Source organism: Lagenorhynchus albirostris, chromosome 14, assembly GCF_949774975.1.
Source record: "Lagenorhynchus albirostris chromosome 14, mLagAlb1.1, whole genome shotgun sequence".
Lineage (NCBI taxonomy): Eukaryota > Metazoa > Chordata > Mammalia > Artiodactyla > Delphinidae > Lagenorhynchus > Lagenorhynchus albirostris.
This window is the reverse complement of record NC_083108.1, coordinates 15,494,269-15,637,533: the sequence shown is the minus strand read 5'-3', so window position 1 is coordinate 15,637,533 and position 143,265 is coordinate 15,494,269. Positions and strand designations below refer to the sequence as shown.

Genomic DNA, 143,265 nt, shown 5'->3' with positions numbered 1-143,265 from the left:
CAGTCTCATAAACATTTTTGTGGTAACCATTTGTCTCCAACGCTGACATTTCTAGAATGCATATCCTTAAGAAGAATTACTGGGTCAAGGGGCATGAGTCTTTTGGGCTTTTGAAGTATGATGACAAATTGCTTTCCTTAAAGGCTGTATCAATATTCAGTCCTCTGGCCATCTAATTACACCATTGCCAATATGGACTATTAATAATTTAAAAAAACCCCAAATGAAAACCTTGTTATTTTAAGATATGTAAGAAAAATTCATTTTTCACATCTAATTTGTAAGTCTTTGATTACTAGCAGTGGAGCTGAATTCCAAATATGTGTTGACCAGCTCTGTTTCACGATTACCTGTTAATGCCCTTTGCAAGGAGACATTTAAATCACAGGCTGACCCATGATGTTGCCCACTCCAGCCACATGCAAGGACTCAAGTATCCTGGGCAAGGAAAATGCATCCAGTTTTTTTGTTTTTGTTTTTTTGTTTCTTTTTGGTGGCGCTGCACGGCATGCGGGATCTTAGTTCCCCAACCAGGGATCAAACCCATGCCCCCTGCACTGGGAGTGTGGAGTCTTAACCACTGGACTGCCAGGGAAGTCCTTCCAAATTTTAATGTATCCTAAGAATTGAATACTTTTTAAAAAGGCAGATCTGTCTATTTACATGCATATCTGAAGCACGTGAAGCTTCCTGACTTCAAATGTAGAAGAGTTTTTGGCTGACCACTTATAAAACATTGTTCCATGCTTCCACTAGGTACAGAGGTAGTTTGCTGGTATAGTGAGCTTGAGTCAGAAGATGTGGTTCAAATCATGACTGATAAATTACCAGCTGGGGGACCCAGTGTAAGTCGCTGGACTCTCATCTTCATTGTTCATGTCTGTGAGATGGAGACGATACTCTTCACATCAGGGCCAGAGGAGAAAGCGAGATCGTACATATGGGAGCTAGCACGTGCCCTCTGTGATGGGCTGTGGCTGCTGGAAGGGCTCTGGAGACATGGCGGGTGCCTGCAGGTACAGGTGGGCAGGTGTGTGGCTCGGCCAGCCCTGAAGCCCCAGCCAAGGAGAAAGGGTAAGCCTCTCCTGGCTCCCTCCGAGGTGCACTGGCAGCAGGATGCCCTGACTGCTGGTCAGGTGTTTAGTGGAGAAAGGGTTGGTTTCTTCTGAGGCCTCTCTCCTTGGCTTGTAGATGGCTGTCTTCTCCCTGGGTCATCACACAGTCTTCCCTCTGGGGTATCTGTGTCCAAATCTCCTCTTCTTATAAGGACACCAGTCATATTGGATTAGGGTCCACTCCAATGACCTCATTTCACCTTAATTATCTCTTAAAGACCCCATCTCCAAATAGAGTCACACTCTGAGGTCCCGGGGTTTAGAATGTGGTTGGGTGGGTGCGGGGCAGGGGGGACACATTCCAGCCCATAATAGTCTGTATTAGGAAGCTTTTATTAGAGTCTTTGTAGCAGTGGTAGGTAGTGGAGACCTATCTGACTCCTGAGAAGAGGTACCATGGTTTGGGCTCCAGTCCTTCAGGGAGTTAAACAAATATTTCCTTGGGTGGATGTTGGTTTTTACTGGATGGCCTGACTGAATGGTTTACCACCCACAGAGGACAGTGAGTTCTTAGTACCTCCCCACTCTAGACCTGGTGGGAACCTACTTGAGTGTCCTTATGACTGAGGCATCCTGGCCCCAATGTCAGCATCTTTCCGAGAGGCTGTCATAGAAGGTAGATTTCAATTCCTCAGCTAAAAACCACCATTACCCAAACTTGTGACTATGCTACTACATTTAGCCTCTAAATGGAAAGAGGTATAAAAGGTAGGGCTTTTGTTCCTTCAGATAACACACTCTTACAGAATTCTAGTAATTCAAGGAGGACTGAACTGGAGGGTCTGGCAAAAGGCACGGTAAACATACAGCATTGGTACCATACCTTCCCTGCCCACACTCATGGCAGATATTACTAGTCAATCACTGCACCACTGAGCTAGGATTCCTCTTCCATTCCAAGCATTAACACTAAACTAGAATTGCCACTCTAGATAAAAATAATTTGCTCCCTGTATCACTGTGGTGTTAAGCAAATGGTATCTCATCCCTTCCTTGTGAAGAACCATGGCAACTTCGAGCACTGGAATAGGACTGCTAAAGGCAGGATTGTGCTGGTTGGTTTGACAATTCTTCCATAGCACTGCAGAGCCTCCTGGTCCCAACCCTCACAATTCCAAGTAGATACAACCAAACAGTGCCTTGCTCTGAACCTGTGTCCCGAAATCTCATTTCCTGCCCCAGAACTGCCCACATACTACAGCTGGGACTCCTTCAGGAACCCTCTCAGCCTTACACGTGCAGAGTCCCAGACTGTGGAGGAGTTAATTTTTGTGGGGCTACCTTTGACCCAAGGGGGTATAGAAGACAGTAGGAAAATGCTTCTTTCTTTCATCCCCCAGGACAGTTTTGAGTTGCATTTCATAAGGCTCCACAGAACATTCTGGCATTGGCCACCATGATACTGTATCTTTGCATTGGCCTTCCTGCTTCCCTATTCCAACCCCATCCCTTATTCCTACCTCCACATGAAGTACCTGCACCCTGATATCTGTCAGATTCTCCGTTCGGGTGGGTGGAGGGCCCCTGTGTCCCACCTGTGCCTGTCTCCTGAATCAACCACCACGTCTGTCCATACAGTGCTTCATGGGTGGCAAGGGAGATTCCCAAGCATGGTCTCCTTTTGAGCGGCACAGTAAGTTTCAGGGTGAAGATGAAGAAATTCAAGTTCAAGGTCCTGCCCGGGTTCCGGCAGCTAGTAAATAGTCAAGACTAAAGGCTAACTGAAGCTCTCTAACTCCAACCCAGCTCCGGCCCCACTCGGCCACAGCTGCGCCCATGGCAGCCTCTCTCAAAGGCAGGCTGGCAGGAAGCGCCTCTGATTGCCAAGGTTGCGAGTCTTTCGTGTCCACACATTTTGCGGTGAAGGAAAGTGAACGTCCTTTCTTCTTTGCAGAAATCAACACACCCTTGTCCTCCTCGGGGCCACGCTGTTCTTGGCATCTTTCACCGCCTCTGCTCTGCTCACACTGGCTTATAACCTTCCGGTAGCAGCTCCGTCAGAAGCAAGGTAACCGCGGTTCCCAGCCCGCCCTGTTCTATCCCTCGCCTGCCCTCGGACTGTCCAGGACCTCCCAGGCAGGGCTGCTGTATGGATGCCAGGCTCTTTGCACTGTGCACATAGGCTCCTGGAAAAACTCCTGGGTGGGAACCGTTCGGCCTTGACGGGAAAGTTGATTGCGTGTTTGTTTCCAAACTTCTGAACCTTTCAACTTGTGCTGGGGGTCTGCTCTGAAAACACAGGGAACTCACTGTTGCCCATTGAAATACTTCTCGGAGGAAAGGAGCGCCCCCAAGTGGCCGTACTGCGTTTCTCCTCCAGCGGCGAACTGCCGCTTGGAATCTCTATTATGGAATAGATAGACTGAAATTTAAGGAAGCTGGGGTTACCTCTTCAAGGTCACACGCCTAGTAAGTGATACGGTTGTGAGCTGAACCTGGGACCTTACCCACTATGCTATTTTGCCTTTCCAATGGGGGTATATATAACACTTCTTCCTTATAACCACCCTGAGTCTTCTACAGGAGAAACTGATAAGATTTCCTGCTAATCTATTCTCAAGGCCACAGTCAAAGAGATGAAAATGAAAATCGGATCCTGTCAGTCATCTGCTCAAATTCCTTCATTGGTCTCAAGGCAGAATCCCTGTCTGACCTCATCTGTCACTTCCCTGCTTGCTGACTCAGGACCAGCCATGCTGGCCTCCTTCCTTCCACACACCCAACATGCTCCCTCCTCAGGGCCTTTGCACTTGCCATTCCCTCACAGGAGAATATTTTCCTTTAGAACCTAGATCTTGGCAGCGCTAGCTCCTTCACTTCCTACAGGTGTCTGTGCATACATCACCTTCTCAGAGCAACCTTCACTGACCTCCTGATGTAAAATAGCCCAGAACAGTGTCTGGCGCAAAAGTGCTCAAAATGCATTGTGAGTGGAATAGATGAATGAATGAGTGACTGACTACACCCCAGGCCTTTTGACCAGGGAAGCATCATGCCCTTCTCGTCATGACATCAGCCTCTGTGGGCATAGCCAGGTGACCGAGAAGGAGGCTGGCCCCTGTGTAGCCCAGCGGTTCTCAACTCCAGACGCAAATGAGAGTCACCTGGGGAGATTTGAAATCCCACTGATGCTTCCAGCAAGCACCATCCTGGACCAGTGGAGTCAGAATCTCCGAGGGTGTGGCCCAAGCAACCGAATTTTGTAAGTGCTTCCATGAAGAGGTTCACTCCTTTCAGAAGAGGTTCACCTCTGGGAACCACATTTTTAGAGCTATCCCAGCATACCAGCCACCAGAAACAACTATTTAAAATTGGGCTTCCCTGGTGGTGCAGTGGTTGAGAGTCCGCCTGCTGATGCAGGGGACGCGGGTTCGTGCCCCGGTCTGGGAAGATCCCACATGCCGCGGAGTGGCTGGGCCCGTGAGCTATGGCCGCTGAGCCTGCGCGTCCGGAGCCTGTTCTCCGCAACGGGAGAGGCCACAGCAGTGAGAGGCCCGTGTACCGCAAAAAAAAAAAAAAAAAAAAAAAAAATCCAACCCACCCAACCATGAAGTTCCAGAAGAGGGGTTTGCCATTGCCATCCTACTGGGTGTGTTTCCCCGTATCAGTGGTTTCTCTGGCTCTGTACCAAGGCTCTGACAGGTGGGATGCCTCCTCCTCGTTGTCCACTCCTCCCCATGCGATCACCCACCAAGCCCCACCGGTTGTTTCTCCTGCCATCCTCTCGTAGCCTTTCCAAATGACCTTGTTGAAGCTCGTCTCATCTCTTACTTGGATTTCTTCACTAGTTTTATTGCCTCTTGTCTTCTTGATCTCAAATCCACCCACAGGGCAATCCATTTAAAATACTACCTTGGCCTTGAACTGTGCAAAACCTTTTCATATGACTTTTGTTGATCCATAAGACCTTGAGGGCAGAACATGTCTTATTTACCTCTGAATTTCTAGCACCTGGTTCTGAAATCACTCAATAAATGAATGACAGATAATTTGCTTCTCAATGGAAGAAAGGCCAAGAATTCCCTTGCATTATTAGGGGACAATGCTGACCCCAAATCCCCACTGCTAGGCCCTACCTTGGTTTGCCTAGGTCTTGTGGGTACCTCACCTAAACGTTCTAGAGATGAGGCACTGGTCCTTGGAAAATCTCGTGTTGCTCATAGCAGGAACAGGAGCTAGGGCTTTATTGGAAGGAATGGATACACAGGTGCTACATGTGTATTTTCCTATAGGTTGGAGTTATGATATTCCCCTGAAAATGCACAATTCAGTTGTAGGTTAAAACAAAGGACCATTCAAGAGGTGCTTTCGCGTAGTCCAGGTTCATGGTGCCCAGGGAGAAACTGGGTGTGAGCAGAGGGGAAAACCTAAGATGATGACGGGGCATTTGGGAACCACTCAGAGGACCAGGTCAGGACCAGGGAGCATGGAGCTAGAACCCAAGTCAAACAGAGCTGGAGGAATGACTTCGATGGGATGAGTAGGCCAAGTACCAACTGTAGAAGCCAGAAAATAAGAACACAGAGTCCCAGCTGGAGGCAGCTGAGGCATGTTCCACGTGGTAGGAAAAAGTCAGTGTGCATTCTGAGTAAGAGTGAAGGGACCCTAGGCTAAGAGGAGACATGTGGAGAGCCCCTGAGGAAGTAACTTTGTGCCCTGTAGCCGGGGCCTAGGGCAGGAACCTGAGACCCAAGGAGGGGAGAGTTTCTCTTTAGAGACAAGATGGTAGAGTGATAAGATGCTAGTTCAGGTTGATGTAGATGTCATCATAGCACCTTGAGAACTGGAACAAAGAAGCAAGAGAGACCCTTGGAAGATAGGTCTGGGCCTAAAAAGGTCAAGTAAGGTGACATCTAAGATCTTGAACTGAGCCCAGTAACAGGATTTAACTCACGGGGCTATTCTGTGAGCTGGAAACATCTCCATTCTCCCATTCCTTCTGCCATTTTATGTCCCTAGGGACAGGTGCAGCCCAGGTACAGGCTGTGTGCCGGGGCCGCTCACATTTGTGGTAGGGGGCAGAAGCAATCACGGAGCCGTATTTGGCTAAGGAACAGAAGGGGAGGTTAGGAGTGGTGGGAGTGGGTTAGAGCATTACTTTTTTCTTTTAACTTTCATCCAAAAATGACTCAAGAGTCACCATAAGTCGCAAAAATACTAGAGGAGATCTTGTGTACCCTTTTGACCTGCGCTTCCCCACCAGGAATGTGTTAAGGTAACTGTGGCACAGGATCACAACCAAGACATTGACATTGACATTGACACAATCCATAGACCTTAGATCCACCAGTTTCATGTGCACTCGTTTGTGTGTGTGTATAGTTCTGTGCAATTTTAGCACGTCTGTAGATTTGTGTAACCATCACCACCACAATCAAGGTACAGAACTCCTCTGCCACCAAAAAGTTCACCCTTGTGCTGCCTCTTCGTGGCCACACCCCCCCACTGTCCCCTACCCCATCCCGACCCTCACCCCAGTAACTGCTAATCTGAACTTTCTATTCGGTCAGATTTGGTCACTGACTGAGGTTTACAAATAGACCCCTAAAGTCACTAATAACACACAAAAAGTGAGCGTAAAAAGAATTAACTACACAATGGCCCAAAAGGGCTGTGAACGGTGGCGTTCCTTTCCCTGTAGGCGCAGGCTCTGCTGCGGTGGATTTGCTCTCTGTCGACCCTGTCCCTAGTGGCTGCCCTGGCATATACAGTGGGTGACGCGTCCGCCGCCTCTTCAGTTGCCGCTGCCGTCACCAGGCCCTCCACAGGCCCCTGTGGGCTGGGTATTGTTCGCGCGTCAGGAAGCCTACAAAGTAGGATGCAGTGACGCAGCACGGGGCTTGCTCCGGGCTCACACACTGGCCTGTTGAAGGCGACGGTGTGAAAACATATGTACCGAGAGAGACTTTTATTTGCTACTGAATGACTGATAGTGACTCAAAAACATCCATCTGTCTATGTACTTGGGAAAACCCACTCACATATTCTGGTTTAGATGTTTACACTGGTTTATATACAAATGCAGGTTCTGAAAGAAAAATTTGCAGCCTCTCCAATGAAGCTAGTTTAGAAATTGGAAAAGAACAGGTAGGGGGGTAATGTCGTGAGAAAAAAAATTACCAGTGCTGGGACAAGAGTACTGACCACACCCAGCCTGGGCCTTGGTCTCCTCATCTGAGCGTAGAGACTGAAGAGTTGGCAACATCCCCTTCAGCCTTTTGATGACTGGGGACACTGTTTCTGTTGAGCCTGGCTTTCAGAGTCGGGCAGAAAAAGAGCTTAAATGGAAAGGGATCATCTCCAGATTAGAAATGTCTATTCAAGTCACCCGACCTTTTCCCCCATTCCTCTCTATTTGGCATGAGGTGCTTGAGGTGTCAGCAAATGACAGAGAAAGGCTGGCGGGATTCACCCAGCAAAGGTTCTGGCCCTGCACTGCCCAGAAGCCCTGAAATCACGGAATCAGAGCCAGGTGGAGGCAACACAACTTTATACCCCTGGGAGATAATCAGGGTGAGTTTAAACTTTGGCCTGTGAACCCAAACCCGTTAACCTCAGCAAAGGTGGCTGGAGAAACCTGATGAAGTGAACATAACAAAGTCCTGCTTACTGAGCACAAGCTTATGCCCGGCCCCGTGGGGAACTTCACCCCTGTGGTCTCGGGCAATACTGGCCACGCCGCTACAGGTAGAGCTATAATTAGCTCTGTTTCTCAGTGAGGAAAATGGTGCCCGGAGATGAAGCAGCGTGTGAAGGTCACTCAGCTAGAAAGTGAGCCCAGGCCTGAGGGCACCGCCCACAGCCCCTGCTCTTCATTTCTCTACACTAGCCACGCCCACCCCCAAGATGTTTGATTGTTCAAATTGTTCTTGAGTTTTATGAGTATATAATGATGAGGGAGTTGTTCTTTAACTTCAATTTTTTTTAAATATTTTTATTTATTTGTTTATTTTTGGCTGCGTTGGGTCTTCGTTGCTGCGCGCAGGCTTTCTCTAGTTGCACTGAGCAGGGGCTACTCTTTCTTGTGGTGCACGGGCTTCTCATTGTGGCTTCTCTTGTTGCGGAGCACGGGCTCTAGGTCCGCGGGCTTCAGTAGTTGCAGTACGCGGGCTCAGTAGTTGTGGCTCATGGGCTCTAGGGTGCAGCTTCAGTAGTTGTGGTGCACGGGCTTTGTTGCTCCGTGGCATGTGGGATCTTCCCGGGCCAGGGCTCGAACCCGTGTCCCCTTCATTGGCAGGTGGATTCCCAACCACTGCGCCACCAGGGAAGTCCTAACTTCAATTTAAAAAGCTTTCCCTTCTATGGAGAAATGATGTTAAAGAGGAATTGGGTTGCGTTCTCCTTGACTGACGTATTTGCATTTATGGGTGTCTGTTTGGATCACATGACCTCCACTTGGTGACAGTGACCCTGAGCTGTTGACAGAGCCTCAGAACATAAACAACTGCTCCCCCTGGCCTGGTACAGGCCACCTCTGATGTGGTGACAAACAGCACAGTATTCCTGTCTAATGTGACAGTCCTGCTGGGTCAAACTGGTTAATGTCCATCAGGATTAGAGAGGAGTGACTTAGGTTAAGTTAGAACATGAAACAAATTTGCAGTTTTACCAGTACAGTGGAGCTAGTAAATACTATCAGTCATTAGCCTGAGTGTGTATAATACATACCTCTTTTAATCCAAATGATGAATAAGCCCTCTGGCTCATTCTTGAGCAATTTATCATTCAAAGGTGTATTGTTATTAGCCAACCACAATTATAGGTGTGACTGATGTTCTAGGTTTGTATCTCCAACACTATCTGTAAGATACCAAGACTGATTAGTAGGTCAATGTAGGATGTGCTGGGTTAGATAAATTTTTAAAAAATGTGTCCACCTGATGACCTTTAGAAAAGTATACTTATAAAAGAACATGCTTTTCTTCTTCACAATTTTATTTATTTATTTTATTGAAGTATAGTTGATGTACAACGTTATATAAGGTACAGTTGTACAATACAGTGATTCACAATTTTTAAAGATTATACTCCATTTATAGTTATTATAAAATATTGGCTACATTCCCTGTGTTGTACAATATATCCTTGTAGCTTATTTGATATGTAATAGTTTGTACCTCTTGATCCTCTACCCCTATCTTGCCTCTCCCCCCTTCCTTCTCCCCACAGGTAACCACTAGTTTGTTCTGTATATCTGAGTCTGCTTCTTTTTTGTTATATTCACTAGTTTATTGTGCTTTTTAGATTCCACATATAGATCATATCATACGGTATTTGTCTTTCTCTGTCTGAATTATTTCACTCAGCATAATACCCTCCAAATCCATCATGTTATCACAAATGGCAAGATTTGATTCTTTTTTATGGCTGAGTAGTATTCCATTTTATGTATACACCACACCTTCTTTATCCATTCATCTGTTGATGGGCACTTAGGTTGCTTCCATATCTTGGCAATTGTAAATAATGCTGCTATGAATACTGGGGTGCATGTATCTTTCCAAATTAGTGTTTTGGGTTTTTTTTGGATATATACCCAGTAGTGGAATTGCTGGGTCATGTGGTCACATTTGAGGAAGAAGATGTATTCAGTTGAGACTGTCAGGACAAGAAGGGATTTTGATGGTTCAGATCATCTTTTCCATCATCTTCAGTCATGGCCAAGGCAGACCATGCTGGTCTTGTTGAGTTGCAAGAGTCACCTTCTGACCATGTCACTCCTTCGATTAAAACTTCTCAGTGCTGGGACTTCCCTGGTGGTCCAGTGGTTAGGACTCTGTGCTTACACTGCTGAGGATGTGGGTTCGATCCCTGGTCAGGAAACTAAGATCCTGCAAGCCGTGCAGTGAGGCCAAAAATTAAAAGAAAAAAAAAAAATCAGGGGTGGGAGGGTAACTGGATTAGGGGTTCATTTGCAGATATGTGGTACAAAAGCACTCCAGGCAGAGGGGATGCTAAGGCAGCGATCTTCAGTCTGAAATATGTTTAGTGGGTGAGACGAACAGCAAGAAGACCAGTGAGATAGGGATCAAAGGTCAAGGCAGGAGAGAGATGGGAATGAGGACAGAGAAGAAGGTAGTGGTCAGGTCATGCAGGGCCTTCAAGGCCATGGGGAAGAAGCTGGATTTTATTCTAAATGCCATGTGACGTGATCTGGTTTATGATTTTAAAAGATTACTCTGGATGTTTTCTTTTCTTTCTTTTTTTTTTTTTTGTGGCTTGAAACAACAGAAATTGATTCTCTCACAGTTCTGGAGGCTAGAAATTCAAAATCAAGGTGTTGGCAAGGTCCTTCTGGAAGCTCTGAGGGGGAATCTCTTCCATCCTCTCCTGTGTCCTCAGCATGCCTTGACTTGTGGGCACATCACTCCAATCTCTGTCTCCATCTTCACATGGCCATCTCCCTGTGTCTCTCCTCTGTGTCTGTGTCTCCTTTTCTGTCTGTCACAAGGACACTTTGGATTTAGGGCCCACCCTAATCTAGGATGATCTCACCACCCATTACTTACCTTAATTACATCTGCAAAACCCTTATTTCCAGTTCTGAGGTTCCAGGTGGACAAAGCTTTGGGGAGACCACTATCCAACCCACTGCAGAGAGCCATTGGTCTTATTCAGAGAGGGATTTCTCATTGTTTTAAATTTTCATTCATTTAACTTAAATAGCCATGAGTAGCTTGTAGGTCTCATATGGGACACCCAGTTGTAGAAGATATACCAAGTTACAGAAGGCGAAGGGTCTGAGGCCAGACAATGTTAACAGCCTCGTCCAAGGCCCAGCAGCTCGTGTTGTGCGCCTTGAATCAGAACCCAGGTTAGCAAAGGGACTTTGCATCTTGTTTTATATGTGGAATGTTTTGTGCTCAGAGGTTGAAACCCACTAAGGATTAAACTGGCCGTAAACTCAATGTTAGTGTCCCTTATTATTACTTTCATATTGCTGCAATGGGAAGTTGGGTTTTTTTTGTTTTTGTTTGTTTCAGTACGTGCTCTTAAAAATTATAATGAAAAAGACCTTCTTAGTAGAAAGTTCACAGCCTTAGGGGCAGAACCCAGAGGGAGCAGTGATGACACAGCATCTTCCCAGACCCAGGGAGGGCCTCGAAGCTCCATGAATGGGTGCCTATTCCCTCCAGGTCTGGTGCACCGGCTGCTTTCCTGGGATAGCTGGAGCTTCCTGGCCAGCATGAGCTCCGCTTGCTACTTGGCGCACCCATCTTCATCATCCTCTACAATGGGCTTCAGGAGATGCTTATTCACTACACCGACATCAACATGGTGAGGCAGCCCCAGCTCTCAGCTCGTTGTAGCAACACAATTTGCTCTCCCCAGAACAATGCAAACTATTGGCTTCATTAGAACCTTATTTTCTGTTTGTTTGTTTGTCAAAAGCCTATTGTTCTTTGTTTTATTGAAGGGAGGGCTTCAGCACAGGATAATAGCTTTCTTTTCTTCTCTTTATCTTTAAAGTTTAGGGCTGTTTGTCTTACAGATCTGTTTCATATAGCCAGGATGGTACACTTATTCCAAATGCAATAGGAATCTTGTAGTAAGACTGTGTCCACTCTGCCCCTCTTTCTCTCTAGTTCTGTCTTTTCTCTGGACACTGTTTGCCGACCTTCATCACTGGGCTGGCCCTGACGCTGTTCATTGAGAAACCATGTCAGGAACTGAAGCGGTGCCTGCTGGGATCAGCGCCTGCAGGGCCGTGAGCTTCCTGTAAAACCCAAAAGAGTGGATGGCCCTTTGTGGGTGCTGATGAGTAAAGGCAAGTGTGGTCTTGTTTATGTAACGAAGGCTTGTGTTCCCAAAAAGGAGTGTGAATCTGATTTTTGTGAATGTTTAAGGTATACAAGTTCTTTAATATATAAAACAGTTCCGAGTGTTTACTATATAAAAGAGCTCTGCGTTAATCTGTTTAGTAGCACAATAATTGCCCTCCAATGTAACTTTTTAGCAAAAAAATCTGTATTTTGGGGGTCTCATACTGCATGTATTTTCTATATCCGTGATCATAGGAGAACATCAAATGTAGTGAATTTAATGTACTTCAGGCTTTAATGCTCACTTTTCTTGGTAAAATCACAGTATGTCGTTTTGTACATTATAATTGTTTTTGTGTTATTATGATACCTTTGTGGACTCGTAACTTTATCCTGGATGGTATGACCCACTGGTGTGCACAGTTCATGGGTTTGTCATTATATTGTCATTATAGGTGTTTCAAACCTTGTTCATTTTACAAGATGGTCTATTTTTGTTTTTTTGTTGTTTTTGCTTTTGTTTTGTTTTGTATTTTGGCCGCGCTGCACGGCTTAGTTCCCTGACCAGGGATTGAACTCAGGCCACGGCAGTGAAAGCGTCAAGTCCTAACTACTGGACTGCTGGGGAATTCCCGAGATGGTCTATGTTATGAGTTGAATTGTGTCCCCTGAAAAAGACATGAAGTCCTAAACCCCTGGTACCTTAGAAAGTGACCTTATTTGGAAATAAGGTAGTCAAGTTAAAATGAGATCATGGAGGTTGGGGAGTGGGTGGCCCTAATCCAGTATGTCTGGTGTCCTTATTAAAAGGGGAAATCTGGGCACAGAGACAGACGTGTACAGAGGGAAGATGATGTGAAGACACAGGGAGAAGATGGCCATTGGCAAGCCAAAGAATACCAAGGATTACCAGCAGACACAGAAGCTGGAAGAGGCAAGGAAGGATTCTCCCCTAGAACCCTCAGAGAGAGCATGGCCCTGGTGACACCTTAATTTAGGGCTTCCAGCCTCCAGGACAATGAGATGATACATTTCTGTTGTTTTGAACCAGCCAGTTTGTGGTGCTGTGTTACAGGAGCCCTAGCAAATGAACATAGTCCCTCAACACAACCTCTAACAGAGAAGGAAGAGACCCTAGTAAGTGGCTTCTATCCCCTCGGTTTCCAGCAAAGAGGTAGAGAGATGGGAGAGACTTGTAAGGCCAAGTGGAGACCATGGATGTCCCAGTTTTCAGGCTTGTGTTCCTTCTTGGGTGTGTAATTTCTTTTTTTCTGGGTGTGTGTGTGTGTGTGTGTGTGTGTGTAATTTCATGTTGACCGTCCCTACTTACATATGTCTAACATCACTTATAATAACGCCTTTTGTGTACTTAATAATCAAAGGCTTTATTAACAACCATGGGGTTACCAGGAGCTTATTGGCACAGAATGCTCCCCATCTGTATAGGCTCGCTCTCTCTTTTTTTTTTTTTTTGCCGTATGCGGGCCTCTCCCTGCTGTGGCCTCTCCCGTTGCGGAGCACAGGCTCCAGACGCGCAGGCCCAGCGGCCATGGCTCATGGGCCCAGCCGCTCCGTGGCATGTGGGATCTTCCCGAACCGGGGCACGAACCCGCGTCCCCTGCGACGGCATGCAGACTCTCAACCACTGCGCCACCAGGGAAGCCCTGTATAGGCTCTCTTTGCCTTCAAGTGGATTTGCAAGGAAGACCACTGGGGTGAGGAGGGCTGCAAACCCCACATCCTTTGACAGGGCAGTTGACAGCTAATCTTGTCCTTTTCCAGGCGGCCTTGGGGAACGAGCCACATCTCCCCGAGGTCTGATCTGCTCTGCTGGCAGGATCTGACCTGAGTGAGAAGCCAAGTCCCACCCGGGTGTGCTCAGTCTGTAATAAAACGCGCACCAAGTTGGCTTTTTGGGCGACTGTGAAGTTCATTGGGTTCCTCGGGAGCCCCCTGGTGGCCGATTCGGCACCTGCACCCTCTGACTTAATTAATTAGGCCTCAGAGGAGAAGTTGAGGGTGGGTGACATTTACAGAAGGAACACTGCGATCCCGATGGACCCCAGTGGGAAATGACTCGCCTGCCAACATTGCTCGGCAGTCCAGTTGCCAAGTGCTTCTAGTTATGAGGCAGGAAACCCGGGGCCCTTGGAAACAGCTTTCCAACAATTACCAACAAAGCCTTTGAACGTTTTTTTAATAAGAAAACAATATTCTCCCCACGATTGCAATTTCACAAAACATAAAGTAGGGATAAAGAAGTCCAATTTTGTTCTGGCTCTTGTTTCAACCCAGAATTCCCTAGAAGTTTAAGATTTATAGAATGTGTGGACCTTATTTGGATTCTATAACAAACTGTAAAAAAGCGTATGACATTTATGGGACCACTGGAAATTTAAGCCCTGCCTGGGTATTTAATGATATTAATGACTTATTAATCTTTTAATGTGATAGTGGTATTGTGGTTACGTGTTTTTAGAGTGATTATCTGCTAGATGCCTACTGAAATATTTATGGACAAAATGATATAAAATGTAGTATTTATCTCAAAATAATATTGGGAAGAAGTGGGATAGATGAAACAAGATTGGCCATTTAGTGATAGTTTTTGAAGCTGGTGATGGGTACATGGGACCTCATTACACTATTTTCTTTATTTTTCTGTATGTTTGAAGTGTGTATAATAACAAAGTCAAACCAGTTTATAGAGGCAGCAGGAAGGGAGTATAGTGTCAATTGATGGGTGTCTCCTCTAATTCCTCCTAAATTCTGAAATCCGTGTTTCATCCCCACATACCTACCTGTGGATAAAAATAGGTCACATCAACAGTATAGGATCACCCCCCAGCAGATCTAAAGGAACTCAGCCCTCCTTAAATTCCTCCTGACTGGTTTCGGGAGAGTCCAGGGACATCTTGCTTGTTCTGAGAACACCTGGGCTCTGCTATTTCCTTTTTTAATGAGCAGGCCCTCCTCAGCTGCACCACCCCTCCCCTCCCTGCTATCAGAGCTGCTGCTGAGAGCTGCTGGCGGTGGCCAGAGCCTCCTACACCCGCTGATGTCCCCACGCCACCCTCCAAAGCATGCCGCCTCCTCCCACGACCTGTCTGTGCAGGATGTGGGCTGAGTTGCCTTGGTGCTCAGGGCCACCGTGTCCATTCTGAGCACAAACGGTCTCCACAAATGCCACAAGCAGATAAATCCCCGTGCCCCGACTTGAGCCATCTGTGCTTTCTCATTCAGGCTTTGACGCAGGGCTGCTGGGCGCTCATCGTGTTTTTATAGAAACTGCTCTTGCAATTTCCCTCTTTCTAATATACGTCTGTCTCCCTTGGATGCCCTAAGTCTGTGGCCACTGGTATGGAGGCGACCTGTGTGGCGGTCACTTCCTCTTTACGTTTGTCCTGCTCACCAGTACGTCTCTACCTCACCACCATGACTGGCACACAGTTGGTGTTAAAGAAGTGTCGGTTGACACAGTGATGGAATCAACTCTTTCTTCCTTTAGATGAGTTTTTTGGTGTTTTTTTTCCAGGAGGCTTCTTTTACAGATAGGCAGGCTCTCTCAACGAGGTTTCAGATATGTTCAATTTTATAGGAATCTTCCCCCCAAATGACCCAACCAGACCCCTTCCAGGGAAGCTCAAAGTTGAGAAGCCCCAGGGCATTTGAAGGGGTGAGAAGCCTTTATAACTTTAGTCCCTTGACCCCAAGTGGAATTTAAATCAACGCTGTGCTGATATAGGCTGAGAGGCAGCCACTTTTGATAACCTACCCACATTTGTGTCCCCTCCTCTCTTGCAAAACAAACTCTGAAGTTGTTCTAGTATCAATGTGCCCAGACAGAGGGAAAGTTTCATATTTAGTATAAGACAATTTCATCTTCCCGTGTGCCTTTGCCGATGGTTGGTCCAAGTGTGGTCATGTGACTCAGCTCTGACCAATGAGGTGTAAGGAGAAGTGTGCTGGAGATTTCTAGGAAAGATTGTCTTCCCTGAGTATGGAGGAGGGTGGAGCTTCAAGGAGACAGTCCTTTCTGTCCTCACCTCTATTAATCTTGTGAGAGTACAGCGTTATTTAGAGTTGTTCCTGTCACTATTAGGTACTATTTTTTCATTTTTCTTTTTTTAAAATTAAGACATAATTTGCATAGAGTAAAATTCAAGCATAAAAGTATATGTTTCTGTGAGTTTTGACAAATGCATACAGTTGTGTAATCACCACCAAACGCAAGATATAGAAGAATTCCATCACCCCTCAAAATTTCTGGAGTTCTTTTATAGTCAACCTCTGTTCCCACCCCCAACCCTTAGCAACTATCCACTTCTCATTTCTGTAGTTTTGTTTTTTCCAGATGTATTTATTTTTAAATGTTTATTTTTTTTAAATATAAAATATTCCAAATATTCAAACAAGCTAAAAAATGAAACAATGGGTACCCCACATAGCCATCTTGCCTAATAAACATAGGTTAACATTTTGCCACTTTTCCTTTGGATGTGTTTATTTTGTTTAAAAAATAAAACATTGTGGGCTTCCCTGGTGGCGCAGTGGTTGAGAGTCCGCCTGCCGATGCAGGGGACACGGGTTCGTGCCCCGGTCCGGGAGGATCCCACATGCCGTGGAGCGGCTGGGCCTGTGAGCCATGGCCGCTGGGCCTGTGCATATGGAGCCTGTGCTCCGCAACGGGAGAGGCCACAAAAGTGAGAGGCCCACGTACCACAAAAAAAAAAAATAAAATAAAATAAAACATTGTGAGCACAATGATAGATCTCCCTGCATCCCATTTGCTTCTCCCTTCTCATCCAAGTTTCATCCACATTTTTTTTTAGATTTTTTTTTTGATATGGAACATTTTTAAAGTCTTTATTGAATTTTGTTACAATACTGTGTCTGTTTTAAGTTTTGGTTCTTTGGTCATGAGGCAGGTGGGATCTTAGCTCCCCGGCCAGGGATTGAACACACACCCCCTGCATTGGAAGGCAAAGACTTAACCACTGGACCACCAGGGAAGGCCCCACATTTTTATATTTTTACTAATAACATGCATGTGTCTATCAATGGTATATAGTACTTTGTTTTCAAACACTATATAATTTGATCCATACCGTAATATCCTTTTGAAATATGATTTTCCCCTTTAAACACCTAGCTAGCCCATCACTTTGAATGCGAATGGTGTTCTGTTGTGTGCATGTGTGCCTTAAATGTTTAGCAGTTCACCACTTGGTAGGTAGATATCGGTTTGTTTTCAGTTTTTTGTTATTGCAAACATGTTTGTAACCAACTCCTTGTATGTGTTTCCTCATGGAGACACATTCGTTTTCCAGGGTATATAGTCAGGAGAGTCATTGCAGAGTTATAGGGTGTATGTATACTCAACCTTACCTGATAATGACACACAGTTTCCTAAAGTGATTTTCCAAATTTACAACTTCACTAGTGGTGATTGGGGATAGACACTATGACTCAGAGAGCCTCCCCAACACTTGGTACTATTGACCTGTTAAGTTACTGTTAAATCCCAGATGAGTCTAAAATAGCATCTCATCACTTCACTTTGCATGTCCCTGTCTACCAATGGGCTTGAGCATTTTCCATGTGTGTTTTGGCCATTTAGAGTTTCCCCTTCTCAGGCTGCCTATCTTTTTCCTATTCTGCTATTGGGTGTTTGTCTTTTTTTTTTTTTTTTCGGTACGCGGGCCTCTCACTGCTGTGGCTTCTCCCGTTGTGGAGCACAGGCTCCAGACGCGCAGGCTCAGCGGCCATGGCTCACGGGCCCAGCCGCTCCACGGCACGTGGGATCTTCCCGGACGGGGGCACGAACCCGCATCCCCTGCATCGGCAGGCGGACTCTCAACCACTGCGCCACCAGGGAAGCCCGGGTGTTTGTCTTTTTATTATTGATTCTGAGATGTCCTTTATGTATTCTGAAGACTAATCCTTTATCGATTGTGCTGCAAATACGTTCTCCCAGGCTGCGGAAACTTCCTATAGGATATGAATGCTTTACCTTTTAATGCACGCAAAATTATCAATCCTTTCCTTTTGGCTTGCACTTTTCGGATCTTGTTCATGAAATCCATAGAAATGTTCTTTTGTATTTTTTCCATGGGGGGAGAAAAGCTTCCGTGTAAGTTCCTGATCTCATGCTGCTGCGAGTTCTTTGAGCTCTTTGTAAGGTGGATTTGTAAGGTTAGAGCAGTCCTCGATAGGGGAGGGTGGTCGTTTTGTCTCTCCAGGGAAGCTTTGGCAATGTCTGTAGACATCTGTGTTGTTTTTTAGTGGGTAGAAGCCATGGATGCTGTTAAACATCCTACAATGCACAGGATAGCCACCTCCCAACCCCAATCGCAGAAATATCCAATAAAAAAATGTCCGTAGTGCCCAGGTTGAGAAACTCTGAGTTAGAGAACAACAGTGATGATGGCTGGGTTCACACAAACCAGGACCCTCACATTCAAAGCTCCTGCGTGGGGAGGACTGAGGTCGTGTCTGGGGCTGTCAGCACTTAGACAAGTAACACTGGGTCATTCTGTGTTGAACTTGGTAAATATGCCCAAGCCAAGTGCGTTAAACCTACACAGGAGGGAACTTGACCGAATCTGCCAAACAACCTAATATTTGCTCTGATCACAGTAGGAGGGGCGGCGGTGCTGCCAGAGCTCTTTAATCAGGCCTTACTGCCATGCTAATGAGCCCCAAAATGTATTATGTGCTGTTTCTGGAAAGGCACAGCATGTATCATATTTTCTGGTCCCAAACAAGTTATCGGTTCGCTTCGTTGTTCATTAAAAAAATCGTGCTCTCCACCCTGATGTGGTGTCAGCATGCCTCTGCTTTCTCTGAAAAATGATGGAATTTGACAAGATTCATGGTTCTCAGATGCTGCTCTCTGTAGGCCGCTTGCAGCAGAGTCACCTGAGGTGCTTTTAAAAAATACAGGATAGGGCTTCCCTGGTGGCGCAGTGGTTGAGAGTCCGCCTGCCGATGCAGGGGACACGGGTTCGTGCCCCAAGATCCCACACGCCGCGGAGCGGCTGGGCCCGTGAGCCATGGCCGCTGAGCCTGTGCGTCCGGAGCCTGTGCTCCGCAACGGGAGAGGCCACAACAGGGAGAGGCCCGCGTACCGCAAAAAAAAAAAAAAAAAATACAGGATAAACTCCTGGAGATTGACAGCTTGGGTGGGACTCAGTAATCTGGACTTTCCTCAAAACTTCCTGAAGCTTTCTAATGAGTAACGGTGGTTTGTTTTGTTTTGTTTTGCTTTTTTGCCTCGCCGTGTGGCATGCGGGATCTTAGCTCCCTGACCAGGGATCGAACCTGCACCCCCTGCAGTGGAAGCGCGGAGTCTTAACCACTAGACCACCAGGGAAATCCTACAAATGGTGGTTTTGAACCACTGGACTCAATAAGTGGTAGGACTGGTTCTACATCATAGAGTCTGGATTTATGACATTCATGAGTGAATAGCAACTTTGCCAAAACATGAACAGTCTTTGATTCAAAGTGAGCTTTCTTGTGCCTGAAGAGGGTCCTTAAAAGGTTTTCCTCGGGAGCCATCCTCAGCCTTTCAAGCCCTGAACCTCCTTTGGCCAAAGGTCTCTGCCATTGTGAGTTCATGAAGGGATTTGGGGACGCCGGCTCCGTGCAGCAGACTCCATTCATTCATGGACACAGGGGGGCATTCATTCACCCACTCCTCTGTATATTCATCAAGTGTTTATTAGCCCCTGCTCTGAGCCAGGCACTGTGTGAAGCACCAGGGATACACCGTTGACAAGCACAGGTGCAATTTCTGCTCTCCTTGCTCTTACAGTGTCCTGCGGTGAGGGTGACAATAAACCACGCCCCAGGTACCTAATGACAATGACCTGAGAGCTCTGAAAGCCTGATCCTAAGTGGGAGGCTGGAGATAGAATTTCTGGGAAACTAGCCTTAAACTGGGATTTAAAAAACAATAATAAGCAATATTTGTTGAGGGCTCGTGACATGCCAAGTACTGTTCTAAGCACTTGACAGAAACCAAGGCTGATTTAATACCAACACAGACTCTGAAATAAGTATCACTCTCATCCTCATTTGCACATGGAGACACTGAGCCATGGAGATACATACCCGAGGCCACAGCCAGGTGGGGGAACTGGATAGAAGTCCGGGCAGTTTGAGTCCGGAGCCCACACTTGTGGCCACCGTGTTCTGGTGGCTTTCAGATGGGTAGAGTTAACCTCTCAGGGGGTTTATGGAAAATTCTCTCCGGAAGTTTGTCTGCGGCAGCGTGACATGGGCTTTGAAGGTGGGAATGATTTAGCGTGTTTGTAGTCCTTGAGGGTTTTGAGAGGAATTTTGTGTTTTCTCAACACTTGAAGGAGAAAGAGGACCAAGGAAGCTTAAGGGAGGGTCTTACCATGAGCCCTGGGAAGCCAGGGCTCCTCTGAATGTGCTGCCTCCTCCATAGCTTTGCTCGGTGTCCCCGCATCCCCCCAGGAGGCCCCTCGCTCCCTCCCGGTTCTGCAGACATGCTCAGGGTCTTCACGGCTCTGGGTCAGAAAACGCAGAGGAGCCTTGAAGAGGTTAGCAACCTGTGGTTTCCAGATCTGCGCTGGGAATGGGATGCACTTGTGACTAGACAGCTGGTAATTCTTCCTCTGGCATCAAATGAGGCTCATGGCCTCAGAAAGCCTTCTCAGATATGGAGGAGCCCCATCCTAGGAAATGTCTTATTTTACAGAGACTGGACCTGAGGCAAATGTGCTTCAGGACACACAGCAAATCGGTGTCTGACATGAGCAATCAACCAAGTCCAGTGAAGGAGTTTCTTTTATTCTAACTAGATCTGCACTGGAAGGGTGATCATACCCCATGATCTCACTTTATAAAATCCTAGGAGGGGGCTTCCCTGGTGGTGCAGTGGTTAAGAATCCTCCTGCCAATGCAGGGGACACGGGTTCGAGCCCTGGAACAGGAAGACCCCACATGCCGTGGAGCAACTAAGCCCGTGCGCCACAACTACTGAGCCTGTGCTCTAGAGCCTGCGAGCCACAACTACTGAGGCCACGTGCCACAACTACTGAAGCCCATGCGCCTACAGCCCGTGCTCTGCAACAAGAGAAGCCACCGCAATGAGAAGCCCGCGCACTGCAAGGAAGAGTAGCCCCCGCCTGCCACAACTAGAGGAAGCCCGCGCACAGCCACAAAGACCCAGTGCAGCCAAAAATAAATAAAATAAATAAATGAATGAATGAATGAATAAATAAACAAATAAATAAAAATCCTAGGAGGGATTTTATAAGGGTCTGTCTTATAAGGGTCAGGAGCCTGTTAACCGTCTAGATATTCTACCCTTCAGTGCCTGCTGTTGGGAGTGTTAGAAAAACACTATTTAGCCAATCATCAAATGTTAAGGGTCCAAAATATTGTGTTCCGGCGTGGCCTGACCTGTAGACATTTGGTTGGAGAAGTAACCATTCCCAGCTCCAGACATTTGATTTGTCAGTTACTATTCGGTGCAGAGAAATGAGGCAGGTTGCAATGACCCTGCCGAAGGGGATAACAAGGTTGAGAGTGTCTAGGTTTAAGCAAGTATCATCAGGACTTCATCAAGGAGTAGGTGGGGAGCTGGCGGCAGAGGGACGCAATGGGAATGCGAGTAGCAGTGTCTGCCTGAGTGGCTGCAGACAGCTATACACTGGAGGGAACAGGAGAACGCCTTCTGCACTTTGCAATGGATTTGCAAGGAGAGCTCCTCTCTCCCCAGACTGCGCCGTCCCAGCTGGGAGTCTAGGAGTTGTGTCTCCTTTGAGCATGGCCTGAATCTCAGCCCTGTCTCAGAGAGGAGTGGCTCATTAGCAGAGATCTGCAGCACTTTTTCCCCAGCTGCCTGACTTCCGTGTCCTGATGCTGGTTCCTGCGATGGCAAAGAGGGTGCTTTAGGGCTCAACCCACTCTGCTCCTGGATGGGAATATTTCTCACGGGAACATCGAGGCTACGCCAACCTGGCAGATGGTTCTCCTGAAGTGTAAGGCTCCACCTTGCTGCTGGGGGGCTTCTGCCCCTAAGAAGAGATTATTCCTGGGGCCAGTTACTAGGGAAGAGGAAGTCCTAAGACTGGAAAACAGAACTAAGAAGGCAGAATATAGTTAAGAGAGAGAGAGAGAGACCTCAAATGCTTTCCTTTGTTCAAGGCTACATTGTCACAAAGTTTAGTGAAGGTAAGAATTACCTGGGGATTTTGATAAAAATCAGGTTCCTGATTCCTGCTTGTTTGCAGGTGATCATAAAGCACGTGATTCTGATGACCACACTTTAGGAAACGCTGATATTGACACTAAGGGGTGGGATGTTCCAAAACGTGGTCCTAGGGGTATAGGATGTTAAATCAGCGCCCACCACATGGACAGGGATGAGAAGAAGGAAAGCGCTAGCGTCAGGAGGCTTCCGCCGCCGGGCACCTCCCCCTACGGTGCTGTTACCAGAGCAACAGGAGCTGCAAAATCTCGATGCCTCCCTTGCTTCCGCCTCTATCTCCAGAAACTCAGTGCTTGCTCCTGAAAAAGCTCATCAACAAGGTGACCTGTTGGCTGCACAGGGAGAGACTGGCTGACATCCAAAGTACCAGACATCTTTGCTCTCCTGATTACTAAGGACCTCATATGCAGTGGTGCTTTTTGGTGACAGTCAATTATTGTCACACGTGGGGCTCATTCTGCGAGGATTTTACACGTAACTTTCCCGCACACGGTGTCGATACTTCCTCTAGTCTTGCTGCTTCCAAGCTTCCAATCGTCCAGCCAGATGGTCAGTTGCTGCCCAGGAATTAGTGAAGAACCCTATGTCTGACCATCTCTCCTTTAAGGAAGTTGAAGTTCTGCTCATTGCAAGGATTTCTTTGTCCTGCAGGGCTACCCCTGACTGGGGCTATAATACCACATCAGTCTTTTGCCATGTTTCAGAATCAACCTCTTCTTCTTAGTTATCTGGTCCTGGGGAACCACCTATGAAAAGCCATGGCCAGGAAGCTGCCACAGAGAACCAAGCAGGTCCAAGAGGTTTTCCAGCAGATACTACAGAAGCAGCAGAGTTTTTGTGTTTATCTCACTTCTGCCTTCCAAATCTCTCCTCGAATATTAAATCAGTGCCCAGGACACGTGTGCAAACTGAGATTCGGGAATAACCCCACAGTCCCACGGCTCCTCTACGCCAGTGGTTCTTAAACTTTTGATCTCGTGACCTCCTAACACCTTCAGAATTATCTGGCGTCCCATAGAGCCTTTGTTTATTATGAGGGTTATACCTATTGATATTACTGTATTAGAAACTAAAATTGAAAATTTTTAATATTATTTAAATACAACAATAAATTTATTACATGCTAACATAACATATTTTTATGAAAAAGTACCTATATTTTCAAAACCAAGAATTAGTGAGAAGAATGCCATTGTGTCACAGTTCTGCAAATCTCTGTAATGTCCAGTTTAACGGAAGATATATCTGCTTCTTCTATCGTCTACTACTTTCAGTCTATTGCAATATCACACATCGTGTAGATTCTGGAAAACTCCAGCGTATACTCACGAGTGAATGGGAGGATAAAAAAGGACATAATGTCTTAGTATTATTATGCAAATAGTTTTGACCTTGTGGATCCCCTGGAAGGCTCTCGGGGACTCTGGGTTGTGGGGTGATGGGTGGGTACCAAGATCACATTTTGAGAATCACTGCTATAAATAATATGCAAATTAAAGCCATAAATGACTCTGGTCATAAATATATCCTGCCTAACAGAGGGTCTCTGTGATAAAGCCCAACACAACAGCTACTGAGCAGGAATTTATAATTTGCAAAAATGAAGGACATGGTAAGATACATGCCGATACTCATATACATACAACATAGATATATGATATAACGGACATATATATTCATATACGTAAACATGTTTTCTTTCTTACCTTCCAAATTTTCTCTTAACATAGCCTAGAAAAATCACTATTACCTGCCTCGATGATTTCTCTTACCTCCTCTGCTCGCAAAACATTATGAAAAGATGGGGCTTCCCTGGTGGCGCAGTGGTTGAGAGTCCGCCTGCCGATGCGGGGGGCGCGGGTTCGTGCCCCGGTCTCGGAGGATCCCACGTGCCGCGGAGCGGCTGGGCCCGTGAGCCATGGCCGCTGGGCCTGCGCGTCCGGAGCCTGTGCTCTGCAATGGGAGAGGCCACAACAGTGAGAGGCCCGAGTAATGCAAAAAAAAAAAAAAAATTATGAAACGAGCACAACAGTTTCAGACCTGTGGGTCTGTGTCATGGCAGACTTTCATCATCTTTCCTCCCTTTGGTGGGAGAAGTCAATTCCTGGGCTCTGCTTGCTTTGATCTGAAGAAATAGACGTGCAGAATCCAGGAGAAAGCCTTAGTTGCAGGTGTTCAGGTGGCCACGAGAGGGCAGCACCTGAGGGAACAGGGCAGGGCTCCATTGCCTTTTGAAACTCACCAGAAGCTTCCTAGAAAAACTGCAGGCTTGAACTGTGAATTAGAAGCATCGGAGGATTCATGGTTTCCAGCCTACTGGGAAATTTTGATTGCCGTGAGAACCAAAATAAGGTTTCTACTTAATCCTTTTGGACATATATCTATGATTTCTAACCTAATATATCCGATATTTTCCAACTGAAAACAGCTTATGTCTTTTCAGTGATTTCCACTGCCTTCTTCCTGAGGAAGTTGAAATGAAACTAATGTTTCATTTTTTGTTTTCAATCGTTAATATGAGGACTGCCTGTCTGACTTGACCTCAAAGTTCCTGCATCTTTTAATACCCACTGCATCAGACAAATGCCTGGATGTGCCCTCCCCACCTCCACCCCCACCCGAGCTGAGGGATGATGCTGGCTGGACCTCAATTCTTGGTGACGGAGACGTCGTGGAGGGCACTGGTGCTCCTGGTGAGAGGACGGCTTGGGGAACTGCTCAGCTCCAGGCTGCTCTGGGTGTTCCAGGACCTCTGATCAAAGCCGACCATGGGGGTCAGCTCAGAGATATCACATACCCAGGGAAACATGGAACCCACACCCACTTGAGGAGTGAGGAAAGGTTCAAGTGCCTCTGGGATCACTTAGGACCAGATGCTCAAGACTTGGTGCCCTTTGGTGTTGCCCAGCCCTCAGCCTGATTTCCACAGTCCCCCTTAAAATCTTCATTGGTACACCTTTGGGTCTTGAATGGAGTCCTGCAACATTGACAGTGAAGCTGTCCTTGGTATCACAATGATACAAAAGTGCAGAGTGACACTGGCTAAGGCAAAGCTTCGTCTAAGCAAGTACTTCTTTCTAGCCTGGTCCCTGTAGCAGCAGCATCACCCGGGAACATGCTCGAAATGCAAATTCTCAGTTTCCACCCCAGACCACCTGCATCAGAAAGTCTGGGGATGGAGCCCAGCAATCAGTGTTTCCACAGCCCCTCGGGTTAGTTCTGATGCACACTCAAGTTTAAGAACCAGCAAAGCCGTATTTAAATGGTTTGTTCATGGGTGCAAAGCCAGAGGAAGCTGGAAGTAAATGACAGAGAAAACGAAAGTGAGAATATAAAAAAAGAATAAAAGCAGAGAAGAGAAACATTTTCAAGCAAGTGTAGAGGAAGAGAGCTCCCTGCCTGGGTGTGTGAGAAACGATAAGTTGCACCTGCTCTAGAACATTGTCAGCAGTTGAATATCTATCCAGCTTTCCACCCTGCTATGGCAAATGTATCCGGCTAAAAACAACTCTTGGGTTAGTGACCTTTTATTCAGCTAACATTAGTCCTCTCATGGCCTCCAATGCACACAGAGAAATTGGAGAACTGATGAAAATCTTTAAAGTCTACTAAACACCAAAGCCTTCCCAAACACTGTGTACTTTTCAGGGTGAGTTGCTTTTTATTGGGATTTCAGATTATTGAAAGGTTATCTGCCTCCTGTTCCTATAGGGATTTAAATAAAACAAAAGAGAGGAGCACATGCTGTGATATGTGATGTGTGCTTTCTTCCCTCCACTGGCCGGGCCTGGCTGACTGCCGCTGTGGACAGTCGGGGGAAGATTCCGAAGCGCTTCCCAAAAGGAAGCTGCTTCCCGATCAGCAGCTCCCCACACCTGGAATGAGAACGTTCACCGGTGTGAAGTGATACCTTCCAGGTCTTTGCAGCTCTCGCTGCCGGAGGGGCGTGTGGCTGCCTTGTGCCTCAGTTTCTTTTTCTGGAAAGTGACCACTTTGGGGTGTTCCTACCCCAGACAGCCACTGTGCCCCTTGTGTTCATCTTTATTCCTTTTCTCTCCTCTCATTACTATCTGGCCCTTTGCTGTCTGACAGCTATCCCTGCTCCTTGAATTTCTCTCCTGGATCCAGCAAATGGAGTTTTTTCTTCCACTTGTAATTTCCTCTTTTTCTCCATTCTCATTTCTATCTCACTCTAATTCCTGCCTCATTCTTCTCACTGATCTTGTCACCTTTTCCATCTTTGTGAGAGAGACTGTGCTGTTTTGTTTTGTTTTTTGTTTTGTTTTTTGCGGTACGCGGGACTGTCACTGTTGTGGCCTCTCCGGTTGCGGAGCACAGGCTCCAGACGCGCAGGCTCAGCGGCCATGGCCCATGGGCCCAGCCTCTCTGCGGCATGTGGGATCTTCCCGGACCGGGGCACGAACCCGTGGCCCCTGCATCGGCAGGCGGACTCTCAACCACTGCGCCACCAGGGAAGCCCTATGTCCTACTTTTTAAATCTGTTCCTTTGTTCCCCAAGGTCTGTCCTTGTCCCATCATAGCCAGCCAAAGATGAGTTACCCACTTTGGGGGATAAGAGTCTGAGGTGAGTTAGTTTCAAAATCTGAGACTAAGGTGGTGAATTCTTGACTTCTAAGATCAAAGTTACCATTCCGATGTAAAACCAAAAAGTTATGAAGGGGGATCCTATCTCGCGTAATCAATTTTTCTTTGAATCCCCTTCAGAATTCTAAGTGAGAGAATGGAGAGGAAAGTTTAGAGGAGAATCAGTAGAGATTACAAAGGGCTGTCTTTGCATCTACCCCCTTCCATCTGAGTCCTGAAGGTGGAGCAACGTTAGATATATGCTTTTTCTAAGACGGAGAATTCCAGAGCAGAAGTGCCTCACCTGGATACCCACTTGGGCGTCAGAAGCACTCAGGAAGTTAGCCAAGAAAGACCAAAAGAGAGAGAACTGTGGACCCAAAGAAGCCTGGGGCTTGAGGTGATGCACGTGCATATGAAGCCCGGAGGCCATGACGGGCACTTCAGTGGGAGCAGTGAGGACAGAAGCCAATGACTCAGCAGTGGAAGAGGTCACATCTAAGGGCTGGATGAGACAGACTACATTTCCAAAGATGCTAGAACAGGTGTGAGACAGATCAAGAGGGAGAAGCAGATGCAAACAACGGCTCCTGAAACTCAGGGTATGCGTTCCTTACCTCAGTTGCCATCTGGGGAAGCAATGAAGTGGGTAGGAGAGAATGTTTCAAAAATCTCAAAGTGACCTAGTTTTAAAACTCAAAGTGACTACATTAAGTTTCTGCAAACCAGGAAGAAAGGGGCTTTACTATAACTTCTCTAAGTTATAGGAATATAGATTTTTATTCCCCGGCAGCCATGACTGTGAGACTTAACACTTGCCATAGAACATTGGAGGTCACAACTTTGTTTCTATAGATGAGGAAACTGTGTCCCAAGGAGAAAGATGGGTGATTCATGGTGACACTGCTATGTGTGGGCACAGCCAGGAGGACAGCCCAGAACTCCTGAGTCTTATTCCAGGGTACCCAGCATCACAGAGGGTTGCTTCCTGTGTCTATCAAACTCTTGCAGAACGTATCAGCCTCACAGATGTAGCAAATGTAAGAAAACATCTCTCTAGCTTTTTTTTAAAAAATAGAACATACAGTTAAGCTTAGAAGCCAAATTTCACGGTCTCATGATGGTCAAGTAACAGGGGACATAAATCAAAATGAGCATTTTTGGCTAATGAATGTCATCTTCCTCCCTCCCTCCCTCCCTCTTTCTCTCCCTCTTGCTCTCTCTCTCTCTCTCCCTCCCCCTCCCCACCCTCTCTCCTTCCTACTCCTGACACATTTCTTAGCATACAATTCCTCAAGGCTGGTTGTAACAACCTTAAATCACAGGGAGGCGTTCAGAAGACTCAGCTGGGATACAAGAGGGTGGCAGTTTGAGAAGTGGTGTATTTTGACAGGAGCGCTTATGCATCCGAGGGGGAGAGAGATTGAGGAGGGGGGAGAGGCAGCCCAAATTTCCACCTTCTGATGATGACATCCCTGGGTAACAGTGCAGTCCTTCTGAGCCATATCCTTCCACAGATGCAGAATGCAGTGAAGGCAGAGTGCAGCTCAGAAAGCTGGTGTCTGGTACCATGAACCAGGTGCAGCTGACTCAGATCTGAGATGATGAGACTCATTCCTACCCAGCCAGGCTCCAGTGTTCCTGCCGGGGTTGACAAGATTCCAAGTCATCTGTCAGATGTCTTCCTGTTTGTCTTCCATTTGAGTCCCATTTCTCTCCGTGAAGCACAAGTAGAGCCGAGATTCCTCAGTGTTCGTGGTGCAGGGCTGACGCTGGTTTCCAACACCATTGGTCTGTAGGTGGCAACTTGAACTTACGAACTGAAAGTTGAAACTCCCACCTGGAACTATGTCTGCTCATGCAGTCCTGGGGGGTTTCAAAGGGCAGAAAAGAGCAGAGGACAGGCTGCACCACCCGGAGTACCTGTTTGGATTTGTCAGACCTAGAGAATTTAGGAGCTGTTCAATAATGTTTCAATAGAGGCTTGATGGTTGTCCAGTCTTTTGGAGGGGATGCCCCCTGTGGGTTGAAATTTGACCCAGATGGATTCTGAATCCCTTTGAAGTATTAGAGGTTGTGATTCTAAATGGAGCAGTTGGTCAATAGCTGGGTGATTGAGGCTGCAAAACCACCCATGGCTGAAGCACACAGAGTGTTTTGTTTGAAACGTAGGACTGTTCTGTGACTGTAGAGTGTCACACCAAGAATTGCCTCAGGGCTCCACTTTACCTTGGGTTGACAAGATTTCAATATCTGACCATCATGTTAAATATAATTCCTTAAAGCCCAGTACAACAATCTAAGTGTTTTGCCCCCTCCAAGCTTAGCTAATAGTGTGACACTGAAAAGTCATCTCTCTCTCTGAGCCTTATGCTCGCCATCGAAAAGGCAAAAGGCTTTCAAGTGTGTGATTTCTATGGTCTCTTCCAAACTTGACAGCCCACGACTGTCTAAAATCTCTATTGTATGGAATTAGAAATCAGCCTTTCTGGAACGAATTCAAAATTTTAGATGTTCATACTTTTTGGCTCAGTAATTCAGTTTCTAGGCATTTTATCTTATAGAACTAGCAAGACACACACCTATACATATACACTCACTGCAGCATAAATTAAAAACAAATGAACAAGGGAGAAGAGACTGGGGTTGGAAGACTACACTTCAACCTCAGGGCAGGAAACTTCTCCCATCTTGTTAGTTTCCATTCCCACTTGAGAATCTATTGCTGCTGCACCTACCTATCCTTGTAGTTCGGGTGGGTCATAAAATACCTAGGACATGATGGAAAATTCGGGCTGCATCGTCGACTGATGTACCCCAGTTGGGCTTTCAGGATCTTCGGGGGACCAATGCAGAAGTTGTTTCTCAAGAGGAGAGTAGGTATCTATGGGAGTTCCCTGACTGTCCAGTGGTTAGGACTTGACGCTTTCACTGACGTGGCTGGGCCTCAGTCCCTGGTTGGGGAACACACAAGCCGGGGGTCATTGCCAAAATAATAATAATAAGAAGAATAGGTGTCTACAGAGGAGGGCATACATTAACTCCAAAATCCTAGAAGTCTGCTCTGTGATGCTCTTTTGGTGCGTTCTGGAGTTTTCAAAGAGCATTCTTATTTGCCACAACACTTTGATGTTGTGTTATAACCCTTTATTATTGTATCTGTTGGCTCATACAATCTAAGTGGTAGAGCAGCTTACACTGGAGCTGAATTTGCTGCAAAATCTTCTCTTGTCATGGTTCCCTCTTAAAACTGGCAGCCTTATGGTCACTTTGTAGGTGGGGCAACATAACACACTCAAAGGGGTCTGCGTTGACTCCAAATTCTAAAAATACCCCCCAGTGTTGTTCTCTTTATTCATGGTAATTGTTTAGATGTGCAGCAACTGGTCTTTCACCTTGAAAGGGATATCTCAACACGATCCAGACTATTGAACTTCCAGAAACTTCACTAAGATGGCAAAAGTGAACATTTTTTTTCTCATTCCCTCTAGGGAGTGAGGCAACATGCAAGGTACCAAAAGTACTTACTACTTCCTTGGAGTTCCCTGGTGGTCCTGTGGTTAGGATTCTGAGCTTTCACTACCATGGCCTGGGGCCTGGGTTCAATCCCTGGTGGGGGAACTGAGATCCCACAACCTGCATGGTGCAGCCAAAAAAAAAAGGTACTTATACCACATGTTCATCAGCTCCAGCCAGTGTAATTTGATCAATGTAATGGAACAATGTGATGTTTTTCAGAGTGTCATGGTGTGTCAAGAGTGTCAAGATCTCTGGAAACAACATTATGGCAGAGAGCAGGAAAGTTGACATAATTCCAAGGCAAGACTATGAAGGTATACTGATGGCCTTGCCAGGTAAAAGCAAATTGCATATGGTGGTCCTTACAAATTGGCATGGAAAAAAGACTTATTTAGGACAATAGCTGCATACCAAGTGCCAGGGGCTGTGTTGATTTGCTCATGGAAAAAGTGTGGGATAGCGGCTACAATTGGAGTCACCACCTGATTAAGTTTACAGTAGTCCATAGCCATTCTCCAAGATCCATGCAACTTCTTTTTTTTTCTTTTCTTTTCTTTTTTCTTTTTTATTTTTAAACTTTTTTCTTGTTCTGTATGCAACTTCTGCACAGGCTGAACATGTGAGTTAATGGAGATGTGATGGATATCACCATCCCTGCATCTTTTAATCCTTTAATGGTGGCCTGGATCACTGTAACTCCCCCAGGGATGGGATTTTGCTTCTGGTTTAGTATCTTGGTAGGGAAGGGACAATCTTTTGGCTTTTACTTAGCTCTTCCTACGATAATGGCCCTTACTGGATCAGAGAGAGAACGTGGGGATTCTTAGATTGGGGAAGTATATCTTTTCCAAATACACATCCAAGAACTGAGGAAATGGACCACAGGTGAGTCCATACACCAACAAGTTCCACTGTGAGTCAAATTTGAGCTAAGACTTAGTCTATCACCTGATCACTATAAGCTCCTACTTTGACTTGTGGGCACAGTCACATTTTAGGTCTCTAGGAATATAAAGTCAATTCAGAGACAATGTAGAGTGATCTCCCAAAGACCTGGGTATTTCCTCTTCCTCAGTGTGCAGTCACTCCTGTATATAGCCGTAGGTCCTAGGCAAAGAGTTAAGATATATGCCACCTGATCGTGGAGAAGTTCTCTGAGGTGTGACAGACTGGGGCTGGGAAGGAGGAAGCTGGTACTGAGGAGACTCCCTGGGAAGCTACACCCTGGAGTGCTACTTACACTTGCTAGGGAACCATCCTTTGTGGCGCTGAGGAGACTTGTTGGAGGCTGAGGATCGCTGGGTGTCTCACATGCCACTGGAACAAATGTATAATGGCATGTGTCCATTATACATCAGTATAGCATCAGACAAAGTAGTTTCACTGCCCTCTGTGCTCTGCCTATTCATTGTCCCCACTAACCCCTGGCAACCATCGATCTTTTTCCTGTCTCCATAGTTTTGACTTTTCCAGAATGTCATATAGTGGGAATCATATCATAGGTAGCCTTTTCAAATTGGCTTCTTTCACTTAGTAGAATGCATTTAAGTTTCCTTCATATCTTTTCATGTCTTGATAGCTCATCTCTTTTTAGCATTGAATAATATTCCACTGTCTGGATGTATCACAGTTTGTTTATCCATTTGACCACTGAAGGATATCTTGGTTGCTTCTTTGACAATTATGAGTAAAGCTGCTATCAACATTCATGGGCAGGTTTTGTGTGGACACAGGTTTTCAACTCTTTTGGGTAAATACCAAGGAGCATGATTGCTGGATCTTATAGTTAAGACTATGTAAGAAATTAACAAACTGTCTTCCAAAGTGACTGTAACCAATGTAGTTTTTAGTTTATGGATAAGGAAAAGGGTTCATGGAAGTTAATCAACTAGTCCAAGATTGGAAGGTACCTGGGGATTTCCACTCAATGTCGTTCTGCTTTGCTCCTTACCCAGTGCTCAACATATGCAGGAGCATGGAGGCAAAGTCTGAAGGATGTGCCCTAAGGATATTGGATGGGTAAAACCTGGGCGCCACGTTTGTTGGTCACAGCGAATGTGAATTCTCACCCTTCTCCCGCAAACCTGCTCTGCTTATAGCTTTCCTTGCCTCAGTTGAGGGCAACTCTATCCTTCCAGTTCCTCAGGCTAAAAACCCTGGAGTCAGCCTTAACTTCTTTTCTTCTCTCATACTCTGTATCTATTCTTTCAAAAAATCCTGAGGACTCTACCTTCAAAATATATCCAGAATCTGAACACATCTAAATACTTTCATTTCTACCATCTTGGTTCCAGCAGCTGTTAGTGCTGGTTTTAATGATCACCCTATCTTCCTGATTGACTGATGACAATTGTATACTATACATCTGATGTTTGGAAAATTTTTATGCAGATTAGCTTCTGGCTCCATACCTCTCAAACCTTGTTTCTTTTCTATTATCCACATACTTCCAAGGCCAGGTGCTGTAGGAGACCCTCATACCAGGATACCACCTCTAGTGCAACTTCCTGCCACGATGTCAGGTGAATTGGTACAGCGGGTGGTAGTATTCCTAGAAGCCATTCCTACAAAAGGATGACAGGAAATAGCCATGAACCACAGAAATATATCTACTAAGTCCAAACTAAATATATCTCCAACTCAACCTCTCCTTAGCTGGATCCTCAAAATGTTCCTTGTCCCTCCAGCATGAAGGGAAGTATGATGGAGGGGAAGTTGGAATGCAAAGAAATGGGAATCAACCAATAGCGATTCAAATACCTTGCTTTTTTAATATTTTAAAAAATATTTATTTATTTGGCTGCACCGGGTCTTGGTTGTGGCACATGGGATCTTCGTTGCCGTGTGCAGGACCTTTAGTTGCAGCATGTGGGACCTAGTTCCCAGATCAGGGATCAAACCCGGGCCCCCTGCACTAGGAGCGTGGAGTCTTAACCACTGGACCACCGGGGAAGTCCCAAATATCTTGCTTTTTACAAAACCATATGACCATTTTTCTTCAAGGCTTCGGAAGGGGCCTCTGCAAGTGAAGTGTCCCGAAGTGTACGTTTCAGTAGCTTCCTGGTAAGTCAACTTGTGGGTTATTTTAAATTGCCACCTGCTCCCTTCCCGCAGAGCTTCTCCTCTCTCTTATCTGCTTTTCCTACTTCCATAGCACCACCGCTCCTTAGGTACTGTATAACTCACTTATTTATTATGTTTCCCGCTGCTAGATGTTCATTGTTTCTTGTGTCTAGAATAGGGCCAGGTGCATAGTAGATGCTCCAAAAAATTTGCGAATAAATGAATGAAATAAATAATGCATAAATGAGTGAGTGAATAAACTAAATATAATCTAGGATCAGGATTACCATAATCCAGTATTTGGAAATTTAAAAATTTGAGTTCTATTCCAGACTCTGCCACTTTACCTTGACCATGTCATTTAACCTTTCTGGGCTTCTGTTTCCTCGTGCATAAAATTAATTGGCTATTTTTTCATTAAATTAACATCCGTTGCGACACAGCTATGATCAGAGGATACATCATTGTATTCTCTTGTTTTCTTGCTTTCAAATCCTGTTACTCTTGCAGAGCGCGGAACTCGGAGGCTTCAAAATTCCCGCCTCTTCCAGGCCCCGCCCACCCGCCAAGCCCATGTTTAGACTCCTCCCCTAGTCCGCACAGCCTGCCCCAGTGCAGAAGCCCCGCCTTCCCTAGTCGCAGTCATCCAATGGCCTAGATACACGGCTAGGTGAATACCGAGGGCTTTAGGTGTCCTCCTGGCGCCTGACCAGAGTCTTGGGGAATTCGGTTGCTCTTGAGAGTCACTTCCCCGAGCTGGCCGAGCCATATGCAGCATCACCAGCTCCCCGAGGTTCCCTCGCAAGGGTCAGACGAGGCTCCCGAGCCCGGTCGCCCCAGTCTCTGGGAGCCCTGGGTCTTCACTGGACGAGGCTCTCGGCGCGCGGAATTCTGGGAGTGGTAGTTTTCTTCCTCCTGGTTCCTTCCAGGTACACTGGTGGCTAAGACTCGCAGGACTACGATTCCCAGACGCCCGAGCGAGTCTCAGGTCACGTGGCCGGCAAGGCCGTTGGGCGGGGGCCTGGCCGGTGCTCCGCAGCTGTCTGTGACACCCGGAGCCCGCGGGCCGCTTCGGCCCCCAGAGAGCCCGGCATGGTACGCGCGGGCGCCGTGGGGTCGCATCTCCCTGCGTCCGGCTTGGACATCTTTGGGGATCTGAGGAAGATGAACAAGCGCCAGGTAACGGAGTCCCGCGTGGGGGGCGCGTCCGGAAGCCGCGACTGGCTGAGACAGCGGGGAGTCGGAGCTCCCCGGATGGGGTTCCCGCAAGGACAGCGCCCCGCGACTGGGGCCGGTGGCGACCCGAGGCTCCCGCCCTGGGCTCTCGGAGGCCTTGGGTTCAAATCCGCACAGACCCACGTGTGGGCACTTTCTTGCACTGACAAAAGCGCAATTGGGAGCGTGGCCCGGAAAGGGAAGAGAATAGGAACCCCGTCCTTTGGAGGTCGTGTGGTTGAGAAAGCGGGGAGAGATGACTCTACCGCGAGTGACAGCCTTCTGCACGTATTTGAAGGGCCATCCCGTGGAAAAGGGAACAGATTTCTCGGGGGGGGGGGTTCTGAGGCCTGAGGTCCTGAAGGAGGCTGCCCGCGGATGGAAGTGGCAGAAAAGCAGGCAAAAGGGGAGAACTTCCTAGCGATGGGAGCTGTCCAGTAATGCTTCCCGACGCGGTTTCTTCCCATCCCGGGGAGTGTTTTCCCGGCCAGGCGTTGGGACTAAATAAAACTCCTCGTGCGGGAGAGCTCACTGGTGGTGCTCCATCATTGTGGACTGAATCAGTGTTCCAAAAGGGATTCCAGATGTATTCTCTAACTTCATTCTTGGATTCCGTGGTCTGGCAGCACCTTGAATATCGGAGGCAGCTAGCGTGGGGTCTTTGGGCGGCTGGAGTTGATTTCTCACCCCTCTGGGAGAGGGCCTCGGAAGAATTCCTTTATGCCTCTCCTTAGCCCGACCCCGTCCCCCTCTCTCTTTCTTTTTTCCGAGTAGAATTTCAGACTAGTGCAGTAGCGTGGGGGAATTTGGTGACTTGAATCTCATGAACTGTGTTGAGAACCTGGTTGCTTCTAGGTGTGCATGTCAGTTGAGCTTCTGGGAATTTCTGTGATTAAGATGAGTTGTGGCAGAGATCATCACTAGCTGGAAAAACCAACAGCTAATGCCCTGAACGTTGATGTGGTTTACAAGAAAATCCTCCAGGAAGTAGAGCTTTACTTAAAAAAATCTAGACTTAATTGGGTAGGTTTTAAAAATGTCTCTAAAATTGGTACCGATTACCGACTGCAGACTATCAGTGAACGCCTTCTGGTGAATCTGTCAATCGCTAAGCCAGTTTGCCTTTTGAAAGCTCTGTATATTCCCACTCTCAGTGATAAGGCCCGTTAGTAGCTGGTTGCATTGTCTGTATTTTGCTAGTCTTCTAATTAAAATTCAGAAGCTCAAATCTGCTGCCTCCTTGTCCTTTTTGTTTTTTTTTTTAAGCTTTGTCCTTTTGCTTTTTTCTTATTCCCTCCACAATAGCATCCTGTGACACCTTGTCAGGCATGCTCGCTCCATCAGTCTTGGAAGAGGGACCTCCTTTTTCTGCTGCCCTTGCTTACAGTTAATTAAGGAAAGAGCCACATGCAAAAACAAGGACTCTTTGTTTCTGCAGTGAGAAAGAGAGGAAGAAAAACAGCCACTGGCATTTCTGCTGCTCTGTCAGCCACAATATCTGGTCTGAAACGTTTGTTTAAAACCCGTAGACATTGGCTATTTCATCTTTGCTTGACAAAGACTGTGAGCTTGCTTCTAAACTCTGCTGGGATGATTAAGTGCCAAGCATACAGAGTTGGTAGGCAAAGATGAACAATAAGAAAAGGCACCAGTGAAATGTGGGGTGTATATTTCCAATCAGCTTGTCAGTAGTTCCATCAAAATTACATTTTCTAGATTCCAGGATTTCAGTCCTAGACTTAGATACTAGGTCCCTTAAAGATAGGGTGCTGGAAGGGTGATGTGTGGTTTTGCAGTTAGCTTGATTGTTAGGTTTCTATATAATTGGCTGTCTCTTGAGCAAATAAATGTCTTGCTCAGAGAAGTTTTTTTTTTAGGAATTGATTTTATTTCCTCTCAATGAATTTTTCAAGCATAGAAAATCATACTGGAAAATATATTCTCAGTACGTGGTCTTTATTAGATAAGTGGCAATATTGTATAATTTTCTTTTATCAGGGTGGAGCCCGATGGTTTGAAAACGTGTATAAAGATGGCAGTCTCTATAGAAAACCATGCCTTGGGGCTTTCCTAATCAGAGCTGCAGTTCATAATGGACCAACAGTTCTTTACTAAATCCTTTAGGTCAAGCAGAGCAGGTGGCGAAGTTTTTGAACGTGAATGCCAGTGAACAACTTCTGCTTCAGGCTGATGTGGCTAGCAAGGCTGATTTTACTTTAAGCAACCGTTTAACATATTATATATAGCCCAACACTTGAACAATGTCCGTTTAGCACTCCAGTTTCCTTTTTTGCTCTCCTGGGAATTTAATTTAATTTGATAATTTGCTATTGACACTTAAGCCAAGGAGTTAAAAAAATGGTATGTAACTTTAACTTTGAATTACATTTATTATCCTATTTTCATTTATTACATCGAAATAAGTTATTTTAATGCACCTTTTGTCCCCACTTTTGTAACCTTCACGATTACCTCAAATTACATACTTGCACACAGTTGTAATTTTAGCAAGAGACAGTTTTGAGCTTTGCTTTTCTTTCCTTCCTATCATATCAGAATGTTTTCATGTTTTGTCACACTCTTCAAAATGATTATTTTAACGGCCTCTATCTTGTCAAATTGCTCTTCCTTTAAATACTTCCCTACCCCCTCCCAGATTTTGAAATTAATCTATGCTCATCATAGGAATTTTAAAGAATAGAGAGTAGTTTAAAGTAGTTTAAATAAGACAGTCCCATCATTCATAATTCCACCATGCTAAGATAGACTCTTAGCATCTTGGGGGATCTCCTTGTGTTTGCTTTATAAACTGTTAAACAGTTTGTGGAGATCCTACTGCAGCCTACATTTTTCACTCAATATGTCTTGAGTGTTTGGTCCTGCCATTAAAGTTCTTTATTCATTGTTTCGAATAGTGCAGTAATTTGCCGTTATTTACTCAGTCATTTCTCTGTTGTTGCTCATTTATTTCCCTTTCCCTTTAAAAATAAGACTGTGATAAGTATCTTTGGGCCATAATTCCCTATCTGCCTTTAGGTTTAAACTGGTTTCAACTGAATTCCTAGAAGTAGGGTTACTGGGCCAAGAGCAACCTCTTGATACTAATGCTTGACACTAAATTGCTTTCAGAATGGTTATATCAACTTGCATCCCCACCACTGGAATATATGCTTGCCACGCTCTGAGTATTAGCATTAAAACACACACACACACACACACACACACACACACACACACACAAATAAACAAAAAACCTTTACATTTACTAGGCCGAAAAGGGGCAAGGGGGAGGCAGGATTTGGTTTAAACACTTTGTGTTTATTCGCCACTTACGTTTCTTCTTTGGAATATTAATAGTTTTAAGCTTGTACTTCTTTTTTGTTGTTGCGATTTTAGTGTTTTTCTTACTACTAGTTTATATGTGCCCACCGTGTATTTCTCACTATTTATTCAACAAACTGAATACTTACTTTTTCCCAGGCCTGTGTTGAACATTGGGGACACAGCTGTGAACAAGGCTGAAATGATCCTTGCCTTTGTGGAACTTACAGTTTAGTGTGAAAGATGCATTAAATAATTATATGCATAATTATCAAGGTGATGGATGGTATAAAGAAATACAGGATGCAGTGAGAATATATAGCAGGAGGACACAGGCTGGTCTATAGCAGAGGTTGGCAAACTCCAGCCCACTGCCCGTTTTTATAAATAAAGTTTTATTGGAATTCGGCCATGTTCATTCTTTTACGTATTGTCTGTAGCTGCCTTCCCACTACAATGGTAGAGTTGAGTCATTTCAACAGAGATGATAAGGCCCATAAACCTAAAATATGTATTACCTGGCCCTTTACAGAAGAAGTTTGCTAACTCCTGGTCTAATAGGTCAGGGAGGGCTTCCCTTGGGAACTGATGTTTAAAGTAGGACTTAAAGGTGAGTGAGTGTTAGGTGTGCTAAGGAGAGCCTCCTGGGCCACGACAGTAGCCGGTGAAGGTCCTGGAGTGGAAAGGAGCGTGTGCTTTCTGAATCACTGACAGAGCCCGCCAGTGGAGCTGGAGTGCAGTGAGCTTTACTAGCTGACACTGGAGAGGAGAGGCCATATATCAGACAGGGACTTAGAGATCATATTCACGCATGGAGTGTGGGATGCAATCAAAGAGCCTTATGCAGGGCATAGAGATGAGCCGATGACCAGAGGTGCATTTGAAAACCAGTGCTGAGTGTAGCGTGGAGCACGCGTCGGAAGATGCACGCGTGGACATCGGGAGCCTGCTTAGGAGGCGCTCGCAGTGTCCGACGGGCTGTGCTGGTGACTTAGATGAGCGTGGTGGCAATGGGAATAGAAGGAACTGAACAAATGCCATACATATTTAGAAGATAGAGAGGATAGAACGAATGGGTGGGGGGTGACTGCAGACAGCTGGGTGGATGGGAATGCCATGTATTGAGATGAGATCACGAGCACTGAAGCCTTTTTGCAGAAGCTAAGTTCAGTTTTGACCGTGTTGGGTTGGTGCTGCCTTTACAGACATCCGAGTGAGACTGTCAGGGAGGCAGTTGGAAATCTCAGTATTGGGAGCAGTTAGCATGATGGTGCCAGTGCCGGCATTTGAAGGTCCAGTTAGAGGAGGAGGAACTGGCAGGAAGATTAGAAAGAAAGTGGTCGGAGGGTGGACAGTGTGCTATCCTGGAAGCCAGGGGCGGAGAGCTTGTAGAAGTGATCATCTGTGTTGACAGCTGCCAAAAGGTCAGCAAGGTGAGGACTGACAGTTGTCCGTTGGATTTAGTGAGCATGTGACTGGGTGTGTAGGCTGAGGGGTGACTGTAGATGGAGAGGAAGAGGAGAAACCTGGGGTAGAAGCTCCTGAGGTTTGGCTGTGAAGAGAGAGTGTAGAAGCCTTACGGAGGATGTGAGGTGGAAGGAGGACTGAAGGTGGGAGAGACTGAAGCCCAGGGGAGGGAGAAGGTGTAGAACAGTGGTCCAGCCTCTGTGCATCAGGACCACCTGCGAGCCGTTTGAGAAACAGGGATGCCAGCACCCCTCCCCTCCCATTGGTTCCATCGGTCTTGGATGGAGACCAGGTGTACCGTGTTCCAAAGGCTCTCCAGGTGATTCTAACGTGCAGCCAAGGTTGCGAACCAATGGTAGAGAACAGCGGTTCTCACACTGTGGTCCCTGGACCAGCAGCTTCAGGGTCACCTGGGAACTTGTTTGAAATGCAAATTCTCAGGCCCCACGTGGGGATGCTAGTGCACACTGAAGTTTGAGAACCGCTGCTGTAAAGGCTGGTCTACACTTTCAAAGTCAGAAGCGTGTAAATCCACCTGCCACATGCCTCCTGGGCCTTCCTGAGTGTCTTCAGCCCCCATTTCTCCAGGCCTTGTGCATTTTTTAAGACTATTTAAAACTATATTTAAACTGTGCTTAAAACTGCATTTTAAACTGTATTCGATCCTCAAAAAGAGTCCATAACCCTGCATTCTGTCTCAGTTAAAATTATATTTGGATATTTGAGGAAAACAGTACTGTCCGGAGCCATGTGATCTGAGTCCTAGCTGGAAAGCTAGCAGGTAGTTAAGACGGGACCTAACCTACCTAATCTCACTTGCTCTGAAACACCACTAAAACTGTATATATTAAAGGGATTTTAGAAAGTCATCAGTTACTCCAAGATAGGAAGCCCAGAAAGGGAAACAAGAGCAATCAAATACTAGAAGCTGGAAAACAGAAGAGTGGCAACTGACAGCTGGAACCAGCAGTGGGGGGACGTGGAGGAATGAGTCTCCCCTGCTTACGCTGCAGATGCCGCCAAGACTCAGGGCTGGCAGTCCCAGGCGTCTCCAGAATGCGCGGGAGGGTGAGGGGAGGTGGGGCTCAAATGAGTGAGCTGGGCAGAAATGCTGAGACGCGGTTAGAGCCCAAGCTGTCCTCTCCGACTCTACTCAGGGGTTTCTCCTCGCGGGTAGAGGTCTGGAAGCTTCTTCTCTGGAGGGGTAGACAGAAGGTCTTGGAGTAAGGCGGCTGCCAGGCCTCATGGGGGCTGCACGCTGCATGCTGAGGGTGGAGAGACGGAGGTGGGTGGTGGAGGCCCCTGGAGGGCCGGAGTCCGGCCGTGTAGGTGAACACACAGGCCAGAAGAGCAGGCTCATGCGCCCGGGGGGAGGGGCTCCTTGAGCTAGAGACGTGGTGGGGGATTGAGTAGTTTCAGGGCCAGGTATGCCGCTGAGAGTGGACGGTTCAGGTGGAGGGAGAGGGTCATTGGAGGCGAGGAGGCCCAGGAATTGAGACACCAGAGTGTTGGGTGGGCCATCCACGCTCTTCAGATCACCCAGAGCAAGTGCAGGAGGCAGGCCGAGGCAGGTGCCACAGTCGGAGCCGTCCTGGGGCACAGTGAGGGCGGGCAGCCCTGTGGGCCCTCTGTGGTCTCCGGTGGAGCGAGGGCGGCTTAGAACTAGATGCGGACTCGGTGGCCTTCCTGCCGTGTTCTTAACCAAATGTTTGATGCTCATCATTTAAAACATTTATGAAAACCCTAAACATCTAGGTGTTTCCAGTTTCTGTTCACTTTTGAATTGTAATTTCCGATGCACAATAGCCTTGTGTAGGACAGAGTGCTGGAAGACTAGGATTCTGCACCCTCATTCGGGACCCTTCTGGCCGTGGGGCTGAGGAGTGTTCTGGGTGAGCTGTGGGCATGTCGGGGCTCTCAGGTTAGACCTCCGCCCTCTGCACTAGAGCGGGAGGCCGAGCCATAGAACCTGAGTGGTGGGTCCCCTCAGGGTTGAAGGTTCTGGGGGATTCTGGAGAGGTAAGAGTTGTACAGAGGCCTTAACAAAGCAGGTCCCACAGATTACTCTGGTTTTTAATTTTTTTCCTTTTCTCTCATGAAAGAAGAGAAGATACATGGGCATTCCATGGTCAGAAGTTGAAATTCTACCTAATTTTGTAGCTTGTGTGAACTAGTTCCGTGTCCTAAAATAACAGCTTTTTTTTTTAAAACAAGCTTTGGGTTAGTGAATATTCTGTCACCGGTTCTTACTTTTGGTTTGGCCTTTTTCATTCCAGCTCTATTACCAGGTCTTAAACTTTGCCATGATTGTGTCTTCTGCGCTCATGATCTGGAAAGGCCTGATCGTCCTCACTGGCAGCGAGAGTCCCATCGTGGTGGTGCTGAGGTGGGTCCTGCCAGCCGTCCTACTGCTGCCCAGGACCCAGGAGCAGCGTGGACAATCCAAACTCGGTGTTTTAATTGGATAAAGTTTTAGAGTTTTCTTTCCTGATACCTGTTTTGAGAAGGTTTCTTTTTTTTTTGGCTTTTGTTGAAAAATCTTTTTCAATAGACAGTTGAGGCCTTTCGTCATGTTGATGCTTGTGGTCCAGTGCAATGTGATTCACTTTCATGTTTTAATCCATGTTAAATGACATTTTAATAAGATAGTAATAATGCATTATTTGTGTACACATTGATTTTTAAACATAACTAATTTAAAACTCTTACTTGGTTCTCTTTGTCCCACATGGGCAGGGAGTCTGTGCCCAGCATGGTGTCTGGTGTTCGCTTAGGTTTCTTCAGCAGCGCTGTGGTAGCTGACTCCTCTCTTCTCAAGACTCTCAAGACTTTTACTCTTAGAAAGCACAGCGTATTCATCTTAGAACAGTTTATACTTTAACTTCCCAGAGCCATGAAGTCATCCAAGGGGAAAAACTTAACAATCAACTTGAAATTAAATAGCGTGTTTGTGAGCCCTTAGGTGCTTGGAGATGCTCTGCTCACGGTGCCTTAGATCGCTGAGTCTCCCTGCAGTGGGAGTGGAGCCCTGTTGTTCCACGGGGAGCAGCGGGCTGGAGCAGTGACGCAGGCCGGGTCACCGCTGGCCAGAGCGGGAGAACCAGCACGCAGCCTTCTTGGCCCCCAAGCCAGTGCCCTTTCCCTCCTCTGGGCCCCGCTGTCACGTGATGGGGCAACAGCTCTGGCCCGGGCTTCACCAGGCCACCCTTCTGTGGCTGGCCAAGGGGCCTGCTTCTAGAGATGCAGCATTTTCATAAACTTAGGAGCCTGAGGATGGCATGGTTCACACACAGAGCTGAGGGGGCCTCTAATTCACTGGTGTTTACACTGTGCTCTAGGGGTGCCCTAGGGTCCAGGTGGATGGGTTAGGAGGGAAAAGGTGACCAAGCTCACGGACTATAGACACCTTAGCCTTGCTTCGGTTGTGACAGCTCCACTTTTATGTACTTTATGTGACTATATTTTACCTGGTAAGATTTCATTTGAAGGAAGGATTTTAAGGCTTTTGAAAAAAAGAAAAAGTTAAGCCCCTCAAATTGAGATGGGCCCAACAAATATGGAAGCTGAGGTCCAACAAGGCCAAGTCGCCCGCAATCTCACAGTTACTTTCGGCAGAGCCAGAACTCGGTCCGAGGTGTTCCAGCCCTTCTTCAATCACACAGACACACTGGCGTGCAGAGATTATTGTGAAATTGCAGTACATGGGGACTTTTTTTTTTTTAAAAGCATCCTTTACAATTCTAAAGCAATTTGGCTTGTCAGTATAAACTGTTGACATCATGAGGGATGTGTGACCTTGGGGAACACTGACCTTGGGGGAATCCCTGGCCCTTGAGGAAAGCAAGAGTAAGTTGTTATTAGTGAAACATTTCAAAGGACTGCCTTCCTAATGGGGCACGATAATGACTCTTGCTACCAAACTTCAGCGTACTCATCCTGCCTCTGAGACTTGTTCAGGGAGTTTTTTTTTTAAAACTGCTGTCCTTGTTATCACAGACTGAGATGGTTTTCTAGAAACTTCTTCCCACTGCATGTCTTCAGGAATTTTGTCAAAGGAGTAAAGATGAAGCAGTAGGTGAAGAAATTATCCTAAGCATTTTAGCCATCATTGGCTTTTACTTCGAAGAGTCCACATTTTTCTTAGTTCTTTTTCTACCTAATACAAACTGCAGAGCGACCCGCTAGTGCCCTTTTCATACTCAAATCCAAGAAGAAATCGCTCCCTTTCTCACCATTATCACCTTGAGCCATCAGAAGGAAATTGCTGTGGTTTGTTTTATATCAGAGACCTGCTTGACTGTTGATGAAAGCGGATATTCTAAGTGGTATGTTTGTTGTATTCTTTATGGGTTGAAATATTCACCTGGTGTGAACATAATTCTGATGTGACTTTGTGTTTCTTTCCAGTGGCAGCATGGAGCCCGCCTTTCACAGGGGCGACCTTCTGTTCCTAACAAATTTCCGAGAAGACCCGATTAGAGCTGGTGAAATCGTTGTTTTTAAAGTCGAAGGCCGAGACATTCCAATAGTTCACAGAGTAATCAAAGTTCATGAAAAGTAAAGAGGCTTTACTTCTCTTTGGTTTTGTTTTGTAGACACAACTGTGGACAGTTTGAATGGTTGATTAGAAAGTAGCAGAAACACTGGATTATGTTCCTAGTTTTGCCATTTAGTAATTGGGTGACTTTGAACCTGCTACTTAACTGAGTCTGTAAGATGGGAATAATACTTTACCCACAGTAACTCACAGGGTGATTATGTGAATGAAATGAACTGATGTTTACTAGAGCACTTGAAAAACGAATTGCTGCACAATGTACACTGGAATGTATTCTTGCAGAATATTAGCTATTTGAAGGAGTCTCAAAGAAAATCAAATCTCATGGTAATTGAGGATAATTTTCGTAAGAGAATTATCTTCTGAAATGCAGAAAGCTACCTGTTTCTCAGTGTCACTTTGGACAAACTGGCATTCTCAGCAGTAATATTAGCCCTGGATGAATAAAAATTCCTTTCCCCATCTCTTCCCATGATTTGATCATTGCATATCCTGCATTAATTCTCCCCACCACAGATGGCTTTGCCTTTTCCTTAAATGCCAGTGATGACTTATTAAAACACTTCTTGGGAACCAGAAACAATGACTTCTAGCTCAAACGTATTAAGTTTCCATGAGAGAGTACAGTCACGTGATTAGCGAAAAACGTTACATACGTGGTTATTCATTTACCTTTATGCAGCTTAGTATAGCATTTTACCTGCATGAGTTATGGGATTAAAGTTAGGTATATATATTTGTATTTTTTAAATAATGGAACATTGCTCATTCTCTCTGTGTGTGTGTGTGTGTGTTTGTGTTTGTGTGTCTAACTATTTGTACATTTCTGGTATGAGATTCTTATTCCATTCACTGCTTCCAGGTATTCCCCAAAGATGTTTGATACTAAAAATATTCACTTCATTTTACTCTAAACATTAGAATGATGTTTCAGTTTGTGTTAAAACACTGGTATTGCACTAACATTACCTTGTTAGTAGTACTTGTTAACTTACTGATGAAGAAATACGCTCAGTCATGATGCGACAGAACTCTCACCTGATTTTAAAACAATGTCCAAAGATGGGAAATTGTGCATTTCCTGTAGAGCTGCACTAGCCAATGAGTTCGCCACCCGCAATATATGGTTACTGAGCACTTGAAATGTAACTAGTGTGAAATATACACCAGGTTTCAAAGACTTAGTACCAAAAAAGACAGAGACTATCTCAATAATAATTTTAGATTGATTATATGTTGAAGGAATACTTTTGATATATTGAGTTAAATAAAATATATTATTAAAATAAAAAAAAACAAAGATGAGAAATTGTTCAAAGTTAAGGAAATAATGATGCTTTGCTTTCGTGAATTGTGAGAGATGGCCCGGGTTTTTCTACTCTTAATTTATTTTATAACCATGGCTACAAATCCGCTCGCTCTTTTGGGCGTGGTTTCAAATCTTTGTGGGCTTTTAATATTTTATCAGATTATTTAGTGCATTTTCTCATTTGTCTTATTGAAAAAAGACCCTCTTTATAGCTCTATAAGGCTATAATATTGTGTTTCTAGTATCAAGGCTGTGTAAGCACCAGTTTACAATGTTTAAAATGAATCCCCCCTGTCTCTTTAACACAGTGGTTTTATGCCGTTTGTAATTCCTGTTTGTTTGCAAACTGGATTGTAATCCACTTTGCACAGTGGTGAAGGAAATAAGGCATTAACACATCCCACATTTGGTAAGGAAAAATAAGCTTGAGGAGAGCTAAGAGCACATTTGTGTTTGAATTACCTTGTGCTCAAATCTGTGTAATCTGGGACCAAGTTCATGTGTCGAGTGAAGAGGAATATAATCTGTGTTAACCAGTTGGTCTGTGGGGATGAAGAATGGATGGAAACAGATGCTGGAGCTAAGCATTGCCTTCCTGGTGCCCTTGTGCTTCGCCATGCTTTTTGTTTATCAGGGTAACTTAAGTGTTTTAGAATTTAAGTCTACAAAATTGTCATTAGATTTGTGCTTTAGTTGAATGGTTGTCTGCCAGCAAGCATCTTAGACCAAGAAAGATCAAGTTATCTTTGACTGCTTTTCTCAGTGCCCAAATCTGCCTGTGAAGTGTTGGCCAAGCTAATACTTTTCTAACGATGCTGTGCTGAAAATAATTTTTGAAAGGACATCGTTTTGCTTTCCAGAGATAATGGAGACATCAAATTTCTGACTAAAGGAGATAATAATGAAGTTGACGATAGAGGCTTGTACAAAGAAGGCCAGAACTGGCTCGAAAAGAAGGATGTGGTGGGGAGAGCCAGAGGGTGAGTGAGGATTAACTTTTAAGTTATACAGAAGATTCAGAAACCAGAAAAATATTTAGAAACAAAGAAACCAAGGTTAATAGAATTATACATTACAAAGATTATACGTCAGGAGAGTTGTAAGCAGTTATTCTTTGTACTGTAAAGACTAAACAAAATTCAGAACTTCCTAAGGACCTGAAATCTAAAGCTGAATGCAAGTATGCTATCTGTATCATGGGTTTAATTCTATTTTTGAAATAAATCCTCACCTAGAGATTATTTATAGATTTTAAATAACAATTATAAGAAATCCTTTCAGAAATAACTACTGTGTAACACTGTGATGAATATTCTAGGTATTCCTTGTACCTATATAGATGTGTGTATGCATATATAATTTTACATAGAAGAGTTTTATTTTTTCACCCAAGAGAAGGTTGCACATAGTTTTCTGTGTCAAATCTACACCTATATCTTTTTTTTTTTTTTTTTTTTTTTTGCGGTACGCCGGCCTCTCACTGTTGTGGCCTCTCCCGTTGTGGAGCACAGGCTCCGGACGCACAGGCTCAGCGGCCATGGCTCACGGGTCCAGCCGCTCCGCGGCATGTGGGATCTTCCCGGACTGGGGCACGAACCCATGTCCCCTGCCTTGGCAGGCGGACTCTCAACCACTGCGCCACCAGGGAAGCCCTACACCTGTATCTTTTTAAACGACTGCATAATGTTCCTCTGAGAATCATAACTGATTTCACTAGTCCTCTTTTGGTCAACATTTAGATTATCTCCTGGTTTTTACTACTAAGAAAAGTTCTGTGATAAAATTTTTAATACCCACCTTTGCATAATTGTTCCAGCCATGAGTTCTGCTTCTGATTGACACAGCAGAGAGTCTGTCCTGTTATTAAATACCAAAAGAGATTCTCCCCATCTCTTGGTGACCCTTTTTATATTTAACCCTTTCTAGAAATGTCTCCTTTTATTGAAATCCTACCAGCTGTGTAAGGCTGGAGAACACTGGTGACCATTTTCTAAGATGCAGCTTTATTCATCAGCTCGTAGTTTAAGGCCTCTTTCGACCCCTTTCCTCCCTCTGCTCACCTTTTAACCATTTCTCCTCTGTTGCAATAATCCCACCTGGATATCTGCAGGGAGATGACAGAGACCTGCAGCTGGTCAGTCCTGTATTTCTAGACACTCTGGTGAGAGGCTGTGTATAAGTGAGAGGTTGATGCCACTGATTTTCAAGCAGACTGGAGGGTACTAAGGGAGTGTTACCTTGTTTCCTATCAGTGACATGATGGACACTTGGGTCAAACTGATTCCATATTGACATTAATTTTGTCAGCATGATCATTGGCTGGTTTATCCTGGCTTATCCGCTCTGGGATCATAATCATGTTTGGGTATAAATTACGGGATTCACATTTGTGTCCACTGCCCAACCGACTTCTTTGTTACATCTGAAAAGTGCTGTGCAATGAAAATGATGAGGATTCCTTCAGTTACAAACTATTGGGTTGCCAAAAAGTTTGTTCAGGTTTTCCCATAAGATTTAAACCCGAACAAACTTTTTGGCCAATCCAGTAATTATTCATGTGCTTTCAAAGCTCTCTCGCACAGCAGTTTATATATAGGCTATCTGAATCTTACATCTCTACTAAGAAAAATTAAGAACTCGATTTGCCCTTTCTGTTGTACAAGTGGCTCAACTAATTATTTTCATTCTGTTAGGGTGAAATGCAGCAAGTGAAGACAAGTAGCATCTCTAGATCCTAATTTGCCTTCTTAAAAAGTTGTCCTGGCTGTTAGCGCTAATGCTTTTTACTAATAAAACCTTCTGAGACAGGAGTGAATATTGTTTTATGGCCCCAATCAGTGTTGTTCCCAAGGAAGACGTTTTCCTATGCTGATTTATAGTGTTTTCAAGTATTGCTATCATTATATTACAGACACTTTTTACACTTCTGGCTTTTTATCCCACAATTTAGGTTTTTACCATATGTTGGTATGGTCACCATAATAATGAACGACTATCCAAAATTCAAGGTAGGAATTTATGTGTACGTCTTTATTTTTTAAGAAAATACTGGCGCTTTTATACATGCAACTGTAAAGATGCAGTCTGTTAAGAATGTTCTGCTAGCTAATTCTTCTGCAGAGTATTTGTAGTTAATGACAAATTAATATACTCATTTTAATTATGTTTTAAATTATTGAAATTAATTATTGAAAGTAAGTACTTCCACCTTTTATGTTTATATAGTGTGTTCTAAAATGGCACCTATATAGTTTTTGCTTTTTATTATGGAAATCTTTAAACATATGAAAAAAGTTGTACAATAAGCCCAGTAATGCTTATCTCCCAACTTTAACAAAAATAGTATCCATAAGTATATATATATATATTTTTTGCGGTACGCGGGCCTCTCACTGTTGTGGCCTCTCCCGTTGCGGAGCACAGGCTCCGGACGCGCAGGCTCAGCGGCCATGGCTCACAGGCCCAGCCGCTCCATGGCATGTGGGATCCTCCCGGACCGGGGCATGAACCCGTGTCCCCTGCATCGGCAGGCGGACTCTCAACCGCTGCGCCACCAGGGAAGCCCCCATATGTTTTTTTAATCACTTGAAGCACAGTGGGAAACCTACACATGAATGAGTAGCACATTAGCAGTGTTTGTTGGGTGTGTGATCCTTGGTCCATCAATATATTTGGGGGTTTTAACTGTTACGTGTTATTGAACAGCTCATTTCGAGAACAAAGCATGTGGAAGAGGTCATCTTTTGATCCTGTCCTCAGTCCAGTATTGACCAGACTTTATCTGAATACATTTATAGACCAAATTTGTTTGTAGTCCTCACGGTAATTTTCCGCTGTGTTTTCTTTGCAGTACGCTCTTTTGGCTGTAATGGGTGCATATGTGTTACTAAAACGTGAATCCTAAAATGAAGGGCAATTCCTGGGACCAGACAGAAATAAATTCTGTTGAAAAAGAGAAAAGCTAATATATTTGCAATGTTCCACTTTCTGTATAAAAGGAAACAACGTGGAGACGTTTTTGTCTTGTTTGAATAAACGATTCATCAGTGAAGATTGTTTTCTTTTGTGGACTCTGATTTGAGTGTGCTCAATCTCTCTGCTTCTCGTGGTGATCATTCTAAGCCAAGCGTGAGGGTCTGCAGCACTTCAAGAATCAGGCAGGCCGTCTCTGGGCCTGGCCTGCTAGTGGGATCATGTATAGTCCAAACGTGATATAGTTGTAACACCTGAGTTTCAAAAATAAAATTCTTCTCATAGCATTTCCACGAGAAACAGACAGGCCCTTAAAAGAAAATGATTTCTTATTTATTGAAGTGTAGTCTGATAAACGAATAAAACCTAAAACCTTTTTAGAAGGAAAGGTGTAATCTGCTTTGTTCTTGTGGCCTGGTATATCTTGAGATGGTTGGATAAATTATTTGAAAAGTGTCTGATAAATTATGACAACAGTGCGTACTCCTTTGACAAACTGCTCGAAGCACAGAAGGGTAGAAGGGCTGTGTCCTTTGTCCCCTCAGTCTCCCTCTCCACTTCCCAGGGATCTCCACTGTTACAGTTCAGTTTCGTTATCTTTGCACTGTACACAGTCCTGAATATAAAATAGTCCCTCGTTAAACCTCTTTCAGACCCTCGTGTCCCAGCTGCTGCCTTAGGTGCTAGGGATACTGAGTCCCAGCCTGGATGGAGGTTCCAGTGTAGTAGAAGGAACAGGTGATAAACTGACGTGTGATTTCAGGAGGGACAGTGGGAAAGAAGCAGATAGAGGGTGCTTTTCATATGGGTCAGGGGAGACCTCTGAGGAGGGGACGTAGAGCAGAGTTAAAAGAAACGAGAGGAGGGGGCTTTCCTGGTGGTCCAGTGGTTAAGATTCTGTGCTTCCACTACAGGGGGCAAGGGTGGGGCAAGGGTTTGGCAAGGGTTCAATCCCTGGTTGGGGAACTAAGGGCCAAAGAAAAAAGAAAAAAATAGAAACACTCCCAGGGAACACTGGTGCTGCTGGTGCCCGGACCACACTGCAAAGTGTTAAGGGAATAAAAAGGAGGCCAGTGGTGTTTTCAGATACTCTCTTCAGTTTTGCCAAAACGTTCTCTCTTCACCGAACAATACGATGTTGACATCCTTTTCAGTCAGAACTTAGAAATCTACCTCATTCTTTCAGGTTTGTTCATTTCTGATCTAACAATTTAGAATCCTGCCTGGTAGCTTAACCACCCATGGGCCTTGAGCATAACTTCCCTCAACCTCAACTGGAAGATGAGAACTGCTCTCACCTCCCTGCATGTCCCCAGGAACTAGTAGATGATTCCTTAGCCCAATGCTGCCCACGTACGCAGTTTGCACTCAGTACATGTCACCCGTGGTTACGTGTGTTTTCCTCTTCGGCATAACCTGTGCCTTCACACACCTGTACAGTCACTTTGTGACTGAGCTGTGATTTGGGGACAACCAGCAGGTGTGATCCGTGGTGGGCAGCCTGCCCTTTAATCCTTAATCGCTGCTAAAATAGGCTATTGCAATAATGGACCTCATCCTGTTGAAATCAGTGAAGTGAAAGAAAAATTTACAGGATGCTTTCTAAAAACATTATTCTCTGGTGCCCTTTAATAAACTCTTTTTTAAGAAAAGTAGGTTTTTCATCCCTGAACTAAAGGTGGAATTTCAAATGTTGGGTCAAAACTTTATTATTTTATCATCTTTCTGGGGTTCTGTAGTTGGTTAATATAAACTTTAAAAAGCTCCGTAATGTGGCTAAGCTTTTCGGTAATCCTTTGAACATGCCTGACATTCTGAAATAAACTTTACAAAGACAGGTAAGAACCCAGACACAGTTCAGCCAGTGCCATTTGGTTGTGGCTTGTTAGAAAGTATGATCTCTTTTGGCCTTTTAGAGGCCACTGGTCTTTATCAAATGGAAATGATGGAAGTTAATGCTGGATCGATGTTCTTTTATCTGGAGTCTCAGTTGCAGCCTCGATGTCTGGAACGAGAACCAGGCCTGTATCTGGGCAGACAAAACTAGCACTGCGGTGTGGCAGTGGATTCACTGAGTAGAACCTCTTGCTGGGAGCTTCTGTATGCTTCTGGGACACACATTTCTCACGTGGTTGAGCAACTGCTTTTCCATTTCACGACAGCTTAGAAACCTCAAGGTGAAGGTGTCTGGTGGACACTGGCCAAGCAAGGATACCCACCGAGAAGGGAGAAGACCAAGTATAAAAAACAGTGGAAGGGACTTCCCTGGTGGCGCAGTGGTTGGGAGTCCGCCTGCCGATGCAGGAGACACAGGTTCGTGCCCCCGTCTGGGAAGATCCCACATGCCGCAGAGCGGCTGGGCCCGTGAGCCATGGCCGCTGAGCCTGCGCGTCCGGAGCCTGTGCTCCACAACGGGAGAGGCCACGACAGTGAGAGGCCCACGTACCGCAAAAAAAAAAAAAAAAAAAAAAAAAAACAGTGGAAGGATTTCAAGACACCACCTAGTGGAGGGACAGACAGCTCATGCTCAGCTCACAAAGGACTCTGATACACAAGGACACTTACACAGAAGCTGAATGGTGTTTGCTATTCTGTATTTTAAGATCGATTTAGGTTTCTATCAGAAACTGGAAATTTTCTACTGTGGAATTAAGCTTCAGTTTTTTAAAAAGGTTAGTGGTGGAACCTCTGATTTCCCAACCCACAGGTCTCAGTCCTGCCTTTTTCCCTTTGACAATGAATGTGTCAGTCCTATGCAGATGCTAGACACACACACACCCTGAAACGACCAGATAGTGGGCTCTAAACTCCTCTATAAAATTTTTGCCACTGTCCCAAGCAAGCAAGCCTGGGCAGATGAAACATTCTTGCGAAGTGGAAGAGGTCTGACTTTTAAGTAAGCCAGGTAGAAGAATCTTTAAATAAAGAAGCAAGCCTGGCGTCTGCTCTATTGCAAACTGCCCAGGTGGCTCATGCGGCCAGGGTTGAAGACCACTGAGAAACGTCCGCACAGATTAGTCAGGAGCAAATGTGATTAGGATGCTTGATTGTTCACATCTTCCATTGCGTCTTCATGAAGTCATTTGCAGATTGCATGGTAGGAAAAAGCCAGACATGCACCGTTTCTATGTGCTACCCTCTCCCCTCCCTTTCCCACACCCAGCTGATGCTAGCCATCTTGATTAACGGTCTCCTGGTTTCTGCTTCAGTACCTCGTCTTACTAAGTAGCCTTTGGCCCGGCACACGGGTCGGTCTGTTTAGTCTCAACCTGAAAATCCAGGCGGAGATCCATCCATCCCCACTCTGTGGGCCCAGCAGTTCGCTTAGTTTCCAGTGAGAGGCATGGGGCCGGGGGTGCAGTGGAAAGAGGCTCTGGAGTCACCGTGGTTTAAGCCTTGCCTCCACCTACTAGATATGTAGCTTGTAACTGATGAGACTCAGTTTCCTTATGTCCAGAATGAGTGTCCAGGTGGGCGAAGGATTTGTTAGATGCTTGGTGTTCATCAAACAGGGCTTTACGCTTTCTTCCTCAAGATCACTGGAGTTTGACCACTTAGAATTTGTTTATTTTTTAAGCTCCCATGTCCTCGTGAACATTCTTCCCTATCGTTTTTGGCCGTGAATTCTACCTACGTTTTCTCTGGATTTTAAATCTGCTTCCCTGCATTGTTGCAGACGTATCCATGGACATTCGCCCCCAGAGCCTTTGCTTTTAGCCACATGAAGCTTCAGGAAGATGTAGGAGAGGGGAAGGCCCTTTGCCACGTGATCTTGGTGGCGAAGCCTTCTGTTGTAGAGTTTTCTCTGGGCTTCTTCCCCTTCAGTCCTCACCCAAACACTGTCCACTACATGCCTGCTGTCAGGTGTAATCGTCTCCCTGCAGGTGTTTAGCTTTTGCCATATGGCAGGAATTTTGGGGAACAATTTAGAGCAGTTTTAGGTCCACAGCAAAATTGAATAGAAAGTACCATTCTCCCTGCCCCACAAACGCACAACCTCCCCTACTATCAAAGCCCCTACTCTCAAAGCCAGCATGGTAGTATATTTGTTACATTTATGAACCTACATTACACGAAGCTATCACCCAAATTCCATAGTTTACATCAGGGCTCACTGTTCTGGGTTTTTTTTGAATTTTATTTATTTTTTTATACAGCAGGTTCTTACTAGTTATCCATTTTATACATATTAGTGTATACATGTCAATCCCAATCTCCCAATTCATCCCACCACCACCTCCCGCCCTCCACTTTCCCCCTTTGGTGTCCATACGTTTGTTCTCCACATCTGTGTCGCTACAGGGCTCACTCTTGGAGTTGTACATCTTATGAGTGTTGACAAATGTGTCATGACATGTATTCACCATTGTGGTGTCATACAGAATAGTTTTACTGCCCTAAAAACCTTCTGCCTATTCATCCATCCCTCCCCCCACCTCTAGCAACAACTGATCTTGGTCCTGTCTCCATAGTTTTGCCTTTTACAGAATATAAAACAAGCAATACCGCAAAACAGAAAAGAGAATCCTCTGGACGCCCTGTCTACTCCACTCAGCGTTCTTTGGTTCTCTCAGGTGCTCTGGGGCCCCAGGTGGCCTCTCTGGGACCTCATGCCTTGAGGACATAGCTCCTAAACGAATATGCAAACAGTAGTAACTAATAGGGGCATATTGTCTACCTCTCAGGAGTATTTACATTTTAGTCATGAATTTGTGAAAAAGCTCAAGGCCTTACATGTGGGGTCATTACGGATGCCCGAGTAGCTGAGATAGAAAAATCAGAGGTTTGGAGGAGTGGGAGTTCCCCAAGTCTCTGGAATCACGCTTTTGCTTTGGTTACATGGCAGGGATTATGTCTGAGCTGATGCAGCCCTTGCACAGCTGCTCATAACCACGACCTGCTGAAAACGGATTTACGCAAAACGCCTGCCACCAACCCACCCTGCTGCTACACACACGCCCACGTGTGCAGGTAAGTGGCTTTTGACGGATTAGCTAGTTTAAAATTTCGGTCTGAAATTGGTTAAATTAAAAAAATCAAAATAACGAGTTTGTATCACTCAGGCAAGTGATACGAACTTACAAAATGGGAATCCCAGCGGGACTGTGACAGCTAAAATGTAAAAGGGAGGTTAAGGGCTTTAAGAGGAAACTTGAAAAACAAATAGCCGAAGATAGGAAGATCCAGGAGACTCGGTGTGGGAGTGGAGTGCCACACAGCTGCTATAGTTCTTCCCTGCTCTAAGCTGGGCGCCCTGGGTCCGCAGGAGCCGCGCCAGGTCCCCTCCAGGGCCCTACTTGGTTTTCCCATCAGAAAGGCCTCTCACTTGAACCCAGGCCCTGTGGCCACGACAGATGTGACAGGATGTCTGCCACCAGGAGCTAAGCGCTCGGAGCCTCCGCTGCACTTCGGAGCCACATTCTCCTTCCCTCCGTCACTATTTCCAGTTTTTGCCAAGTGGGGAGCTAGGAAGAGGAGGAGGGAGAGGCCAGCAGTGCAAATGAAGCAGCTAGAGTAGGCCCAGGCTTTTGCATTTCTAACTTGAGTTTCTATATTAATTCTTCCGAGTTTGCCTTCCTCAGTGGTTTTCGGTCCTGGCCACCCATTAGAACCACATGGGCACTTTGAAGCATCAGGGTTTCCAGGTCCTGTCCCACACCGTTTGAAAGAGAGTCCTTGCAGGTGGGACCCGATGCTGCAGTTCTAAAGCTCCCAGGTGACTCCAGTGGGCAGCCGGGGCCTCGCTGGCTTGAGAGCAGCTTCCTTACCCTGCATGGCACAGGGTGTCCACGAAGCCGGTCAAGAGTTCCTCTTGTGGAGACTTCTAGGGCAGGAGATCCCCGCATCCCAGCCCTCTCAGCTGCCAGAACGTCTGGAACCTGATTTACCCACCTGGCCTTTACCATGGGGCGAATGCCTTTCCCGGAGAGCAGCCTTCTTCACCCACCTCCCCCTTGGAGCAATCTCACCAAATTCCTCCCTGCCTACAGCAGTCAACATCTGGGAGGGGTACTTGGGGCAGTGAATGAAGAAACTGGGGGCCGGGGTCGGGGGCGGGCACTTTGTTCCCTACCTGTATAGGTGTCTCTAAGTCAGTGCTTCCCAACCTTGACTCTGCATAGGAATCGCCTGGGCATCTTGTTAGAATGCAGATTCTGATTCAGGAGGCGGAGGGTAGGGTCTGAAACTGCATTTCTAACAAGCTCCTAGGTGGTGCTGATGCTGCCAGTTGGAATAGCAAGGCTCTAGGATGCTACTTCCCTCCACCCCTTTCTTGGAAGTTTTTGGGGTTTGGACCAACTGGGGTAGGTGGCTTCATAAGTTAGGGGACCAGGAATGAGGGGGCCTGGCATCCTTTACTTGGAGGGCATTATGCTAAGTGAAATGTCAGACAGAGAAAGACAAATACTGTATGATATCATTTACATGTGGAATCTAAATACTATTATTTTAAATTAAAAAATAAATCCTTCGGCCATGTCCTGTTTTTAGTGTCAAGTATAATACAAAGTTCCCTTGGTGGTTTTAGTGGGACCTTGGGAATTAATAAAGGGTCAGCACTCAACAGGATTCAATGCTGGGCCCTGCAGTATATGAAAGTGAGACCCCTTTGCGGAATTTAAATATATTTTCACTTGCTGAGGGGTTTATTAAATGACTTGTAGTAAACACCAAAGCTCTTGCTTTCTTGAGAAAAAATGAATATCCTTGTCAAAATGTCTAAATAGGGGCTTCCCTGGTGGCTCAGTGGTTAAGAGCCCACCTGCCAATGCAGGGGACACGGGTTTGAGCCCTGGTCTGGGAAGATCCCACATGCCATGGAGCAACTAAGCCCAAGCGCCACAACTACTGAGCCTGCGCTCTAGAGCCCGCGAGCCACAACTATTGAAGCCTGCGCGCCTAGAGCCTGTGCTCTGCAACAAGAGAAGCCACCGCAATGAGAAGCCCATGCACCGCAGTAAAGAGTAGCCCCTGCTCTGCAACTAGAGAAAGCCGGCGTGCAGCAACGAAGATCCAACGCAGCCAAAACAACAACAAAAAAAGAAAAAAGTCTAAATAGGACATTAATAAATGTACTCCTTTAATTTCCCAGTGTTGAACAAAGGCTAATGTTGTTAGCTCTGACAAGTTTCAGTGGCTAAAATCAAATATAGACATAAAATTAAAAAATTAAATACAACAAAATAGCAACTCAGATTATCTGTGGAGTATTACAATGAAGACATCAGAGATTCTCTGTCTCACTGACCTTGGATTTGGTCCTTAAGAACGGTTTCCACCATCTTGGAACCAGAGACAGCTACAAATATGAAATCACACTTGTGACTCCTCCTTCCCTTACATATAATTTTTCGCAGCTGCCGTGTGAGTGGAATTAGGGAAGTCGAGTTAACTTTTGCATAGAGAAGATCAGGGTTCCAGCAGAGTGATATTGAAGAAGGGCGTATTTTGTTGGCGGGAAGGGAAGACCCGTAATGAAGTACCCTTTGGGAACTGCTGATGCGATCTGAGAGCCTGGGGAGAATCTGCCAAAATGGGAAGAGGGTTGGACTTTGGTGGCACTGATTGTTCAGGATTTGAAGACTTTCCCCTCATTACCAGGTCGTGCTGGCCTGCTGGGCTCTTGGCCATAAGTAGGCAGTGCTGGTCTGGGGTACAGTTCCCCAGGGACCACAGGGATCGAGAGTGCTATACGGTAGGGAAATGGAAACAGGGTCTCTGCCTAAAAGCAGCGTTTCCCCCGTGTGAAAAACGAAAGGCTGGAAAAAGCTGCCACAACAGGTGACAGGGTTTCTGTTTTCTCAAAGCTGATGTCCGGGGAGGAAGGTGGGAAGACATAGACACATCCTTTTAAGAGGACCTGAGCTGAGCTGTGGCCTGATTCTGAAATATCCCTGAGGTCTTTGTAGGATCCGGTTCTGAATTGTTTGCTGTGGAGATGTGGGGAGCCAGGAAAGACAGTAGCAGAACTAGGAGAGGCAGACAGAAACTTCCCACAAAACAGGAGCCTAGAAAACGAAATTGGAAACTTGAACTCTAGGCAGAAAAATAAAATTTTGTGCAAATTTTATCAGGAAGATCAATTTCATCATTCATTCAATTTGAAATTAAAATAATATAACTAAATAAAAGAATTTTTAAGCTCATTATGTTGAGGATCTTTAAAGGCCCAGGAAGAAAAATCATTCATAGACATTAACAAAATATGACAAAACAATAACCAACCATAAATGAATGAACAGGAGTATATGAAAAATAAGCAATTGGAAATCAGAAAAATAAAAACTACATGGTGATTATAATTGAAAAACTCAATGGATAGGTAAAACCTAGACTAGAAACAGGCAGAGTAAATGAAGATAATACTGTACAACAGAATGAAGGCCAGAGAGACAGAGGCTGAGAAAGAATCAGATAGACAGAAGCTAGATGGAGAGGCTCTAACATGCACCAATAGAAATCCAAGAAAGCATGAAAGAGGAAATTCCAGAGCAGCATTATTTGAAGAACGAATAGGTAAGAAAAATAAAAGAAGAGTATTCTAGAACTGAATAAAGCTGTGGACTTCATATTAAAGGTATTCTCTATGTACTGGGAAAAATAAATAAGATTCAACCCACACATACACACATTTTGGTGAAACTGAAGAACATCAATGATAAACAGAAAATCTTTGGCCTTATCAGAGAAAATGACCTGTTACCTATAAAGGAACACTTAGGTCGAAAGCCTGCGTCTCCTGAGCAGCAGTTGATTTTAGCAGTTAATGGGCAACGTGCTGGGGAAATATCTCTTAGCCTGGAATTCTGCTCAGCTTTAGTGTCGTACAAGTGTGGAGACAGATGCCTGACCTTTGTAGACAAAGACTAAGCTCACTACCCGTCGAGCCTCACAGAAGAGCCACTGAGCAAGAAGAAATCCAGACAGAAAAACAAATGGAATCAAGAAACAGCAGCAAACACAGAAATAAACAAGCAATTGGTAGAAATCGGCTAACTCAATTAATTACTGATGACCAGAAGAAGAAAAATAAGCAAACTTTTGTGCATTTTATTCTTTTAAAGATGAAGTTCTGGATAATAATAAGAGGAAATAGGCATGAGTATATATCAGTTTCCCACTAGAATATCAACACCCAAGAGACAGGATTTTGCTTTGCCTCCTGCTGTACCTCCAAACATTAGCACAGTGCCTGTCACACAGGAGGTGTTCAGTAAGTGTTTGTTGACTGAATGAATGAATGAGGTAGGGTAGAAGCAGGCATTCAATGGGCAAGTATACTCACGTTTTTGCCTTGTTCTCGAGGGGACAAGAGATACTGATAAAAATAAGGTGAATGCTAAAAGGATAGAGATGCCATCAAGAGTGTCAGAAAAAAGAGAAGAAAACAAAGAGAATACAGAAAACTGTATTAGCCCAACAGAAGGTAGAGGAGAAGAAAGAGAAGAAAAGTAAAAGCTGATAAAGAGAAACCAGAAAGTAGAAATAAGTTCAAATGTATTAGCACTAATCACAATAACTATAAATTGAATCAACCTACCTGTTAAAGGACAGAGACCATCAAAATGGATTAAACCAAATGAACAACAAACCAAAGCCAGAAATTTTCTAGAACAGTGAAAGGTTAAGAAGAAAAGTCTGGGAAATGATATTCAAGGCAGATATTAATTGGATGGAGCGTTTACAGTATTAATGACAAATAAAATAGAATTTAATTTTTTAAAAAGTTACTCAGGATAAAGAAAGACATTGCATCATGCTAAAAATCAGTCCACAAGGTACAGTAAGCATAATCTTGTATGCACGTAACATAAAACCCTCGCATATATAAAGTAAAAATTAAAAGAATCAGAAATTAACTAAAGCACAGTCAGCATGGAAGTTTTTTTTTTTTTTTTTTTGCGGTACGCTAGCCTCTCACTGCTGTGGCCTCTCGCTTTGCGGAGCACAGGCTCCGGACGCGCAGGCTCAGCGGCCATGGCTCACGGGCCCAGCCGCCCCGCGGCATGTGGGATCTTCCCGGACCGGGGCACGAACCCGTGTCCCCTGCATCGGCAGGCGGACTCTCAACCACTGCGCCACCAGGGAAGCCCAGCATGGAAGATTTTTAACACATCTTTATTAGAAAGTGCCAGATCAAGTAAACAATGATTAGATAGTGTATGGAAGATTTGTTCAACATGATGAAAAAAATTTTGACATAAGAAATACAGATATAGAGGTCTGCTTCCAGTAAAAATAGATAATATGTATCCTTTAAAGAACACATGAAAAATCAAGAAAGGAATCACACATAAGGACCCAGTTTTCAAACAAATTTCAATTTTTAAAAGCAATTAAATGAAAAATCAACTGAAAAATTTAACATACTTGGAAACTAAAGCAGGCACTCTTAAAGAACTCATGGTTTAAAGATAATTCCATGATGGAAGTGGTAGGATAGTTAGAATTGGATCTCAATAATAGAATCATACACTGATGATATAAAAATTAATGAATTTTCAAATTTAAGATTCTTAAAAGACAGCAGAGAAAACCCAAAGAACAGAGAAGAAAATCATAAAATCAAGGGAAAATTAATAAAATAGAAAACGAAGAAATAGTAGTTTTGTTTAAAGGTCTAAGGCAAATATGACACAAGTGAAGATTTGTTAAGTCTGTCTGGTATATACATGAAGTATATATTATATTATTCTGTACTTTTCTATGTGATTGAAAGAGTAAAGTAAAATACTGGGCACGAGGGGGCTGGAACGCTTTTGCCTAGATCACAATTTTGCCAACGTCAAGTTTACTCCAGATTCTCAGGGGCAGAGTCTGATTTTGGCCATTGGCTCTTCACTTGACCTGCCTGGGCTTTAGCTTTTTGGCGAAGACATCAGGTTGCTGTTTTTATTACAGAGAATGTGGCAGAAGAATATCCCTAAATTACTGCACCCATCCTCCTGTTAGTAGAGCTGAGGGAGTTTCTTTGCTAAAGCCATATGTACACTGAGGTAGCTGTCATAAGCCTCTACGGGATTGCCTTCACGGGTTTTATCTCTATGCATGAAAACATACAAGGGAATTAAAGGAAAATGATGTTAGGATTTTAAGGTGGAAAGGGACCTCCTGTCTGTCCTCTCTCCCATGGCAGGGAGGCCTTTTACAGTGTCATGGAGCAGTGTGTTCTGTGGAACAACGGAGAAAGCTCAACGCTTATTGAACAGAAGTCCCTGGGACTCTCACCCACTGCTTTTAGCTTCTAAAGCAACACATCAAAAGTTTACTCACTTCCAAATGACAACCCTTCAAGTGTTGGAAAACAATCTGGTCCCTCTTCAGACTTCCCTCCTCCTGGCAACACGTCCTCAGTTCCTTCAGAATGGAAAGAATTGAGCAATTCTTAACTACCTGTTATACATGCCAAGTGCCTTAGATGGAGGGTGTGATCATCTTCAAATTCCCTGTGAGTATCTGCATCGCAGATAGGGAAACTGCGGCTCAGGGAATTGAAATAACTTAGCCTAAGATCCTAAGGTTAATAAAGCAAGTTTGACTAAGCCCCTGGGCTTTCTGCTCCTCCATGCTGTTCGCGAGGTGTGTGGTCTTCAGGGGACCCTGCAGCCCACCCTGCCTTATGCTCCCTGCGTGCTCAAACATGCACCCGGGATGTGCTACTGAGAACTGGACATGACATCGTGACTTCCAATAGCCCGTTAGAATATTTTACCTTACTCGATCCTCTCTCCAAACCACCGAATATGTAAGAAAGGCATTAGCGCTCACGTATTACAGATCAGGAAACTAAGGCTCAGTGCAATGGATGCCCCCCTCCCTCCAGATCAACCAATCTTTAAGTGGAAGAATTGGGATGCAAACCCAAATCTTCACATTCAGCATGTCTTTCCCGTTGCTCAAGATGCCCAGCCATGATCCAGAATCTCACCAGCGTTAGAACTGACCCACCCTAGGTAATCTGGACCTAAGTACCATAATTGTTAATACATGGCCCCAAATGGCCTTAGCTCCTTCAGCAGCCTATAGGACACTACTGCCTTATGCAGATTCTGTTAGGAAGTAGTCCCCCAAATCTCTTGTTTTACAAAAACTGCTGTGACATCACAGCTTCTCTTTGTGCCACCGAGTTTACATTGATCTTTGTGAAACTGCTTCTTTCCTCCATTCCAGTGGACTCTATTCCCAGCTCCTGCCCAGAAGAGTATTTTAGATTACCCCTGTGTCTTCCAATGCGGTAGATCCAATGTAGTCAGAACTGGGTAACCGGCACCCTTGACGCGCCTCTGTTTGCTCTCACGGTGGATCTGCTGATGACACTGGGGAAAGCACACCACTGCGGACTGAGCCTGAGGGTGTGAGTTCCAAAAGCTCAGGGTCCTGAGGAAACACAGTTGCAGAGAAGGGAAATCGGTGTGTATTCAGATGCCATCACTGCACCGTGACTGGGATACCTGTGGGTGTGTGCTGGGGGAGCAGCCCCCCGGAGATACATTCTCTCTCTACAGTGGGGGCAGGTTGATGGATTTGGGGGGAATGAGACACACGTGGAGACATTCCCCCATATCCTCCTGACATAAAATCTTTCCCCTAGATAATTACAGACTGTGCTCAAGGTCACAGTGAAGGTCATTCAATACCAGTGTTTTTCCCCGCCTTTCCCTCACTGGGGGAATTCAGGTTGCTTGGAAATATCACATCGCAGCTGCCTGCCTTTGGAGCTTGCTCTTAACTGAAGGAGACCCCCTTTTCCAGCTCCACCCCACACTCAGCTTGCCTCTCTCTAATTGCTTAGCACTCTTTCCTTTTCCTGTCACCACGCTCTCCCAAACAGATGGTGTTTATAGACAGGAAAGAAGCGGAAGTTATTCAGCTGCAAGGCTGGTAATCGATACCCAGAAACCGACCCTCTGAAGATGACAGTCAGAGGAGGGTCCTCATGGACGCAGCCACTAAAACAGCTCAGAGCAGAGACCGATGAGCCTGGCCTGGGCTGTGTCCCGGGGATAGGATGACAGCCTCTTGTTCTTGTAGCCAGTTAAATGGGATAAACATATGTGTTTCCTGCTGGCTTTTCCCTACTTCTCCCTGGACTTTATGGCTGTGTGTGTGAAAGTTTTATGTTCGTGAAGCCAGAGGCAGGGACCCGCCTCTTCCTGAGCTGGTGGGCAATCACCCCACTAGGGGCTGTTTGTTGAACTCCTGCATGATTGTACTCTGCTTCTCACGTGTTGTTGTGGAGACCCAAGAAAAATCCTCAGCTGCTCTTCAGTTGCTGAGAGGAGGCTGTGCTGTCAGGACAGCGGCCCTCTGAGAACTGTCCCAGGCAAAGGTAGAAATAAGACGAGAGGCAGAGAGGGAGTGAGGCGGGCAGTATATCAGTGTTGATATATGGGAACTACGGAATATCGTTACATGTGGAATCTCACACACACACACACGTATATTTGATGCCAGGAATCTTGGGTTCAGATGAAAGGGGGGTTTGGGTTTAAGATGAAAGAGGGCACTGATTTTGAACCAGCTGCCAGGAGGGTTGGAATGGAGGGAACCAGCAGTGCTTAGGGAGTGTGGGGTGGCATGGGGGCCCCAGGTGCTGAGGGAGATCATGGAAAAGGACATAGGTTCCCCTATAACCCCAGGATGGCGGGTTGCTAGGACAGGTTTCCTGGTGGGTCAGGGCCCTGTGTGTAAAAGGGTCTAGCAAAGCATGGGATTCGGGGGTAGCCTCCAAATCTTAGCCAATTCCAATTTCAGGGACCTCTCTGTGTCCCCCTCTGCTTCCCCATAAAGAGGTAATTTCTCTTTTGGTCAAGCCTAAAATGTCTGTAGCAGAGAAATGCTTTCACACGGCAATTTGAGATAAGGCTTAAAACGCAGCAGGGCCCACAAAGGGAGGTGACACCACACAGAGGTGGAAGTACAGGCTTTGGATTCTGTGAGGCCTGGGATCCATCCCAGCTCTGACATTTGCTTCTAAGGTGATTTCTATCACTTTTTGAGCCTCATCTTCTTAATCTTTAAATTGAGGACTACAGTTTACACCTTCCTTGTAGAGATCAAAGGAGCCAATACATTTTTTGTGCAGTCACGTTCGTAAACCATCAACAATTGGCAACTAGTATGAGTCCACCCATGCAAATGAGTGTAAAAGATCCATTCAACACATAAATGGCAGAATTTATATAAGAGAACATGAAAAGAGAACTCAGAGGAGATTGAGGGCCTTAGAGGCAGAGAAGGAGAAAGAGGGGAAAAGGAAAGGAACAAAGCAGCCAAGGTTGGCAAATGAACACACAGGGACGCGCAGGCTCAGGGCCCTGCCCAGAGGCACGCCGGGTCCCATGAGCGGGTCCAGGACGGCGACCAACCTCAGTGAAGGATGATCCTGCTGCCAGTTACGGAAGCAGGTGGCTCAGCTTCCAATCATATCTGTGGATTTTTGTCTTGAGTAAAGGAACCTCATTTCCAGGCCAAATAACAATTAAATAGATTCCAGGTTGAGACTGGTCTCTGCCCTCAAGCCATATACTGTATATGGGGATGGGGAGATTAGGTACCAGCAAACAATGAGAAGATGGTGACAGGTTGAACTGGCAGGTCCTGTGAACTAACGGTGCTTTGGTAGCAGGGACCCCAGGGCTGGGGCAGCCAGAGCAAGTGGAGAGGGCATTCCTGACAGCAGAACAGCAGGAATAAAACGGGGAGCCTGGATCACTCAGTGGGGGAGACCTGTTCCCCTGAATTAGGTGCTTGTGTGTGGCGTGGGATGAGTCAGTCCCAGCCGAGGCCATACCTTGGGAAGGTCCTCACAGGGTGAAATTCAGTCGGGCTCCCAGGAGTGGTGAAAGACATGTTGATTTCTCAGGGGGTGGGGAAGGAATGAAGGGCATGGAAGGGCAGGAATGTCAAGGCAGCTTGTCCAGGAGGAGGATGACACCTCAGAAAGGGTAAGCAGGACATGCTTGGGTGGGGTCTTGTCAGGTCAAAGCCCACACCTGAGTTAGGAAAACTGGGGTCTCACCAAGTGGATAGGAGTTTTCCTGCTTGGTCATTCCTTGTTTAAAGGGCTAAAGAATTCTACTGCTAATAAAAATATAACTTAACCTAGCTCTCCATAAAGATTACAAACTTTTGGGCTTCCCTGGTGGCGCAGTGGTTAAGAATCCTCCTGCCAATGCAACGGACACGGGTTCGAGCCGGGGGCTGGGAAGATCCCACATGCCACGGAGCAGTGAAGCCCGTGCACCACAGCTACGGAGCCTCCTGCGTTCTAGAGCCCGTGAGCCACAACTACTGAAGCCTGTGTGCCTAGAGCCCGTGCTCTGCAACGAGAAGCCACCGCAATGAGAAGCCCACACACCACAACAAAGAGTAGCCCCAGCTCGCCACAAGTAGAGGAAGCCCAGGCGCAGCAACAAAGACCCAACTCAGCCAAAAATAAATAAATTAAAAAAAAAAAAAGCTTACAAACTTTTGAGAAATCAGGTAATAAATCCACATATTAAAAAAAAAAGACTTTGAGCTGGCGTGCTTTCTGACTCCGTTTTCTATTTCCCTTCATTGCATCAAGCATGTGTGGACAGTCATGTCCTTTGGTGTCAGACCCTAGTATATTCAGATCTTATCAGCCCTGTCCTTTGGAAGTCACGGTAGCCACCATGTTGAGAGCTGAATGATGACAAATATGTGACAGTTTTCATCTTTCATTTTTTGTCATTTCCATACCTACTACTTTAATGGCAAAGCAATGAGATTACCGGCATTAAGCCACCACCGTCTTCCTATCCCCAAGCTCATTTCTGGATAATTTTGCCTGAGGTTGGGGAAAAAAAAAAAAAAAAACCCAAACAGTAAAGCATCTGCTTTAAATTAGGAGGCTATTCCTTGGTATTCATATTCTTAAAGTAAATTAAAATTGGTTCATCTGTCTTCTTTAGAATATACAGGAAACTCAGACGGTCGTGGATTTGGGGCTTGAATTAAAGAATTTCCTCATGGCCAGCTCTGCTGTTATTTCAACCTGTTTTCTTAGGATATTTAAGCCTCAGATCAAAAGTAAAACTCAACACCAAGGGAGAAATAGAGTCTGAGTTGCAATTAAATTTATGCCACTATTCAGGAGTTATGGAAGGTGATTGGGATCCCCTCTAGGCAAGCTGAAGCCAGGTTTGTAATCCCCACTCCATTCAGAAGGATTAACTGTTCATCTTAATTCAAAATCAATATAATAAACAGGCACTCTAGAGAGTCTGCCCGGGTACACTGGGCCTGGCACACCAATTTACTGACAGCAAACCAACTGTTTTACCAGTGAAGTCCCTGGTGAAAGGCCAGATATTTCAGACAAAAGTGAAACAAGTGAGGCCTCATCAGGTCCCAGTGACACAGCACTATTTTAAAGGTGTCCTCTGGGCAATTTGGAAATGATCAGGAAATTCTAAATGTGCGTGTCTTTAGACACAGAAATGCCATTCCTAGGGCTCTACCTTAGAGATACAAATCTGTACAAAGATCACGCACAAGGATGTTTATCACCATGTCATTTGCAATAACAAGAAGCGGGCAGTGACTTCAATAACAATCAATGATAGTACCTTCACACAAAGGGATAATATTTCTTCAGGAGAAGGTTGATTTCTATGTAGTGACAGGAAAACATTCCTGGCATATTTTTTAGTGAATAAAGCAAGCTTCAGACTAGAATGTGACCCCAGTGGAAAATCAGAAAAAAGAAAAGCATCAACGCATGCTGTTGTGTGGAAGAGTATACACCCTGTGGTCAGATTGCCTGGGCTCTAACTCCTGCTCTACTGCGCACCAGCTGGTCAGCATGAGCACGTGGAGGAGGCCTCGGTTTTCTCATCTGTAAACTGGAAACGGTAAGACTACCTGCCTTGTAGACACATGATAGGCTTTCAGATAAAGTATCAGACAAACTATTAATAATGATCAACTCTAGGGAGCTAGACTTGGGGGAGAGGAGAACTTTCTTTTTTTTTGTAACTGCATTCACTTCCAAATTGTTTTTCTTTGCACGAATGTTTAAACTGATTTTTTAAAAAAATGTTCTCTCTGAACTAGAAGCCACCTATCAACAGATGATGACTCTGGTTGCACCCTTGGTTGACTGAGGATTAGTGAAAGGTGAAGATATTTATCAGTTCAATCAGGACCCCAAGACACCCTGAGACTCTCCTCCTGGGAGAGAAAGTTCTTGGTCCACAGGACCCAACAGGTCCACTGAGAACCACAAAAATCTTACCACAAATGACTCTGTCCAGCTCCCCACACTAAGTGAGCTGACCAAACTCAAGCATGGTCTTCTATCAGCTCAAGACCACGTGGCTCGGAGGACCCCAGCCCCTTAAAATGCCTGTCTAAGAAACAACACTGTCAAAGGGATTTATTGTTTTTTCAGGCTAAAACCTGACTATAGGTTCCTGACAGCTTTTTTCTTAGAGCAGTCACTTTAGAAAACTTACAATTATAAATCCTTTCTCTGCTCCTTTGAGATGTAAACCTTCTACCACCCAGAAATGTCTCCTCAAGGATCTGGGAGCCATCTCTTTGAAATGCAAACATCCAGGGAGAGAAGTACCCATGTCTCCTGGTCTTGTGGGAGGGGAGGGGCCTCACTTGGTGGGTGCCTTGCTCCAATTTGCAAACTACCTCCTGTCATAAAGATGTGAGAAGTCTGTTTCTCCTCTGGATAAGTGCCAATAAGCAAACACAGATGGCCTAATCACATTGACCACCTCCCCCCTTATATATCCTCTAGTACTTTTCTTTTAGCACAATCCAGTGTTTAGAAAGTCTCCCACCTCTTATTTTAGTGGTGTTGGGCTCAATGTTATACTGAAGTCTCTCCCCTACTGCAGTAGTCTCAATAAAATCTGTCTTGTCACCTTTAATTGCTATACACCTCTGTTTCTCTTTGACACCACTGTTGAGGGAGGACTTCATCAAAGGGAAAGCCATGACCATGGGGAAGGGAGGCCTTGGCATTTACCCTCGTGGTAATTACTTAATCTCTGCCTCCCAGTAAATACCAGAGGGAAAACTGGGTAGTTGTTGTTCACTACGCCAAAGACAGCTGAAATGTGAGTGAGGATTTCTCCCCCATATGAACATAAGCCCTTAAGTGAGTGCTTTACAAAGTACTGAGAAATGTGCTGAACTCTCAATATACAGCAACTCATTAAATCCTTACAGTAACTGTATGAGATAGGTGTTGTTATTTTCTTAAACTCTAAGCATCAGAAAGATTAAGAAATTTGCTCAAGGTCACATAGCTCATAAGTAGCAAAGCCAGGTGTCAAATCCTAGTGTCTGTCTCCGTAAGCTTTTGCATGGCCTAGATAAAAATCATGGTACAGACGTAGAGAATGGACTTGAGGACACGGGGAGGGGGAAGGGTAAGCTGCGACAAAGTAAGAGAGTGGCACGGACATATATACACAGCCAAATGTAAAACCGATAGCTAGTGGGAAGCAGCCGCATAGCACAGGGAGATCGCCTCGGTGCTTTGTGACCACCTAGAGGGGTGGGATAGGGAGGGTGGGAGGGAGACGCAAGAGGGAGGAGATACGGGGATATATGTATATGTATAGCTGATTCACTTTGTTATACAGCAGAAACTAACACACCATTGGAAAGCAATTATACGCCAATAAAGATGTTAAAAAAAAATCATGGTAGCTCTGCAGATGAAGTATAGCTTAAATTCATGTTTAGGCTGGAAGGTTTCTTCTCCATGGAAAATAACTACGTCTTAGCGCATGTAATCAAAAAATAGCTGTACTCTAGCAATAACAACAACAGACACCTCTGTAATAAAACACTTAGCCTTTTTCCTCAGAACCGGATAAAATAAAAAGAAGAATGTATATATATGTATAACGGAGTCACTTTGCTGTACAGCAGAAATTAACACAACATTGTAAATCAACTATACTTGAATATAAAAAAAAAACTGGCTTTCAAGCCAGTGAAATAGGGTGGTCATGGTACAGATCTCAGAACCCTGCCCTTTTTTCTTCATTCTCTTTCTTAATGGTCTTTGAAATGCCTTCTCTTGAGTATTGTCTCACTCCCCAGCTAGAACATCAGCTCACACTGGGTAGGGATTTCAACTGTTTTGTTAACATCTGTATCCACAGTGTCTGTGGAAGTGCATGGTCCATGGCTGGCATCCAATAAGCACTTGTTGAAGGAAGGAAGAAAGGAGGATGGGAAGAAGGGAGGGAGGGAGGGAGAGAACTGAAGTGAGATTTAGAAATATGCTATCTCTAATTCAATCCCCCTCCCAACCAAACTTAACGCGGCCGTCCAGAGAGGTAAGTGACCAGCCAGAGGGAACAGGTCTCTTCACTCTTCAACTAGGTTAACTACTCCATCCTTCTTGGGTGGTGGTGAGGGGGGAGGAGAGGGGCAGATTTGAGAATAGCTTAGATTTTATGAGGTTTCTCAATCTCAGCACTATTGACATTTTGGGCCAGAAAACACTTAGAGCCACTCTAAGATGATTAACCACATTCCTGGCTTCTACCCCCTCAATGTCAGTAGCTCTGCCTCCACCACCCACCTCTGAGTTGTGACAACTGAAAATGTCTCTAGGCATTGCCAGTGTCTGGGGACAGAGGGATGGCGGTGGGGAACAGGGCAAAACTGGCCAAGGTCAAGAACCACTGGATTAGAAGATAATGTAACGATGAGTTACTAACTAGATAAGGAATAATTAAACTCCAGTGCTTAAACAGAACTGGGGGACATCTCAGGCTTTCGGGGGTACTCAAAACCATCGCATATACTGTGGAGAGAACCAGAATCTTGGGATCTGGGAAGGTTCCAAACTCCAGAAGCAGAGGAATATTCATCAACATGATGACTCAGGAAATGAGTATTCTCATGGTCTGCCTGCCATTCCAGGTAAGAATTCAAGAAATTTAATAAGAAAATTGATCTGTCTGTGCATGGTGGAAGAGAATCTAATGAACAACAACCCAGGCAAATTCAAAAGCCTCAAATTATTCTCCCTAATAGCGGCACAGCCATTTTTGAACACAATTATGGACTTGAAACCCCACAGGGGAATTCAGTGGAAATCATTTAAACATTTATTTGATGTGAAATATCTGACCCGAGCAATTCATAGAGCAATTAAAGAAGTAGGGTCTGGGAGATTTGACGGTAACATAGTTTTGGGTTTTGTTGACAAATGGTCAGTAGAAGTAAAAATTAGTGGCATCTGAAATTAGATCTGACTGTGAATAAGAATCAAGGATCCCAGAGGGCTCAGTACAGGAAACTGTATTATCCAATAGACAGTGCTCATTAACAACCTAGAGGGGAAAGTAAATTTGACCTAGATTAAATTTGCAGATAATACAAAATGAGTGACAAATAGCAAATGCAGAAGATAAAGTTAAAATTACCAAAGACCTGGACGTTAGAGAATCTTGATCAGAACTGAATAAGATGGAATTTAATGAGAAAAGGGAGGCCATTACATGGTCAGGTTTGATCACACTTGACGGTCTGTGTAATCAGATAACACGCAGGAGGGAGAGGTCGGGATGGTTGTGGATAAACTAAAGGGAAACTTGGTATTCCTCTAACACACCTTGGAAGATTGGCTTAATAACTTAGCATATTGTGTCTGAAGGAGATTTTGCAGCAGAGGAAGTGGGACGTGGCAGGTATGAATCTGCTGCCCCTGGAATCTTAGTTCAGGGGTATAGAGTTTTGCTACAGGAAAATGGAAATCTGGTGAAGTTGATACTCTAGTAATGGCTGCAAGGTGATTCAGTGCTTTGCAAACTATCATCATCATCACCATCATTGCCTACTGAGTTCCTACAGATAGCCCAGATTCTGTCATAAGGACTTTATTTTGTTTAAAAAAATTTAAAACAAAGGCTGGTGAACATTACTTTGTTACTTAAACATATACATGTATATCGAAGAACAGAGCACTCCTAACAAAATATATAAGAGGAAGATAAAGACCAGTGTAATGGAGAAGACTTCTTTCCCTGATAACATAGAATAATATAAAAGCACTTTAAAATGCTTCAGTTTCTTTTCTAGCTTTTAAAAAATATCCTGGGCTTCCCTGGTGGCACAGTGGTTGAGAATCTGCCCACCAATGCAGGAGACATGGGTTCGAGCCCTGTTCCGGGAAGATCCCACATGCCGCGGAGCAACAAAGCCCGTGTGCCACAACTACTGAGCCCGCGTGTCACGACTGAAGTCCGCGTACCTAGAGCCTGTGCTCCGCAACAAAGAGAAGCCACCACAATGAGAAGCCTGCGCACCACAAGGAAGAGTAGCCCCCGCTCACCACAACTAAAGCCCACACGCAGCAACGAAGACCCAATGCAAACAAAAATAAATAAATAAATAAATTTATTTAAAAAATAAAAATAAAGAAAATAAAAAATATCCTTACGATTTCCATGTTTTACAAGTGAGGAAACTGAGGCACAGAGAGGTTAAGTGTTTTGCCCAGGGCCAGGCAGGAACTGGCAGAGAGGGGATTATCAACCCATATTCCTTGAGGAACAACCTGTAACAGGGGGAATCTGTGAGAAAACCTAGAAGATTCCTGGCAAATCTGAGAGAAGTGGTAAATTCTATTTGAAGGCAAATTCTGTTTGTTGGCTCTAGTGAAAGAAACATGACAGGGCTTCCCTGGTGGCGCGGTGGTTGAGGGTCCGCCTGCCGATGCAGGGGACGCGGGTTCGTGTCCCGGTCCGCGAGGATCCCACATGCCGCGAAGCAGCTGGGCCCGTGAGCCGTGGCCGCTGAGCCTGCATGTCCGGAGCCTGTGCTCCGCAACGGGAGAGGACACAGCAGTGAGAGGCCCGCGTACCGCAGGAAAAAAAAAACAAACAAAAAAAACATGACATTTGGCTTCAATATGCTCCTGTCTCCTTTTTCAGAACCTCCCTATATTGGTTAGGGATTTATTTGGCTGTAAGAAAAACCTTATTCACAGTGGCTTAAACAAATAGGGTTGATCTGTCACAAATAACAAGAAGACAGAAGTAGATACTGGTGATGATTTCCCATTTCAGCAATGCCTGGGCTGACGTCTCTGTGTGTTTCTTGGTCTTTCTCTCATGGTTGCAAGATGGTGCCAGAGCTGGGTGGAGTGTCTACGTTCAAGGCAGGAAGGAGGTGGGAGGTTCCTTCACCATGAAGGCAGAAGCTTTCCCAGAAGCCACCACAAGCTGACTTCCACTAAGGTCCCCTTGGCCAAAATGGGTCACATGAGCACACCTGCCTGGGAAGCGATTTGGAAAGCAGGAAACAGGATTGTTATGACTGAGTTGAAGCAGCCATTGGGTAGGCAACTATATGTATCTACAATGACCTCCTTCTCTCTTCTTTTCCCCTCAACCAAGCAACCTGATTCCAGCAGTGCCTTGGTCTGAGCAGCTGACGTGTTCTGGCTAAAGTGTAAGCCAGCAAAGAGCTAAGACGTGCCGATTTCTAGTGTTGATTTTCAGTAGAGTGTTTCCCAAGGACCTTAAATCACAAATCTGTAGGAATGGGTTCTGGAAAGCCATCCCTTTGCAGGGGCCAGCATTCATGGAGGGATTTGAATGTTCACCAGGGTAAATATCTACCAGGCATTTTGGGCCAGTAAACAAAGTCAGAATTAGAGACATCCCAAACATACAGTAATAACTGGATCATTCAAACAGGGAGAACCGGCTTCTGTACCAGGAGCGGATGCTGGGCAGCTTTTCAGAAAGTGAAACATATGATTACTATACCACCAAGGAATTCACTCCCCGGTATTTACTCAAGAGAAATGATGTTACATATGTCTACACAAAGACGCGAATGTTCATACAGCTTTATTCATAATAGCCAAAACACAAACAGACAAAAACCAAAAGAGAACCAACCCCCCCCTCCATTGGGAACCACCCAAGTACCCATCAGCTGGATACTGGTGAATGAGGAAACAAATTGAGAAACAGCCACACAGTGGAATACTATTTATTAGTAGAAAGGAGCCAACATCGAGTACATGCAATGATGCGCCTGAATCTCAACAGCTTTATGGTAAATGAAAGACACCAGATGCAAAAGACAGCATACCGTACAATGCCATTTATATGAAATTCTAGAAAAGACAAAACTGATATGTACGAACAGAAAGTTTAGCAGTGATTTACTGGAATTTTCGGGGGTGATGGAAATGTTCAGATCTTGATTGTGGTGGTTGCATATATTTGTCAAAACTCAAAAAAGTATACTCTTAAAATGGGGCACTTTAATATGTAAATGGTACCTCAGTGAAGTTGATTTTTGTTTTTAAAATCCTATCTATGTCTGCATTTTCATGTTTTCCTCTTTTCCTCTTCCTTCTACCCCTCCTCTTCTTCCTCCTCCTTCTTCTTTTTCTTCTTCCTTTTGTTTCCTATGTTCCTAGCCAAGTTCCTTTTGGAAAATTCCAACTTTATTGGGCAGAACTTCAAGAAAAGTGGCATTTGCCCAATACTTACAAGAAATGCAGAATGCCTTAGAGATTAGAGGGCACTCACGGCAGTTACCCACATTTGACAACAGGGAGAGACAGGATGATGGTTAATTTTATGTGTCAACTTGGCTAGGTCCCAGTACCCAGATATTTGATAAAACATTATTCTAGGTGTTTCTGTGAAGGTATTTTTTAGATGAGATTAACATTGAAATCAGTATACTTTGAGTAAAGCAGATTGCCTTCCATTATATGGGTGGGCCTCATCCAATCAGTTGAAGGCTTTAGAGAAAAAGACTGAATTCCCCCAAGCAAAAAGGAATACTGCCCGCAGTCTGCCTTTGGACTCAGCAGCTCTTCCCTGGGTCTTCAGCCTGCTGGTCTACCCCATCAGATTTGGTCTTGCCAAGCCTTCGCCATTAATTCTTTAAAACCTCTATCTATTGATCAATCGATCAATTGATATAGATATGGATATCTGTGTGTTTGTATCTGCATATATAAACACATACACACATCCTGTTGGTTCTGTCTCTCTGGAGAACCTGACTAAAGCAGACAGGTAAGACAGAGCTGTGAAATTAGGTAAAGCTCTAGGCTCTCAAAGTACAAGTTGCTGCACAAGGGCTAGCAATGAAGAGTTGTGTGCACCACACTCCCAGGCTTCTAATGCCAGCTCCTTGACCATGGACACGCGCTTACATTCTCTAAGACTCTTCCTCCCCGCAAAAGGGAAAAATAAAATCATCTCTTCATTAATAAGCATTAAATGAGATATTGATACAAAGCAATTCTCACTTTAGCATAGACGATATTGACTACAAGAGGGTTGCACAGTTAAGCTTCTCGACTTCTGGAGCACTGCTCTTTGCCTGTACTTGGATACCTATATAGTATCCCCTCCTTTGTCTTAAATGACAACCAAACCGTCCACACTACTTTGAACTTTAAGAGGACCAACACTAAACTTGGATTCACATTCCAATTTTGGTAGAAAGGAGTATTTAACTTATCAAATTAAAACTTCTTCGTATTGTATGAAAACAGTTCACTCGAGTGTGTATCTGTTATTTATTGGTCATCAAAAGAGCACTTTGCCTAAAAGAAAGGACTGACAAGTGTGCAAAATGTATACAATCCTTTGTGAAATTGTAGTTTATCATTAGTTTGTATCTGTAAGTTACTGTTATAAATATTTCCTGTATTTTTTACTGTTATAATATTGGTGCTATGATAAGTAGTCTTAAGCAACTTCCAGATAGTTCATTTGAGCTGACCTATTACCGTCATCACTGCTGGCAGCGGGCACTCATGCCCCATGACACTGCTCTACCATCAGGACCCACCTCTTCCCCCGTGTTCCCAGGGGGCTGTGCCGGGAGGCTCCACGTGTGTACATGGCTCACCAGACACCCTCGTTTCTGCGGTAATGTAATGTGCTGGTCTGAATACCTGGGTGCCACAGCGCTAGATGCCATCAAGGGGAGTACGAGAGAGAGACAAATGTATGTTGATTCGATAAGTCAAATCAGATTAAACTAATGGAATTTCAGAGATTTTCCTGAATAATATTTTCCTTATGAACTTGCTACTAAACTCGGTTGCAGCCTGGCCTGCCTGGAGTTGAGAGACTCTGGTCCGGAGAAGTTGGCAGGCTGGGGGGACGGTGATTTGGAGATAACCCCATGTCACATGTGTGCAGTTGGCTCTTCACACAGAGTTTATAAAATGGTTCACATTCATGATCTTTTTTATTCTTGTCCTTACAAATATCCAGGGGAGTGGCAGGATGAGGAACACAGCCTCTGTGGATAGGTCCTTAGAAGAAAGAACCAGAGTCGCTCAAGCCCAGAACTGCCCTGCCCTTTGTACCATCACCAGCTCTGCCCTCGGCCTCCTGCTGCCTTGGTGCTCAACTCTCTACTACCTGAGGGGTAGGGGCAACATCTGAAGCCTTCCAGCCTTCCAGGCACATTTGACCTGGCACAGGCGGCTGCTTGCACAGTAGCTTTCATTTCCCCAGGAAGCCAAGTGACATAGGCATATACCTGTGGAAAGTTCTGGAAAATAGTGCCCCTTGCTCACTGGATCCTCTGATCAATGCTCAGCACCCGTGTCTCTCACTTTCTCAACTTTAAAGGGAACACAAAAAGATACATGCACCCTTATGTTCATAGTCGCACTATTTACAATGGCCAAGATATGGAAGCAACTTCAAAGTCCATCAAAAGATGAATGGGTAAAGAAGATGTAGTACGGGGCTTCCCTGGTGGTGCAGTGGTTGAGAGTCCGCCTGCCGATGCAGGGGACACGGGTTCGTGCCCCGGTCCGGGAAGATCCCACATGCCGCGGAGCGGCTGGGCCCGTGAGCCACGGCCGCTGAGCCTGCGCGTCCGGAGCCTGTGCAATGGGAGAGGCCACAACAGTGACAGACCCGCGTACCGCAAAAAAAAAAAAAAAAGTAATAAATAAATAAAGGGAACACTGGAGGATGTTTAGATCAGTCAGGATGGGAGAGGAGGCGCAGTCCTTGCATCTGAGTGAGCGTTGACTATACAGAGAATCTCTAGCGACGAGAATGCGGCAAGCACGATGGGGTCTGTAAATATGAGGGGGTGTCAGGAGGACCGGGCAGGGCAGAAGAGGACCACGTGATCCACACGACGAGGGGAAGCTAGAGAGACACTATGAGGAAGTAAGTTCACTCTAAGGAAGAGTTTTCCAACATCAGTAGTCTCCAAAAATGAGAAGTGAGTTCTCCAGCACTGGAGACGTTCAAGTGAGAGCACAGGAACACCTGGCAAGGAAGGAGTTAAGGATGAGAAGTTGGGCTGGGTCAGCCCCCCAGCAGGGGGTGATTTTCCCCCACCAAGGAGATACTGCAATGTCTGCAGACTTTTAGGTTGTCACACTGAGACATGCTACTAACATCTACTGAGTAGAGGCCAGGGGTGCTGCTAAATACCTTACAATGTCCAGGACAGACCCCACAACAAAGAGCTATCTGGCCCCAAATCTGAACAGCGCTGAGAAACCCTGGAGTAGATAAACTGGAAGTCTGGAGCCTAATTTAATATTTTTAAAATAAATTTATTTACTTATTTTATTTTTGGCTGCGTTGGGTCTTTGCCACACGCGGGCTTTCTCTAGTTGCGGCAAGCGGGGGCTACTCTTCGTTGAGGTGCGCAGGCTTCTCATTGCGGTGGCTTCTCTTGTTGCGGAGCACGGGCTCTAGGCATGCGGGCTCAGTAGTTGTGGCTCGCGGGCTCTAGAGTGCAGGCTCAGTAGTTGTGGCACTCGGGCTTAGTTGCTCTGTGTCATGTGGGATCTTCCCGGACCAGGGCTCGAACCTGTGTCCCCTGCATTGGCAGGCAGATTCTTAACCACTGCACCACCAGGGAAGCCCCCAAGGCTGGAGTCTAGGGTAATCGCCCCTGCAATCTGTCCAGGAGCTCAGAAGACCATGGAAGGTAATAGTGAAATGCCAGAAATAACTGGATTTCAAGGAAGATTGCAAAGTAGGATGTTCACGTTGACATCAGAAATATATTTGCAGTTTCAGACACTGAGGGCTACATTTTGGGACTCTGGCCATCCCTGCTATAGCCCAAACTATGAGCATGTTATTCTCCAAAAAGCAAATTTATATGTTCCCACCACTTCCACCCACTTCCACGTACAAGTTGCAAAACGATGTCTACAGATCTAGAGGTGGGTGGGCGTGGGGTGGGGAATAGCTGAAAACAAGCAAAGGGAGGAATCTGCAATGAGGTTTCACCCAAATACCTCTAAAAATTATTCCCAATATCTCCTCTAAAATTATTTTAATATACTTTTTATCCTTCTGGGTGATGAAATTTATCGACCCCCAGAAAAGTCCTGTAAGTACAAAGAAACTCATTTTTGCCAGACTTATCACACTCAGAGCTTGAAAATCAGATGGCTCTGAGGTTGACTCTTGACTCTGTCAGTTACCATTGGGTCATTGGGCAAGTTAGTTAACCCTCCTGTGCCTCAGTTTCCTCATCTATAAAACAGGACAAATAACATCTATGTCATAGGACAGCTGTGAGGGTTACACGAGTAAGTGCACAATGCCGGGTCCATGCCAGATGCTCACTGAGCGGCAGCTGTTATTCGTGTGATTATCTCTGGAAGATCTAAATAGCATGTGACATTGGGGTTAGGCGCATTGAGCAAGAAAATTATGCCGTCTTGACACTCACACCTGAGATAAAAATTAGCTTGCCCTGGGCTTCCCTGGTGGCGCAGTGGTTGAGAGTCTGCCTGCCGATGCAGGGGACACGGGTTTTTGCCCTGGTCCGGGAAGATCCCACATGCCACTGAGCGGCTGGACCCGTGAGCCATGGCCGCTGAGCCTGCGCGTCCAGAGCCTGTGCTCCGCAACGGGAGAGGCCACAGCAGTGAGAGGCCCGCGTACCGGAAAAAAAAAAAAAAATTAGCTTGCCCTAATTATAGTTCTCCATAATTATTAATTAAAACAAATAAGTAGCTGTCAGTCAACAGACACACACCCTAGGGAGGGAGATATTACCAATTTATAGATGAAGAAACTGAGATGCAGATGCTAAGTCACTGGCCTGGTAACATAGTAGCTCCTAAGTGGCAGAGGCAGAATTAGAACCCATGCGCTTGCAGGACGCCAGTGTCTCCTTGTTCCTTTCCATTTGCCTTCACAGCCTGCTTCCTTGGCTTTGGACTGGATCTGGGGATCTTGGAGCATCTCACTGCAGCAAGACCTGTCCTCAAAGCCTTCATAGGCACCAAGGTATAAATGACCAGTGACAGCAAAAACAGCCCCCTAAACCTTAAGACTCCTAACCTAGACTCCACTTAGGACAAAGATAGAGACGCATGTGCTATTTTCAATATTTCAAAAAGCCATACATTGGGGGAATTTCCTGGCAGTCCAGTGGTTAGGACTTGGTGCTCTCACTGCCGGGGCCCTGGGTTCCATCCCTGGTCAGGGAACTAAAATCCCATAAGTCGCGTGGTGTGGCAAAAAAAAAAAAAAAAAGCCATGCATTTACCCCTGATGAAGCAAGATGCAATGTTTCACTGATTTAAGCTGGAATGACATCTACTCTCTAGGTAATACTGGTGACTTCAACCTGATTAGAAATTCTGATGGACAGACAGTTCCTATGTCTTTGATGAGTAAAAATGAGAAATCTAAGCAATATGGCTTGTTTCACGGTAAAAAGTCCATCAAAACCTAAACTACGTGGAAGAGAATAATAAAAAAAATGCCCTTACTTGGACGTATATACACTACCAAATATAAAATAGATAGCTAGTGGGAAGCAGCTGCATAGCACAGGGAGATCAGCTCGGTGCTTTGTGACCACCTAGAGGGGTGGGATAGGGAGGGTGGGAGGGAGACGCAAGAGGGAGGGGATATGGGGATATATGTATATGTATAGTTGATTCACTTTGTTATAAAGCAGAAACTAACATATTATTGTAAAGCAATTATACTCCAATAAAGATGTTAAAAAAAATGCCCCTTCCAATGTCTGGGAGTCACTGAGCTAAAAAGGAACAACAGACGTCATGAAATATCAGGCACAAGACAGCATGTGCCTGAGGATCTGGGGAGCAGGGCCGTTGTGTATGATACCCACACCTTCTTTTCAGGGAACACTGTCCTGCCCAGAGCCCTGTGGAGTGGACGCTGCCACTATGTGTCCTAGCCTCTATAAGAGTGGATTGGACACTGTGGACTCACTCATCTTCAAGCTGTTGGGCAATCTAGAACACGTATAGCTGGGTCACAATAATGAGCTGGGTCTCTCGTGTTTCTCTCCTGGAAACCAGGAGTTGGGGAACTGAGAGGTGGAGGCAGTTTCCAGCAGAGGTGCAAGACAGGAGGCCAGGACCCCAGCCCACCCCACACAGGTGCAAAAAATGTCAGTGAAATAACATGGCTGCTGGCTACATAGATCTTTTGTGGAAATAGCTAAAGGGCTAAGATCCATTTATTATAGAAAGACTAGACTAAACATTCCCAAATGGGGAATCCAACGAAGGGGTACCCTAATTTGTGCCACAGTGATAAGAGGGTGCAATGCCCCCCTGAGCCTAAGGGGTGCTGGTATGGTAGTTAGCAAGAGATTCTCTAAGGGACGTAGAACTCTGGGGCAGAGGAGACGGGCCGGAGACCCAGTCTTTCCTCTCCATGAGGGGAGGTTTTACTTTATTAAATAAAATTTGTAAGACCTCCACGTGCCTGAGGCACCCTAGGCTGGTTCTGTCTGTTTATCAGCCGTCCATCAAACTCCACTTACTCCTTCTTCCGCAGCGGTGCAGTCAGAGCCAGGCGCCTGACTGATCATCAGGGCTACAGCTCCCAGCCTCTCTTGCAGCTCCCTGTGGCTGAGTTTTTACCGATTAAAATATGAGCAGAAAAGATGAGTGGTACGTGTGGGCTGGTATATTGAGAGTGGCGCGCCTCCCCGTTTGCCCTGTCATGCCAGCTGCTATCTAGGCCATGCAGGCAGGGACAGTACACTTAGTGCTAATTAAGTGTGGCCCATGCATCAGCTGCTCATCCTTGAACCGCTTGTAACCCATCCACAGCAAGATAAAGAGCTTACGCCAGAATGCAAATCAACAGCACTAAATGCAAATCATTAAACACAGCGTTCAGCTGACAAAGCAAGATATTCTCGATGAAGGAAGCAATGCATTGATTTACATCCTGACACAAGCTCCTTATCTCCTTACAGAACATCCCTTTGGGGAGCAGAGCACTAGGGAGGGGTAGAGGCACAAGAAGGAATGAACCCGGGTTCCTGAATATCTACGGGGAACAGAGCGCTGAGCTATAACAAAGAAGGGGAACAAGTCATCCCTATCTGGCAGGGCTGTGGTTAAGATTTTAAAAGCGATATGAAAAGATACCCAGCCAGGATCTACTGGGGCTCATTCAGTACTGGCTGAATGAAACCTGCAATGGGTTCTTTCTCTAACTTGTCACAATCCATTGTCTTTTCTGGTTAGAGGACTGGACTCAGGCTGCTATACCTGGAGGACAATGCAGCATTCACATCTCTTGAGTCCCTGTTCTGTACCTTGGACTGGGTCAGACACTGTGGATTCAGCCCTGAGCAAAGACTGACACACTCTCTGCCCTTGTGGGATGCCAAAGCAAATGACACGTCTAAGCCCGAGACCGGCTGCAGAAAGCCTGTAGACTAGGGTGCTTAGAGCAAGAGCTGAAGTGAATGGAGGAACCTGGGTAGCTCCTGGTCTGCTATAGACCCCAGAGTGTGTTGCCTGAATTTGCAGAAGAGTTGCACTTTCTGTAGAGCTGTTCCCACACTTCATTGTATTTACAGTCGTTTTCCCTTGGTCTCATAGTGGGAAAAACGTCATTAAAAGATTCTAAAATAATCTTGATTAAACTAAGGGGAAAGGACATTTTTCTATAACTTAGTCTGGAGAGATAAAGGTTTTCCAAAGGCCCAAGGTTGCAAAAGCCATTTAGACCCAAGCATTTCTTAGGTTAGTTGTTCATTCATCAAATCGTTGAACACCACTGTGATCCAGGCTCTTTGCAGACACACAGGGGAACAAGCCCGAGTCCCTGTGCTCCTGCAAGCTCATGGCCAAGTGGGAAGTGGGAAGCCTAGGTATGATCACCTGACTGTGGGACATGTGCTTACTAATGAGCAGAGCCTGGGAACCCAGAAGGATGGAGTCCAAGCCAATTGTAGGCTTTTTTCCCCCTTGATTTTCACTTGGGGTATTCCCTCAGGATAGTATTACTCTATTGCTTGGCTAATAATAGTGATCTTGAAATTAGCATTTAACCTTCTAGCCAGACACATGCATGGAAATACTCTTCCAAGCCCAAGAATGCCCAGTCATGCAATAGGCACATATCCTCTAAGAACGGCACAGATGTATTGAATCACCAGATATCCCGAAAGATGTATGATTTCAACCTAATTGGTATCAACACCCAGTATTGACATGGAACACCAGCGGGAACCAACCAGCGAGGCAATTCACCAGCACACGGTGAGGAACTGGCATGCGGGAACACACCAACACAACCCCGGCTCTGACAGCCGAATCGTGGGCAACCGCATCCTACCCGCTTCTATTCACTGTTGCATTGCTATGGTGCCCACCCCCTTTGTATCCATGGCATTGACAGCCTCGGGAGTTGGGCCGGTGACCATTCCTCGTATCTGAGAACAGAAGGAGAAGGGGAAGGTTGGGCAGCTCTAGAGAAGTGTGTAAATGGCAGCTTAGGGACAGTTTGAGCTTTCTGGTAGAGGCGGCCTAGGGAAATCGCCGCAGAAGCTTCTTCTGTTATGTGGATGCCGTATGCTGGTGCAGGGAACCAGGAGTATAGTAAAACTATTGTTAGTATTGTAACTCCGATCACGTTACATGTGTTTCCTGCTCCAGCCTCCATCGCACCCTACAAGCGGGCAGGGACGCCTCCGAAACCCCGGGTGGGGTGAGGGTCTTGCGGCGGTGAAGCGGCGGCGCTCTGTGGGAGGGAGCAAAGGTCGCGAGGTTCATGGGCAGGGACCGCGAGGAGGGAGGTGGTCCACAAAGGGGGAAAGTCTGAGAATCAGAGGTGCTTTGCATTCCGGGCTCCGGTCCCCTCTAGCAAAGCCCAGCCTAAAAACATCCATCCTTGGCGCACATCCCTCTCTGTCTCCCCCACCCCAGCTGCGCCCCTCGCCCCTGGGGTCAGGCCGCGGGGTCACTGCTCCTCCTCGAAGGGCCCGAAGGCAGCTAACGCGGGAGGCGCCCCGGTGAGGCTGGGGAGGGAGGAGTTCCCTAAATTGTGCTGGAGCGAAGGCGTCGAGGATAGGAAGAACTGACCCAGGCTGGGGAAGGCGGACGGGGCTACGAGGGAGAGAGAGAGGGGAAAATGTACGCTCAGCCTGTTCATCGCTCGGCAGGAAGATGGGTGATTTTCGGAGACCGTTGTCCCAGCGCTCCGGCTCGCTCCAGGGAGACGTCAGAGCGCTGGGGTCGGCGGTGGAGGATCCCCCTGCGCCCCCGCCCGGGCTTGCATATAAAGTCGGGGCGTCGTGGAGGCTGCAGCAGCGGCGCTGGCGGCGGCGGCGGCGGCGGCGGCGGCGCTCCTCTGAGGTCCCGGTCCTCCCGTCTCTCCTCTGCGGTGGAAGCGCACTCTCCGCCCAGCCTCGCCGCGGCGCTCCGAGGGCTTCCCGCCGGGACCATGCGCGGCCGCGACTTCCCGCTCGTCCTGCTGGCTCTGGTCCTCTGCCAGGCGCCCCGGGGACCGGCCGCCCCGGTGTCGGCGGGCGGAGGGACCCTGCTGGCCAAGATGTACCCGCGCGGCAACCACTGGGCGGTGGGTGAGTGTCCGGCGCGTTCTAGTCCTGGCGGGACCAGCCAGCCGAGGGGGCCAGTCTCCCCATCTCTCAGCTTTTCTGCGGCTCTGCGTTGGGGGCTGGGTTTTGCTCCGACCTTTCCACTCAGACGCCAACCCCGTTCTCCCAAAACTCCACCCTGCCCTTCAGTATCCCGGGAAGCCGTCGGTCCCTCGGCAGCCTCCGGCTGGTCCCTCGGTCCTTTCCCGCTCTCTTCCCTCCCCCGCAGGACACCCGAGCCAGCGCGCAGCTCTCCAAAATCCCAGCCGTACGCGGAGATCACCCTCCCTCCGCATCTCCCAGCACCTCCTTTTATCCGTCTAATCACAACCCTGTCTGGCACGGTTCTCTCCCTGAACAATTTTGGGGAGCTGGGTCCCCGAGCGCGTCTCGGAGCCCTGGTCCAGACTGGCGGCTGCGCCTTTACCCCCGACAAAGCCACAGGTGTGGGACACGGGGCGCAGCGCCCACCCTGGGTTTCAAATCTGTTTGGCAATCAGCGCCTGAATCCCACCTCTATTGGGGGCTCGCCCGAATTTCCTCAGTCCTTCTTTGCCTTGCAGCGATTTTCTTTTCCCTGCCCTTTTGCCCAACCCTCCCTCCTTCCATCCGGCAGGCTCGGTGCTCCGGGAATCACACCTGGTCTCCACGCTGATCCCGGGTCTCTGTCCCCGAAGTCCTCGCTTTTCTCCGCCTCTCTTGACCCGAGACCTCACGCTCTCCCCTAGCTCCTTCCCTCTTTCCCCTGCCTACAAGTCCTGCTTTCCAGGCACGGGCTTGCCGGGGCTCTCGGCCGCGCCGAGCAGAGCCTCTAGCAAATGTTGCCAAGCGTTCGACTTCCTCAGACAGCTCCCCACACAGCCATCTACAGCAGCCCTAGCCTTTCCCGGGAAGCCGGTCGGTCCCTAGAGAGATTTAAGGCGGGGTGTGTGTGTGTGTGTGTGTGTGTGTGTGTGTGTGTGTGTGTGTGTGTGTGTGTGTGTGTGTGTGTGTGTGTGTGTGTGTACGTGTGCGTTTCACGATTTCCTTAGTCATCTACTTAGAAGTAGGGGAGGGTGTGTTGGAAAGATACTTGCTAATTCAACTCTCAGAGGATTTACAGGCTCTCGGGGTGAAGACTAGGATGAATTTAGAAGATGGGGTGAAGCTAGAACTGCGCGTCCTCAGCTCCTGTGCACTGTGTAGGTTTCCCTCAGAGAAATGGAGCGCTCTGGGTTGCGATAGAGTAGTTTTCATTATTACTGAAAGAATCATTTGCCAAGTCTTGGCAACCCCAGGGATGAAAGTACTTGTCATCTTTGAGGGACACCCGGAACCCAGGAGCCTGGTATAGAGAGGAAGGGTTGGGATGGGTGAAAACCCTTGCACTTCCAGAGAGAAGGATACTTAGAAGATGTTAAAGAAGCCAAACCTAGAATGGAATCGATGCTTAAAAAGGGCTCCTGGGAGTTTAGATCAAGTGGCCATTGTCCAGTGCGGCCAGCGGCCAGTGGGCTGGGAAGGTGGAATGAAACTTCCAGATTTCCAGCCTCTTTTGCTCATCCATGTTTTTGTACTAAATATATATATATATATGTGTGTGTATATATATATATATATTTTTTTTTTTTTTTTTTTGTGGTACGCAGGCCTCTCACTGTTGTGGCCTCTCCCCTTGCGGAGCACAGGCTCTGGATGCGCAGGCTCAGCGGCCATGGCTCACGGGCCCAGCCGCTCCGCGGCACGTGGGATCCTCCGGGACCGGGGCACGAACCCGTGTCCCCTGCATCGGCAGGCGGACTCTCAACCACTGCGCTACCAGGGAAGCCCTAAAAAGACTTATTGTTAATGTAACCCTTGCAGGCTAAACGCAGGACAAGAGAGTTAGCTGGGAAGCTATAATCATGGTATTTCTGATGCAAGCCAACGTGATTCCAGAGCACATCAGTCCCCAGGTCTTTCGGGTGTCGGCCATTTCATCACCCTTCATGGTGGTACTTGGGCATTCCCAGCCCCAAAGTGTACTGACCAGTGACACCTCCAAATTGTCTTATTCTCTTATTTGTTCTCAAACACACTTTTTCCTTTTTCTCCCTTGACTGTGCAGAGTTGATGAAGAACAAGGGAAAGAGGGAGGTGACATAGAAAATTGCATTTAGATTTAAAATGACATTGCAGTTGCACAAGTTTGCTTTGGGTGGACATGCCCTCTGTTGGAATGCGAGCATTCATAAGCATGAAGGCCATGTTAGATTTTAAATTGAGGTTTCTGCCCTAAGTAAATTCCTGTCCTCCTCAGTCACTGAAGACATGGAGGTTAGTTTTAATTAAGGTTAGTTTTAATTAATGCAAACGAAAGCTACATATTGCTGTCTGTGAAGAAGCTGTTAGCACAAATTTGCAGGTTTGTTAAGTGAATGGCTTCTTCCAGCTGAGAGAAACATGATGTGGCCATGGAAAAACAAGTTAACAGACTGAAAACGTAACCAATTCTTATCTGTCTCGATGTTCATGGAGATGTTTTGTGTGCCATGAAAATATAGGTCAACACTAACACTGGTAACTATCCCCTGTGCACCCATGAAATGTTTCTGGTCGTGGTTCTAACTCTGATGTGGAGCGTGCCGTGGAGGGTTGAATGCTGAGCACCAGTGTTCAGCTGCAGAATGGTGTTACATGATTGTGCTACCCGAGCTACTGTGAAATACAACTGAAGTATCACTCCAGAAAAACTAGCTCTTAATACTCAACACTTTCTGTCTTAATGGATATTTTCTGAAGTTAGGATAATCTTCAAGTATGGAGCTCAAGAAAATTCTTTTCTGTTGCAAACCTGCCATTTTAGTGGTATTTTTAAGTGATTAAAGAGGACAAAAGCTTCCCCCCCACGCCTGGCAAGGTTTTATTTTTTTCAAGTGCCTATCTTTTGATCTCCATTATTATTATATGGATACATAACAAATGATGATGGGAGAAGAGATGGAAGTGGGCATAGTGTCCACGTTGCCATGGAGACGATTATTTGGTTGACATTAGCATTAGGACCCAGGGAACGTGTGCTTCCCTGGGACGTTCTAGATGGCGCACTTTCCTTAGAAAAAAGAAAAACATCTGTGGTCTAGGGGAGGGAGTCTGAACACCCATCCACCAAATATGCAAATACTGAAATTCAGTACAAGGTCCCAAAGATCTATGTTAAATCACCCACAGAATGGAGGCCCATTTTAGCGTTCCATTGTAGAAAAGTCACAGAATTCTTCAAGCATGACAAAAATGAAGTTATTTGTAAAAACATCTCCATCATCCCTCTGCTTCATTGCCAATAACGCCTTTCTCATTTCCAGCATCCTAACCAGATGATAGACAATGACCGAGGACAAGAGCAACTGAGGTTATTACTGGGAGCATCAGATTCTAATCCCACTTTCCCATTATCATGATTCGATTTCCTCCATATTTCTAAGCCAAATGATTTGCTACTTCCTGGGAGGTTGTGGAACATAATCATTGTGATGGTTAAATGCAAAGTTATTTAGTAGATATCTGGGTACCAAGTTCACCAAGCAGATAAGTGAGGAATCAGTTTTTCAAGATTCCAATGCTTCAGTTGGGACAGTGTCCTTAATAGAGTCTTAAAATTGTGTGCAGTGTCAGGTCCTAAGTGACTTGGCAAAGCTCACACTGCAATGCAGGAAAACCTCATTTTCAGGCTCCCCAGTACACACAGAATTAATTTTTCTGAGTTGCATAACTGAGTCATGACCTAGTGATATATGATCTCCATTCCTTTTGATAATATTAGAAAGCTTTGGCAGACCTTATCCTTATTTCCAGACCCCAGAATGATTTCTAACTGCCTTATATCCTTGGGAAGTTCAAAGACACTTCAAAGCAGTATAATATCATAGAGTCTGGACTGTGAGCTGATTTTAATCCCAGAATCTTTACTTGCATGTATGTGACTTTTGGCCAGTCTCATTTTCATCAAAGTTATTACAGTGTGGATCAAATGAAATAATCTGCATTTAACATCCTGTGAACTGTAAATACACACTCAAGCAATAGAGTTACTGTGAGGGCTTCTCTCTTGGTGGACAGAACAGCTGGGAAGGGGCCCCCTTCCATTTGCAGTGACTGAGGTCTGCCACGTACTATTTTCTTTTTTTTTTTTTTTTTTTGCAGTAACTGGGCCTCTCACTGTTGTGGCCTCTCCCGTTGCGGAGCACAGACTCCGGGCGCGCAGGCTCAGCGGCCATGGCTCACGGGCCCAGCCGCTCCGCGGCATGTGGGATCTTCCCGGACCGGGGCACGAACCCGTGTCCCCTGCATCGGCAGGCGGACTCTCAACCACTGCGCCACCAGGGAAGCCCTGCCACGTACTATGTTCATGATGCTTGCCTTACATCTAATGCCAGTCAACACTGGAGCCACAGAGAGCTCCTTCCTTGTGAGCTTTAAATCAAAAGCACCATAGTTTTACCAGTGTTAGAAATTTGAAAGTGCTATAAAACCCAATTACAGAGAAATGAAGAAAATCAACTGAAGAAAGTAAATAAGATAATGTGAGTATATTCAAGCAATGGGCTAAAATGTAAAGAATACAGACCTTCAATACCATACCCTTCTGACCCTAAGGCTATCCCCATTTGCATACATGAATTTCCATGTTTTTAGTGGTTTGGCCTCCTGCACAGCAACTTTTATTTGTTTATATGGCAAAAGCTCATCTCTGGAGCTAATGATAAACTTTGGTGACCATTTTAGACCTCCAAGAGAAAATTCTGCATTTATATGGCTGAAAAGTGTTGGCCAAAACTTGTCTTCAACCTGTATTTCATTACAAACTGTAATTTCTAGGTACAATTTCTAGGTGCAATTTCTAGGTTCAGTCTCAGCTAAAATTCTAAGAAAGTTTAAATGAAAAATTCCTTTGCTACGTTTGTATTACAGGTAAGAGGAAAGCAACACCTTTTAATTTATTTATTTTAATTAATTAATTTATTTTTGGCTGCGTTGGGTCTTTGTTGCTGCGCACAGGCTTTCTCTAGCTGCCGCGAGCGGGGGCTACTCTTCGTTGTGATGCTCGGGCTTCTCACTGCGGTGGCTTCTCTTGCTGTGGAGCACAGGCTCTAGGCGCTCAGGCTTCAGTAGTTGTGGCATGTGGGCTCAGTAGTTGTGGCTCGTGGGCTCTAGAGCAGTTGTGGTGCACAGGCTTAGTTGCTCCACGGCATGTGGGATCTTCCTGGACCAGGGCTCGAACCCGTGTTCCCTGCATTGGCAGGCGGATTCTTAACCACTGCTCTACCAGGGAAGTCTGAGCAACACCTTTTTAATCACACAAAGAAAAGCACGGAGACTTTTCTTTTCAGGAACAATTCAAGATTGACTGGGGTAGATGTTCGAACGCCATCATTCAGCTGGGAATAGAATTCGGTGCACACAGAAATGGTGATAGAATTTTAGATATGGAAGGTTCTTTCGATGTCATCTGGTCCAACATGTTCATTTTATTGTTGATAAAATTGAAGGTTCGGGATGCTAAATGACTTGAGAGAGGTCACCTGGCTAGTTAGCAGAGGGGCTAGGACCAGACCCAGGGCTTCTGAGTTGCAGTTCTGAATTCTGTCCATTCATTAGGCGTTTTGAGCACGGATCAAAATCTGTCAGTCGTTTATGAACTATCTCCTAATAAGGTCAATAAAATGCTATTTATTCCACATTTAGGAGAAAGCAGCACAAACACAATTGGTGCCCTTTTTAATTTCTTGTTCATTCATTCCCCTGGGTTAAATTTGTGGCATTCTGTTTTTGTTGGGGTTTTTTTGAACCAGAGTATATGCCTTGTTTTATTTCTTTATGAATGTGGCATTGAATTTTTTTTAAATTGAAGTATAATTGACATACAAAATTATATAAGTTACAGGTGTACAACATAGTGATTCATAATTTTTAAAGGTTATACTCCATTTACAGTTATTATAAAATATTGGCTATATATTGTTTTTGTTTTTGAACAGGACATTTAATGGGAAAAAAGAGCACAGGAGAGTCCCTGTATGTTTATGAGGGAGGGAGCCTGAAGGAGCAGCTGAGGGAGTACATTCGGTGGCAGGAAGCTACAAGGAATTTGCTAAGCCTCCTAGAAGCAAAGGGGACCAGAAGCCATCAGCCACCTCAACGGGAGCCCCTGGGCATTCGCCAGTCCACCTGGGATCCAGAGGGCAGCAGCAACTTTAAAGACGTGGGATCGAGGCTCAAAGGTATAATGAACATACTGGGGAAGTGGGAGTGGGGTGAGGAGGGGTCGGGGAGGTAGGAGGTGTTTGGGGAGAGTTGGAAGGAGGGGAGGTTTGAGCAGGGAAGAATAAAACTGTTCAGAGGTAAGACTTCACAGCAACTACATCGGGCTGACATCAGTACACACTCAGAAAATGAGTGGCCAATCCTCATGCTAGCTTTTCTTTTCAACATCATAAATTATTTTTCCTGTTAACACATCAAACTCCAATTTAGGAGTTTTGTTAGCAATTGTGCATTGATAGGATTTTTTAGCCTACCAGACCCTTCCAAAATAATTTGATAGTGAGGCCATAGATTATTTGAGTTGATATCTGTGGATCTATAGATATGTGTTTTTTAAATTTATTTATTTATTTATTTATTTTTGGCTGTGTTGGGTCTTCGTTTCTGTGCGAGGGCTTTCTCTAGTTGTGGTGAGTGGGGGCCACTCTTCATCTCTGTACACAGGCCTCTCACTGTCGCGGCCTCTCTTGTTGCGGAGCACAGGCTCCAGATGCGCAGGCTCGGTAGCTGTGGTGCACGGGCTTAGTTGCTCCGCAGCATGTGGGATTTTCCCAGACCAGGGCTCGAACCCGTGTGCCCTGCATTGGCAGGCAGATTCTCAACCACTGCGCCACCAAGGAAGCCAGATATGTTTATTTTTGATGAACACTAGTGGAAGGGCCTATTCACAGAAGCTTTTGGAAGAGAGCATTCCTGTTTGCTACTTTTGATGCAAAATAGTACTCCTTCATATTTGTTCCAACATTACCTAGTTCGGGTCTCATCCTAATATTTCAAAACTTGGTGAAAATATCTCAGGTCAACTGATCTGTTCAGTATATGATTTTATAGAGGATAGGGGAAAAGAATTATAACAAATTGGCATTGCTTAGATACAAAGACAGTAAATGAGATAGAAGAGAATAAAATTTATAGGAAGAAAGCAAGGCAACTGAAAATAATGTGATTCTCATTAACTTTTAAGAAGTTTCCATGAAATTTATGATAAAAGGCAAAAATAATCATTACAATACTCCTAATAATAACAACTGCTAGTTTTAGTATTTTTTATAATCCAAGTACTGGGTGAAACACCTTACCTTCATCCATTTCCTCGGGTAATGCTCACAGCAGTCTTAGGAGAAAGATTCAGGAAGATTCTATTATTCTCTCCATTTTAGAGGTGAGGAAACTGAGACCAGTTGTGCAGCTTTTCAAGGGAAAAGCCCGTGCTGTCTGCCTTGGCCAGTCCACTGCCATGTGAGGCATCTTCTGGGAATGGTCCTCATTTATCTTAAATATGAAGGATGCAGGATGCAGTGCAGCTTTCCCTCTCGATGTTTCTGCCAATAAATAATATTGTGTTTCACTCACAGACCTTGGAGAGTTCACCATGTCCCTCTTTCATGGTGGGTAACTCTGATTGATGACCCCTTAACAGAGGCTCAGGGCTGGCGTGGCCAAGCCTCGGATGGTTTCTCCAGAGGGAGGCTTTATGTGTCACCACTCTTCGGTCTACTGTGGATTCTCTGTGCTAAATGCAGAGCAAAAAAAAGTTCCTTTGTTGCATTAAGCACCTAGAGAGAAAGTCTCTGGTAGCCTTTATTCAGAGAGAAAATCAGGATTCAATCAAGCAATACAGAAATAAGTATCAACTTTGTACAGAGCCCTGAATGACTAATTCTCTTGTCCACACCCTTGTCTGTGAATAGATCACGTGGTTCTAAAGGCTCTCGGAATTTGTGATTGACTTCTTGAGCCCCGGCTGGCCTGGCCTATTCTTGGCCAAACACTGAAATGGGGCTTCCCTGGTGGCGCAGCGGTTGAGAATCCGCCTGCCGATGCAGGGGACACGGGTTCGTGCCCCGGTCCGGGAAGATCCCACATGCCGCGGAGCGGCTGGGCCCGTGAGCCATGGCCGCTGAGCCTGTGCGTCCGGATCCTGTGCTCCACAACAGGAGGGACCACAACAGTGAGAGGCCCGTGTACCGCAAAAAAAAAAAGAACTAGCAGCAGGGATTTTCAGAGGCTGAGGACTTTTCTTAAACTTAAAAAACTATCCACATATACTCCCCTCTCCCGTTTTAGTAACAAAACATCAAGTCCTGTGGCCAAATCTCCCAGAGCTGTAGTTAGAAACTGAGCATCTTCCCACATTTTGATGACAAAGATATTTACTTGATTCAGAAAAGGTTCATGTAAGTGCGCACTGAATCTAGACTACTATGTCACAGCAAACAGGAAATGTTTAGCAACAATTATGGCCAACCATTTTCAAGGTGAACCTAAATCTTTTAACGTTACCCTTCTCACAAAAGTTAATGGAACTTTTACCCTGTGGTTTCTAGAACATGAAGCAGTGCTCAGCTCAGCTCCAGGCCCTGATCCATAATCCTGGATGCGGCTGTGGACTGTCCTGAGTTTCAGTGAAGGCTGAGGTTAGCCTTTGGGTTCCTTTTGTAGTTGGGACCCAGTTCATTGTTTTTTGAAGCCTAGGATTTTTTCTCTTATTTGGCGAGCATGAGGAAAGGGAACTGGGGAATGCATTGCTGAGGGTTTTACGGAAAGGAAGTAAATGTACAAATTTGCTCTCACTTTTAAGGGAGAGATCCCACTGTCCCATCAGATCAGTACAGAGAATAGAAAGGTTCTATTTATTAATATGTGAAATGCTCCAACGGAAGCTCCAAATATAGGGAAAGAGTAACTAAAAAGCTTCTGATTACCCTGTTTCTATGAAGGCGGGGGCCAGCTTCCCTCTGCTGGCTCCCACCTCAGAAACAGTGCCTCCCAGTCACAACGGCCAGCTTCAATCTACACACAATAAATGCTGGAGAGGGTGTGGAGAAAAGGGAACCCTCTTGCACTGTCGGTGGGAATGTAACTTGATACAGCCACTATGGAGAACAGTATGGAGGTTCCTGAAAAAACTAAAAATAGAACTATCATATGACCCAGCAGTTCCACTGCTGGGCATATACCCTGAGAAAACCATAATTCAAAAAGAGTCATGGGGCTTCCCTGGTGGCGCAGTGGTTGAGAGTCCGCCTGCCGATGCAGGGGACACGCGTTCGTGCCCCGGTCCGGGAGGATCCCACATGCCGTGGAGCGGCCGGGCCCGTGAGCCATGGCCGCCGAGCCCGCGCGTCCGGAGCCTGTGCTCCGCAACGGGAGAGGCCGTATGGCAGCATCTTCAGGCAGCCTGGCGACCCTTAATAGTGCAGCCTGGGCTCCTGGAGAAAAATGAAGCTAATTGGTCTGTGTGGGAATTGAACCCCAGGCCCTGGCTTCATTATCACCTGGTCAAAACAATGGAGCCACAGAGCAGATAATAACTGATCTGAGAATCTCAGTAATTCCTTTATTAGAAACAAATGGCTGGTCTGGACGTTGGGGAACCTGAGTTGCCAGAGAATCTTGGAAAGTGTAATAAGCTCTCATCTGGATGAAAAGTGTTTTCTCATCTCAGAGAGTAAAGGGTGCTACATGGGAACAAAGAAGTGTTTTAAAAGTAGAGCTACTTGGGCTTCCCTGGTGGTGCAGTGGTTGAGAGTCCTCCTGCCGATGCAGGGGACACAGGTTCGTGCCCCGGTCCGGGAAGATCTCACATGCCGCGGAGCGGCTGGACCCGTGAGCCATGGCCGCTGAGCCTGTGCGTCCGGAGCCTGTGCTCCACAACGGGAGAGGCCACAACAGTGAGAGGCCTGCGTACCGCAAAAAAAAGAAGTAGAGCTACTCATTCTTCCTTCAGTCTTAGTCAATTTGAACAGAAGCCACAACAAGCCAACCACAATGCATTTAGAACTGGCAGAAACCCCGATTGCCTCCTCCTCCCAAGTTGCCCACGCAACTACCGTTTACAGTCATGGGTTTATAATACTGAATTGTGTAGTTCATAAACTAGCTTTGATTTGTGGGATGAGGCATTGCCAAAGAAGCAAAGTAACAATTAAGATCCCACATTCCTTAGCAGTCTCCCTACCCAGCTGCTACTTTAGTAACAAATTCCTGGGGATAATACATGTAATTGCCAACTTTGGTCAAACTACACCTGTGTAAATGAACTTACGAAACAGAAACAGACTCACAGACATAGAGAACAGACTTGTGGTTGCCAAGATGGGGAGGGGGTGGGGGAGGGATGAATTGGGAGTTTGGGATTAGCAGATGCAAACTATTATACATAGAATAGGTCCTACTGTACAGCACAGGGAACTATATTCAATAACCTGTGATAAACTAAAGAGGAAAAGAATATGAAAAAGAATGTATGTACATGTATAATTGAATCACTTTGCTATACAGCAGAAATTAACGCAACATTGTAAATCAACTATGCTTCAATAAAAGAAATTTTAAAAAATAAGGTTTTCTTTAAAAAAAACATATATATATATATATATATATACACACACACACACATATGTAGTCATATCAGAACACAAGTTAAGCTAATATAACAAAAAGACCCGAAAATATAGTGGCTCCCCAAAAGGAGGAAGTTAACTTCTCTGGGGGACAGCTGTTGTTCTCAAGCATTAACGTGCTCAGAGTCATCTGGAGGACTTGTGAGAGCACAGATGGCTGGGTCCCATCCCCAGAGTTTCCAGTTCTGTAGGTCTGGGGTAGACCTAGGAATCTACCTTTCTTCCAGTCTCCCAAGTGATACTGATGGTTTATTGGGATGGATTTCCTTTTAGCATTAGACTTTGGCATCACTAACTACGTTCGCTTAACTCTTTCTAATATTTTTTAAGTTGGTGGACTCTCCAGGTTCTCAGCGTGAAGGAAGGAACCCCAGCTGAACTGATACTGACAACGGTGGCCTCCCTCAAAGAAGCAAAACAAAATCCTCAAGAGACTGCGTTCTATGGGCATCAGTTCTACTGGGTCATCAAGTTTCCTTTATGCAAAATACTTAACTATTCTTGTATCTTTCAACTTTGACTGAAGTCATGATTTTCAAGCAGCATCTTCTGGTTTGAACTTGTTTGCTGTGAATAATTGTCCATAAAGAGTGTTCCAATTAATGTTCTTTACATCTGGGCTATTTGTCTATTAGATTCCAGTCCTTGCTCCCATTCACAATAAAAGCTTAAACATATTGTCCAAAAGGCAGGTAGTTTTCTTATTTCAATTCCAAATAAGAGGACAGTGATTAATACTGAGATTAACAAACAAGTTGACAGTGAACTTGTGTGCTCATTGATGAAAGCAGGCTGAATTTTTAGCTTTGCTCTCTGAAAGCCACTTACTGATTCCTTGTAGTGACTTAGAGCCTTTATAGATGCCACTTACTAGAAGCTCAGACTTGCTTTATCGTTACCCAGTCGGATGGGCTAGGTTGAACATAGACGCTGGCCTTCTTCATGCCATAATAATTCCCATCTCTTCAGCCCTTACCATGACTAGGTATTTTGCTGATGGTACTGATATTCTCCTCCAAATAGTTTCATAAGCTGAAAATGATCCGTCTCACTTAATAGCTAAGGAAACAGAGATAGGTCAGCTGACTTGCCCAAGGTCACACAGTAGATGGAACTGGGATTCAAACACCTAAAGTCACCAGATTTTCTGTAGCATTTGACAGTTTTTCTATTACCTCATCTTGAGCCCCTCTTTCAGTATATTTAAGCCTAGCAAGTAGCACTGTTTCTTCAAAATTCCATTGCCAGCCAGAGAGAAGTAGTCCCCAGAGCCAGATTTAGTCAGCTCCGCAGCAAAGGGAAAAGATCAGTTCCAGAGATTCCCTTCCATTCTCAGAGAACACGGCCTGGCGGTTCACAACACTCCCCAGTTCCATTTTTATCATGACATTCACACATTAACAGATTTTAAAGCTTCTTTGCCATATGTTTGGATTTCCTTCATTTGGGGAAATCACATATGAAATGGTGAAGAGATTTATCTTGCCTTTGTTCTGATTATCAAAGAACCACATAAGATGTGATGTGTTCTAATTTCTTTTAAAATCACGTTGATTCCCAACTTATCCAGAGCCAGACCAGGGAAAACATGTGAGGTGTGTTTTCAGTGTCCCGTCGCCTTCCTCTTCTTGGGACGCCCTGAGCCTCTTTCCCAAGAACTCGATCCTGACCTGAGTGCACTAAAGCCCGCCATGCAGCTGATGATGAGGGGGAAGCCCTATCGCCAGGATTCACCCTCCAGTAGGACACTCATAAAGATGAAAACAACCTTCTAGACCCAGGGGACATTCCTCCAAGGGTGGCATTTCAGGTAGGGAGAGGAAGACAATGCTTCTGGAATAACCCCATCTAGACAGTCACTTGTTTGGTTGTTTCATGAGAGTAGATGTGATCCTGTGTTTCAATTGCAATCATGTTTCCCTCATGTGCCCTGACCAAGACACAAGAACTGCTCACTTGAATCCCTTGACCCTTGCAGGCGCCTGAGTACCAAGCCCTGGTCAAGACTAGAATCCCTTTATCCATTTATCTGTCCTTGAATGGATAAAGAAGATGTGGTACATATATACATTGGAATATTACTCAGCCATAAAAGAGAATGAAATAATGCCATAAGCAGCAACATGGATGGACCTGGAGATTATCATACTAAGTGAAGTAAGTCAGAAAAAGAAATATCATATATCACTTATATGTGAAATCTTTAAAAAAAATGATACAAATGGGGAATTCCCTGGTGGTCCAGTGGTTAGGACCTTGCGCGTCCACTGTGGGGGGCCTGCGTTCGATCCCTGGTCAAAGAACTAAGATCCCGCAAGCCGCGTGGCATGGCCGAAAAAAAAAAAGATACAAATGAACTTATTTACAAAACAGAAACAGACTCACAGGTATAGAAAACAAACTTATGGTTACCAAAGGGGAAAGGTGAGGGGGAGGGATAAATTAGGAGTTTGGGATTAATATATACATACTACTCTATATAAAATAGATAATCAACAAGGACCTACTGTATAGCAATACTCTGCAATAACCTATATGGGGAAAGAAACTGAAAAAGAATAGATATATGTATACGTATAGCTGAATCACCTGAAACCAAACAACATTGTAAATCAACTATATCCGCCCCCCTCCCCCCCAAAAAAGAAAGAAAAACTATTAGAATACCTTTACTTAAGAGATACAGCTTTCCGGGCTTCCCTGGTGGCGCAGTGGTTGAGAGTCCGCCTGCTGATGCAGGTGACACGGGTTCGTGCCTCGGTCCGGGAAGATCCCATATGCCGCGGAGCGGCTGGGCCCGTGAGCCATGGCCGCTGAGCCTGCGCGTCCGGAGCCTGTGCTCCGCAACGGGAGAGGCCACAACAGTGAGAGGCCCGCGTACCGCAAAAAAGAAAAAAAAAAAAAAGAGAGAGATAGCTTTCCCTACACGGAGAGCTTTCCTGAACACTTGTTTGCAAGTGTAGTCCCGTCACCTATCTGTGTGGGCTTATTGGGTCAGGGAATTTTCATCTGCAGATAATAGCATCCACCTTGAGTTGTTTAAGCAGAAAAGGAAAACTCCAAAAAAGCCAGGTCTCCGATAGGTTGACGAGATGGCTGCTACGTGCTCTGCTACCCCTACAGCATTCTGCAGAACTGCTGGAGTTAGCACTCTCTTCCATTGCCTCTGCCACTACCTGTGCCCCTAGCATTATGCCCCTCAAACTCTCTTCCGCCCTTGGCTTACTTCCAAATCAGAGTTTTGAATGTCTGCGTCTGATTGGTGGAAGCTAGCCTGTATCTAGCAGTGAGGGAAGCTGGGAAATGTAGTTTTTAGGGTTCTACTTTGGGAACACGAGACGAAAACTGTGGGACCAGACAACTAAAAATTGGCACTTGCCATCTGCTTCTACAAGGTTTAGGTCACTAGCCGCTGTAGTCGCTGACCTTCAACACACCCTGAAAGGAGTTCAGGAATGAGGCACTCTGTGCTCTGGGAAAAACTGGAAGAACAGGCTTTTAGATAGTTAGATATTTTCAGGAAAAGATTTTTATGAGCCCAGCTCTTGCATTTCCTCACATCTATAAAAGCACTAAAATCATTAATGGAAACACCTGCTTCTCGTGACCAGCAGTAACCTTCTTGTGACTAGCAGCTACCTTCTGCCAAAATGTTTCTTGATTGTCCTTATCCTTCTTCACCCAAATCACATATATACCGGCCCCCCCGCTTACCTCTTCGGAGCAGTTCCTCAGAGCATCTGAGAGGCTGTCTTCCAGGATAGAGTCCTCATTTTGCCCCAAATAAAACTTAACTCACAACTTTCACATTGCACTTTTTTTTTTTCAGTCTACAGACCCTATCAAAAAGAAGAGAGGGTGTTTAAAAGATATGGTCAGCCACAGGTTACAGATGTCCCCTGCCCCTGTGCTCAAAAAAGAATTTCCTCTTTGATTTCTGACCATTCCTATTCTAGAGAAGAGTTAACACCCAGCCTGGGATTCTGGGAAAGGAAGAGCCTGGTGGCTGCGCTCTGCAGCACACAGCCTAGGCGTGTGCATACAGCAAGGAGAGAAGATTGCTTTTAAGACGTGACAATATTTAGGAATCCTTGCAGCGAAGTGGGATAATCAAGAGGAAGACTCCAAAAGGGAAGAAAGCAATAATAATTGCCTTCAAATTTGCTCTTTTAAACACAGTCTTTTAATTTATTTTAAGCATCACAGGGTGGATTGCTCTGGGTAATTTAGCGGTCTTTGCTTATGATCAGAGGTTCAGTAACACACTCAGCAGACGTTTCAAGCAGTGCAGTACCATTTCTAGCCCCACAATGCCCACCGTTCCATCCCTATTGGGGATATATGATCACCACAGAGCATCTTAACCTAGCTCAGCTGTGTAGGGAGTAATCTAAGTAAAATGTGGGATTTACATAATTCATTTCCTCAACCACAGGCTGCTTTAATCAGAGAGTATGAGATAGCTCTTCAAGGGAAACCCACAATGATAAACTATTGCCATTCCCAAAGCAGAAGGACCATGTGAATACTGCTGAAATGAACGTGAGAATGCAGATATCTCTTCAAGATACTGATTTCATTTCCTTTGGGTACCCAGAAGTGGGATTGCTGGATCATATGATAGTTCTAACCATGGCTCTGCTACTCTTTGCCCTGTGATCAGACCCATTAAACTAATTAATGGATGATGAATGGATGATTCCACATGACTCTAGATGGAAAGGAGACTATTTTTTAGACCTTCAGGAATGACCACTGTACCAGTTAGGATACCTTTGGATGTTCGTAACTGAAAGCCCTCAACTCAAATTGGCATAAAAGGTCGATTTATTATTTCATATACCAGAACTCCAGAGGGAGGTAGTATTCAACATTGTTGAGTTCAGTTTAATTCAGTGACCCAAATATATCCTCAAGGATAGGGGTCTTTCCATCTTCCCACTCTGCCACCAGGGTTCAGATTTATCCTTAAGCTGACTTCTCTCATGGTCACAAGATGGCTGCTGGAGTTCCAGCTGTCACATCCAGACAAGACAAAATTCAAAAGAAGAAGAAAGGCCACTTCTTTTCAGGCTTCACCTTATTAATAGTGATAAGTCCTTTCCCAGAGGTCCTTAAGTCCCTCACACCTCAGTGACCAGCTGGGTCACATGCTTGCCCTAATCCTACCACTAATGAAGAGAACCAGACCACTACGACTGACCTCACCGATTTGGATTTATCCATTGAGTCACGTGGGAGGAGTGTCAGGAACCTAAGCAAAGACTCTCTCAGTAAGGAAGGAGGATGGAATGGATGTGGGAGGAACTTTCAACAGCGTCTGCAATAGGCATGAACCTCATTTCTGTGACCTCACACAACTCTGGTTCTAGCAGGATAACAATTTCAAACATTAGTCACGGCTATTAAGTGTAAACATGCTGGGTTTTATTCCATTCTCAGATGCTCATGTAAAGTCCTTTCAGAGTTTTAAGGCCACGGGTCCGTTAGAGCAAGCGACAGTCCGTTTCTCTTGCTGGAAGCACTTCGGTTGTGACTGCAGTTGCTAGGTCGCTCCTGGCTTTTGACTGAGCCTTTCTCATACTTTACTCCTTCCTTGCCTTGCAAGACAAGTGGCCGTGACTAACCACATAATAGCTCCTCTGACTCTACCGCTGAAATGAACAGAAATGGAAAGGAAATCGAATTGTACTCTCCTCTACCTGGCAATTTCCCAAGATGCCTCAGCTAGAGACAGCTTCCATGGATAGGCTGGGGGTTGAACTGGAATTTGAAAAAAAATAAAAACCGTCCAGACCAGATTGTAGAAGGAACTCTTGTCTTTTCACTTAACTCCTGGGGATGGAGGGAGAAAAGAAAAGTGAATAATGTGAAAAACAATTTAACTTAGTAGTCAGGAACTGGCAGCCTGCTGGTTGGATGTTTGCCTGGGCAGTGTCTTAAAAATGAGAACTAGTGACAGAAATTTCAATGTCAAGGAATTTCACATACGAATCTCCCTGTGGCAGGGAGGGGCTCACATTCTCCACTTTGCTACAGTCTCCTCCACGCCCTAGTGCCCCCCACCCCCGCCTGCTACATTTGTTTACATTACCTGCCTGCCCAGTGAGAGCTTGCACAGAACCTGTCAGTCCATCATTCCTGTGCTAATCTGTGACACTCAGCATGCTATTTGGTATTTCAGCATGCCCCTATTAAAAAGCAACTAGTCTGGGGAAAGAAAATTATTTGCCCTTAATATGTTAACCCCATAGCCCAGGCAGAGAAGACCTGCAAAGGTAAGGAGGTCGCCACGGGAACAGGCTGCCTCTGCCGCCTTCTCCTGCCCGACACTTTCATTCTCTGATGAGAGCCTTCTTTCTCAGTCCCCACTCAGCCCCCAGGATGAGCTGCTCCCAGAGTTGCCTTCTGTCTGCCTCTCCATCTTCCTGACATACACCTGACTGTGTAGCTCCCTTCCCTGTTTTTATTCCTTCCTTTTTCCAGCACCAATCCTCCTGTCTCCTCCATCACTAGGGTCACAAGGTCACCTTCTTCGCCATTGGGCACTTTACCGTGAGCTACTTCCCCTTGGCTTCTGGCCTCATCATTGTCTTGGCTTTCTTCCTGCCTCTCGGCCTCCTTCTCTGTATCTCCTTCACAGCCTCCTCCTCCTGGGTCTGTTGAGTCCTAAGTTTCCAAGACTCCCTTTCAGGCTTTCTTCTCATCTTTGACCTTCTCTGTAGCAAACTACTCACATGACACCACAGTGACCCCAGATTCCTGCTCAGCACAGATTTCTCCTCTGAATTTTCTTTTAAACTGAACAAGGGTATTTGACGTCCAGTTATTACATATAAAATAAGCCTCAAATTTACTCTAGTTCTGGTCTTTATTCCTTCATTCTCTCTTTTTTTGTTTGTTGCATCATTTCTTTTTTTTTAAAGATTTTTTTATATGGACCATTTTTTAAAGTTTTTATTGAATTGTAAATTTACAATTGAATTGTAAAATTGTTACAATATTGCTTCTGTTTTACGTTTTTGGTTTTTTGGCCACGAGCCATGTGGGATCTTAGTTCCCTGACTAGGGATCGAACCGTTACCCCCTGCATTGGAAGGCAAAGTCTTAACCATTGGACCACCAGGGAAGTCCCACATCATTTTGATAATATTAGTGTAGATGACATTTACGTTCCGTTTTGTCATACTAAGTCCCACATTTGTTTCATCCTAGTTTTATAGATTGCATATATTCATGCTCATCCACAGTTCTTTTTTTTAATTGAAATAGTTGATTTACAATGTGTTAATTTCCGCTGTATAGCAAAGTGACTCAGTTATAGGTATACACAATTCTTGTGCTGTGGTTTTCTCTGTTATCTCTTGATTAGATGAAATCCATCCTCTAATATTTATCTTAATAAAGGCTCTTAAGAAAGAATAATATTCCTTGAATTCTTTCTCATTCAAAAACTATTTGTCCACAGGCTCTATTCCTGGAGGAAAGTGATCTAGACTCAAAATCTTTCCTTGAGTATCATAAAGAGATTCCTCACAGCTTCCATGACAATCTCAGCTATTTGGAGCAGTATTTATATATTTTCTTTTCATCTTCAAGTCGTAACTATCTTCTAGTGACATTGCCATTGGTGTTTGAAGCTCTTGTTTCTTTGCATAATATCTAGGAAGAGTAGTCAGGAAATGGGAAGATGCAGTGTCCCAATACTAAGTTCATACAAGAAGTCTAGCCCATGGGACTTAAAAAAGAAGGTAGAGCGGAGTTCCCTGTCGGTCCAGTGGTTAAGACTCGAAGCTTTCACTGCTGTGGCCCGGATTCAATCCCTGGTCGGGGAATTAAGATCCCGCAAGCCATGGGGCGCCGGGGGTGGGGTTTGGGGGGAGGAAGGAGGGCAGAAAGACATGCCTGTGACTTTTCCTTTACCGGGGTGGGGGGAGTGGGGGGTAGATACCGCTTTAGCATGAATAGAAGTCAAACTTGGAAACTCCAAATAGATTATCTTGTTCAGTTTTTCAGAACAATCCTTAACATAGATGATACTATGCCAATTATATGCAGATTAGTAACTTGTGGTATACAAGTTAACAACTAGCTCAAGGGCGCCTAGCTTATAAATTGGAAAAAGCGGAATAAAACCCATCCTTTAAACTCCGAGCCAAGTTCTTGTTTAATATACCACAGCTGTCTCCTACAAATACCCCAGAGTCAAAATGATAATTCCCTTCCTGGCACGGTTAATGTCTGTTCTTCTAGGAAGGAAGAATGAATAGAACAATTCTTCATCTCCTTTCCCATCTCTGAGCCTTAAGTATCATCAGCATCTCTGTCATTGGAGGGTGGCCAAAAAGATCACAGAGCTTCAAAGTATCTCCTCACCAGATTTCTTACACACTTAAATTCTGTTAATTTTTTGGGTTGGTCATTGTACCCCCAGAAATTGACTCTTAAAACATCAATATTTCTAGGTGGGTGATATATTAGGATATTTAAGTCATTAATACCCTGGTATTAAATACCAGGTATTGTAAACTAACCTGAGTGGCAATCCTATAGCATATAATGTCTAATGGTAGGACTAAACTTATTATCTGTTGTCGTTTGAAGGATACCAGGAAGAGAATACCATGTATCAAATATTTTTTACTGCATAGGCAGTAAAATTCTAAAATTTTACTTTTAGTATAATTCTAAAATTCTACCTTTAGTATAATTTTTAATTAACTAAATTTGAATTTAGAATTGTCCTAGGGCTTCCCTGGTGGTGCAGCGGTTGAGAGTCTGCCTGCTAATGCAGGGGACACGGGTTCGAGCCCTGGTCTGGGAGGATCCCACGTGCCGCGGAGCGGCTGGGCCCATGAGCCACAGCTGCTGAGCCTGCGCGTCGGGAGCCTGTGCTCCGCAACAGGAGAGGCCGCGATAGTGAGAGGCCCGCGCACCGCGATGAAGAGTGGCCCCCCGTTGCCGCAGCTGGAGAAAGCCCTCGCACAGAGATGAAGACCCAACACAGCAAAAATAAATTAATTAATTAAAAAAAAAAAAGAATTGCCCTATTTCAATATCGACAACAATATTGTACTACAATCGTCAAATTTGCTAAGAGACTAAAACTTAATTATATCAACCACTAAAAAGAGAGGAAATTATGTAATGTGATAGAGGTGCTAAATATCACTACGATGGCAATAATATTGCAATAATTAAATGCATCAAATTAACACATTGTACATCTTAAATTTACACAATGCTATATGTCAAATATATTCAATTAAAAAAAAAGAATTTCCCTACTTCAGGGCTCATTTTATTAAAACACGAAAATATTTCCTCACTCATGCTTTGAATAAATTGATTTAGAACTAATTCCTTCCTAACCTGAATTATGGAGGGGCATGAGAAACTTGAAAGCATAACATTTCTTGGCCTTCCTAGTGGCTTTAATGACATAAGAATCCCCGGGGTTGGGTTGACTTGGCCTAAGTGGGAATCTGAGCAGAAAAGGAAGGGCTTTCCATCACAGGGGCAGCGTGAAGCCCATGGACTTGCGCAGACTCAGAAAGGAAGGCCATTCCTTGGCTGAGAAAATGCTTCTCATAGCTGGCGGGAAGTAAGGTTCTGTTGGAAAGTTCTGGGAAGTAAGGTTCTGTTGGAAAACTCCTAGTGCCCAATTAGAAGGTGAAGTTCTCAAGATGACCACCAGATGGCACCCTCAGCCAAATTACTGAAGTACTCTGCTGGATCAGAATGTTGCAGGTGGGAGGATTTTTGAAATGGTCTAACCATTTCTATTCTATTCTATTCTATTCTATTCTATTCTATTCTATTCTATTCTATTATTCTATTCTATTCTATCCCATTCCATTCCATTCCTTTTATGTTTAGGCCGTGGCAGTGAAAGCCCGGAATCCTAACCACTAGGCCACCAGGGAGTTCTAACCCTTCTATTTTACAACCAAGGGACCTCGGCCAGGGTGAAACTACCTTGCCGGAAGCCACATATCAAGTCGGCGGCAGAACTGGGGTTCCTGTGACCCCTTGACAAGGAATCCAATCATGTCTCTATGACAGTAATCTCAAGGAATTCTCACCCCAAATGGAGCAAAAGACAAAAACGACACAAGGAGCTGTTGTTTGAGTCTGAGGACAAAGTCTTGCTTACGCAGATTTTTGGCCAAGTGTCAGGCAGTCCGATTTACTGTGGGCTTGTTTGCTCTAGAAATGAGTCTGGGGTGGGGTGGGGCGAACACAAAGCAGTGGGATTTGGAGATACAACAAGACAGACTGATCCCGGGAAAGTAAGAGGACAACAGGCAGGGAAAACCAAGGAGAGATGCCAGGAGATGAGCTTTTTTTTTTTTTTTAACATCTTTATTGGAGTATAATTGCTTTACAATGGTGTGTTAGTTTCTGCTTTATAACAAAGTGAATCAGCTATACATATACATATGTTCCCATATATGGAGACGAGCTTTGCACTAGGGACAGATGCAAGGAGGGGAGAAAAGGCAATTTAGACAGAGGACGCTCAGTGAAAGAACAGGAATGGGTGCACCACTGCAGCAGGGCAGGCCCGAGGCAAATGGCATGTAAGCCCAGCTTCCCTGCGGCCCAAGGCCTCTCTCTCGTCACACTTGTCCCTCCCCATCCCTACCTCACCAACCTATCACTGCAGAAAATGTTCTCCAGCCAGGAGCTGACATCACAGAGTGAATTTCAGTGAGCGTTCTCTTTCCCAGGAGAGTTGGCATTTTAGGCTGGTCTCTCCTTTTGGATAAAAAGGTGTTGTCCACCTTAAGCAACAGTATAGAAGAGGGGCTTGGGGAGAGCGAGATGCTGTCAAAGCCAGCGGTTTAGAGCAGAGGTTTTCTATTAACCAGAAGGTCAACAGGAAAGGAAGTGGGTGAGTGAGACATGTGGGTGGAGCCTTGCAGGCAGAAAGAGAAGTTGAGATTTGAAACTGCAGAAGAAGTGTGTGGATGTATTGGTCACTGTGCCTGGGACAGTAGGCACTCATTATCTGTTAGCTGAATTGATACGTCCTTAATGAACTTGAAAAGGCTCCCTGGCAAGGGAGCAACACGATGAACATGGTATTTAGGAAAATTCTTCCAACGTGAGTACCTGAAATGGATGGAGTTTAGTGGAAAGACTTAAAAAAAGAAAAACAAAACAAAACAACAGCTTTACTGAGATATAATTCACATACCATACAATCCACCCATTTCAAGTGCCTCATTCAACAGCTTTTAGTATATTCAAAGATATAGGCAACCATTCATCACCACAGCTGATTTTAGAACATTTTCATCACATCAAGAAGAAATCCCATATCCTTTATCCCCCACTGTGTCCCCATCCCCCTGTCCCCTAGCACAAAGCAACCATGAATCTATTTTCTGTGTGTATAGATTACCCTATTCTGGAATTTCCTATGAATTTCCGTTTACGTGGTACGTGGTCTTTTGTGTCTGGCGTCTTTCACTTAACATAATGTTTTCAAGGCCCACCCATGTTGGAGCATGTATTAGTATCCCATTCCTTTTTATGGCTGAATAATATTTCATTGTACATATATATCACATTTTGTTTATTAATTCATCTGTCAATGGGCATTTGGGTTGTTTCCATTTTTTAGCTATTATGAAGAATGCGTATTATAAACTTTCATGTACAGGTTTCTGTGTGGATGTACGTTTTCATTTCTCTTGGCCAGAATTGATGGTTCCTATGGTAACTCTATATTTAATCATTTGAAGGACTGCCAGATTGTTTTCCAAAGTGGCTGCAACATTTTTACATTTCCCCATGAGTGTATGTTGGGTTCTGACTTCTTCACTTTCTCACCAGCATTTCTTGCTGCTGACTTTCTGATTCTAGTCATCCTAATGCATGTGAAGTGGTATTTCATCGTGATTTTATTTTTCATTTCCCTGATACGTAATTATATCAAGTATTTTTTCTCTATTGTTTTTCTCTTCTCTATTTTATTCATTTCCAGTCTAATCTTTTCTATTTCCTTCCTTCTTCCTTCCTTTCCTTTCCTTCAAGTTTAGTTTGTTCTTTTTCTAGTGTGTTAAAATGGAAGGTTAGGTTATTGATTTGCAATCTTCTTTTTTTAATATAGACAGCATTTACAGCTATAAAATTCCCTCTAAGCACTGCTTTAGCTGCATCCCATAAGTTGTGATATGCTGCATCTTCATTTTCACTCATCTTAAAGTATTTTCTGTGGGAGTAGAAGGAAGAGCTTGGATAAAGGCATAAAGGTAGGAAAGCTTGGGTCAAGCTTTGTGGTCAGTTGAGTTTGGCAAGAGCAGAGGGTGTGTGCAGAAGAGTTTGAGTGACGGAGAAAGTTAAGTTGGAGTCATCTTGTATGAAGGACCAAAGAGTTTATTCTGAATGGACTTTAGATAATCAGTTGTCATTTCTAGGACAATTGCCTTATTTCACTTTCTTTCTAGATGTGGAATGAGTGGCTTTCTGAAGGTGCAGAAGACAGGTGGGGGAAAGTTTAGAAGGAAGGACAGGAATAGGGTCAATACAAACACAAAAATCGGCAAAGTCTGTGCAATTCCTGCCCTGCTGTCCCCATCTTAGAGAAGTGGCTGGTGGGGTCCAGCCACCACTGTGACTACTTCCCAGGCAGGAGGAAACACTGGCAGTGTTTCCAAAATAGCTGCATCCCATCCCCCTGTAGGAGGAAAAAATTGTATATCCTTGTTTCATCACTGGCTAAGTTTTAAGTTTTGAAAATTCTAACAGTCTTGTTGCCCATTCTTTCCCTTTTGAAACTCTCTTTCTTTAGCTTCCATGTCACCACGCTTTCCTGATTTTCCTTCTCTCACTCCCCTGCCCTCCTCCAACACTGTCCATGAAACACTGGAGCCTCTCAAGGCTGACTCTGTCTGCTCTTCTCACTCCACACTCCGTCTCTCTTGGCAAATCTCATCTCATCTCTGCCCATGGCTTTGATTATCATCTGTGCATCGATCTCAGAGCTCGGATAGCAGCCAGCTCTGCTCTGAGCTCTGAGCCCCAAGCCAGTACTAGGAGTTGCCTACCCAATATCTCTACTCATGTCATTTGATCAAGACTGAACTCATAATCTCCTCATTCAACCTCAAACCTGGCCTCCTTGTCACCACAGGAGGCGTTCATGCTCTTTCCCCTCAATTACTGCAATAGCCTTCTAACTGGTCTTCTAGAACTCTCTCTCACCTCCTTTCCAGCTCTTCATACTGCAGACGAGATGATTTATTTGAAATGACCATATCCCCACCTATAGCAGACATTAGTTAATTTTTGGCCATCCAGCAGGTGAAAACACTTCCTATGTTGGAAAATTCCCCTCCTTATGAGTCTTGGTTGGATGCAGAACTTGCCTCCTAAAATTGTTTTTAGCCACGTAGACTCTTACTTTCTCTTTCCTTTGGCCTCTGCCAGACCAGCCTTGTTCCAGAGCTTCAGCCTGGCCCCGGTTCCTCCTCCTTCGCACATGCCGTGCCCACCTCCACCCCTCTCCTCTTGCCTGGCTAACTTGTTTTCCTTTCAGAGTTCAGATTGAGTGTCACTTCTTCAGAGGAGTCTTCTGTGACTTCGTGGTCTAGGGCAGATTCTTTGTTATAAGCTCTTATAGGATGGAATGTTTTCTCTGGGCCTCACATACCCCTGTACTAGTTACTGTGCATCAGTTACTGGGTGCTTCTGTTGGGTCAGGCACTGAATATGCAGGGCAGGACCAGAGAGCTGCCTTCAAGAAGCCCACAGTGTCCCTTGGGGCCGTGGACATCACTATGGGGTGAGTGCTGGGGTAGCACTCCCTCAACAAAGTGCTCGGGGGTGGGGGAGAAGAACAAGGAACGGACTGTTGCAAAAAGGCAGGCCAGCTGCACAGAAGGCAGTAGCATCTGGGCCAGGTCTGGAAGGAGTCTGCGGCGGGGGCGGGGGGTGGGGAAGTCCTTCCAGGCAGAAGGAGTATTCATACTCAAAGCCATAAAGTGAAAAAGCACATGGTGGACCAGTGACATGCAGAGAACTCTGGTGTCACTTAAGCAGAGGATGAGGAGGGAAGGGCGTTGAGGAGGAAGGCAAGAGACAAAAGCCTGGAAAGATGGGTCGGGTCAGATTCAGAAGTGGCTCAGACGCCATACTTATCAGCTGCTTGGCTTTTGTCCCATGAGCCATAAGGAATTGTTTTAAGCAGAGGAATTATTTGAAGCACCTAATTCTGACTACAATGTGAAGGACAGATTGAAAGGATTTAGGGACAGGAAGATAATATGGAAGCTGTATCTTTATAGCTCCAGAGCTTATCAAAAAGAGAACCCAATAAATATAACAGGTAGGGCTTCCCTGGTGGCGCAGTGGTTGAGAGTCCGCCTGCCGATGCCGGGGACACAGGCTCGTGCCCCGGTCCGGGAAGATCCCACATGCCGCGGAGCGGCTGGGCCCGTGAGCCATGGCCGCTGGGCCTGCGCGTCCGGAGCCTGTGCTCCACAACGGGAGAGGCCACAACAGTGAGAGGCCCGCGTACTGCAAAAAAAAATATATATATATATATACATATATATAATATATGTATATATATATATAATAGGTAAATGAATCAATGGTGAAATAATCCAATAAATGTAATGGGTAAATGAATCAACGAAGAAATAACCATAAACTGGGACCATGAGAAGCACTGCATGCCATGGGAGGCCATGCAGCCTGAGTGAGACTTGATAAAGCCCTGAGCTGGAGAGCTCGCTGGAAACACAGGGCTGGGTGAATTTAAGAGACATTCTGAAGTAAAATCAATGGGGCTGAGTAGTTAACTGCCTACAGGCATTGAAGAAAAGGGATGAATGAATTAGGGTTAGGTTTGCCTAACAGTGACCAAAAACTTAGACTTAAAACAGAGAGCCCAGGTAGCAGTCAGGAGCTAGCATGCTGCACCAGTGTCAGGGGCTTATCACATGTGGTCCCTGCCATCATGTCACTCAATGTCCTCAACATGGGGCTTCATGACATGGTCCAAGATGGGGGCTCCAGCATCATGCCTGTCTTGTGGCCAACAGACTACAGGACAGAGACAAGAACAGGGCGTGCTGGTGACCTTTAAGAACTTATATCCTAAAAGTGTTTTCCGTTCCATGACATTGGTCATTATTTAATCATATCCAATTGAAAGGGAGGCTGGGCGACGTCTCTGTTCTGGGCAGCTAAAATTTGGAGATGTATGGCTGAGAAATAACGTAGAAAGGAAACTGGAAAATATCTTGCCTCAAGGGGTCAAGAACAATTTCATCGCATCTGTTGGGTGGCTACGAATGCAGAAAGAGAGAGGAGAGTTTTAAGAAGGTTTTTAGGAAGCCACACTGTAAAGACAAATAAGTTTTGTTTTGAACATATCTGTTTTGGGGTGGCCTGTGGGACGCCAGGTGGAGAAAACCAGTAGGCACTTGCAAACGTGTGTACAGTTTCATTCTTGTTTCCTCTACTTAGGCTATGCTCCTTGAGGGCGGAGGCTCTTGTTTATTCATCATTACATGTCCACCACGCCTTGCAAGTCTCAGGAATGGATAAAGATGACAGGAAAATCAAGAAGGTGAAAAAAACTAACAGCTAAGTTTTTAAAGTACAAATGGGGAGAATATAGAACCCAGCCACTGTTAGCACTGGAAAGAACTTTCTCAGACCACTTTGGACAGGAAGGTAGCCTCCTACGCAGTTCATTCAGAACCTACTAACCTAAACACACACACACACACACTTATACCATGTACAGAGCAGAAGAACTGCTTTTAAAAATGAGGTGTTCCGGGGACTTCCCTGGCAGTCCAGTGTTTAAGACTCCACGCTCCCAATGCAGGGGACATGGATTCTATCCCTGATCGAGGAACTAAGATCCTGCATGCAGTGTGGCCGGGCCAAATTTTAAAAATAGAATAGAATAGAATAGAATAGAATAGAATAGAATAGAATAGAATAGAATAGAATAGAATAGAATGTGTTCTGTTTCAGGAGTCTATGGTGGGTGATGAGGGATAAAGGGAGATTTTGGAGATATAGCTGTACAGGGGGACCTGTTTGGGGTCACATGACCAGGCAGTGTCACAACCTTGACTGGACCAGAGATCTCCTGACTTCCAGGCTGAGGGGTGACACTGCACCTGCCTTTAAGAAGATGACCCGCCAAAGGTAAGGGAACACGGCCCACTTCGTGTCTTGCAGGGCTGTGAGAGACGTGGCCAAGGATCTAGACTATTTAATCCAGTTTAACGAAAGGAGTTTTACAGAGAGCAATTAAGGCACAGTTAAGGAATTAATCACTAATGAGTCATTAACTCTGCCTCCTATTGTACAGCTAACAAGCTGAGGCCAGATGATTGGAGCCAGTTCCCAATTAAGGGGACGACATTGGCCAGAAAGCGCACCATCGGCCTCTTGAAGAGTCGGGAATGCCTGCTGCGGCTGCCGGGCCTCCCCTTTCCCAGGCGGGTCAGGACGCAGGCAGAGCTCGCGCTTGCAAAGCGGAAAGGAAAGGCCAGCTTTACATTAATATTATCTTCCCTGAAAATCTTTTTTTTTTTTTTTTGCTGGCCTCCTGGAGGCTGGAATTCCATTCGTGTAGTAAGGTTCTGTTGGCGGAAAGGCGCGCTTGGACCTAAGACCAAGAAGGGTGCGCAGCGAGGCTGGGGGTGCGGGAGCGGGCGGGAGGCGTCACGTTAAATGCTAGGTTCCTGGGGGCGGCTGTGTCCGGACTCCTGGTGTCCCTTCCGTGCACCTCCCGCGGGGAGGACGCGGCTCACTGCAAGCGGAGTCCCGCGCTGCCCTCGCTTCCCAAACCTGGCTACACCGAGGGCTCTCCGCCTAGGCTTTCAAGTAACCGATGAACTTGGCCCAGAGCAGGAAGGATGAGGATCCCCTGCCTCCTCCCGCCGGATTCTAGATTGTCGGGGACGGGCAGGGACTGTCTCCCCTGGTGTAACATTTCCCATCTCCCCAAACAGTAGCTATACGTTTAAAATTAGTAAAGACAGCGGGGCCGCCCCGTTCAGTTGCTGACCTCGGGGCCGAATCCTGACCCCCCCGAGGGGTCTCTCCCAGCCCTCCCACCCCCTCTCACCCACACCCGTCCCGATCACCCTCCCGGCAGCAGAGGTGGGAGCTCGGGCCTGCAGGAGGCAGAACTGGGTTTCGAGAGCGGGAAACCCACGTCGGATGAACAGCCGGGACCGGCCTGGGGTCGCAGCGCGGGGCTCCAGGACACCGAGCGAGGAAGACCCTCCGCGGCTGCGGCCGCCTCTGGACCCCGTGACTCTGGAGACCGGCTGTCTGGAGAGGCGGAGCCCTCAGTGTCCTGCGTCCCCGAGGGAGACAGAAATCACCACCAGAAGTCCGGAGCCGCGGCGCGCAGGACGGTCACGTCACCCTCACCGGCAGGAAGAGACTCCTCCATAAAGGGAGAAATGCCAAAACTGAAATGCCGCCAACGAGGCGGGGGTAGCTGATGGCGGCTAGGTTAGCGGGGCGCCCAGCTCCGCGCCGGCCCGGGATCTCTTCATCGGCCCTCGGTCCAGGGGGAGCGCCAGACGGTCTGCGCCCGCTGCACCGCTGGCCGTGCCTGACTCCGCCCTTCCCTCGGAGCCGTCCAATCCGAGGCGCCCTTCTCCGCCCTGCCCCCACGGTCACACAGCCTGGCCCCTGGCGGCTCCTACCCCAGCTCCCAGGAGCCCGGAGGAGCGGTTTTGACGTCCCACCTTCTTTCCACCCCCCCCCACCCCTCCACCGGCTGCCGTTCAGAACAGGGGTCGTCTTCCTGCGAGAGGGTCCCCAGGGCCTCCCTCCTAGTCTGACAGGATCCACGTCGGCCTGAAGCAAGGCCTGCTTAGAGCAAACAGTGTCTTTTCTCCCCGAACCCCGTAAGACCACTCCCAACTGGTTCCTGTTCCCCTTCAGTGGACAGTGGTAGCCCGAACCAAACCCGCAGCCTCATCATGGAAGACTCAAGAACCATTTCCCAAGTGATGAGGGTTTACTGGGGGAGTCCTTTCCCCCAGAGTCCCTGAAAGGCGTGTGTCCGCCCCAAATCAGCCAGCACAGCCTAGTTTCGGAAGGCAGTGCCGCACCTTGACCGGCACCTCTGCAAACTGCTTTCCGTAGCCGTGAGCTTGAGCAGCGGCCCCAGGTGTTTCTGGATCGTCTGGGGCTTTAACGCTCTTTATCACAAGCCATTCTCGCCTCCTACCGGAGTTAAGTACAGTACCGCCTGCCCGCCTCACCTGCACCCCTCCTCCTGGAGCTGGGAGCTTGACTCACCGCGGGCCCAGTGGAGCTGCCCTACTAGGCAGCCTTTAGGAAGAGGGCGGGGAGGGACGCTGGGGCTGATGCTCTGTCCAGGCCTCCCCCAGGTAGCCCAGGAAGGCACTCACAACGAGCACCCATTCCTCAGCATCTCAATTCCCAGTGTGGCCTAACGAGCTGTTCTTGGGAATTGGAATTAAGGAGCACTTATTCAGCAACTATTTCCCGAACATGCAATATGATCGTGAACGGACGGGACTTATAGTTATTCCAGCTCCAACGCTTACAAGCAGAGTTCATTGGTGCAACCTCTCTGTGCCTCAGTCTCCTCATTTATAAAATGGGGCTAGTTGAATCTTCCTAGTAGAGTCCTTGTGAGGCTTAACTGAGATGAAACCACTTCGAAGAGTGCAAGCACATAGTAAGCTTTCAATGATCATTAGCTATTAGTATTTTGATCATTTTCCAAGGACTTGTCCCTAAGTCCAGGTATGGTTCACTCTGTTGGTGCCTAAAGAGATGGTTTAGAATATCCCTTCTCAGACTAAACTAGTAAAAGAGGAGACGAAGATGGTGGAAAGCTGCAGATGCAAAAAGATAGGAAGAAAAATGGCAGAGAGAAGGAGACAGAATGAATAATGGAAATGATCTAAGGGAATGGAAGAAGTTGCTGATGGTGAGATGCACAAGGTCAGAGGTGCCCAGGACTAAGGAGAAAGAGGGCTGAGCAAGTGTGAACAGCCGGGACCGGCCTGGGGTCGCAGCGCAGGGCTCCAGGACACCGAGCGAGGAAGACCCTCCACGGCTGCGGCCGCCTCTGGACTTCCAACTTCAGGGCCACTGAAGTTGGAAGTTCTCTGAATAAATCATTCCTAGTAAAATGAGGGCATTAAAGGATGAAAGAGAAGATAGGCCAAAGTGAAAGAAATTTACTTACACATCCATCCTGAGTTTACCTATTTTTTTTCATGCCAAGATCTGATATTGCTTGGGCCACTCCATTCATTTCCCTATGGAACCTCCTTGTCAGAGAAAAGCGCAAGTATCAATATATTACTCCCTACCTATTGGGGGAAATAACCCGTTCGATAAATTCTTCCTGACCAGCCTACTATGTGTTAGGCTTCAGGTGAAGGTCTAGGGGTACACAGCTCTGGTTATGCCACAGCCTCTAAGGACCCACATGGCAGGGACTGAATCCTGTGACGACACTCCCTCTACTCCCAGCCCCGGGATAATCCTCCTTTTCCCAGGTAGGTTTCAGGAACCCAAGAACAGCACAGGGATACTCGGGATCAGAGAATCGGGATCACAATGTGTATTGCTTCCTACCAGGTCATTGGTATAGTTTACACAATGTGGTAAACTACCCATCTTTCCCACTTCCCAGGGAGGTGGGGCTCATTTACAGGAGGAAAGTGGGCTGTGGTGGTTCACTAACGTGCTAACGACCTATAGACAGTAAGGAGCTGGTTGACGCTAAGGCTCTGGCCGCGCCTTCCCGGGAGCACTCCAAGATAGGCCGGAAGGACCTGCGCGGCGGGAATCCGGACGATTCATACCGCGGCCTCTCAGGCTGGGAGTTCCGGCCTCTCCTTCGCCCCGGGGACGCCGCCTAGTACCCCGGGAGCTTCTGAAGCCCGCGGAGACTTCTGGATTGCTTTCCCGCCCCCCAGAGACGGCGCCAAAGAGCCACAATACTGTCCACAACGCGCCCGCGAGAATGTGCCCTCCGGGTCGCGGCTCAGAGCGCCCCAGGACACGCTCCCCGAGCGCGACTGCTAGCCCGACGCGCGTCAAGCGGAAGCACTGGGTTGCCGGGTGCGGAGCGAGCTGGGGAGGCGAGAGGGCGGCGCGGGGCTTAGAAAAGGAAAAGTCGCTCTGCCCCAGTCTTCGGAGCACTAATGTCATCAACCCTGGGTAGCAGGGGCGGGCCCCGAGCCGGTGACCTGGACAATGATCTGAGAGGGGCCTGGGGCCGCGGCGGGCTGGAAAGAGGGAGGCGGGGCCGCCAGGAGCTTCGGGGAGTTCAAGTCTTACCCTGGGAAGATGGTGTACAAGCTTCCTAGGGTCTGGCCTTCAAAGTAGCAGCTGCAGCTCGGCTATTTGGGGTATCGAGGGGCTGGGAACGCGCAGGCAGCTGAGCCTTAGGCTCCAGACACCCGGAACCCCACACACTCGCAGGCGCCCGCCGTGCCGGTAGAGGGGCGCTCTGGTCTAGGGCGTCGCTGTGTCTGGGACGCTGGCGATTCTCCGCTGCAGCACAGCTCCCCGAGGAGGATGCGCAGGAGGGAGCCCCAGCTCCTGCGCAGCCCTCTGCTTTCCCGCACCCTCCACATGCATCACGGCAGCCCCTCCAGAAGCCTCCTTCATACACACATCTTCCTCCCCGCCACCGCAGTCCTGAGCGCGCTTAACCAGAGTCAAACCAAAACAGGTAAATCTTTAATTCTCCTCCTCAATTCTTCGAAACTACTTTTACAGACAGTTCCTCAAACACTTTCTCCGCCTCCCCTTCCTCCCAGTCGGCCTTTTCTGGGGTTGCCACGCCGCCCGGGAGCGGCCGAGGTCAGGGGCTTTGGGTACCTTGAACTTGGAGGCTCCGGCGCCCGCCGGGGTGGCAGCAGCGTGGCCGCCTGTCCCCCTCTAGCAGCAAGGCCCGGGGTCCGTGGGAGTGTGGGTGTGGCCAGAAGGTCTCGGCTGGCCTGGGGGGTCAGCCCTCCGCGGTGAGTCGGGCGCAGATGCACATCCTAGACCTAGGTCTTCAGGCGGCGCAGGGCAAGAGTGGCCGAGTCCGGGGGACCCAGGGAGAAGGCGTGAGCGCCTGCGGCTCGGGGTCGGCTCCTAGGACGGGCGTCTGGCCTGAATTGGTCCCCGGTGCCCTTAGAGGGCCTGCCACGGCTTCCCGATGGCCTGGATGTGCTCCTTGGCCTTCAGGCGCAGCGCCGCGATGCTGCTGTTGCGCGGGTCCGCCTCGTCCAGCGGGAACTTGTCCCCGAAGCCGGGCCCGCACGGGTAGGCGGGCGGCGGCGGCGGCGGCGGCCCAAGGGGCTGCAGGCCGGGCCCGAGGGGCGGGGAGTTCAAGAAGGGCGGAGGCGGCGGCGTGTAGCTGGCGGGCAGGCTCTGCGCCGGCGGCCCGAAGCCTGGCAGGCTCTGCAGCGCCGTGGCGCCCCCGCCCGGCAGCGGCGGCCCGAGCCACGACTCGAGCGGCAGGGCGCCCCCCGCAGGCCCGCCGCCTCCGCCGCCCGGGCCCGCCCCGAGGGGCGCCAGGGCCGCGGCGGGCGGGGAGCGGCTGAAGGAGAGCAGAGGCGAGTCCTGCAGCTTCATGGACGACACCTCCAGCTTCTCCTGCCGCCGCCACTTGGCCCGTCGGTTCTGGAACCACACCTGCGGAAGGCAGCACAGCGCCGTCGGGCTGCGGCGGGGGCAGAACTCTCCACCCCCGAGAAGGACCGGGGCTCGACAGTTTCACCTGCTCCTTTCATCCCCGCCGCCACCCCACGCTCCCCACCCGCCTTATCCTTCTTGTCTGTCCCGTTTGCTCCAGTCTCCTCCCTCCTCCTCTCTCGCGCCGAGTCTCTTTGTCCCATCCCTGTCCTCCGTGGTGTTCCCACCCTTGTCCCTGTTTACCTCACCCTTAGTTGTGGTTGTATCTGTTTCCAACTCCTGGCACCGAGCAGGCAGAAAAAAATGAAGTTAACCCTGGAATCGGACAGTGGGACTTGGGAAACCAGATCTCACCAAATTTCTGTGACCTGCTGGTTGGCGGTCCCTCCCGACCCTTCGCTTTAGACCCGGCTTCCTCCCTGTGTGGTACAGTGGCTGCGCTTTTGTCGCAGACTTTCTGTGCTTTACCCACATTTTGCTGTTATAAACATATGTATAAACAAATACTCTAAGTACTGTAACTGGAAACATTGGCTGTTAAAATAGAGCTATTTCCACAAATTACTGATAGAACAAAGTGGGTTGATTTTATTCCAGGCATATTTAATATGCATATTACTGTTCGTGAGATTTTCATTTTTATTTAATCGATATCTAATATTTCTGATATTTCCTAAAAATGGCTTTCAATGATTACAATAGTTCAAGTTTAATAATCTACTTTTACTCCATGGAGTTAGTTTTGACGTTAGCCTAAGATAAATTCAATGAGTTCAAGTTTTTCTTTTTTTCTTTACATAGAGAAAGTCCACACCAAGAGTGAAGTCTGGTCTCTTAAGGCTGCAACTTCCATTACTGATTTGATAAAAGCACAAGAAAGGGTGTAATTAAGGTTTCACTACCAACTTACCACCCTCAGGAACAGAACAGAGAGAACTGGTCTAGTTTAGTGGGGAATCTAGAAAGAATTTTGGCCAAACTGGGGGGGGGGTGGGCTTCAGTGTTAAATTTATGAAGGAAAGTGTGGGAATAATTACCACCTCAGAAGGGAGACAGCAGTTCTGAGTTAATTATAGAGAGAGGGGCCCTCATAGGAAAACTGAGAAAAAGCCATCCAGCACCTGAGCAGAGCAGGGCAACTGTCTGCAAGGCTGGGATTTGGGGGGCGGGGCGGGGAGAGAGAAAGAACAAAAATGCAGGTACCCCGGGTCCCTTTCAATAAAAGATTCATCAGCATATCTGAGGCCCTGATTTTCCCAGAAACATTAGCTATATAGAGAAACACTGGCGCGGGTGAGGGCTTCCATCCCACTGCCTCTCCCTCCCCACCAACAACATCCCACTCCATCCCCCAAAGTATCAGCTATAGGCTTCAGATCCAGTATCCAGAGTCAGAGGGCTAAAACCTGGGATAGTCTGCTCTTCTGCTCTACTGCTGTCCTCAACACAGTGGGAGACTCTGCCTACCCCCCCCCCCCCCCGCAACCTGATTACATCATACCCATGTGTTAAGAACCCACCATATGCTGGGCCACTGTGCTGGCCCTGTGATCACAGAGAAGTCAGACACTGTTCTCAAGAAGCTCACATCTTAAACAAGAAGCAAACATCCCCAAACAAGTAGAGAGGAAGGAACGTGGGACAGAGGCATGAAGGGAGCCCTGTATTCCGGAGGGGCACTGGAGGGCTTTGCCCTTTCCTCTTTCTTCCTCTTTCACTTGTTTTCTTTCCCTCTTCCTACCCCATCCTTCCTCCCTGAAAAGCAGGTGCTAAAATGTCCGCCCCTTCAATGAAATCCTTGCAGCTCTACTGCCCCAAATTAGGAGAAATTGAACTGTCCTTGCCAGTTAATCCTGAGTCACATTAGGGAACTATTTTTTAAAACCATGACATTTACTCATTACTTTAACCCCTTAAACTAAACAGAAAAGACAAAAGGCAGGAGCCTGTCCGCTTTTACTTTTAAGACAAGGCTAAAAGCCCCAAACATCTGAGTATCCTCACTTCCTGGAAATCTAATTCATTAGACACACACAAAAATCCCATCTTAGTTCCACTGCCTTTCAGATGCGGTGAAATTTGTTCCGAATGTCTCCCTTTCAGGCCTCTGTAAACTCTCCCAATTTGGAAATTCTCCCGGATTTTTCACAGATGACTAGCAAATATTTAAGGCTTTCAAATATTTTAATGATCAGGGATTAAAGATAATTCAGCTTTAATTAAAGCGAAAACCCCTTTAAATAAAAAAGAAAAGGCCTCTGCAGCAGTGGGAAGTTTGGCTGGATGTGCACCCGAGAAGCAAAAGTCAGTTTCTTAAACAAATCCACCGAAAGTTTCAACTGCGAGGCGCCAGGCTCTCGTTAAGAAGATAGGGTTTTCGTTTTCAAGAAGGTGAGCGCCGTAACTGACTATGGTGGCATTTGGGGCCGCAATCCGGTTACCCTCGAGCCGCTGTCTACATTCCCTCTCCACTCAGTGCTTCCCGCCCCCCGCCCCGGTCCTGGACGCTGTCGCCTCTTCAGCTTGCCAGCCATTCCCAGTTCCTCTCTTTTAGCTTAGAACGAGGGAGACCCCAAAGGGGAGATGCTACTACAAATTGGAACAGACTGTCCAAGGGACGGGGCATGGGGCGCATGGAAAATCTGTGACGCTCCTGTGGGGCTCTGGGCGAACCAAGCGCAGGAAGGCCCGTGGGGAAAGTGCCATAATAAATGTGTGGACGCCCGGGGATTCAAGGGAGCTTTGGCTGCAGCTTGAGCTTCCGGCCCTCCCGTGGGCCCATCTGGGCGCTTTACCTGGACCCGGACCTCGGGTAAGTTGACCTTGCCGGCCAGCTCCTCGCGACTGTACACGTCGGGGTAGTGGGACTTCTCGAACGCGCGCTCCAGCTCGTGCAGCTGGTATGTGGTGAAGGTCGTGCGGTTCCGTCGATGCTTCTTCTTGGGCTGCTCCTCCTCTGACAGCTTCGAGTCGCTGGGGGCTGGGGGTCCGACAGGCAGCCCAGGGCTCGGCCGCGCCTCCCCTGTCTCCTTGGGGCAGTAGGGGCGAGGGGCTGGGACGACGAGACCCCGCACGGTCAGAGACATTCCTCGGAGTATCCGAAGGCCACCCCTCCTACCCATGCGGGCTCCGAGATGGCCCAGGGAGGTCGGGGGTCAGGGCTGCGAGGGTCCCCTTAACTTTCCCTGAACGCAAGTTGGAAGCTCCTGCTACGCATATAGCCCCCACCCCTGCGCCCAGATGCCTTAATAAATGTTAAGGCAGGGCTCTCTCCTCTTGCAGAGCTCCTAAGTCTGGGAGCCCTAAGGGTCTCGGAGCAGCCGGGGTGCGTACTCACCTTCGTACTCGGGAGCCGGTGCCGGGGCGGGCGGCGTGGAGGGCTCGGCGCCTCCTGCAGGCGCCTTGGGGCAGGAGGTCCGCGCGCCCGGCCTCCTATCCCGCTCTTTCGCACCCCGGGCGACCCGCTCCTCCGGGAAGGAACCGAGGATCCCGTCGTCCTTAGTAAATCCCAGGATGGCTTCGATGCTATGCAGCCGCGAGGTGCTTCCGCCCGGGCTGCGGAGCAGGTGGCCGGCGAGCGAGAAGCTGCCGTCGGCCATGGCTGGGGCGCAGCCGGGCAGGTGCATGGGGAGCGCCGGGACGCCGGAGGGCGCGGCCCGCGCTCTCCGCAGCGCCGCCTGCTTGGAAGACCGAGAGCGAGAGGCTGGAAGTCGGCCCCTCCCGGGTGCGGTCGCCCAACCCGAGGGGTCCTGACTCAAGGTCAAGCTCCGCGGGCGATGCGGGCCCCGGCCGCGCGCGCTAGAGGAGGGCGAGCGCTCGGCCCGCGGCCGCCTAGGTCCCGGCGGGAGTCGGAGTTTCAACTCCCGGCGGCTGGGTCTCCGGGAGCTGAAGGCTCCAAGCCGGGTCGCCCCGGCTCCTCCCCTCTCGCCCGGTACCCAGCCTCTTCCCTGGTCCCTCCCCCCGCAGCGGGGCGGGTCCTTCCCTCGCCCAGCCTCAGGGTCCTCGCCCACCCACCCCGCGCTGGGCCGGCACTCCGAACCTTCCACCTCCCACCTCTCGATCAGCTCCGAACACTGCTGAGACCTCTGGGGCATGTTTGACGGGCCCGGGGACCCGGGTCCGAGGGCCCGCTCCCCGCAGTCCTGCCTCAGTGGGACCGACACCCTCGGTTCCACCTCCCCTTCGGGCTTGCCTCCCTCCTTCGGCTCCTCTCCCCCGGCCCAGGCTCTCCTTCTGCCCCGAGGCGCGCTTCCTGCGCCGGGCTGAGCGCCAGGGGCGACCCTTGGAAAGACCGAGAGCAGGCTCCCCGGCTTTCTGGCTTTGGAAGTCAGTCCACGCTTCTTCCCAGTTTGAATTTTCCCCTCTTTCTTCCTCTTTTTAGCCCCACCGGCAATCCTCTTTCGGCTCCGTAGTCCGAAGCCTCGGACTTCGGGTTTATTTTGTTTGTCTACATCTGATTTAACTACTCCTCCCTGCCCCCTCGGACTTGCGCGCCCGCAGGCCCCCTGACCCCGGCGCCCGCCCCCGGAGACGGTGGGACCATCTGTGCTCGCAGGCCTGGCGACTTCAAGGGTCCCACGGCCCAGCAGGAGGCTGGAAGGCGCCGAATCGGACACGCTGCCGGGCTCAAGCCGGTGGGAGACCCGCTAGGGGTTGTCACCCTCGCAGACTATTTGTCCTGAGGGAACCCTCCCTCCAAACCATCTTCCAGGCCAAGGAGATGACCCAACCTCAGGCTGAGGGGGGAAGGACCTTCGTCAGGGTGCAAGGCCTCGCGCTTCTCTGGGGGCTATAGGCACAATCCGCTGGCAAAGGGGACCCCGCGAGGCTTCCGAGGCCCAGAGTGACTCATAGGCCAAGTGGGAAGATGATTTGTGCGGGCGGATGGTTTTGTTTTGTTTCTTCACATCCCCCCCAGTGCTGTGAACAGCACTGTAAACGCCGGCTCTTCTCAAAGCTGATGCCAGAGGCAGCCCCTGCCCTCACTGAAATGTTGGCGGGAAATGTCAACCAAAATGCTTTCCTAATAAAATCTGCAGGACCCAGAGATTCTTTTTCTTTTGTTTCCTGGTTTTATTGAGATGCTGCACTGTATAAGTTTAAGGTGTGCCACGTGATGATTTGACACATATACACACGTAAATGATGACCACAGTAAGTTTAGTTAACATCCATCATCTCATGGAGATACAAAACAGAGATTTTTAAAATCTCCTTTGCAGAGGCCCTCTGATCTCCACGCAGGGGCGTCTCCCCTTGCCCCCACCCCTGCCTCTACAACGTTGGTTGACTTCATTTTGCATTGAGACGAGCAGTTCATGGGTCCCTTCTGAGGGTCGGGCACTGATGTGGGCCATGTCAACATCACAAAAGAAAAGAGAGGCTGGGCCCACAGGCCTTAAGGAGTTTAACGTCCAGCCTGAGAGACAAGACAAAGGAAACCAAAGAAAAACCTGTATCTTAGGGTCCTCCACCTTTAAATGAATGTTAGAAGGACATTTAAAAGGACATGTAACTATGTTAAGGATCTTTAAATGGAAATGGTTATTTCTCCGTGATGGGCACATGGGAGGGGTTCAGTACACCAATTTCTCTATTTTTAATAAAACTGTAAAAAGGTGTATTAAAACAGCAAACGTGAGTTTACAGTAGGTAGAATTAAGCTGCTGATTCAAGTGAGAAATTATTTTTCAAGTAAAAGCTAAATTAATGAAAATCAATACACACGACAGTTTTTGTGTATCACTTTATGGTATTCAGCACATTCTTCATGCCATCCTAGCCTCACAACCCTGTGAGGTGAGCAGGACAAATATATTTGTCCCCATTTTACAGAAGAGAAAACTGAGGCTCAAAGTGATACAGCTCTTAAGTGGAAGGGACAGGACTGGAACTCAGAGTGGCCAACTCCTTGTCCAGTGCTCTCTGGCTGCCCCTCATTTGTAATTCTTACGGCAGAGTGTGATATTTTTGAACAGAATCAAAACACATCTTAGTCTGCAGTCCGTCTTTAATCCTTCCTGGAGACTGGATCCTGCACGTAAGAGGCTGAGGAAGAGGCAGCTTAGTTTCCCAAAGAAACGCAGTCAGAGCTTGTAGACAGTGGCCTTTGGGCGCTGGTGTCCAGGACGACAGGACGAACCCTCTGGAGGTTCCCGCCCCAGTGCAGGGGAAGCCTGCCACTTGGCCTCTTTTCGCATTTTCTAGGCTGTCAAAGGCACTCTCCCCCAAAACGATCTGGTGGCACCCCACAAGGTCCCACGAACCAGTTACAAAGGCCAGGTGGTTGAGATGCTGCCGCCTTGGTGACCAGAGGGCAGCCATAGGGATAATTAATTGGTATTTGCTGTTTCCCCTCTGAGTATGCTTTTTATGTAAACTCCCCCAATATTAAACTGATCTCTATAATCACTGCTAAACAAAGCTCCTGCCCACACGCTAAGGGGCTTATGGCCTTGTTTTCCAAAGTTAATTCCCTCTGGAACTGCCCAGCTCTCCCTAATAGGTCCAGGTGAGGTTAGCTTTTATTTACTGTTTATTTCAGAGTCTCAGGAGAAAAGCAGCAAAGACTTCAACAGCCACTGGCGAGGGACCACGGGGGAAACAGGGCAAAGCAGGACAAGGGGAGGTTGGGACTTCTTTTGTACGTGACATAAAGAGCTAGTCAATACTACTGTGGGCACAGTGGAGGGTACTCCAAGCAATCAGCCGGGGGTCATTGTTAGGGGCTAATCTACATGTGTATTTCCCAAGAACTCGATTAGGGAAGATGAATGGATTCGTCCATGTCCTTAAATCTTCTAGCCCAAAGCTGCATTTTTCCAGCAGTTACGCCAGCTCATACCCAACCCAGTTTCGGCAAAAGCAAGGAGCCTGGCTTCTGAACTCCACCTCTGTTTAATTCATTAATTCATTAGGTGGATCAAAGAAAACTCCCTCCTCACAGCTGCCAACACACGGGCTGAACTTTAGGCAGCTAGAGCCCCTTTCAACTTGGCATGGTTTGGAGAAACAGTTCCAGAAGTAAGGAAAATGAGAGTGGTTGAGGCTTGCAGGGATGTTGAAGAAGGGGAGGCTCAGTTGATGTGGGGTAGACAATCTAGAATGACAACTGGATTGGGGAGATTTTGAGGAGAAAGGGGCTAGGGACTGGCTAGCACGAAGAAAACAAAGTCTAAACATAACCCGCCATCAAAGTGGCTCTTTTATCTTGGATGTATACAGGAGGTCCCTTTTCTAGAAGCATTCTAGGTGGACTGCTTCACCCACAGCACTCTTGAGAAAATGGGCATATATGGAGTGAATTTTCTGTACCCTGGGTGGGCAGGGGGCATACTCACAAGTGAGCTCATGGCATTTGAGTCTAGTAATTTCACCTTGAAGCAATGTTTTAGGTTTGGGCGAGAAAAGTGTCTGTTGGAGGACTTATGGGTTACCACTCCATAAAGTGTATAAAACCAACTCGATGTCTGCATGGAGACTATCCTCTTAGTAGATGTATTTTAATCCTGGAATAACTCCATCTGTCTCATACCACACTGGAGGACCATCTCCTCCCACAAGCTGATACACGTTCATTTGGCCAAAGCAACTTAACTTTAGTTGTAACCAAAGCAAAACTCAACTCATGCAATCATTAAACACACACACACACTGAAGTTCAACAAATTCAGCTGTCAAGAGTTAAGCAAAATATATGTATATATAATAACAGTTATTATTTATTGAATACTAACAATATGCTAGTGGGCACTCTTCCAAGTCCTTTATGTAGATTACCTAATTAGTTCTCACAATAACCCTGTGAGGTAGACACAATTATTATCTCCACTTTACAGATAAGGAGTCTGAGACTCAGAGAGGATAAGTCACTCACCTAAGGTTGTACAGCTGGTTTCAGGTGGAGCCAGGACTTGAACCCTGGTGTTTTTTCAGGAATATCCATCTAATCACTGCGTATACCACCTCCCAATACGGTGGGTGTATATACATATTCACAGTTGATTCTCCTGTGGCTACATGAGAACTAGCAGATAGAGTAAAAAAATTTAGGAGTCAAAGGGCACAGGAATAATGTGGTTCAGAGTTTGAGGGAGGTGGGAGTGAAAAAGGTGTGATGTGCAGCCAGTAATTTATTTGGTCAATTATAATGATGCCAGATATGCTTAAAAAATAAGTATACCATTCAACTTCCCAAGGCTGCCTTATAAAGTTTAAGGAATTCTCTCTCTGTTCCCAGAGTTCCAATTCACTCTTAGGGTTTTGTGAACAATATATGTTTAAGCATTTACCATGTGTCATTTATTTTGTCCTTCTTTGATTCAATGTATTCTCCTCTATACTCTACTATTTTTTAAAATTAATTAATTAATTTGGTTGCACCAGATCTTAGTTGCGGCTCGAGGGCTCCTTAGTTGCAGCTCAAGGGCTCCTTATTTGAGGCTCAAGTCCTCCTTAGTTGTGGCACACAGGCTCCTCAGTTGTGGCATGCAAACTCTTAGTGGCATACATGTGGGATCTAGTTCCCTGACCAGGGATGGAACCCGGGCCACCTGCATTGGGAGCGTGGAGTCTTAACCACTGTGCCACCAGGGAAGTCCCTTTACTGTTTATTATCGTATGTCATGAGCATAGTATACAAGCTGCTGACAGTCTTTGCAAAAAAAAAAAAAATCAATAGCTAAACTCTCTTTAATATTGACATATTGAGTCCAGAGATAAAATATACTATGCTTGTTCATCTCTCACTATCAGATCTTCCCAATTGATGAAACATTTCCCTACTAGAAGCAGGACGGAAGGTATATCAAAAAAATGTCCTTGGAGATGCTTATCAGAAACTCCATATTTATAAGTAGACAACTTATATCCCTTGTCACTTCCATAAAATTGGCACAAATGATCAACACCCTTCCTATATACCAGTTTATTAGTCAATATGAACACCTGAATCTTCTCTACCATTTTCAGACTAAATTGAAATAAGTATTGGGAATTCCCTGGCAGTCCAGTGGTTAGGACTCCAGGCTTCCACTGCAGGGGGCATGGGTTTGACCTGGGAACAAAGATCACGCAAGCTGATCTGCAGTGAATAAAAATCCCATAACATAATTGTGGCTAAAATACATAAATCAGTGAAGAGATGGGCCTCACAGGCATCTCTGGCTGAATTGAGAGCCCTATTGGAAGGGCATATGGAAACAGACATTTCATCTAAAAACAAAAATGAAATGTAGGGTAGTTGGGAGTGGTTGTGTTTTCCGGCAGTAATGCCCTGTTTGCAAGGCTTCCTTTTTTTTTTTTAACGTCTTTATTGGAGTATAATTGCTTTACAACGGTGTGTTAGTTTCTGCTTTATAACAAAGTGAATCAGTTATACATATACATATGTTCCCATATCTCTTCCCTCTTGCGTCTCCCTCCCTCCCACCCTCCCTATCCCACCCCTCTAGGCGGTCACAAACCACCGAGCTGATCTCCCTGTGCTATGCGGCTGCTTCCCACTAGCTATCTACCTTACGTTTGGTAGTGTATATATGTCCATGCCTCTCTCTCACTTTGTCACAGCTTACCCTTGCCCCTCCCCATATCCTCAAGTCCATTCTCTAGTAGGTCTGTGTCTTTATTCCCATCTTACCCCTAAGTTCTTCATGACCTTTTTTTTTTTTTCTTATATTCCATATATATGTGTTGGCATACGGTATTTGTTTTTCTCTTTCTGTCTTACTTCAGTCTGTATGACAGACTCTAGGGCAACCTAAGTGTCCATCAACAGAGGAATGGATAAAGAAGATGTGGCACATATATACAATGGAATATTACTCAGCCATAAAAAGAAACAAAATTGAGTTATTTGTAGTGAGGTGGATGGACCTAGAGTCTGCAAGGCTTCCTTTGGTGTAAGAACAGGGACCACAGCTCTCTGCAGACCAGCCAGTAATTAGCAAGATGTCTGTCCTCCTCTGGCACTCCCCTTGTTGCCCAATTACAATATTTTGGGAACAACATCTTGAAAATTCACCTCTGATTTAGTTTTCTGTTATTTCAGAGGACCGTAGGCTTAAGAATTATAAGAGGAATCTTGGTGAGGATCGTGTCTGCTCTTTCACTTCTAGCCTCCACTTTTCCTTTGTTGACGTGGAAATGTGGACCCAGAAGAGTTAAGCGATCTGCCCCAGATGAGACAGGGCATCTGAAGCAGGGCTTGGGCTAGAGGCCAGTCTCCAGACTCCGCCAGGCTGCTGCGGCTTTCCCACTGCTGCTCAGCCCTCAGGAGCCTCCACTGGCTGCCCCGTGCTTGCGCGCAGACCTTGAACCTGTGCTTGAACCCTGAGCAATATGCTTGTTGCACACATACAATGAAGTTACTCCTCACACTACTCCCCAATCATTTATCAACACAATTACCTTGGTCCTGAGCTTGCTTTTGCAGCTGATGCGGATTCAAGTAGCCTCTGTGGAGGAGAAAACTTCCCTTGGCAATAGATTTGCAGGGCGTTTGGGCAAACAACTGATATTTCTACCCACTGGTTTGCCGGAATCAGCTCTTCCTGGCTTGTGAGAGCCAACAGTTAGCATCTCTTCCCAGCTCTGAGTTCACATTAGTAGCTTGAAATCAGCCACAGTGGGAGTATTTTTACCACTGAAGTTAGCAAGCGCTAAAAATCAGGACATTCTCCCCCCTCCCCAACCCCCATTAACGTTTTCAAAATATTTACTAGCGTATTCCTACTCCATTAAGGAGTGAAGAAATCAGAAAGTATCATTACTATTAAAACTAAAATATGATCTCACAGGCAAGAGATGTCCACCTTTTGCCAAAAAATGGGACATTTACATCATTATCTCAGAATATGTAAATAAGGGGAAACCTGGATTTCTGCCAAAGAAATGGCCTTTTTTGAGTTGTTAGAAGCAAAGCTATATTAAGATAATTCCTGTTTACTTGTTTTCTAATTAAACTAATTGAATTCGGAGTGACTAGGGGAAGTACAAGAGACATTTATCTGCAGGGGATGATGGTCTTGAAGGCCATCAATCCTCTTAGAGTGCTAAGACGGCAAATCTGAGAATGCCCATTTTGCAGCAGCATTGACCCATCTCCCACCCAGAGTTTGGCCATCTCCAGGATTCTTCTCTCCTCCTCTTTTCGAAAGGACAGTTACCAGGGAGCCAATTCTCATTTTATCTTCACAGCACCCTGTAAGGTCAATATTATTATAATGCTTTTTTCCCCTGTACCACCCGTAATCCATAAGCCCTTTTAGCTCTGTAAGACTTACCTCTTCCCCACTTTTCACATGGCCTCCTTGAATACTTCTGACCACTCTCTGTCTGCTCTAACTTGCTCACTGAGCTATAGCCACATCGGCCTTTTTTCTCTTCTTGAAATCACCCAAGCCCCTTGCTGCCTCAGGACTTTTGCACTGACTATTCTCACTGCCTGCGATACCCTCACCCAAATGTTTACATGATCGTTCTTGTCATTTTATTTGTCTCATAGCACCTCTCCAAAACTATTTTACTTATTATTTGTTTATTTGTTCGTTACCTGTCTCCCCTCATTAGAATCTAAGCTGCATGAGAACGGGGACCTTGTTTTTAGATCCCTGGCATCTAGAACATATGTGGTGCATAGTGGTGGTTGATGTAATGAATAACTGCAAAGAACTCTATTTCACAGATGAGGAAACAGATTAAGTAAGTTGTCTCATTTCACACAGCTATTAATTAGCATGAGTATACATTTTTTTTTCACATTCTTTTAATCAGTCCTCTGGAGTTTTTCTAAAATATTACTTCCCAGATGTTGGGAAATGTCAAAGTGCTTTGCTTTCCTTCCCAAATAGTCCACAGAAATCATTTGATCACTTTCAAAAGTCAGTTCAGTCCACTCCAGTCTTGTTAGCATCAGCTCTGACAGGGGTTGCCTCCAAGGCCTTTGATGTGAGTGTTCATCACATGAGGAGACAGGGCTCTACGCAGTGCCTCTGCCGTCTGCTGAGAGCCCCCGCCACCCTGCTTCTCTCTTGCCGGGGTGTACCATCTTAGGGAATGCCATTCTTTTTCCAGAGTGGCCCCTGCATCTTTACTGCAGACTATTAGCTTTTACAGTTGACTGCAACTTTATGGACACTTGTTTGTCAATTTTTGTTGTACTTTCTCCTTTGACCCCTTAAGTCCTAAAAATGCTGATCTTATATGTCCTGACCAATCTAATTAGCCCCTTTTAACCACCAGATGCTTTCAATAGGGTTTTCAAGATGCTCCCCAGAAGTTATCTTTATTCAAATGTCAGGAGCTGACCCACACTTACTGCAGGGTGTATGTGTTGTAAGTTAAAGGAATGAGCTTTAAAGAAACACAACTTGGAAATCTTTTAAGGTTTCTAAAATGACTTAAGAAAACAAGCAAGCGTCACTGTGTACACTTGTGTTATCCTTCTATAGCTCAGGGACTTAGACCCCATCTAAGAATGATGTCTTCAGTTTATAGATGAAACTGTGACAATATAGAGTTTTCCAAGAATAGCAACACTTTAGAGTAGGGTAAAGGGGCTAAACTTGGGTCCAAGTAGATTTGTTATACTTATATTTCTACTTTTGGTTAGGTTTGAAAGTTTTCCATAATAAAAGATTTTTGAAGAGGCAAAACAAATGTCAAGATTTCTGAATCTGAATTTAATTTCAGATTAAATTTTATTACCTCCTCCAAACCATTTCTGTGGCTCCCCAAACTGCCATTTCTAATGTAGACAAAAATGTAAGGAAGATCCAGCAATTCCACTTCTGGGGGGAATTCCACCCAATTTCACTGAAAAAAAATGAAAGCAGGGACTAAAATAGATATTTATGTTCATACTAGCATTATTCACAATAGCCAAAATGTGGAATCAAGCCAGTGTCCATCAGTGGATGAATGGATAAGCAAAATGTGGTATCTACAGACAACAGAATATTATTCAGCCATAAAAGGAAGGAAATTCGGACACATGCTTGAGGACATTATGCTAAGTGAAATAAGCCAGTCCGGAGGAGGTGGGGGGGGGAGGAGGGAGGGGAAACAGAAAGACTGCGGTAGCCACATTCTGCATTTATCGTTGCACTGGATCTGAAAGTCCACACAAAACACGACTCTTGACTGGAACACCTAGAAGCGCTAGTCTTTTAAATCCCTAAGAGAACAAGAAGACATGATTTTTCCTTCCAGAATTCCTGTGGTTAGACAGTGAGTATATTTATTTCATTTTGACATATATATATAATGTTTATCCATTCTTTCATCAAATGTAACTTGAATACCTGTTATGTAGCAGAGACATATTCCACTCAGATTCTACTCAGAACCCTTCATCTATCTCTTAGAACGCTTTCTTTCTTTCTTTTTTATTTTTATTGGAGTATCGTTGATTTACAATGTTGTGTTAATTTCTGTACAGCAAAGTGAATCAGTCATACATATACATATATCCACTCTTTTTTAGATTCTTTTCCCATATAGGTCATTACAGAGTATTGAGTAGCACATTTCCTTTGCTCTAGAGTAGGTTCTTATTAGTTATCTTTTCTTTTTCTTTTTTTTTTTTTTGCGGTACGCGGGTCTCTCACTGTCGTGGCCTCTCCCGTTGAGGAGCACAGGCTCCGGACGCGCAGGCTCAGCGGCCATGGCTCACGGGCCCAGCCGCTCCGCGGCACGTGGATCTTCCTGGACCGGGGCACGAACCCGTGCCCCCCTGCATCGGCAGGCGGACTCTCAACCACTGCGCCACCAGGGAAGCCCCATTTATCTATTTTATATACAGTAGTGTGTATACGTCAATCCCAATCTCCCAATTTATCCCTCCCCTACCTTCCCCCCCAGTAACCATAAGTTCGTTTTCTACATCTGTGATTCTATTTCTGTTTTGTAAATAAGTTCATTTGTATCATTTTTTTAGATTCTACATATAAGCGACATCATATGATATCTATCTTCCTCTGCCTTACTTCACTTAGTATGATAATCTCTAGGTCCATCCATGTTGCTGCAAGTGGCATTATTTCATTCTCTTTTTATGGCTGAGTAATATTCCATTGTATATAAGTACCACATCTTCTTTATCCATTCATCTGTCGATGGACATTTAGGTTGCTTCCATGTCTTGGCTATTGTAAATAGTGCTGCTATGAATGTTGGGGTACATGAATTAACTTTTATATTTTAAATGCATTAAGAGATATGAAATTCTTGTAGAAACTTTCATTTTTTGTGGGAGTAATATTTACACATTGTTCAATGCTTTGAACTCTTAAATGAAAGTTCTACATATGAACACAAGAGTATGAAACAAATATCTGTCCTTTATTTGAATACTTAGGCAGAGAAGAAAGTGAAAACTTAAAATGCATGGAGAATCCCAAACTTTTTTTTTTAATTTAATTTTTTTCATTGAGTGTATTTTATTTATTTATTTATTTATTGGCATATAGTTGCTTTACAATGTTGTGTTAGTTTCTGCTGTACAGCAAAATGAATCAGCTATATGTATACATATATCCCTTCTGTTTTGGATTTCCTTCCCATTTAGGTCACCACAGAGCACTGAGTAGAGTTCCCTGTGCTATACAGCTGGTTCTCATTAGTTATCTATTTTATACATAGAAGTGTGTACATGTCAATCCCAATCTCCCAGTCCATCCCACCTCCCCACTTCCCCCCTTGGTATCCATACGTTTGTTCTCTATGTCTGTGTCTCTATTTCTGCTTTGCAGATAAGTTCATCTATACCATTTTTCTAAATTCCACATATATGTGTTAATATACAATATTTGTTTTTGTCTTTCTGACTTACTTCACTCTGTATGATAATCCCTAGGTCCATCCATGTCTCTGCAAATGGCACAATTTCGTTCCTTTTTATGGCTGAGTAATATTCCATTGTATATATGTACCACATCTTCCTTATCCATTACTCTGCTGATGGACATTTAGGTTGCTTCCATGCCCTGGCTATTGTAAATAGTGTTGCAATGAACATTGGGGTACATGTCTCTTTTAAAATTATGGTTTTCTCTGGGTATATGCCCAGGAGTGGGATTTCTGGGTCATATGGTAGTTTTGTTTTTAGTTTTTTAAGGAACATCCATAGTGTTCTCCACAGTGGCTGGATCAATTTACATTACAACTTTGTTTCACTCGTTTGTTTCAGCCTTTCTTCCCATCATACATTTTTCACTAGAGCTGCTAAAGTAGAGAGGTTTATTCATTCTGCCCCCAAATTTAATTATAAAATATGAAACATATATTTAGAAAATTTAAAAACATATAATAAAGTTGAAGGGATTGTAAACACCATGTATCCACCACCTAGATTTTAAAATTAATATTTTTCTATATTGTTCTATCATATCTATTCATCTACCTATCCCTCTATCTACCCATCATCTCTTGTTTTTTGTTTGTTTTGTATTTCTTAAAGTAAGTTTCAGGTTTCAGTGCATTTCAGCCCCAAATACACAAATGCAGGCATATCACTGGCTAGAGTTCAATAGTTTGTTTTTTTAAAAAACTTTTAAAAAATATTTATATGTTTTTATTTTTAAATTTATTTTATTTTTGGCTGCGTTGGGTCTTCGTTGCTGCACGCGGGCTTTCTCTAGTTGTGCAAGCGGGGGCTACTGTTTGTTGCGGAGCCCAGGCTCTAGGCACGCAGGCTTCAGTAGTTGTGGCACGTGGGCTCAGTAGTTGTGGCTCATGGGCTCTAGAGAGCAGGCTCAGTAGTTGTGGTGCACAGTCTTGGTTGCTCCACAGCATGTGGGATCTTCCAGGACCAGGGCTCGAACCCGTGTCCCCTTCATTGGCAGGCGGATTCTTAACCACTGTGCCACCAGGGAAGACCTAGAGTTCAATCGTTTTTAAGGATTCTCTTTTACTTTTTCAGTAAAACATACATATGGTGAAAGACACACATCTTAGTGTACTATTTAATGTTTCACAAAGACATATGCCTTAATATGCTTTTTTATAGCAAACCCCTATCAAGACAGGGTGTATTATCATCACCCCAGAAAATTTGCGCCTGCCCCTTCCCAGTCAGTGCTCACCACCATTCCCCTAGAGGCAAACACTGTTCTGGTATTTTTCAACATAGAATAGTCTACCTGTTCAAGAACTTCTTACAAATGGAATAGTATAGCACGTACATTGCCCAAGATGTCTTTCATTCAACTTGATGCTTTTGAGATCGATCCTTGCTGTTTTGTGTCTCAGAGGTTCATTCATTTTTATTGCTGAGTTGTAGAATATTCCATGGCTGTTTATCCATTCACCCATTGATGGACACCTGAACTGTTTCTACTTCCTGACTCTTATGAATAAAACTGCTGTCAACATTCTTGGACACATCTTTTTTTTGAATTTTATTTTATTTATTTTTTTATACAGCAGGTTCTTATTAGTTATCCATTTTATACATATTAGTGTATACATGTCAATCCCAACCTCCCAATTCATCCTCCCCCACCCCCCTGCCCCTTTCACCCCTTGGTGATTAGACACATCTTTTTGAGGACATGTGCTTTCAAATCCTGCGAGTAGAATGCTAGGTCAGATGCAGTTTAGCTTAGTATGTTACTTTTATATGAAACTTCCAGAACTTTTTTCAGAAGTGGTTGCATTAGTTAACACTCCCTCTAACAATATACAAGTTCCAGTTGCACCACATCTTCACCGACACTTGCTGCTGTCAGTTTTTAAAATTTTAAATACTCTAGTGGGTCTGTGGTAAAATGTCATTCTGTAAAAAAAAAAAAAAAGGAAAAAGGAAGAAAAAGGGAATTCCTTGGTGGTCCAGTGGTTAAGACTCCATGCTTCCATTGCATGGGGCACAGGTTCGATCCCTGCTTGAGGAACTAAGATCCCACAAGCCAAAAAAAAGCAACACAAGCAGCGCGGCCAAAAAAAAAAAAAAAAAGAAAATGTCATTTTGTGATTGGATTTAACGTTAACTGACAATTACAGCAAGCACCTTTCTATATGCTTAGCCATTTGTGTACCTTCCTTTGTTAAGTGTCTTACTCAAATATTTTGCCTTTCTATTTCTGTTTTTAAAATTTTTATTACTGAGTTGTAAGAGTTTCAGATATATATGTTTATATAAATTATATAATTTATATCTGACAAAAGACTGGAATCCAAGATATATATATGTAATTTATATAAAATACATAAACTATATATTTATATATAATTATACCTGAAAAAAGACATATATATCTCCCAGATTCCAGTCTTTTGTCAGATACACAGTTTTTGTGGGTTTTTTTTAAATTTTTGACTCTTGATGGTGGGATTGTGAGCGATCCTTTTTTTAAATATAAATTTATTTATTTATTTAGGGTTTTTTTGGCTGCATTGGGTCTTCGTTGCTGCATGCAGGCTTTCTCTAGTTGTGGTGAGCAGGGGCTACTCTTCGTTGTGGTGCGCAGGCTTCTCATTGCGGTGGCTTCTCTTGTTGTGGAGCACGGGCTTCGGTAGTTGTGGCACGCGGGCTCAGTAGTTGCAGCTTGCGGGCTCTAAAGCGCAGGCTCAGTAGTTGCCCATGGGCTTAGTTGCTCCGCAGCATGTGGGATCTTCTCCAACCAGGGCTTGAACCTGTGTCCCCTGCATTAGCAGGCGTATTCTTAACCACTGCGCCACCAGGGAAGTCCCAGTTTGTTCATTTTTAATCTTACTCCTCTCCCTGTCTCTGATGGTTCCGTTTGTAAGCGGTGATTTGGCAGATTTCTAGCATCAGGAGCGAAAACTGAAGTGCTTATATAACTCACAAACTGGATTAGTTGGCCTCTGAATGGCTGAGCTCACTATGTCAATATTCTTTCACAAGAAGACCTCCTGTTTCATTATGCTGTAAGAGTGCATATCTAATTGAGGACTAGACTAAGTCCTGGCAAACTGGAAAGTCCATTTAATTTGTCTTCTTGGAATTCGTTCTTCTGCACCTCTTCCCAGAGCCACTGTGGTTCCTTCCACCCAGCTAGAAATGCTACCTGACCTCCAGATTTTCTCTCCACAGGCAACCCTCTGTGTTCCTGGCTCTTCTCCCTTCTAGTACCTACTAAAACTCTGTCCCTTCACCACCCCTGGGGCCTGTTGTCTCTTTGCTCAGCTGGCGTTAGTAAAGGGACAGAAACCTAGTTCTGTGACGGTGACTGTTGCCAATCTGCTCTCTTTCATAAGATAAATCTGTATTGGATATTGACCAGCCCCGAGACCATAGCATGAATCATAGAATGTAAAGTAACCCAGCCCCTTCATTTTTACTATTGAGAAAATGAATTTCCAGAGACAATCAATGACTTGTTCAAGGTCTCACACTAGCAGAATTTGTGCTAGAATCCCAATTCCTGACTACCAGTTGGCTCAAAGGAATGGCTGCAAGCATCAAGTCCGGTGGCAAGGTGTGGAGAGTGATAGCATCAGAGTCTTCTGCAAGGTTGCCTTCACTAGTGGACAGTGGCAATCAGAGCAGGATCACCTGGGGGGTTAACAGTGTCGATACTGTGTGATGAGAATTGAGAAAAGAACTGAGGATGTCGTCACTGGAAAAGAGGAAACTGAGTGAGAACTGAGGCATAGCTGTGGAGTGCCGGACAACAGAATCATGACCAAGGGGCCGAAGAAGCAGCCAATTTCAGCTTAAGACAAGGAAGGATTTTCTAACAATTAAAGGTGTCCACAGATGGAAGGGGTGGTGGCTGAATTCCCTTGGAGCAGCAGATGGTGAAATCTGTACCACTGGGAGCTTTCAGATAAGCCTCAACTAGGCTGTTGTAGAAGAGGCCCCTTTACTGGGTGGGATCTTAGAATAGATTCCCTCCTGGTCCTTAACAATCGTTGGAGTATATGTTTTGTGTCCATCCCATGGCATAGACACATCTACCCTTTAGAGGGAAAAAGGCCTTCTGAATGCCCTAATACAGGCCCTTCCCTGCCCCGACCCCATACACCTGAGACACTGTATTGATGGGGTGGTGGTGTCTGGTGTGCTGTGGTGTGGTGTGATACGCCATGGTGTGAGGCTGTATGGTGTAAAGTGGTGTGGTGTGTTGTCATATGATAGGAATCAGATAACCATGGCCAGAGTCTTCTAGGAGTTATACAGCCCCACTGTGGCAGGGACCAAATGGTATTGGAGCAATTTGGGTTGTCAAGGTGAAGTGTCAATATAGTGATTTTTCTGAGCAGCACTGGCTACATCTTTGACAAGAAAGCAAGTCTTCTACGCCATCCTGCAACTGGTCTGGGAATAATTTGGCAGTCACAGTATTTTATGTCACAACAAAGTGTACAAAGTAGGGTCACGTGCGTCACCCATTCACCAACATTTCCAATTATAGGGCAGAGTCAGGTATTGAACTGAAAATAAATCTTATCTATTATTTATAGTTTTAAAATTGTGAATGTTTTCAATGTCTGCACTCTGGGGATGCTGATGTGGGGGAGGCTGTGTGTCTGGGGCTGGGGCAGGGGGCATATGGGAAATCTCTGTACCTTCCTCTCAATGTTGCTGTGAACTTTAAACTGCTCTAAAAAATTCTCTTAAAAAAATCGTGAATGTTTTAAAGTTTCTGGTATAAAACAAATCACCACTCACATGCCAGTTCTGATAACAGATGAGCATGATTTAAAAAAAATGTTCATGGTATCTGGGATTTATGGTCTGAATTTGTGTCCCCCCCAAATTCCCATGTTGAGTCCTAACCCACAAGGAGAAGGTATTAGGATGTAGGGCCGTTGGAAGGCGCTTAGGTCATGAGGGTAGAGAACCTTATGAATGAGATTAGCATTCTTATAAAAGAGATCCCCCCATCCAAAGCTCCCCTGCCCCTTCCACCATGTAAGGATAAAATGAGAATTCTACTACCCAGTAGTAGGCCTTTACCCAACCATGCTGGCGTGCTGATCTCAGCCTTCCAACCTCAAGAACTATGAGAGATAATGTTTGTCATTTATATGCCACCCAGTCTACTGGTATCTTATTACAATGGACTGAGCCTGAATGGACTAAGTGGACTTGAGGGCTAATTATCCTTAAACACTGTACCAGAATTCTCCCAGGAACTTCTGAGAGGGGCTACGCTTTGCCCAAGACCATGGATTCTGGACCCCTAATAATCTGTTTTATCTGCATATTTTCAAAACATGAAACTTGTTCTTATACAACACATTCAGGAACTCTGGGTAGAGAACAGATTAGCCCCTAACTTTTTGGTCTTAGTTCCTTTTTCCTCTGATAGAGCAGTTCTTCTTGATAAAATTGGTCTTTGAGAATTATTTATTCTGTGAAGGTTCATGGAGAAAACAGTATTTTGTTTTGGTTGGGTTGGGTTTGGTTAAACAGCTCTAAGTGCCTCAGAGGTGAAAGTTCTAACTCTTCTGGGTAATTTCCTTTGAAAGAGAGCAAACGTTAGGCAAAAGAAATCTATGTATACGGTCGTGCCTGGGTATCTGCCAGGGATTGGTTCCAGGACCTGCCGTGTATACAAAATCCAAGGATGCTAAGTCCCTTATATAAAATGGCATGGTACAGTCGGCTTCCATATCCCTGGGTTCCGCATCCACGGGTTCCGCATCTGTGGAGACGGAGGGTTGACTGTAGCCCGGAAGACTGCGGCACAGAATGAAAATAGCATGGTTTATTGGAATCCAGTCTGAAGGGGTGGGATGGGGAGGGACAGGAAAGAAAAAGAAGGAGGAGAGGTAGAGAGAGGAGCAAGAAGAGGAGAAGAGGATGAGAGAGAAAAGGGGAGGAGAGAGATAAAGAGACACACACACAGAGATGGGTGTAACATCTCAACGCTATTTGTCCACCCTTTTGGTCCCCATGCTATCACCAAGTTCAAGAGGAGATGCCACTGAATACAGCAACAGCGGTAGCCTTTCCAGTTGCCCCCCTGCCTCTAGCTTCCACCTCCCCTTCCCCCCAACTTCCCGCCTCCACCCACATCCATTCTTCACATGCTTCTAGAATGATGGTCTCCAAGGCAGATGCTGGCGAAGTCTAGTCTCTGCCTCCTTCTCATCTTCTACCCCATCCCTGCTCCTTGGCTTCACGCAAAACTTGACGAGAAGCATCAATGACATCAAGAAGCCTGGAGTGAGAGGTGGTGTGATCTTTGACAGCCCTTGAGCCTGCAGCCTGGGCTCCCCAGTGGGCGCCCTGACCTTCCACATCTTTCTCTGAAGGGACCTGGAGTCCTGCTAATTGTTGGACAGGGTGAGACCTTGCCCTCTGAGAAGGAAGTCATGGATGAAATGCCACTCGCTTTTGTTTCTTCCTGGCTGTCCTGAAGATCTTTAAGCAGAGGTGTGTTCTGCAACATTCACAGCTGAAAGGTCATGCTTGACCACACTTATAACTAAAAGGACAGTATGATTCCTGCTGGAAGGTGCTAGCTAATCGTTCTACCGGGAACATTTAGAACAACCAAGCTATGTGTCTGTAGAGAGCTTTTCATATGGTTTTCCTAACTGTTCACTGCGTTAAAGCCTATGCGGTTTGAGATGCTCCACGGGGGAGAGGTCACCTCCACCCTCACCTGGCCGCCTCCTCCATGCCTGCCCTGCCCCTCACATCACAGAACACTTCTGCTCCGCTGTCTGCCTGATCTCCGTGAAGGTGGCCTGGGCTTTTTCTTTGATGGAATCCAAGTCCATGTTCTGGAGATTCTGTAACTGCCCGAGAATAGAATCCTTATCTTCTTCCTCTTCTTCATCCTCATCCACCATTTTCCGGAGATCTTCGGGCAAATCCACATCATCTCCAGCCATCTGGATTTGGTTCTCGTCCATTTCACTCTGTGCGGCAAAACAAACACGGAGATGGAGAAGCCATTCTAAAACAAACACACAAATCCTGAAAGCAGCAGGGAGATAGAGGTCTGTTGCGGATGGATGGAGGGAATGGAACATTTGGCCACCTCGCAGCAGAGCCTGGGCCTGGTACCAGTTATGGAGGCCAGACATGCCGGTTGAGACCCCCAACCCCCTTTCACTGCAGTTGGGTCGATTGGAACCTTCTAGCACAGTGGTTCTCAAAGTGTGGTCCCTGGACCGGGCATGTTAGAAAGACAAATTCCCCGCCTCCACCCTAGGCCTACTGAATCAGAAACTCCGGGGTGGGGGTCCAGCGATCTGCATTTGAAGAATCCCTCTCCTATCGTGCTGATGCCCCAAAAGTTTAACCAACTCCGCCTCAGGGCAGCTCTGCAAGCTTTGTTGTCTATCAGCCCCAGGCTGTTGTGACTCAGGGATCCCACTCTGGAGGGTGGGGTTTGGGTTCACAGGGCCAGACAGTGCTCCCTCGATCCAGCCATCTCTCTTCAGGGGCAACGTCTGTTTAACCATCGCCCCTTCCCTCCCTTCTACTAGACACAGAATCGCCTCAAACTCAACTTTACATCCTTATCACCTGGAAGCGAGTCTGGCGCACTGCTTGTTAAGTGAATCGTCCAGCACCGTCTAGCCTTGCGTGTCGCCGATGCCTTACAATTTCCTTTTGTGGTCCTAGCTGTGGCTGTCCCACGAGCTCTTAGTTCCTGCCGCCTGGCCTCTGAAATCCCTTTACCCTTAGGCTGCAGAGCCCTTTGTTTTGTAACAGAGAAGAATCTAGAGAAAAAGTTTCTCTGGGAAAGGCAAAGGTTTCCTTTCTCAGATGACTGCTCTTGGATATAATTTTCTGAGAGGTCTCAGATATAAATTTCTGAGGTTGTGACGTGAGGGAAACTGGGCTTTGGGGACACAGAAGTTTAAAAAGAGCACCAGAAAAGCGAATGATGGGAAAGAGCTAAGTGATCTTGTGGTCTAAGTGGTGGGAAAGATCTAAGCAGACTGTAGGGCCCACCTCAAGGATGTGGTGACCAGCCTGGAATTTGTTACCAAAGGGCATGAAAAACCACACAAAGGCAAAATGATCATCTCAGTCTTAAGCAGACTGCCTTGATTTGATTGGAGAAAGATCTGGGCACCCGCCAAGTCCCCACTTCTGATGCTCTGTAGCTCCAGACGTCTCCGATGGCCTTCGAGAGGCTGGAGACCACAGCCTTTCCCCAGGGCTCCTTTTATTTGGTTCTCTGGGTAAAGTGACAGCAAGCCTGGCTCCAGAAACAGGTTGAGAGGCCGACTTTTTTTTTTTTAACTCAAAAAGATTTATTCTAAACATTAAAAGTTGACATAATTTGTTACAAAATGCAGCAAAGGACTTTTGATATTTTCCCCCCAGAAAACTTCAGTTTAGGCAAAAACAATGTGAACTTCGCTCAGGATGAGGTTGTAAAAACCCCCTCTGGGCAGGGTATGCCATCATGTTGGCAGCCCCAGGGCACCATCGACAGATGAGGATGTGAGGCACCAGGGCGGATGCCTCAGCTCGGCCGTGATGGACAGGTTCCCCCATCGCTGGCCCCTGCTCAGTTATTTTCCTTTTGCCAACACAGTGGAGCTAGCTTCACAGAGGCAGTTAGCCAGCCCAAGAGAGAAGTCTCAGTTTTGTCTGGAAGGATCTGACGTGGTGTCTCTGCCGATCCTGTTCAGCAGCTCTGAGCTCTTTTTTTGTGTTGTCCACACGCGGTCATGGAGCTCAGCGGCTCACCTTCCAACGCGAAACTTCTAGATTACCTGCCCTGCCCTCCACAGAGTTCCCTCTTCATATTTACTCCCTTGCTTTCTTTCCCCACCTCGGGAGGCCGACTTCTGATGCTGAGAAGACGAGGATGCCTTTGGGCGGCGTGGTCTTCACCAGGCCCTCCCTGGAGACCCCTGGGAATGGCGACTCTCAGTGTGGACTCCCCAGGTGAGAGAAGCTTCTCTGTGCACTTGGCCAGGCCTCTTCCCCTCAAGGCGCTTAACGGATTAATTAGTTCCTCGTCAAACTGGTGTGGGGATTAATTAGTTAATCCCCAGGGGCTCCCAGCCAATCCTCCATTTCTGTTTATTTTTTATTTACCTTCCCTCGAGGTTGCCCTTTGAGGCATCCCTTTGAGGATGGTCCTCAGGGCATTTTTACAGGGACGGGAGGGAAAGCAGGGCCTCCTGGTGATTCTCAGTTCACGTAACTGCGGGACCCCTGCGCACACATACACGATTTGCAAAGGCATTGCTGGGAATTCTGGTACCCCCGCCCCTCTTGTTCGTAATAAGATCTCTGCACATGGACAGAATAGCTGCTGGGGGCCTGGAGGGACAGGCAGCTAGAGGGGCCAAAGGGCCAGCGAGCCAGCCAGTTGGTGCCCAAAGAGACCCGAGGCACTCAGGAGGGCTCCCGGGCCGGTGCTCCCCAGCACCCTCTTCACCAGGCAGCTCAGTGTTCTGCCTCTGCCGCTTTGGACCAGTTCGGGTTTATTTTTACCTCCTTCCACTGGCCCAGGGAAGGGAGGGTAGTGGGGTTCCACTTTGCCTCCCAACTCACAGAGGGGATCTGGGTCGGCACAACTTCTAGCCAAGTGGTTCTCAAAGTGGGGTCCCGGGGCCAGCCACAGCAGCATGTCCTGGAATCTTGTTAGAAAAGCACATTCTCACCCAGACCTGCTGATTCAGAAGCTGGGGGCGTGGGCCGAGCCATCTGTGATTTAGCAAGCCCTCCTGGTGATTCTGGTGCTTGCTAAAGTTTAAGAAGCCCCGCTCCACATCCCTTGAAGACAGGGGGCTGTAACTTACTCATCAGTAAGTCTCAGAACCCAGCGGAGTGTCTGGCGTGTCGCCACGGACAATAGATGTTTATTGAATGACTCGGTGAGCCCGTTGTCAGGGACTATAGCAGCGTTAACAACACTTGAATGTGCAGGCCCTCTCTACTGTCAAGAGCTCTGTTTCATAGCTACTGACTTGTTTATGTTTACGCTCTGCTGGAGGCAGTGCAGCCTAGAGGTCAAGTGTTGGTTTGAGAATCAGATTACCTGAGCATGAAGGTTACTGCCACCGCTTACAGGCTGTGTGACCTTGGGCACCTAACACTACCTCTCTGAGCTTTATTTCCTTATTTATAAATTGGGGTTATGTTATTTGCCTAAGAGTTACAGAAGAGTAATTAAATGATAACTGAATTATCTGGAAAATATTAAGCATATATATAATTATATATAATTAAAGGTAGATACTGCTGAATGTAATGACCTTCAGAGGGAGGGGGAGGGGGATTTGCACTGCATAGTCTTGACTCTGCACGTGGTGCTCAGCCCCATCAGAAGGCCTCGCTCTCTTGGCCCCTTACCTCAGGCCTGGGAATGAACCCTCCCTACCTTCACTCCAGAGGCTCAGCGTTCCTAGCAAACTGGGCCTATTCATTTCCCTTTCAGCACTAGGCCCTCAATTTTGGGAGAAACCTGCCCAGAGGGTCCAGCTCCCCTTACCCCTTGTCAGGCTCACCCTAATGTTTGTGGGACACAGAGGATAAATACTGACAGAGGTCCCTGGCTTAGACCTGTACCTCTTTTTTCCCCAGTCTCTGGTTCCATCCTTCCATGGGAAGCTTGTGTGTATGGTTTCCAGTATGCAGACCGCCACCCTACTTTTCAGGCCCAGGGGTACTCAGGCCAGCAGCTCAGTGTACCCTCGAGAGGACAGACCTGGTGCAGAGGCCTGGGCAGGCCCCAGAATGCATTTAGGCAGGGAGTTCAGGGCATTGGGCAGCCAGAGTGTGGTCTACAAGAGGGGTGTGGGCAGGCCTGTGCCTTTGGCCGCAGACTTCTCACCCCTTGTGAAGGTGTGGCCAGTGGAGGAACAGAGGAGCGTCTTCTAAAGCACAGGGCCGGGGGCTGGTGGTGCTGTTTGTCCGGCCTCAGGGCGGCACTGGGTGTGGTCAATGGCTGTGGTCAGAGAGTCCTGTGACCACCATCCTTCTGGAAGGACAACGCTACTGACTGTGCATCAAAGCACCATTGCTGCAAGTGATGATTCTAGTCCTGGAATCAATTTTCTTGGGCTGCAGCCTGTGCCCTGGGCACATCGTAACTAAGCGTAAGACAACCAGGCAGGTCTAGAGGACAAAATGAAGTCCTCTGGAACGAAACCTGAACTCCCAGACTCATTAGCACTGTGTCAGCTGTAGACCTAGGACAGGCCAAGGGTTAGGGTCCCTCCCACTTGCAAAAAGCTGCAGCCAACCCCGACCCCTATCTGCAGAGGGGGCTATGACAGTGGGAAGACTGGGTTTAGAGTCGGGAGACCGGGTCTGTCCTTCGCCCACTGCGTGACCTTGGGCAAGTCACCTTACAATTTGATGCCCACCAGGTGGAACCCTCAGAGGATTACTGAGCAGATTGAACGAGACATATTGTGAAACGGCCTTGTAAGTGTCTCCGCTCTGGACAAACAGCAGCTGTGGTTATTAATATTTTAGAGGAAAAAGCGCAGCACGGCGTCAAGATCCCTGCCGAAAGGATCCCTGGGAGAAAAAAGGCATGCACAGTGAAAGAGAGGGTGGAAGAGTACCAGCCCTTAAGAAACAAATCGGGACAGAGCAAGCAATTCAGGCCCGTCTATGGGATTTATACCGTGGACCCTGGGCCTTGTCTCTCCCTTGCGTGACAAACCACCCTGCCGATAGGACCTTGTCTACCATCCACACAGTGAAAGTCTTCTCCTGACTTTCTGCTGCTCCAGGTTGGGAATGCTAGGAATATTTTGACAGAGTTCACGCATCAGGAAAAGGCAGCAATGCCTCATCACAGCCCACGAGCACAAACGCAGTTACAGCCAATACAAATCAGCTCCAGGGAGGGAGGGGAAGTTTGGCGCGGAGAACCATGGTGTAGGTGAATAAATGAATGAATGAATGAGTGAGTGAGTGAGGGAAAAAGTGAAGTGAACCAGCATAGAAAGAGGAACTATAGGCTATACTTCATTCTTCGGGGTTCTGTTTCAGAAGTCTCTTTTCTAGAAAGCTTATCAACTTGCGCTATTGTTTAATGCAGTTAAGAGCTAATTATTTTTATCCTGGCTGACCAGAATCAGTTTTAATCTCTTGCTTTTTAACCAGATTTATAATCTTAATTGCCAGTGCTGAATGCCCCATTATTTAAATAGCCCCTTAGCCTGCATTGCTATTCCCTGTGACTGATTTCTGACCTTTCTCTGAAGGGTAAGCACGACGCTGGATTCAGACTTCCTACATCCTCATCTTGATAAACTGGCCTTCATCTTGTACCAAACTGGAGATATGATGATAAACTATCTTACACGGTTATATGATCAAAAGGCTGAGTATTTACCACTTAAGAGTCCAGTCAGTCAAGCTTGGTGTACAAGCACACACCAGTCTGTTTGATACAAGGTAGCTTTGATTTTGCTTTGTTTCCTTATTTTTGGTCCACAGGACACCAAACCGCTGGATTAATGGATTTCTTTCCCGTGGACGAGTGGATCTAATATTTGATGTTTTACCTATTTCTGAGGATCTCCAATGTCAGCAGTTACCTGTTTTCACAAACCGCCCCTCACTGTACTGGTGATGAGTGAGGCAGCCACTCTGGCCCCTAGGCAAGGGGACAGCATCCCCTGGCTCCCATCCTGCTGGAGCTTACAAGACATTGGGAGTGTGGGGTGTAGATCAAAGGATACAGCCAGTCAAAAAACGCCTCTATAGAGAGGAAAAGGGGGCATGGCCTGCTTTGCCGAAAGTAAGGAGGAATTCGGGCTGGACCAGGAGGGAGGTGGGTGTGAGGCCCTTGGGGGCTAGGCTTCAGCAGAAATCCTCATCCTTGCTCTGATCAGATGCTGCTGAAGAACTGAGTTTATGTTTTCTCCCTGGGGACAGTGGTTCTCGACCCTCTCTGTACCTCTGAATCCTTTGTAAAGTGTCGAAAACCACGATGGTCAGGCCCCACCCCCATATTTGGCTCTAGGGATCTGTGGCAAAGACCCAGGCAATAGAGTTTTTAAAAAGCTTCCCCGGGTGATTCTAACGCATGAGTTGGTGTTGAGACCTTGTCCCGGGCTTGCTAGCTGCAACTTCTGCTATACCACACCGTCTTTCCCTCTTTAGCTACTTAAAGAGCCCTCAGCACACCCAGAATGGGACAGAGGCTGTGGATTTGACTCCTCGAATACAGTTTTCAGTTTTTTAAAAAATTAATTTTGTTGTGCTAGGTCTTAGCTGCCGCAGGCGGGCTCCTTAGTTGCGGCATGAGAACTCTTAGTCGCGGCATGCATGTAGGATCTAGTTCCCTGGCCAGGGATCAAACCCTGGGCCCCCTGCACTGGGAGCGCGGAATCTTAACCACTGCACCATCAGGGAAGTCTCCCAGCCGTCAGTTTTTAATGTTTGATTGAGAGGGTGCACACACAGGGCCCCTCGTGGGATGAAATGTCCCCACTGTGTACATCTTAAACTTCTTTCCTTTACACAGACGTTCCAGAGGGACTCAAGAAGCTCTTAGAGGCCGCTTGTCCAAGCCTCTCCTTTACAGATAAGGAAACCGAGGTCCTGGGAGGTGAAGATACTTGCATAAATGTCATTCTGCTTGTTAGGGGACAAGAAACCAGCCCTGCTGCCAGGTCTCGCAGGAAAATGTGGCCAGTGGGTCGGATTGGCTTGGAGTTGAATCTTGCCATTTACCAGCTGTGTGACCTTGGGAAGTCCCATTCCCTCTCTGAGCCACTCTTCTTATCTATGAAGGGGAGATGATATCTACCTACCTTCCAGGGTGGCTGTGAGGATTAAGTGAGAAAGTGCGGCTAAGCGACACATCCAGATCCGATGACTTTCTTCCCTTCCCAGGTTCCCCCCAGGACCTTCAATCCACGGCTCTTTCAAGGGCGTGAGTAAAAGGAGCAACTGAACTAGGCCAGCAAAGGGAGGAGCGGGAAGGGACAGCCCCTAATGGGCCTCTGATGGCCTCCCTGTGCTGCCAC

General features: G+C 46.2%; 4 protein-coding genes and 1 long non-coding RNA gene across 10 annotated transcripts in view; 3 read left to right on the top strand and 2 right to left on the bottom strand.

Annotated features, from left to right (window-relative positions):
- The first annotated feature begins 6,767 nt into the window (after positions 1 to 6,767).
- On the top strand, positions 6,768 to 12,051 carry LOC132503860 (uncharacterized). Its single transcript, XR_009534655.1, has 3 exons — positions 6,768 to 7,628; positions 11,252 to 11,393; positions 11,702 to 12,051. It is a non-coding gene; the product is annotated as an uncharacterized LOC132503860 (long non-coding RNA).
- Positions 12,052 to 30,523: 18,472 nt separating this feature from the next.
- SEC11C (SEC11 homolog C, signal peptidase complex subunit) lies at positions 30,524 to 64,307 on the top strand. Of its 6 annotated transcripts, none has more exons than XM_060120697.1 (7): positions 30,524 to 30,544; positions 33,234 to 33,293; positions 41,573 to 41,682; positions 43,704 to 43,853; positions 46,024 to 46,143; positions 48,114 to 48,171; positions 49,014 to 49,214. In XM_060120697.1, exons 1-7 carry the CDS (start codon positions 30,539 to 30,541, stop codon positions 49,065 to 49,067), a joined length of 558 nt encoding a protein of 185 aa, XP_059976680.1. In that variant the 5' UTR covers positions 30,524 to 30,538; the 3' UTR covers positions 49,068 to 49,214. The 6 variants fall into 6 exon arrangements, 3 of the variants coding, with proteins under 3 accessions (XP_059976680.1, XP_059976681.1, XP_059976679.1); XR_009534654.1 differs by lacking the exons at positions 30,524 to 30,544; positions 33,234 to 33,293; positions 49,014 to 49,214 and adding exons at positions 34,281 to 34,472; positions 53,982 to 54,106; positions 64,290 to 64,307; XR_009534652.1 differs by lacking the exons at positions 30,524 to 30,544; positions 33,234 to 33,293; positions 49,014 to 49,214 and adding exons at positions 34,281 to 34,472; positions 53,982 to 54,106; positions 60,273 to 60,678.
- A 17,554-nt stretch (positions 64,308 to 81,861) lies between these two features.
- Positions 81,862 to 93,198, top strand: GRP (gastrin releasing peptide). The gene is given in 4 exon segments (XM_060120699.1): positions 81,862 to 82,000; positions 88,012 to 88,246; positions 93,034 to 93,077; positions 93,080 to 93,198. Coding segments are annotated over 4 exon segments (537 nt in total).
- A 20,676-nt stretch (positions 93,199 to 113,874) lies between these two features.
- On the bottom strand, positions 113,875 to 118,004 carry RAX (retina and anterior neural fold homeobox). Its single transcript, XM_060120695.1, has 3 exons — positions 117,716 to 118,004; positions 117,174 to 117,430; positions 113,875 to 114,378 (listed from the first exon to the last, which is right to left on the bottom strand). Exons 1-3 carry the CDS (start codon positions 118,002 to 118,004, stop codon positions 113,875 to 113,877), a joined length of 1,050 nt encoding a protein of 349 aa, XP_059976678.1.
- Positions 118,005 to 135,987: 17,983 nt separating this feature from the next.
- Positions 135,988 to 143,265, bottom strand: part of CPLX4 (complexin 4) — a 23,090-nt gene continuing 15,812 nt past the window's right edge. The window contains exon 3 of the mRNA XM_060121558.1: positions 135,988 to 136,215. Coding sequence (XP_059977541.1) covers positions 135,988 to 136,215 — 228 coding nt within the window. The remainder of the gene's footprint in view (positions 136,216 to 143,265) is intronic.

Bases quoted from the DNA above. Each gene is read 5' to 3' on its own strand.
- SEC11C (XM_060120696.1), top strand. From the start codon at position 34,386: ATGGTACGCGCGGGCGCCGTGGGGTCGCATCTCCCTGCGTCCGGCTTG. The intron at 41,683-43,703 runs GTGGGTCCTGCC...GTTTCTTTCCAG, and splicing joins CCCATCGTGGTGGTGCTGAG to TGGCAGCATGGAGCCCGCCT. The intron at 48,172-49,013 runs GTAGGAATTTAT...TTTTCTTTGCAG, and splicing joins ACGACTATCCAAAATTCAAG to TACGCTCTTTTGGCTGTAAT.
- RAX (XM_060120695.1), bottom strand. From the start codon at position 118,004: ATGCACCTGCCCGGCTGCGCCCCAGCCATGGCCGACGGCAGCTTCTCG. The intron at 117,431-117,715 runs GTGAGTACGCAC...TCGTCGTCCCAG, and splicing joins ACCGGCTCCCGAGTACGAAG to CCCCTCGCCCCTACTGCCCC. The intron at 114,379-117,173 runs GTAAAGCGCCCA...TGCCTTCCGCAG, and splicing joins TACCCGAGGTCCGGGTCCAG to GTGTGGTTCCAGAACCGACG.